Raw genomic sequence first — 125816 nt, 5'->3', positions numbered from 1 at the left:
AAATCCCATAGCGACTGTTTACTCATGTATTCTATGTAGATTATTTTGTAATGCTGTTTTTAATTCACTAAACATCGTACCTTTGGGGATTTAAGTCAATAATACAAGTCACTCTGGTAAAAAAAAAAAAAAATTCACAACTTTATTCTTCACATTTTAAAATATGGAGAAAATGGCAGTTGTTGCATGCATCTGCTCCCTGATTTTTCCAAAAAAGTTTGCACTGCTTCCTCTCTGCATTGCATTAGCTCTGACAGGTGGTGTCATACTAGTGATTGTTAAAGAACATGACAACCCTGGCATTTGTATCATTGGAGAAAGCCTTGAGATGTCAACTTGGATCACAATCATATAATGGCACGGATTCCATTGAATGCTTTCAGAGTTTAACAGTTAGCCTTGTTTGCAGATTCCATATCTGATCAGAAATGAATCCTACCAGTTGCAAAGACAGTGTCCTCTCATATAAAACAGCTTTATTTAATAACAAATCACTCCAAAATAGATGTCATGTTGAATATTAGCAGACAGGCAGTCAGTCAGTTTTATTACTGTATGTGACAAGCTGTTTCCACAGTGTCGATGATGAATCCACCTTAAACGCATTGTTTTAACATTGCATTTTGTCTGCAGAGCGACAAAGCTTTTTCCCACTAAACTGTATGTGGAATGGGTCATGCAATCAATAGGAACACATCACAACACACTTCATCACCCTTCTCTCACTGTGCTTGACCCCAATCATTCTCACATTGACATTGTGAACGCTGAAATGTTTCATTACAGTCTACAATTTTCACACATCTTCTCTAACAAGGATAAATGTGTATCATAACACTAGCAAAATGGTTTTTGAATTAGCATGTTTTTTGCACGTATATACTTGACATATTGTAGAAAAAGTCTGACATGGTACATGAATACTATACCATAGTACTATGGACTACGAGTAAATCAAACGACATTGGTTTATTGTTTTTATTCATCATTGAACACAGCTGATTGTTGAAAAATAATAACCATAATCATATTTTTTATTTAGTTATTCTAAATTAGCATCAAGCATTTGCATGAATGAAACTGAGACTGTGTTCACACCAGAAAGGGAAAAGCTATAAAGAGGCAAGGTTTAGGCCACAGTAGCCCGTCCAGCCTGAAGATGGATGGCTGTGTTAGTGGCACTTTGATTAACAGCTCCATCCGGACTTTGGCTGGTGGCTCACCAGTCTGGAGCTGCTCCAAGGAGACCCCACTAGCCCAGCTGTGCTGAAACAGGCAAGGCCTCGGCTGATGACTGCAGTGGCAGGAAAATCCATCTTCCTGCACTGAGCCTCCAATGTATTTCCCCCTTCTACGTACACTGTGTGATTGAGGATTTAGTGCATGTTCTGATGAATACACACACAAACACACTCATCAATTTCTCTTTCACCTTAATGGCACCTCATCTGGATGCAATGTTGATGGAATCAACGCTGCTGATGTGCAATACAGAACTTCACTAATGATTCTTCTCCGCGCCACCATCAACACATCATTCAATGCTCGATGATTTCGCCATTATGGGGATGATAAAAGAGCCCTGGTGAATTTCCATGCAGCATATTTTGAAGGGGAATTCTACTGATAGACCCTTCAGGAAATAAACACATACTGATACTGTAAGTGTACTGTATGTACTGTATTTACTGCCAGCTGACTAAAGATAAGAGGAGAATTGGCCAAAAGGTGCAAAAATGAACAATATAAGCATGTAGATAGGAGAGCAGCATTTCCTGTTTTTGTGGAGTGCCCCGCATCATTTGAGTTGACTCCATGCTGAACTCAATTCATTAATCCTAATTTCACAGTAAGTCAAATAGTTGATCACGGCGAGCATAGGCTTACATATGCACTCTGGCACTCTTTATTATCAGGTCTGCATGCTAGACAAAGTGTGTTTAAGAGACTGGATACATCCAATTTATCAGTCCTCTTTCTTCATCACCTTTAAAGGTTTTGCGTTGTTTAAGTTAAGACACAAGTTTGTCTTCAGTGCTTAATCATTCAGCATAACGTAAATCAGCAGAATTTGCGGCTGGTCCATTTTGGGAGTCACTCCTGCTTCAAAAGACTGCTTGCCTTAGAAATGTATATTTGGCACATCTTTAATGTGTTTGCCCTTATCAACAGCACCCAGGAAATTGGCTTTTTATATGAAATACTGTAATCTTTTCATTTAATAACCTTTTAGTTTTTTTCAGGAAACTTTATTGCCCTGGTACGTAATGGGAATTATGATTAGTTATGAGTATCCTCACATTTCTGCAGGAAAGGTGTGTGTGTGTGAGGGACCTCTTTTATTCGGGTGGCTCACTTCTGCAATATTTCTGTCGTGAACGACATTAGCAATCTGGGACTTGATGTCTCACAAAATTAAAAGTCTAAGGATGAAGCGATCTGTGGAAAATTGTCACTATCCACCTCCCTTTCCTCAAAAGCAATATGTTGAATGAGTGTTTAGATCCCAGATGTGCAATGAGGTCATAGTTAGATGGTCGAAGAGCCAGTCCCCAGTAGGCGTGTGTGTGTAATGTGTCCGCCAAGTTGGGATTCATTCATTCGCAAGAAGGTCTCATTTCCCTTCCCTCCCTCTCTGTAGACTTACTCTGGAATGAGACCAGCATTCCAAATATCCATGGCTGTGAGGGATGTAAAACATTAGCTTAGCTTGCAGGAATCACTGTTCTGTGACACACGGTGAGGAGGACAGGTCTGGATGATTCCTGATGGAACAAAACTATATAAAAATGCAAGCCCGAATTGTAAAAGACTCCTGAATGACTCGTCTCATTATTTTGATAGATTTAAGACTTAGCCTGCTATACAAGTCTCTATGTCAACCTCAAGAAGAATTTATTCTCATTTAAAGTTCATGATCATCTATAAATCAACGTGACCTTTTAGAGAGAGTCTTCGTTGCTTTGTTTTAGTGAAAGGTATATTGATGTTTCTGTTCGTTTCCAAGTTGAAATAAGAACAACGAGACAGCTTCAGACATGTTATTTTGTGTTCCATTAATTCATCTGTGTCTTGGTAAAATGGTGACTAGTCACCTTTATTTATATAGCGCTTTTAACAATACAGGTTATGTCAAAGCACCTGTACAACATTAAATAGGAAAATAGTTTCAATAATGCAAAAGGGCAGTTCACCATTGAATTCAGTGACGTCATCATCCAGGTCACTGAGTTCACTCAGTTCAGTTGAAACAGTATCTGTGCAATCAAGTCATCGATATCGCTGGAAATTAAGTGTCCCCAATATGAATACTAATAGTGGTTTGGTCCAGTGTATGTTTTAGGCTTCTAAATCACCCTAGAAGTTTTCCTATTTAGCCTATGTTGTTACAGTATGTTAATATTTGTTAATATTACAGTATGTTAATATTTTGCATACTGTTGGACTTACCATGTTGAAAAAACAGCATATGCTGGTTAGGTAAGTTTTGAAGCATAGCAGCTGGTTTCAGATGGTCCATAGCTTGTCATGTGCTGGTCAATAGCTGGTTAGTTCCTGCTCATGACCAGCTAAAACCAGCTCATGGCCAACTAAGGACCAGTTAAACCAGCTGCCATGCTTCAAAACATAACTAACCAGCATATGCAGTTTTTTTTAAACAGGGTATGCATTTTGAGGTAATACCCGGTGTTTGATTTACGGTCATTTTTCGAAATAATTTTACTAGCAATTTGGGTCATCACTTGATGTTAACTAATCATGAACTGAAAACCACTGCCCTAGAAACATATACATGGCCTACATGCACACATATTAAAACATTATAATTCTCACAATGTAATTCCATTTGGAGTGCACAAATTACAGAAATGTAATTAAAAATAATTTAAAAAGTGGCAGCACTGCATTTCATTTTTTAAAATAGTCCTTGACTTTCATCATGTAACCGAAAGGTCAGAATCTGAATATAAAAACTGGCTCTATATGAGGTTCTGAGGACCAAAGTGAGCACATCAAGAAAAAAATAAGAGATTTTATAGAAAGTTAATTTGCAGAGTGACAGAAAAGTATTTCTTTGAAAAAGGAACAAAGAAGATTGAGTGGGGGCACAGGACTCCCAAGGGGGAGGCATAAAGTTAACTTCACATGCTAGATTACTTCAAAGCATGAGACAGTGAAATGGAAAATGTGCTGTTTCCCCTCTAGAGTATTTTAAGCTTAGCAGTGGAAAAAAACAAGTTATTTTTTGATGTTTGTTAGTTTAAATGATTATTAATATGAATTAATTTACTGGTGGTAAAAAAAAATAAAAAAAAATTATAACAAACTACAGTTTTTTCTTTCTTTTTTAGTTCCTAATAAATACAGTTGTGATATAATAATAATACAAAAATGATTGTATTAAAATTGGGAAAAAGCTAAATGGAAACATTTTGTCTAGTGGTCTTTTGGACCCACCTAAATGTAAAGCATACTCACTTTTTCCATTCTAGTGGTCAAAGAGATTGAACCCACCCACACAGTTACAATCTCTTCTCTTTGCCTGACATGTCTAAACGTCACATCCAAAAACACGGTTATCTATCAGAGGTTTCACTGCAGTCCTTACAAAAAATGCATACATCTAAAACCACACACACACAAAATAATGTATATTTTTGGAGTTTGAAGCCCAGGTGTGATATGTCACGCTTTCTTCTGCTGACTGGTATTTCACACTGTTTTTGCGGCTTTTGATCACATGACCCTGAAAGGGAGAACAGGAAGTGGGTGAGAACTGAAACTGTGACATTTTAACAAGTGTCAGCTCATTTTTAATTGACAGTTGAACTCATGTAGCCTAAGGCTATGCAAATCTGCAGTACTTTTTCTCCTTACATTGTAAAATGACAAAAGTGCCATCATTACCTTTGTTCCAGAGAACAAACTGAACATACAGGTTAGGCATTTTTCTCAGCTGACAGAATTTGATGCAAATGTTTTATAAGTTATCTGTAGGCTAGGTACTAACTATTGTGTGCATGTGGTGTTTCATAAATGTACAGCACTTGTATCAGACACAGTCAGTTTGGCTCATATTGATGTACAGTATTGTAATATTTATGTTTTTTCTTTATGAACCGTTGTTACGATGGTTACATCAACCTGTGTAATGTGATAGCCCTGCAGATTCTGTCTGCTGGCAAAGAGAAAACAGCTATACAACCCTGACAGTCACAACAGCTGCAGTTTCCATGTTTAGATCATTTTTCAATGGCTGAATCACAGAAAGACATTCACAGAGAATAGAGGCATATTACGAGGAGATTGATGTCTGCCAGCGATTACTGAACTCTTGGCAGGTAGAGTGAGGTGGCGGCGGTTCCCAGGAGACCGTGGCCACCATCTGGACTGGAAAGAGATGCAAACAATTCCCCCTTCACGAAGCCCCTGTGTGCTGCTCTTGCATTAATATGCAGGAAAAAGTGAAACTGAAAAATGATAATGTGGTAAATGTTCCAACCAGTCTGATTTAGTGGCATAAATATAACCAGCATTTAGTTTGAAGCGGCGTAAATGCTTGATGAAAAGGATGAGCAGCTCTCCACAAAATGACATGTCCATTACATTCTCTTTATCATCCATTATAAGAGGATGTTAACTGTATGTCCAAAATTACAGCAACAATCTACTCAAATAAAAGCTGTTCTTCTGAACTCTTCTGAACTTTATCATAGAATTCTGAAAGAAGCATCAGTTTCCACATAAATATTACCATTTTCAATTGATAATAATACATGTTTCTTGAGCACCACATTTGCATATTACAAGATTTTTGAAGGATCATGTGACACTGAAGACTGGAGTAATGGCTTCTGAAAATTCAGATTTGCAATCACAGAAATACATTCTATTTTAAAATATATTAAATTAAAAAACAGGCATTTTAAGTTGATATAACATTTTGCAGTATTACCATTTTTACTGTATTTTTTTATTATTTAAAAAATGGAACCTTGCTGAGCATTAGAGACTTATTATAAGAAAGTTGAAAATGCTTAAATTTCCAAAGACATTTGAACAGTAGCGTAAACGTAATCATTTTACAATGATTAAATATATTTTGAATATGCAATAAGGAATTGCATGACACAAGTCCGAGCCAGGTATGAAAAAAATAACAGCCAATGAGGCAAAACAATTATTTTTGATATTTGCAGTGTATCAGAACATAACAAAATCATCCTCAGACTTTTATGTATTTACTCTAAATAAGCATTTGCATGCTTGAGCGGTTGATGTCTATGAAAGTGTGTTTAGCACCAAACACCACTTCAGTCCATTGTGCCTCTCATTAAGAGCATGTAGTATTCATTAACATGGATATAAGAAATGAACAACAAACAATAACAACACAGTTACCAAGGTAGCTGCATAAGAACTAAAAGCAAACAAAGATTTGCAAGGCCTTGGATATTAAATGGATGATTCACCCCAAAAAATGAGCTCTGACAGGCAACATTGGTGCATGAGTAAAATGAATAGCAAATGTAAAAAATATCTGATGTCTTTATTCACAAGGGCAGAACAAAAAGTCAGATAGACAGAAGAAATATTCATGATTGCTTTTTTCATATACGCTATAGTTAATACATTTGTGCTTAATGCTCAGCGAAATTAAATTACAATAAAAACAGTGGGAGCCTCAATATTTACAAAAAGACAATTCAAGTAAAATATAACAACATCACTGATATATATTTTTTTCTATGAGGGAGACAACTACTGAAAGTCTCAGATGGTAAACATGACAATATTCACAGCTGAAAGAATATGACCAAACATAACCAAAAGACCTGAAATGTCATGATTCTAATTAAAGTGTGCTAAGGTGACTTTTTCAATCTATGATTGTATTTTAAATGTTAATAACCAGATTGAATTAAAGTATTTAAAAGTGAAGCAAGCACTGTGGCTCTGTCACAGTTTGTGTGTGTGTGTGTGGGGGGGGGGGGGGTTGTTTGGTGGTTGTTTCGTCATCATCTTGTGCTTCAACCAATAGCGTGAGTCTGGGGTACAGCTTCCTGTTTTTCTGTACAAAGGCCTGACAGATAGGGGAGATAGGAGTGTTTGGGAAATTTTTTCAAATCTTTTTGCTAGTGGCACTGAAATTACACAATTTACCTTTAAGCTAAATAAGTCATTACCAAAACCCCCCCAAAATTCCAATCATCAAAAGGAACAATAGAAAAATAAGGACAAAAAAAAATCTATTTCACAAGTCCATTTTAAAGTCATAAACCAGTTCAAAACAAAAGCTTGTTTTATGATTCACATAGAGTTTGATATATGTTGATCTACTGTAATTCATTAGATTGAGCAGAGTGTACACACTCTTTAGTGGTCTGCATCATCACTATATAATCATAGCTATAGTTTCAACCAATTTTCACAATATTGTCATTAAATTATATTATACAAGGGAAACAGTTATTACTGTAACATTTAGAATTCTTACAATTAGGCTCAAATGTCTTCAAAAAGTCATAAAGCACAAAGTCCATAAGATACAAAGTTCAAAGACATACTAAAAATAGCTTGAGCCCGCATATGTGAGTCTACCACAAATCTGCAGAAGCTTCTGTTTGTATAAAAATCAATGTGCAAAAAAATCATCAGCTCATAGAGATCCTGTAACAGACATATAAAAAGAATGCAAAGTCTATGTACAATGAGAGTCCACCACCGTTTGGACACGTGCAGATAGTTCAGACGTCATACTGAAGTCCTGGGTTTTCTGATGACTAACTGGACGGGACCCTCAGAGACTGTTTTAATGATGTTCCAGGCATCGTAGTGCATAAGGCCCTGCAAAGACCTGCCGTTGATGGCTAGAAGTTCATCTCCGACATCAATGACCCGGGACTGTTCAGCGGCTCCTCCTGTCACAATCACGCAATCACAAAACATCACATTCTCATCGTGCTCGGAGATGAGCCAAGCTTTCTCTTGATACACAGGTTACACATTAGTCTCCCTCTAGTGGAAATCTTTAAATGTTCGAGTAGAGCACTCACCACGGAAAATGCGTTTGATGTATAGAGGTCGATCACCATGGGCAGATGATTTGCCTCCGTCTAGACTGAATCCTAAACCAGCTGTAGTCTTCTGTAACTCCACACTCAAAGCCCCGTCTGGCCCCACTTCCACACCTACAACACACCAAGAAGCCAATTAGGAACAGAAAAGGGTATGTACTCCATAATAAAAACCCAACGTAATAAGTGAAAGACTGATAGCGGGTTAATCTTTTGCCATGAGAGTGACAATGACTCCAGATACTCACTTGTTTTATGTTCTCTGATGCTGTCTCTATGGCCTGGAGTTGGACCGATTCCAGTCTGAAGGGCAAGTTGTTGTCTAGGGGATGTTGGCTCAGTGTTCTTGCCCTTCTGGATGATCACTAATGCCTGCTTCGTCAGTCTGGTCTGATGAAGGCAGGACAGTGCCTCTGCATGTGTGATACCACTCAAGCTGGTCCCGTTTATTGACAAAACTCGGTCTCCTCTGTGAATTGTACCTTCCACGCCTGCCACCCCTCGAGTGAACACCCGATGGACCTGCGACAAAGAAATATAGCTTAAACTTAGTTTAGAAGGTAATCTTATTTGACGCTATATTTTCCCACTGGTTCCTTTGAAAAACAAACGGAGGAGATAATGTGTAATTATAAATGCTACTGATTTATCATTTATTATTAATTTTGCTTGAACAAAAACACTTACAGTAATAGATTTTTGCTCCAGATCTACTCCTCCGGCGATGCTGAAACCCAGTCCAGATCCTTGCTCTTTGGTTAAGATCACAAAGTAAATGTCATCTTTAACCTAAATAAAAAGATTTGTGCAAGACTGGTTAACGGTATATGAAATCAAAAGAAAAATATATAAAGCTATAAATAGGGTCCATAAAAGCAATGACTGTTCAGTTAGAAAAAAAAAGATAAAAATAACAAAAAAGTGACAGTCCAAAAATTGGGCTTTATAAATATTACTAAGCCAAAACAAAAGCATTTCTTTAACTGCTATCTAAAGGCGTATCTTCCCCATCTTTAAAAACAAACATCAAAAAATGCCAGATCGTCTTTATTCTTAAAATATTAGCTTTCTAAATAAACTTTAAAACATTATGATATGTAAACAAATGATTTTGAATACCACTTTTGGAACATGAAAAATACTGTGAAGCCTGACACATGATAAATTACCTCTGAAAGAGTGCTTGTTTCCTGTATGAGACCTGTCACATCCAATTTGGTTGTGAGGGAACACAGAACATCTTGCACTTTATTTTGGTCCAAAGGAGAAGATTCAAGATCTTTCAAACTGTTGGAGAAAAATAACACCAATATCAGTTTTTCCTGCTCAGCAATGGTAAAATGCTATCAACTAAAGGTTGCTGAATATACCGGATGTAGGTTTCATCAGGAACATTTGTACAGTGTTACACATTACAATACTGAAATAAAAATAGAATATGTGCTGATATGCAACAATAAAGCACCACAAAAAAAAGCATAATAAAACTTAGATTTTAAACATAAAAATACTAAAGTAAAAAAGGCAAACTCAATAATCAACTAGTATGCTTTTGTAAAAGTAGTAAACTCTTGTAATCTCTTTTTTCATTGCACATTATAAATAGGTTTTCCCTCACCTTATAGACCAGCATGAGAGCCCTGTGATTTGGCCTTCATGTTGATCCCCATTGCTGGTTGAACCAAGAACCCCAGCATCAACTCTGCTCACTCTGGTCACCACAGTGCATTGCAGGTTGTGCGATGCTGTGTCTATGGACCTGCAAGGGTAGATTTCCAGCTCCGTCTTGAAGATCACATTTCCAGGGTCACTGGTGAAATCCTCAGTACACAACTTGTCCAGTTCAGGCATGCTCAGTGCCTTTATCTCTCTCAGTTTGGAGCGCGACAGGCCTCCGTGTGCGCGAGCATTACGGGAGCGCAGTACTGGTGGTGTGTGTAAAGCAGGCTGGTTCACAGAGGCCTCATTTCTCACCTTCTCCTTCATAACAGCTTCTGCGGTTTGGTTTTGAGGAGCTGATTCAGAGAGGGTGACAACTGAAGTGGAAGATGAATTCTGTGGATACGGTGGAGATGGGGTTGAGCTTAAATTGTCTACACAAGAGCTGAAACTCCTCCTCAAAGAACGGCTGTCACTGGACTGACTGCTAACAGATCCAGCATACCCAGACAACCTCCGGTTCAGAGGTGGCTTTGAGTTATTAGAATAAAACGGTATGTCTATAAACTTTATGACAGATCGATCAAAGCTGGCTAGATTCTCAAAGGACTTGATTCTTTGACGAACTGAGAAGGGGTTTGGGTCAAGAGACCCACTAGTGTCTGTAGAGCAGCTCCTGCGGTCTAGTCCCTTTAGGTACAGTTTCGATACGCTTGTTTTGAGACTAGAAGCATCATCTTTATTATTTGAGTTCCTGAGCAGGTTTTCTTCTTGGCCATTGCAAGAAGTTCCATTTGATTTATTAGTACCGTTATGGTTAGAAGAAATAGATGAAGAATTGGTTGATTCTAATGGGACGGCGTGTCTTCCAAAAGAGGAGTCTGAATTTGATTCCTCCCACTGGACTGGATCAACCGACATCGAAGCCACGGTTAAATGACTTGCATTCCCAACTTCCTTGCGTGTCAGCACAGGTGTAGATGATGTAGAAGATGAAAGTCGTACCTCAATGAAAGTTCTTTGAGTGTTGATAACAGTGACCTCTGATTTTGAAACTTGCTCCTTTAGGTCTGAGACTTGTTCCTTCTTGGAAGGCTTGAATTCTTCTTTGGTGGTGTTGATGGAATTGGTCTTTAAGACACTGGTCACAGTGGGTTGGTCAGTTTTACAAGAAGTAACCCTGTTCTTCTCAGATGTCCTGGTGGATTTAGGGCTACCAGTTGGTGTGGTTCTTTTGGAGATAAGTTTAGGAGACTGACTTGGGGAGCTAAGAGCTTTTTTCTGGCCTGGACTTTCCACCCTTGTTGTTCTAGAGACGGGCTGTTCTTGGTCAATGGATTTACTCTTAATACTTAGACCCTTAAGTTTAGAAGAGATATTTGACTTTTTATCATCAACTTTGAGTCTACTTTTCAGCAGGGGTGAGATAGGAGTGTCATTAGAGGATTTAGTTCCCAAAGATTTAACACAAGAAGAGGTGGATTTACTCTGGGTTTGGGAGAGTGATGATTTCAAGTCTAGAGTAGGATGAACTTTCTCTCTCTCCTTATCTTTTGGAGCAATTGTAGAGGAGGCCTGCCTACTAGTTTTGCCATGTAATGCCTTGGGCTGTGACACAGTTGACTCCAGTGGCACTTGCCCAGTATTGAGTTTCTCTACTGACAGAGATGCATCTGAGAGCAACTTAGTTGTCCTCTCTTGACTTCTCGGGGTGACGTGACTAATACCCTGAGTAACAGTGGGAAAAGGGACACCTGTTGGTGTCTGGCAGATTTGAACAGATTTTGAAATGGTTTCACATTTTTCATCAGTGTTGCAGTTTGGTGGTGTTCTCTGAGATGTACACATTGCCTCATATTGTGTGGGAGTGTGTCCACTCTCCCCATTTAGGAGATCATCACCTGAAACTTTAGGGCAAAGTGTATCTGGTAACTTAGAGACAGAATGATTCTCTTGCGAATCCTTGTCTTGCATTGTGAGTGAAAGAGGGTTGTGGAGATCCATACTAGCAAGTATGGCTCCACTAGCAAGACTGTCAACAGTCTGGCAATTGGCCATGCTTTTTCTATCTGGCAGAGAGCTGCCCTCTGTTTGGCTGGATGAGGGCTGACTGACAGTGCTGTAACAGAGCTCAACCTCTTCCTCATCTGAGTCAGTGTCCTGAGGACCCTCACAGTGAGCTTGAGACGGCTCTACTTTGACAGCACTGTCTGCAGAGTCACTCTCAGAGTCACCATCTTCCACCAGACTGTACATACTTGGTTTCTCTCCATGTCCTTTCTCTGGAGGGACAATGTCCTCTCCCAGACTACTAAAGTTCCTTGAGTAACTATTTAAAAATGTGTTTCCTACAGGAAAATGACAAGCACTGTTCCCCACATCTAGGGCAGAAAAATCCAGAAGGTTAGGCTGCGATTCCGCTGCAGTTGTTCTGTCGTCTACTTGACTGCACTCTTCTGTTTTGGCACTTCCATCTGTGGAATCCAAGACACTTTTGTCTTTTTCTTTGCTTTCTGCTAAATTCAGTTCAGTTATGACATCGTCAATATTAGTGATGGGAATGCTGTTGCTGTGGATATCTAATGTCTGTTTCGCATTTGTTTCTGATGAAAGGCTTTCTTGAGCTGCAACAATAGTTTTGTCCATATGAGTCCTTTCTTCTGGAGGTTTAGGTGTCTCCATTTTAGACGAGCCCTCACAGCCAGAAGACATAATCAGGCTAGAAAGTCGATCTACAGCTGCAAATATTGATAAAATACACTATGGTTAAACATTATATCATATTCAGTCAATCGGCACGATTCATCACATCAGTTTGGACTTCAAATCAATAAGAGGCAGTTAAAACATGTCAAACAGTTGAAACAGAATCACTGGATATGACGAAGTTACATCAAGATAAATCCTACCATACAAGTGCACCACTGAAGCCTGCGAGATAAGCTACAAATTGCCTGTATCATAAATCAACATTCCATTGGAAAACTGTTTCAACTAATCCTTTCCATTGACCTACAAATATGTGTAGCAAATTATACTAAAAGAAGCCCAGATCAGTACCATTGCAGTTCATTTCATAGTTTGATATTTCACTGATTCTGTTATTCATTAATGTTGTTCAAAGTCAGCACCACAGAGCCAAAACTCTATAGGAAACTTTGTACTATTATGAAATGACTTTTCTGAGAAAAAAATGTGAGTCTCACTCCAAGCATACCTAGGGATTCGTGGGACACAAAGACAAAGGCAATCCGCAGAGAAAGGATTTTTGTATTGTTTGTGATTATGTACTACTGGCATCCTGTAAGCATATTTTCTAAGACTTTGCTCGGTTTTATCTGAAGCCCACACCTCTGAATATTCCATTCACGATTAAACAGACAAATTAAAAATATGCAAGATTTCCTGAAATATTGAATGCATTCAAAGGGTATTTTACAGGGCATAACTGAAAAGGGTAAACCTGGTGGTATATTCAACATGATGGAGTGCTTGTTATTCTAAACATCATACACACAGCTGATAAATGCTCATATTTACATAAATGCATATGAGCATATGCTCTAATGTATATGATGAACAAGATCGATTGGATACAGTACAAACATCAGATGACGGCAGGTATAGACAGACAAAGACAGACATATATTAATACACTAGATAACAGTTGTTTCTTGAGGCTATTGCTCTGCATAATGAGATTCCAAAGATCTCCTAGTAAGAAATGTTTTGACCAAAATTTTACAAAAGTTTTAATGTGGAAGTCAGAGCAATAACACCAAATCTAGATTCTACTAGTTGACTAACGGCCTCTAGGAAGCATTAGAGCTGTTACTCTACACATCTACGGTGGCTACGGTAGTAAATAATCAATAGTCACCATTGACAAATAGCCAGGAGCCTGCAGTTCCCTTTGAACTGGTGAAGGGTACTGCCAGAAAGGGGAAGCCTGTAGTACTCCTATTTCTTTACGGCAGCATGGGAAAAGACAGACTGATCTCTTTATTGCAGTAGCAATTCTACCTGTGCTTACAATCTCTTGTGAAGGATATATTATACGAGACCCGTTTACCTTGCTATATTTTGATTTATTGTTTATACAATTAGGAAAAGGCTTTAAATCTGCTGGAGCACCACAGTCTGCGGGAAGGGAGGAGGGAATGTGGATAATACAAGCCTTCTAGAGCAATATGAAACTATACATAACACAGCATTGACAACTATTCTTGATCACAGCCAATTCATATGTTGATTATTAGATTGACCATGTAAACTGGGACCAGTATCAGTATAGTTACTAGTGTAGTGTAGAGAAGATGTTTGATTAGATTAGGGGAAATATCTTGTGAGGTTATAAAATTATCTTAATCCAAAAATGAAATCCTTTATGTTGTTCCAAACCCATTCAGATTTTATTTATTCCACTGAACAAAGAACAGAAACAACAAGGATGCAAAAGCACTACAAAAGCAGTCCATACAAAAAAAGTACTATTAGAAATTATATCTTTTGTGAGAGAAATCAAACTCAGCCAGTTTTATTATACTGTTATGGTGAAATTATCTTCTTTTTAAAGCTTAAAAGGTCAGTTGCTGTTCCTTGGAACTGCATGGAAAAGAGTGAATCTGCAAAATTTCTCTTTGTGTGTTCCACCAAAGAAAGAACATTGTATGGGTTTGGGACAATATAAGTGTGGGTAAATGATGAGTTTTCATTTTAGGGTCAACATCCTTCTTTTGGAACATTTAAATGATAAGAGATGCAAGGGAAAAACCATAGACTGTATAAAAACATGGATGTGGTGTCCGTGACATAGGTTTCTGAAGAGCATTTTTGAAGCTCAAATTTGGCAGAGATGGCTGTCACCATCCTGGCAGCGTCACTCCCGAATAATCGAAAATGGGAAAAGAGGCGGGAGCTGACTGCTGAAACCACACCCACCTAGCTCGACAGCAGCGGCAATTCACCTGTCACTCCCTTAATCTTGAAGAACTTTAAGGCTTAATATAATTTTAAGTCATTAAAATTGGTCACGAGAGAGACCAGAAGGTGGCCGCTTGGGAAAAACCCATCAGCGAAGCTAATATTGACTTCTCATTGGTTAAACCCAAGAAAGTAACAGATATTGTATTCGGGCTGCAACTCACCTGAGACTGGCTTCTTTATCTCTAAGGTCAATGTGATTGGCAGGTTGTGCATGAGGTCACAGATCTCCTGATAGGTGGATGTACACACCGGGGTATCACCAATTGTTACAATCTCATCACCAACGCTCATCTTCCCTGAGGCTTCCTGAAGGAATAGAAAGACATGAAAGAAATGGGTGAAATGCATTCCTCAGATTTATTCTGGAGATATCTCATCCATGCCTCCAAGCACAACCAGCTGTCCGACACAAAGTGTTATATCAACAGTGAGGAAGGGAATCGTGAAGAATTTAACAATTCTTTCAGTCTTTTAGGGAAAGAAAGATAGAATAAAATAGAAAATAAATACATAGGGGTGCCATAAACATAGTTCAGTAATTTGTCTTAAAAATATATCAAATATCAGTACTAAACAAACAAAATATGTGGTCACACTTTACTTTAAGGTCCAATTCTTGTTATTAAGCAAACCATTAAATGTGACTTTTGCCTTCAATAAGATCCTAATTTGCTGCTTATTAATAGTTAGTAAGATATTTCGTCTCTCCGCATAATCATAGCACCATTTTGGAGAACATGAGCTGAATGCCGGTTGCGCTATTTTCTTTCAAATCAAAGTGTAAATACATGTAGAAATACATATGCTGCCTGTGATCGACTCATGTTCTCCAAAATGGCACTACGGTGATGTGGAGAGACACAGAGGAGATTAATTGTTGAATAAAGTCATTATTTTTGTTTTCTTCACATACAAAAAATATTCTTGTTGCTTCATAATGTTACGGTTGAACCACTGATGGCAGATGGACTAATCTAATGATGTCTTTCATACTTTTCTGGACCTAAGACAGTGTAATTTACTTGGCAGTCTATGTGACAGTCACAAGCCTCACGGTTTTCATTCCAAATATCTTGAATTGTGTTCAGAAAACGAACAAAGCATTTATGGGTTTGGAACGACATGGCGGTAAGTGATTACTTACAAAATGTTCATTGTGGGGTGGAGTGACCCTTTTATAGTGAAAACTGGCCCCTATACTAAAGTTTTACCAAATGTGGTAACAAATTTCATTCATTTTTATGAAATTCTACAGACAAATGTACATTATCATGTGTACAAGCAGCCTATAATTAAAATGAGATCTCACAGTTGTGAACCGTGATTTAAAAAAATAATAATAATTTAACAACACAGACTCATTAGACTTGTTTCTTTGGGAATTGGACTACAATCGGACTTACAATTATGGATGCCACAATTACGTAAACGTGCAAAGCAGCAATTAACCGCTCAAAGTCCATTTAGGTTATTCTGCATGCTTAAGATGCATTTTTTTCTTTCTACATATTATCTTAAGGGTTTTCCCCATTATTTTAATTTTAGTTGTAGTATAACATTATAATACCATTCATATTTGTACTTTTTTATAAGAAACCAATCCAATGTATAGTTGACATTTGAGGCTTAACAAAAGCACTAAAAGTTGCACTAAAAGGCATGCAGTTGCATCAAACAATGGTATAAACATCATTCAGAATTGTGATAATCAAAATTAATAATAGTAATAACAATATAAAGCGAATAATCGACTGTGGCGAGTGGGGCGGGGCCGAGAGGCGTGGGAACGAGGAGTGAGGCCAGGTGTAGTGATTGGAGATGAGCTGCACCTGAGCCCCACCGCTAGTATCGAGTCCCACGTAGGAGATGGAAGGATATAAAACTGGAGCGACGACCGTGAAGGACGAGAGAGGACCAGGCCTGGGATATTATTTTATGTTTGCTTTTTATTTGTGCGCGTCAGTCGCCGTGAGGGGCTGACGCGCTGCTTTGTGTTTACTTTTGAGTATTAAAAGGGTTTTGATTGTGCGCCGGTTCCCGCCTCCTTCTTCCCGATGAATATGGAGATTTGAATCGTTACATCGACCATTATAATTTTTGTCATAATCAGGCAGCCCTAGCAATAGTCATGTTGTGGCACCACTGAATCAGTAATGTAGGAAACTCAAAGTATTGAAGTATAATATTCTGTACGCTTTGGTGGAAGAATGGTGAAAACCATCAACAGAACTAAATGTCTTTTGGCTCTGGTCACTTCTTTTTAAAAGTCTCTTTCTCTTTCACCCATCGCTGAATGTTAAAAAACATTGCAATCAATCAAAACATTTACAATTTCCAACTTACCCTTTCCGCAACACCTCCCGGTCTCAGCCCTGTGATCAGCACCTTGAGGGGAGCGGATTTAATCTCCAGATCCAGACCGAAAGACTCAGTCTCGTTACGCTGGAGCACTATTGTCTCAATAGTGCAAACCCCTGCTAACTCACTGGATTCCCCCTTCTTGCAGTGCAGCATCCTGCAAGGCGGCCGTGTGCTGTTCTGTGCAACCTGGGCAGCGTTTGCTGGGAGTAAAGGAGGTTCTTCACCCTTGGCTCTTTGTGGAGGGTTGGGGCACTCAATGCTCATCATGCTTTTGACACGAGTCACAGCTTTGTGCTCCAGCTTGGGTGAGCGTTTAACCTCCTGCCCTTCTCGATGGGCATCTTTTTTGACACCCAGGTTTGTTCCTCCGGCTGCCTCCATACAGCGAATGGACATGAAGGGAGATTCGGCACAAGGCAAGCCACTAGGTCCTTCCTCAGATTCAAGAGAGCTGCCATAGAGCGGAGTGGCTGGTTCACTGCCGATCTGTCTGTGGCTCTCACTGCTATCCTGGCTTTCATCGTCGACCTCAAGAGATGACGTGGCTATTACAATACCAGAGTCTTCCTCTTGGTGGTGGTGGACTCCATCAGAGACCCCGCGGAGGTGGCGACGGAAAGGGCCACTGTCCTCTTCAAGGCCGGTTTCATCGTCACTAGGTTCATCCTCATAGCATATGACCCGACGCTGACGAAGAAGTGGGCTGCGGACAGAACTCGGACTGCTTCCCACACTGGCGTGTTGGGGTGTGTCTACAGTTCGACCAGCCCCTCCAGAGGCTTTACAACATTCTGGGGTTGTGGGACTACTGTCTGAACCCCTATAGGAGCAATCCTGATAGACTGTTATGATAAAAGGACAAAAAAAGAAGAAAAAACACATGCTCTGGTGATTAACTGTCACTGATCTTTTTATCAACATGACACTTTAGATTCTGTAATGTTACCATGAGGCCGAGGTGCTGCTGATTCCTCCATAGATGTATTACAGCTCCTGCTACTATGCAGCATGTCATCATCACTGGATCCCATCGCCATGGTCTCAGAAAGGGAAGAATGGCTGGGTGCATCATGAACCGAGAAATACTGAGAGAGCTCTGCCTCTGAACTCAACGAGCCTTGCTGCAGGGTCAGATGAAGATATAAAATTAAAATCTTTCTGTAGATCAATAACATTAAAGGGATAGTTCAGCAAAAAATCTTCGGAACAAAAATTTTGATATTTTTGATTAAATCCAAGAGCTTTCTGAATAGACAGCAACAGAACTGAAACATTTGATTATAGATGAACCATTGATGTCACATGGACTATTTTAAAGATGTCCTTACTACATTTCTTGTCCATAAAACATGAGTAAAGTTGCTGTCTATCTAGGGTCAGAAAGCTCTCGGATTTAATCAAAGATATATTAATTTGTGTTCTGAACATGAACAAAGGTTTTTGGAACAACATGAGGCTGGGTATTAATTACATAATTTTTGGGTGAACCTAAATGCCAAAAAAAGTTATATGGAAGCTTTTTCAAAAAAAAAAAAAAATCTGTATCATTTGAAATTTAGCAAAAATGTGCTTTTGTGAACTGTTTGCTTGAAAAGTGTGTTCTTTCTATCTCTCTTTCAGTAAATCCCACTTAGTTTGGTATTTCGTTATTTCATGCAAAGACATTAATTTCCATCTCATATTCAGTGTGACTTAAGTGTCCGAGCACTTGTTTCATTGCACCTAAAATGCAAATTAAATGAAGCAAAGTTTTATGGATTTGATCAATTCCTGGTCTATTTTCTCTGACAAGTTGAGACCTCTGTAGACAAAAGCTTCTAGTTTACCCTGCTGGCTGGCTCAAGGAATCTCTTCATGGTCCAGCTGAGAGCAGGATTACCCTCACCCTGCTTGACTTTAACAGTAGGAGATGGACTCTTCGACGGCAACCCTGTGAAAGAGAGCACAAAAAAAACTTACAGTCAAAAAATTGCTGTATGTCTTGCTGAGGTACAAACCACTGATCTTCAGTTATCTAATCAGTGGATACAGTTGCATCAGAATATCAAAACAAATATTTGGAAACTTAAAATTTACTTAAAGGAACACTACACTACACTTAAAAAATAATAAAAAAAATAGGCTAATTTTCCAACTCCCCTAGAGTTAAAGAGTTGTGTTTTAGCGTTTTCGAATCCATTCAGCCGATCTCCAGTTTTGGTGGTAGCACTTTAGCTTAGCTTAGCATAGATCACTGAATCTGATTAGACCGTTAGCATCTCGCTCAAAATTGACCAAAGAGTTTCTATATTTTTCCTATTTACAACTTGACTTTTCTCTAGTTACATTGTGTAATAAGACCGACGGAAAATGAAAATTTGCGATTTTCTAGGCTGATATGTCTAGAAACTATACTCTCATTCTGGGGTAATAATCAATTAACTTTGTTGCCATACCATGGGTGCAGCAGGCGGAGTGATATTACGCAGCACCTGAAAATAGCCCCCAGTTAGTTTGTGTAGTTGCAGTAATAGCAGAGTTCCTGGGGACTATTTTCAGCTAAAAGTGTTACCGCCAGTCCCGGAGATCGGCTGAATGGATTTGAAAATGATAAAATTCAACTGTTTAACTCTAGCGGAGTTGGAAAATAAGCGTATTTTCAAAAAAAGTGGAGTGTTCCGTTAATAAATCAAAGCCAAAACTAATGTTGACTAATGTAAACTAATTTTTTTTTTTTTTTTTTTACTAAAACCTATAAACTAAACGCTGTGGCTTTTAGAGCCCTGAGAAAAGTGGCCACAGTCAAACCAAAACAGAGCAGGCAGTTTACCAAGCGTGTGGGAAGAATGACTATCTCTGTGCGTGGAGCGAGTGATCACTTCATCCATCTCCTGTTCAGACACCTGAGGGTGAGAGATGACGAAACAAAGCACCCATCAACCATTGAATCATGGAAAAATGTTGCTATATCCTAAGCTTCAGTCTTAATTAAATATCAAATATAAAGTATGGCAAATGACAAAATCTATTTTCTGACCACCAGGCGGCACTGTGATTTAAGCAGAGTAAGCTGCCTAGACCCCTCTTCATAATTCGGTTTTATTTTACTTTAAATGTAACCTTAAATAACCATTTTCATGTCTTACCTTACAATCAATGAGATGCATTTTTATTCAAATAATATTAAAAGAATAACAGCATTCACTGAGATATACAATAAGAAATGTGTGATTCTGGTTCTGGAATACTAATTACACTTAAACAATGTGAACCATTTAACCTAGTTGTTTTGACACCACACTTTGAAGCACTCTGCTGCAGGCAGATCCCACTTTGCCTTTATACAACTCTGCTACAAAAGGCCCGACTGACTCGAGATGAGATCAGGTTTTGCTAGATCTATTTCAGTTGACTTTTATTGTTGACTTCAATACAGGTCTTTCTCAACTCAAAAGAATCGATCAAATGTAGCATAATAAAAGAAACACTCATCATCTGAGTGCAAAAACAGACACTTCACGCCACACGCACCTGTATGGCAAAAACATGCTTAAGAAAACTGCTGTCTTTAACAACAAATCCACCCAAGGAAAACTTTTCCAGCTACTCTGTATCTTTGCCAAGAGCCTTGTGCCAAATATGTGTTTACGCCAAGACAAAACGTGGACTATAGGAACTCTATAGGAAAGTCTATAGGAACATATAATAATAATAATAAAAAAAGAATTAATAAATATCTATAAAATTACAAGTCAGGTGCTGATTTAAGTAATTAAAGACCCTTTGTGAAAGGCTTCTGACCTTGTGTCACATGGTAAGTGTTAAGCTAGTCCTAACACTGCTCTGCACATGACACAATAGCACTGGCTCTCATTTATCAGGCCGAGTGAACAGTCAGCATATTCTAACCACCAAAAATCTCCCGCTGTACCCCAACCGAGCCACATATCCAACATCTTGATTCATTAGGTGGATGAAAACCAAGTTGTGCCAGCACAAGGGAGAGAGGAATGTTGTTTACTTTTTGTCAGGCTCCACTGATTCATGCTAGGAGCAAATTACAACTTAACAGGTGGATGGTGCTTTTGATTTCCACTTGCAGCAGTCTGGCAGAGGAAGAGGCCTTTGTGACTGAAGGAGTGTGACCACGTCACCACACCGATGCGTGGGGTTTATTTATCCATAAATTAAACCAGGTTCTAAAACTAGGGGGCGTTTACATTATTAATATTTCTACAGACATTACAACATTTAATTTTCATGGAACATTAACCCCAAAAAAGTTGCACCCTCTGAACTAAACTATTAAAGAGATAGTTTACCCAAAAATAAAAATGCTGTCATTAATTACCCACTCTCATGGCGTTCCAAATCAGCAAGACCCTCGTTAATCTTCAGGACACAAATTTAGATCATTTTGATTAAATTCAAGAGCTTTCTGACCCTGCATAGACAGCGATGCAACAGACACATTCAAGACCCAGAAAAGTAGCAAGGACCTAGATAAAATAGTTAATGTGACAGCAGTGGATCAACCTTAATTAATTTTTAGAAAACAAAATAATGACTTTATTCAACATTCTTTTCCTTTTGGGTTCTACTACAGAACGCCTGCTCCTGCATCAGCTCCATCACACGCATGCGTTGTGGTTCTCTCATGAACACTTGTCGAAGACAGACAACTTAAAATTGTTGAATAAAGTCATTATTTTTGTTTTCTTTGTGCACAGAAAGTATTCTTGTAGCTTCATAAAGTTAAGGTTGAACCACTGATGTCACATGGACTATTTTAACCATGTCCTTACTACCTTTCTGGGTCTTGAATGTGGAAGTTGCGTTGCTGTCTATGGAGAGTTAGAAAGCTCTCGGATTTCATCAAAAATATCTTAATTTGTGTTCCTAAGATGATCATAGGTCTTATGGGTTTGGAACGTGAGCGTGAGGAATGTTTTTTTGGGTGAACTTTACCTTATACCACAGATTCTCAGCTGTTAATGAGATGACAGTTTGTAAATACAGTAATTTCTATACTGAGGCTTACTTTGGGGTTTGGATGTCGGCTGATAATGAGGCTGACTGGGCCGGGTCCGCATTCACTCAGGATAGCATAGGCTTCACTCAACGCTGCGTGTCTCAGGCTCACAGAGTCCACCTCCAGGAGCTGGTCTCCTCGACTGATACATACATACACACATAAGTCATCGATATCACAAACATATTGACAAGGCAAATTTATTAATGTAGCACAATGTAATTATACTGTATGATAGTGAAAAAGAAATAAAAGCTTCATTTTGCATAAAATATTTATTTTTAAAAGGAAGAAGTATTTCTGTTCCAGAGGTATTTTCAACTTTCATAATAAATGTTTTCAACATTCATAATATTTTAAAATTGTAATGACATTTCACAATATTACTCAGTTTTACTGCATTTTTGATAAAATTAATTCAGCCTCGGTGAGAATAAGATGTGAGAATCTTTCAAAAACATTAAAAAAAATAATAATAAATCTTACCAACCACAAGTTTTGAATGATAGTGTAAACTGGCAAATTTTACATTCATGCGTTCAGCCTGAACTTAAATGTGGATACGCTGCAGGACCTCTGATATTTTCTGGAAGCTGGTTCCAGCTGTGGGTGGCATAATAACTTAAAGCTGTCTCAGCATGTTTGGAGTGAACCTTACATATTTTTATCCGACTCAATCCTAATGATTTAAGAGATTTTATTAGGTTTATATCCAATAAGCACATTCGAAATATATTTAGTTCTAGACTGTTGAATGATAGAGTATAATACATATCACATGATAATGGGGATTACCATTTGATGTATGCAATCCAAAGGTATTTTAAGTGTCAACCCAATTGCATTTGTTGTAAAAATAGACATGCCTGAAAGTGTATTACAGCCTTATCTTTCCCTTCAGACAGCTGCAACCACTTTCACAACTAGATCTAACATTCAGGACCTCAATCTCCTGCCATAAAGACCCCATTCATGGCTTTCTGGCTCTTATTGTGCATTCTTTTTCAGTCTGTGAGGTGTTTCATCTAAAAAGCAGCAAGCACACACAGACTCTAGCAAATCACAAACGAAAATGCAGACAACGAAGAACAAATGAGGTTTATTGATGATTTACACATTCAAAAAAAGAATCTGCTTCAAACACGTGTACGGACAGATTGTAGACTCTGTAGGGAAAATGAAGATCTATGTGATTGTTCTCCCTAGTGGGGTCTTATTCCTGCCTCTCCCTTCCTTAATTAACTGTAAGTGAAGAATGATTGCTCTAAGGGGTACAGTGTCTGCTAAATCAGACAAACTAGCACTATTTATTATATAAGTACATATAAAGTTTAGGACATTTCACTTCTTTAACCATTTTATAATTACATTTATTTATAGAAACATATTATTTTGTTTAGTTTTTCTTAGAAATAGCAATGTTTTTTTTTTTCTTAGAAGCGCACCTAAACTAAAAAGTCAGATTTGCTTCAAGCCAGGCTTTCTACTGATTAACCGCTGTTAAACATTAAAAAAACTAAAAAAACTGAGACCTGAATAAGAAATAATGATTATTAATTTACCACTCAGCTACTGTACATGAGACATGTGAATCTGAGCCTCATGACCACTTTAAAACCAAAAGTCTACCTGAGTCTGCTATCCATTTTGGCAACAGATCCTGGAGCCAAGCTGTGGATGTAGATCCCAGGAGCGCTGTTTTCCAGTGTTAGACAACAGGCACCGATACCCAGCCCCACACCTGGCTCTGAAACACACACAAAAACAGCATTGCCAAATGATTCCTGAGACTTATTTCTGGGATTTTAGAATCTTGGATTTAAAAGACTAGTATATATTTGTAAGTTAAATATACACACATACTGCAATAACAACATTCATGTCAAAGTAGTATGCAGTGTCCCTGAAGTGAAGAAGTTAACAGAACTCAAATAATGAGAAAGGCATTTGTTATTTATTAGCATGACGACCCAAGAATAACAGTTTTCATTTTGGCAGGATGGTTTATTTGGGCACATAATGAGCCTTAAGACTTAAACACACATTCGTCCTGACACACAGGTGTTTGTCGATGTTAATAAAAATTACTTTAATGCACATTTCCCTGAAGTAAAAAAAGATCATGTGTTAATTTCAAATGGTAAGGAGTGTTGCCATAACTCTGCAATTAGCTTATTATTAAATTAATACAGGGCTAATGTTTACTTCTCAAGACTTTTTTCTTCCCAGAACAATAAAATCTGGAAGAGCAATTTACAAAAAGCAAACAAAGTACACGTGAACAAGCAAAACTATTACTGCGGAGGTACAGCTGGCTTTTGTTAATTTTGTATACATTAATGTTCAAATGTCCCTGTCTTTGAAGACGTCTCTAATGCTCACCAAGGCTGCATTTGTTTAATAAAAATTACAAATATTTGACAAATGTCATTATGATGATTATATATTACAAATATTCTTTATTTTAATTAATGTTATTTAGTCAACAGTGTTTTATTCCTCCAATTATTTGATGAATACAAAGATCAAAAGAACAACTTTTATTGGAACTAATATTTTGTAACATTATGTGTCTTTACTGTCACCTTTGATCAAATGAATGCATCCTTGCAATGTCCTTGCAAAAATGATTTAAAATAAATAAAATTACTTTTACCAAACTTTTGCATGCTAAAGCTGTTTGTTTTATCAGAAAGCCATGATTGTACCTTTGTTCAGTGTAACCTCCATGATAATGCGATCTTTGGGACCAGGCCCCTTACGAGAGTCCCCATCTTCAAAGCTAGGAGGGACTGGAGTCCCACCGCTGGTATTTGAGTTTGGAGAGCTGGATCTGCTGAGTAGGGTGGGCGTGGGACAGGGTGTAAGACTTGGGCTTCTCAGACGGGTCCGCACAGTTAGGGTAACTACTCCCTTCTTCAGTTGCTGAAAAGCAGAAAAACGTTATCCATTAGAAGCTGAATGGGACGAACACCTAAGAATTCCTAGGAATTTCCATTTTCCCATTGACACATAATTCAAAGAAAAGTGCTTGAGAGTAACAGTCCGGAGTTAATTCTTTTCTGAGGTTTTATGGACCGCCGCAGGTGTTTCTGGGGTGACTGAGCAGTTTACCTTGAAGGTCTGAATGGCTTGCTGGTGCGTGAGGCCTTGGAGAGACTCTCCATTCACTTCCAATATCTCATCACCTGAACGGTGGAAAAAGAAAGGTTCACCAGCGAAAAAGCTCAAGATAAAAGCCAAAGACAATGAAAATCCTCATGCCGTGTGGTTGAGGTCCAACTGCTTTGATGACAGTTGCTCCAAGTGCATTAGATCTACTGCATCATGATCAGGAGAGTCCATCTACCTTCCTTCAGTCTCCCGTCTGCGGCGGCTGCTCCATTGGGGAAAATTGTCTTGACGAATATACCCATTCTCCCCCGGGCTGAATCCTGCCCACCGACAATGCTGAAGCCGAGACCCTACACATTCAAAGACACATCTCTGTGAGCCTGTTTGATATTTGAAATGGTTTCTGCATAGAGGTTTCATTGTGCACCTCTGTTTCCCATTCGTCATATTCATTTGAATCAGAGTGAATCACCCACAAATAAATAAAAAACAACAAGATCAAAGCATTTTATATCCAAAACGCTATATATGTGAATCTGCATGGTGACTGTGTGTACTGTCCTGGATGCAGGGCCTCCCTCACCTTGCCCTGTCCTTTCATCAGGACAATGTTGGAGATTATGGATGGCTGTGCCAGTCGCCATGGAGATTCCACTTGAACAGTGCTCAGGGAACGAGCCGATTTCTTCACAATTTGATATTCCTGAAGAGGATGATAAAAGAGGTCATGAATAAACAAACAGATGATAAAATAAGCATTATTTTTATTGCGTTGAACTGTGAGGAAAATAAGCAGCTACCTTGAGTAATTGATAGGTATGAAATGCTTTTCCTCATTTGTAAGTCACTTTAAAAGCCACAGCTGAGATCATGTACATGTAAATGCTATTGTATTAATGTTATTGTGAAGAAAAAGCTAACAAATTGAGGCTATTGTATTAAAAATAGTATACAGGCTATCTATAACACTTGATTGTTTTTGGTGAATTAATGCATTCTGTGGTAAAATCTAATTTTCTAAAATTGATGCTAAACCATTTAAATAACTGTCCCTGGAAATAGGTGCTGTATATAGTTCTCACATAATTACATTTATAAAATTTAATTTCACACAATATGTCAGGGTTTATGCAAAATTATATTTTTTGCAAAACAAAAAATTGTAAAAATTGCCTGTAATTGTAAAACTTTATTGTCCACTTGTGGAAAATTGCATTTGGCTCACCACTTTATCCCTAACTTGTGTAAAGGCTGAGACTACAAATATATATATATATATATATATATAAATAAATGAAGGTCTGAGGTAAGGATTAAATTATTCAAACATCTTTCAAATAAACATCTTTTCATATATAAAAGATCATTGTGCCATAAAAACATCTTGTAAGTTTCGGAAGTCAAAATTTTCTCATTAGTCTATAAACAGCTTTATTGGAAGTTCCAGACCATGTCAGTAAGAATCTGGTTATTTGTTCACTTCATTTTACTGTGGATTTATTCAAAACAAGGCACAATTTCACAAGGATTTTCAGAAAGATTAAAACTAAAAGACAATGCTGTAAACCAATCATAGCAATGGGTCTACAATCTGCCATGGCTATTTAAACAGAGTTTTCCAAAGAGGGAGGTCAAAACCGAAAACAGCTTATTACTTCTAAATGATGATGTTTTTTGATCTAAAAATCTTGATAACATTGTAAAAGGACCTCAGAAAACAGTACATAAAATAAATGCAGTTCATGACCCTTTTAACTTTTAATGAACACTAATCCACACAGCTAAGAGAAACCTTCTACCTGCATGTATGGAATGAATGGGTGAGTGATTTTAAAGTGGTCAAGAAAAATAATAATTCTTGTTTTGAGCCATCACAACATCACATCACAACCTGGGGTACCAGGCAATATGTTATACCACAATATCAAGAATGATAGCAATAGTGAGCTGAATAATGCAGCAACCTGTCGAATGCCAGCTGTATCCAGCTGCTGCGGGAGGGAATGTTTGCGTCCTCCTCGCGCAGGCTTTTCCGCCACATCACTTCCTGCATCACCGTTTTCCACGATAAGCTCATCGTCTTCACCAACAGACTCCAGGCGGCTTCCTCCACCTGATCATAATGACATCAAGACATTAACTTGAAATGTAAACACACACTTAATTCATTAAGTCATTTATATTCGGGAGAAACTGATCTCCATATGTCTAAATGTCTCTGCTGATTAACAAGCAGAATCATAAAAAATGTAAACAATTTCAGTACACCCAGATCTGGTGCAGGGAATCTATCATAAAGAAATTAGAATTGGTGGATCCACCCTTGGCCATATTCCAACACAATTTAATATCGTTACAAAGTTTTCATGCTCAGCAGTGTTGTGACTTGATACAACTGGACATGTTTAACCTTGAGATCTGCTACGGAACTTCATTGGTGTGGGGCTTCGGCAACATCCCTTGGGACCCTCAAACCTGCCACGTTCCTCCAGTCTGTCAAAATCGGTAAACTAGAAAGACAGGAGATAGAAGGATTTAGGGAACATGCCTTGAACAGAGAGAGGCAGAAGACATCAGACTGGCTCCACATGAGAAAGAAAGCAAATGGAGTAAACATTCCTCTGCTTCCTGTGACACTTCCTCTTAAAAATGTAAACCATAAACATTTGTTTGCCCTTCACTGTGCAGGACTGAAGGGAATGTTGCACACTTATGCTGGTGAACGCTTTCATATTGTCACACAGGGAGATCAAATCTCACATGTAAACAAAAGCCAGTGTTTTCTTTGAGACTCTTGGAGGTTTGGAATGGAAATGTGTCTTGTGCCCTTACTTTATGGCCTATGACTGAACCAATATTCTTTTTTGTACTGTAAATTATATAGCCTAACAAAAAAATAAATAAATAAAATAAATGAGTACTAGATTATTAATTATTATTTTATTATTAATATTAGAATATTATAATAGATTTTTGCTTAGTTTCTTCAGTTTAATAGAGCGTAAAAACTTATCCTACTCTACCATTACAAATTTTTGGAGTCAGTACAATAAAAAAAAGAAATTAATATTTTTATTCATCAAGGGTGCTTTAAAAAAAAACATCAGCCCAAATGTTTTCAACATGGATAATCTTAAGAAATGCTTCACACAATTAGTATATTAAAAAGGTTTCTGAAGGATCACGTGAGACTCAAGAATGATGTAATTGATGCTAAATTCAGCTTTGCCATTACATGAATAATTTACATTTTAAAATATATTAAACAAGTTGATTTATGGAATAATAATATTTTACAATTACTGTTTTACTGTATATTTAATTCAATAAATTCGGCCTTGGTGTGCATGAGACTTGCAAAAACATAAAAAAAAAAAAATCTAAGCAACCATAAACTTTCAAATGGTAGTGTACACTGATGTTTTTGGTGACCCAAAATGTGCAGTGTAATCTTGTTTTTTTTTTTTTTTAAGATTACTCTCTTGTGATCACTGCTTTGATGTGGTAACCACAAAACGTGCTAAATAAGGTGTTAAGTTAGCTTGACTCGTCACAGCTCTTTCAAGCAGAAAATTCTGGGTCAAATTTAAAAGGTAACACATGCTTAAATGATCACTAAAAACTATAAACATAAAATGCAATTAAGTCATTATGTTAATTAACTGCAATTATGTAGTCTACTTTAAATATGCAGAAGTCTTTGTACGTAAGCTATCACAGAGGAAAATCCTGCATAATACTGATTGATATTAAGTTGTATTGTGTTATTCATTGTATGTGTCTATAGTAGTGGATTGTGATTGTAATTATTGCCAATGGCATTTTGAAGTCAGAAAACCTCCTGCTTCATGGCACCACATTAATACTGCTCTTCCTTGTCTGCTTTGAAAAAAATAAATAAATACTTCAGTGTTTTCCCCCTTCTAACCGTCTCAGCTTAAAGAATGAGCTTCGGTTTATCGCACAGCTCATGCATCCTGAAACAAGTTCAAACAGCAACATGTAAGGGAAGATCCACTGCTCTCTTTTCAGGCATGCAGACAGGAAGCCCTTCCCTCCGTTGTCAGAAATGAGATCTGTCTCCTGCATGAACAAGCTATGGTACGCTACACTGTTGCAGGTGAGCCCATGGGCTTCCTCAAACCTCATACCTCAGTGCCTCACAGGACTCAACGTGACAGTGACAGCTGCATCCTTCTTCCAGATCCTTCCCTTCTCTCTTTTCTTTTTTTTTAAATGTCCTCTCGTGCTTTTCCATCCCTCCATTTTGTCTCATCAAAACCACTGAGCCTAACTCTTCAGAACAGATCTGAAGATACACCCAACACTGGACACCCACATAATAGCATAATCACCCTCTTCTGCTGTGGCAGGGCACTGAAAGGGAGTGTAAGAACAGTCTGGACAGGTGTTTGGAAGAGTGAAAGGGGAAAAAAAAACATATGGCACACTAAAAAAATTAATTGGCCCAATTACACTCTCCATTTCATTTTCTGCTTAACAACTTAATGATAGGGTTCTCACACTTTCAGACAAAAGAACTTTCATGATTTTTAGAGTCATTCATAATTTCTGGAGAAAGAATTTTAAAAATCTTTTTATAGAGACTGCGCTCCCAAAAACATTTCTAACTGGTGAAATATTTTAAAGCAGACCATAGTACAGGGGGAAAATTATTTGCTGATGGACCGTGATTCTTGCATAGCACATTCAAGAGCTATGAATGAAAGCTATATAGGTGTGAATTGGTTTTCTCCCAACCTGCGGGTCCCGCTTTTATGAAATGATTTGGCTTGCCCCAGCCCGCCCCGCAAATAAAGTAAATTTTCTTTACCCGCCCCAACCCGACCTGCAGGACTATGAGGCGACCTATTATAATTCGGCAACTGCCCAGCTATTTCACTTCAGCACTGCATTTCACACACACAAGCGTGCACGCAAATGAGGATTAGAGCCTGTAGGTGAAAGATTCTCCATCCACAAACAGACGTACATCGTCTGCAGATATAAGGTATTTAATTGCACTTTAACAAGTAATCTGAATGGCCTATATTTGTGCAATATTTCATGCAATCGTGATGAGACGCGCGGTCAGGAGCGCTGTATGACTGATGCATCAGTTCCATTCAACTTTACTCCAATTATTACCTGTTTTGAATACTTTATATTTAACATGTTCGTTTATGTCGAATATTAGTGTTAAACCGTTGGACTTTAAATTAAATCTACGTACTATTGTATTCACCTTTGACTGACTTTGAGGAACATTTAGACTGATAACATCCGTGCGCAGATGCTGCAAATTTGTCACAGGACGCGCGATTTGACAGTTTGACAGTATATATGAACTAGCTCTTTTAAATACAGTATTTTTATATTTAAAGTTAGTTTATCAGTATGTTTGGAAGTATATTTTTTCGATTACTGGTGATTCCATAGGCTCTCTCTCGCACACCTATGCTATTTAAAACACCAAATAGTTATGCTATGACAAGAAAAAAAAGAGTAATATTGTGAATCGTCGATCTGATCTGTTTTGAAAAATGACCATATCGCCCAACACTCCAACATATATGGATTTTTTTTGTTTTGTTTTTAATGATCCACCCCACAAATAAAGTGACAATTTCTTTACCCGCCCCAACCCGGGTTATGAGATGACCCACGCATCACTAGTGTCAATGTTGCTGAGCTCCAGCACAAACCTGCAAAAGGTGAGCATTCAAAGCAATTTGTCATAGTTGTTTACTGACTGTTAATGAAAAAAGGGGGGAAAGTTAATTTGCCTAAACACCTAAAAAAAGCAATATGCCGTAATTATAGGCAAGAAAAAAATTGGTTTCCGTGTAGATGATGCAATTTTCAGAATCAGATTTTCCCATCACTACCCAAGACTGCAAAAAAAAAAAAAAAAAAATCAAATTTTTTTTCTACGTTTTTTCAATGTGATGGCTATAAAGCGAAAACCCAATAGAAAGCCACAGTTTGTCATTTCAATATCGCATGACCTATGATAAAAAAAAAAAAAACATCTGCGGAGAAAGTAATACTAAAAACAAAAACAGCATGTGACCAGGACAGTAAATCACGGGAAACAAGAATGAGAGCAAACTATATTGTTCAATCCTCTTCCAGCCCCCATCACTCTCTCTGTCATTCATTAGAGACTAAAGCCTGGAGGGAGACGAAAGAACACAGGATGAGAGGAAGCTCCACGGGCTCCTCAAACCTCATCATGTCTCAGAAGCCTTTACTTACACGTCTTCATCTATGCAGTGGCGAAGTGAATCCAACTGATGTTTAACTAGGTTAAGATCGTCTTTGTCTAACAATGCAAAGATTCTCAGAAACAACTTTTTAAATTATATATAAAGAATAAAGAGATCTATGTATATATCTAGAGTTCTATCCATGCATCTACACACCTACAGTATTTATCTATCTACACTCTCAGGAAAAAAGGTATAAAAGCTGTCATTGGGGCTTGTACAATATGTACCAACTAATATGTACCTTTTAGATATTAATATGTACCTGTACTGATATGCACCCATAATGGGTAAATGAGGTACAAATGTTCTGCTCAGTTGACAGCTTTTGTACCTTTTTTGTCTTTCCAACCCATCCAATCATTCAGTGATATACACGCACACACACACACGGAACCGTATACCATGGAGTACCTTGTTTGCTATTTTTAAGCTGGAACGGTATCACTATGAGTAAATAATTGATAAGGACTAGAGGATGACAAAATAACATCTTTCAAAATTTCAGTGAGACAAACCCAGTCTTAACTGCCCCAAATTCACATCTACGACCAGCAGGAGCCATGGAATGCTAATGTAATTAGATAGAAGGCGGGACGGTAGCTCTTTTCCATTTTTTTAGTCCTGAAAGCAATAATGTGTGCGCAGTATAGACACAGTTGGGGGGTGGAATGACCCACTTTACTCCACACCGCAGAACATCTCAAGCAAAGCATCATGGGCACTGTTCTCTGAAACAGCCAAGCAAGAGTTTAATCCTAATATGTTGAGTTGTGTGGTCCTGTCAGTGTTCTACTGACATTAGCTATGTTGTCATTACTGATCACCAAACCAGTGCAATGTCTCACTTTGTGTGATTAAGAATTAACGCTGTGTGGCATTAGTGATTTGATGTACGCCTGCTTGCGCAGAGCAAATTAATAATTTGTTATCTGTGATGAAACGAACAAACGCTGAGCCAATGGCTGCTTGGTAAACAGTGGCACTAATATTTTTCTGGCAAAACAACAGATAAAAACCTGAAGAACATAAATGGGGCCCTGGCACACAGATCAAACGAGGCAAACAGATAAAGCAACTGTGCTTTCCTTAAAAGGAAACGCTGTATCTTAAGATCACAACACGCTGCAGGTATTTAGATTTTGCTAAAAAATAGCAGGAAAGTCTTGTTTATTCTTATCAGACAAACCATGGAAGTGCATTTGCTTTTTATCAAACACCTCATCGAGGCTCCTTTCAATGTTTAAGGGAAGACAACACATACTCGCACAAAAAAACAGATTATGATTATAAAAGCATTGGACATTTCTCCCCGAAGCAAACTTTTAATCATAAACGCTACCAAAACAGCGTGTTCTAGCTCAATCTGAGGGCAGCTGAGGCAGCACCAGATGAAAGCGGCAGATAATCAGGCAGATAGGTGATAGCAAACGTACGTACCAAGTCCTGGGTGGGCAGTGAAAGGCTGCTGGCCCTCACGTCCTCCAAATCCGGCTCCATGTTCTCCTTCTCCTCCCCAGGGGAGGGAGAGGCGTCCGGACCAGAGCACGTGCTCACTAGGTCGGGCAAGCTGGTGGACGGGTACTTGTGGAAGTCCACTTCAGATTCATCCTGGGGAAGGAAGGAAGAGCAGCTGGAGAAAGCATGTTGTGTGCCGTTGAGCAGCCTGCGAGTATTTTTAACTTGATCTCAGAAAGCCTAGCGGCAAACCCATCAGTGCTTCACTGTTCAATTTTTTAGCTGCTACAAGCATCTGCTTATGACATCTTTATGTGCTTGAACGGCTGACACACTTTATACAAGGACCACAGCAAGAACTGCTCATTATTTGAGCATGAAGATGCTTGCCAATACAATGACAGACAATTATTGATTTAGTATGAAGCTGATTTGCTAGCAAACTCAAACTCACCCTGCTGGCCACGACCAGCTGCACGAGTCCAGCAGTGGACCGGAGGACAGCTACAGCCTCCTGGTGTGAGAGTCCTACCAGGGAGTGACCGTTTATCATCAGTAACTCATCCCCTGCTTTCAGACGGCCGTCTCTGAAATAAAAAGAGAAAGCATAATCAGGTCCTTGCATAAAAACAAGCAGCAGACACTCCTGAAGTCACATTGCAGCTATTAAAGTGAAATGGTAATGGGATGTTAATGAATGTCAATCAAGAATTGATTGGATTATGTCAAGTGGTTTCTATATGACAGTTTGGTGTAAGTAATGTCAGCCAGAGACAGCAACAACCTGTGATGAATCCTTTATGACAGGAACGGATTAAAACATAATTTAATCAATATATGCAGATATGCACACACACACACACACACACACACAAACATATATATATATATATATATATAATATTATAGACAGACACACATTTATATATACTTAAAGAAAATCTGAAATGTTGAAACAGGTGTAAGTTGAAGTATAACATTTAAAAAATATATTTTAAAATACTGAAATATATGTAATAATGATTAATAAAATTTATAAAACCATAAATATTACTACTATCACAAATTTTTTGGAAGAATTTTGCAATGGTTCTGCCTACTCACAAGCCTTTTTCATGAAGCAGTGGTTTTTAGCGATGTCCCTGATAATGTGGACCAATAAATAATTCACAATTATACCAGGAATGTTTATTAAGAAAGTAAATTAATAAAACGTATTTGTACTGAGAGAACAAAGAACACATTTCAAACTATTTTTATATGTGATGTGATGTTGAGGTTCAAATAAATCTCTGGGTGATCCACATTCATTTGAACTATTTATCCATCTAGAAGGTGCAAATGATGCAACAGCCATTGAGCTTAGAGCAAAAGGACAACAGTTTAATCATGATTTTAACAAGAAAACAATTTTAATTACAGTCATAATATTCCACAAAGACAAAGTCTGTCTCAGTTGCATTCTTCTATCTCCAAATTTCCTAAGACAGTCTGGATCCTGACCACTGAACTGAAGCTTCATTACGATGAACAGTGTGCAGTGAAGAGAGAAAGATTCAAAATCTTAAAGCCTCTCACTGGTCAAAATCCTCAGGGCTTCAGTCACAGATGAAGGAATCTGAGGTTATCTCAGTGTTAGTTGTTATATAAGAGCAGCAAACTTCACAACTACCCACATCATGCTGTATTGATGGCCCTGATCTGACCACCATGCCGCCACTTGCACCTCACTAGAAAGAAAGATTTGGAAAGCATCCAGTTTGACCACTACACATGATTCATGTCTACAGGTTTCTCAGAAATGGCCCCCCATTAAAACTGTGTGGGAGAAAATGTTGTGCTGCTAAATTCTAACAATAACCCTAGTGCCGGTCATACAGTAGCAAAAATAGCCTGCTCTGACTGTAGGCCATGTGGGGGAGCTGAGTATGTGTTTTCCAACAGATGTGCAACGTCTCATGAATTTGTATATCTGAAATCAGTTCATTTTTTTGGGTCCCAAGGCAAAGCCACAAGGGCCTATTTTCCCTGAACACGTCTATTTAACTTAGCACATAAACTGGAGGGATTAATTCAAATTTGTTGAGGCAACAAGGTTTTCATTTCAGCTTTTGGCTCATTACCCTCAGGTTGTTGTGTTTCCTCCAAACTTTGTCAAAGTGTGTTTTAATGAATCACAAAGGGAAGCAAGTCAGCAAATTCCTCAACATATTGCAGCTTATATGGAGTTTGAGGGGCAATACCCATGTACTGTGGCTGAGAGATCTCAACACGCTGCAGATGAAAAACATCAGCATAACAACAAGTGTTGCAAATCAAACACAGAAACATGCTGCAAAGACTCCCAATACAACCCAATACAAATATTACGATTCACCTTACTATCGTGGCTCTTTTAAAAAATCGACTGGTTTATCTCAGAATCTATTTATATGTAATAATTTTACTTTTCCTAAGAGGTGGTGTGGAGAAGTTACAGCTTTTATTCCAACAGAGGGCGAAGTTTATAGGTGTATTCGACTTGAAGCATCACGTACCGGTGCTCTGATGACATCATTCAATGTTCGGTCTTGCAGCGCTACTGTATTAGATGACGTCGTATACATTTCAAGCCGGTGTGAGAAAGCATGCAAAACAGAATGCGCTGCAAATACTCACAGCACAACCAAATACAGAATCATGCTGCAAAACAGAAATGCACTGCAAATACAACACAACCAAACACAGAAACACACTGCAAATACAGAAAGGTTGTGATTATTTGCAGTATTTCTGTGTTTGGTTGTGTTGTGAGTATTTGCAGTGCATTTCTGTGTTTGGTTGTGTTGTGAGTATTTGCAGTGCATTCCTGTCTTTGAATGTGTTGTGAGTATTTGCAGTGCATTTCTGTGTTTGGTTGTGAGTATTTGCAGTGCATTTCTGTGTTTGGTTGTGTTGTGAGTATTTGCAGTGCATTTCTGTGTTTGGTTGTGTTGTGAGTATTTGCAGTGCATTCCTGTGTTTGGTTGTGTTGTGAGCATTTGCAGTGCATTTCTGTGTTTGGTTGTGTTGTGAGCATTTGCAGTGCATTTCTGTGTTTGGTTGTGTTGTGAGTATTTGCAGTGCATTCCTGTGTTTGGTTGTGTTGTGAGTATTTGAAGTGCATTCCTGTGTTTGGTTGTGTTGTGAGTATTTGAAGTGCAATTCTGTGTTTGGTTGTGTTGTGAGTATTTGAAGTGCATTCCTGTGTTTGGTTGTGTTGTGAGTATTTGCAGTGCATTCCTGTGTTTGGTTGTGTTGTGAGTATTTGAAGTGCATTTCTGTGTTTGGTTGTGTTTTGAGTATTTGAAGTGCGTTCCTGTGTTTGGTTGTGTTGTGAGTATTTGAAGTGCGTTCCTGTGTTTGGTTGTGTTGTGAGTATTTGAAGTGCGTTCCTGTGTTTGGTTGTGTTGTGAGTATTTGCAGTGCGTTTCTGTTTTTGGTTGTGTTGTGAGTATTTGCAGTGCGTTCCTGTGTTTGGTTGTGTTGTGAGTATTTGCAGTGCGTTTCTGTGTTTGGTTGTGTTGTGAGTATTTGCAGTGCATTCCTGTGTTTTGTTGTGTTGTGAGTATTTGAAGTGCATTCCTGTGTTTTGTTGTGTTGTGAGTATTTGAAGTGCATTCCTGTGTTTGGTTGTGTTGTGAGTATTTGCAGTGCATTCCTGTGTTTTGTTGTGAGTATTTGCAGTGCATTCCTGTGTTTGGTTGTGTTGTGAGTATTTGCAGTGCATTCCTGTGTTTGAATGTGTTGTGAGTATTTGCAGTGCATTTCTGTGTTTGGTTGTGTTGTGAGTATTTGCAGTGCATTTCTGTGTTTGGTTGTGTTGTGAGTATTTGAAGTGCATTTCTGTGTTTGGTTGTGTTGTGAGTATTTGCAGTGCATTTCTGTGTTTTGTTGTGTTGTGAGTATTTGAAGTGCATTTCTGTGTTTGGTTGTGCTGTGAGTATTTGCAGTGCATTTCTGTGTTTGGTTGTGTTGTATTTGCAGTGTGTTTCTGTTTTGCAGTGCATTTTTGTACTTGGTTCTGTTGTGTTGTGTTTGCAGTGCGTTTCTGTTTTGCAACATGTTTCTGTAGTTGGTTGTGCTGTGAGTATTTGCAGTGTGTTTCTGTTTTGCAGCGCTTTTCTGTATTTTGAGTATTTGCAGCACATTTGTTGTCAAAGTGATTAAGATGTTTTCTTAATTTGCATTTGTTTTCTTAAGTTGCAGCGTGTCTCTCAGCTACCATTCGCATGTGAGCGGAAAAAAATATATAAAATAAAAAAACATTTTTTTAAATTATTATAATATTAATTATTTTAATTTTATTATTAATCAGTGTTTGTACAAGTTAAGGAATATTTAATGTTAGAGTCATATGCTAGGTCTGTCCAGCTTAGTAAAATTACTGTTATTTGCTCACATACCACGGAACTGCAGATTGGTAGATGCGTTACCTATCTACATTACCTATGATTACCAATACCATATTAATATAATAATTAATAAACGTCTGATACCTCACGCTCATTACTGTATATATGGAAGGCTGACTTGATATATTCTGTGCACCCATGTAAGGGTGTCACAATGGCTTTGAAGATTAATGAGTATCGTGGAGGGCACTCAAGACTCCCTGGCGCTCTCATATGCATGAGATGCTGATTGAGCAGTGTCACCACAGCACCTACTGTTGCCAAGGCAGCAAATCAAAACCTTTTGAAAGCTGTAAATAAAAAAGGCAAATGAAAGCCATTTACCTCTGTGTGGCTCCTCCCTCCTCCACGTGGGCCACAATGATACCATGAGGAGAGCGCTTGGACCCTCGCCCTCCCGTGATCTGGATACCCAGTCCATCCTGACCCTTCACCATGTGCATCTTCCAGATCCGGCTGCCCTCACGGGGCTGCAAAGAAGAGGGGGGTATTTATCCGTATGGTGGAACAATCAGGAACATTCTTCCCTATATAACACTAAATAAACTGCAAGTCCTGCAGCAGCTGTTTTGTGGTTTTAACTTACATTACAGTCTTCAAAATGGTTTCCATTTCATGCAGCATTTCTTTCAAGAATAACTAATCATCTCTGTAGTTTCAGCAAATTAGAAAACATTATTGTTTATACAATTTCAGACTATTATTTCGGTCAAAAATATGAATTCAGGTTCATCAAGTGACATTTATGTTTTTTATTTCTGTCTGCTCTGGCATTAACTGAAAAAAAGAAACAATGAGGTGAACTTTTTGTGATTTTTTTTGTCTGTTATGATGGATAAATAGCTTTTAATAATAAATGTGAATGAATGTTGAATGAATAACTGACAGCAAAATAACTGACAGCTCCATAATGAGGTAAAATGGATGTAATCTTGTTTCTCTTGTTACTCCAGTTGCAGGAAAAACAGCCATCTTCTTGACTGAACTAAATATATAAAATAAGCCCATAACATATCATAACGTCATGACATTCATGTGTGTTCATTTTTCTTTTAAAGTCAGGCTTTACATAATCAACTTGATTGGCAATGTAAAAAGTGATTTCAAAATAATATGTATATTATTAAATAAGAAGACTAGACACAAAATTGCAGTTAAATATGCGACTAGATTTGAGAAACACAAATTGCAATTAATTATGCAAACATGTTTTCATCATCTGTAAAATTTCAGGACTACTGTAGCAGTCTTACTCGAAAAGCAGCGTTCTTCAAATGCATGAATTCATTTCAGCCACCGAACCATTTATAGCTATTGTGACTGACATCAAAGCTTTTCTAAAAGTAACACTATTACATAAGCCCTTGAATTTCCAAAACCAATTTCAAAGACGTGCCATGACTTTTCCTTAAAATATATTTTTTGTCAATATTCTGACAATTATTCCCTTAGCATACTAATTTGATCTTACACTAATGTTCATATTGTTAATTCTGTCATCAGTTACCATTTTGTCATTCAAAGCTCTGTTTTATGTCTGTACATACACAGTTAAAGGAAATATTGGGATTTTCAATGTTAAAATGGTTAAACACTGGCAAGATGTTAACATGGTGGAAGATAAAAAAAAACTTGCCAAAATTACTTTTTACATATTAGCTAAATATTCTACTATATAAAATATCAGATTTATTTTTTTTTAATGATTACTTTTATTCAGTAAGGATGCATTAATTTGATTAAATGTGATGCTTCTAATGCTCAAAGTTCAATGCCAAGCGAGATATTTTATTTTACAGAATTCGCCTACATCAAATGACCCGTTTGGACTACATCCCTCTACTTCCTGCAGTTATGAAGTCACTAAAACAGTTTGTTGACTAACCTCCACCCACATGAATACACAAAAAGGGGGCGTGGCCTTGTTGCGCTCCGACTGAGAAGAGGAAGAGTTGCATTTGTGTTTGTCGCCATGTCGTCAAAACGCTGTTATTTTCATCTCTGAGTCCAATCACCTTTGTTTGGGCTTCCCAAGGATGCTGTACTTAGAGATCAATGGTTACAATTTATGTTTAACTCGGTTCCCGAAAATTATAATCCACATGTAAAACTATGTGCAGCACATTTTGCTGAGGACAGCTTCCTCAATCTCAATCAGTTTAATGCCGGATTCACAAAAAGATTATTCTTGAAAGATTGAGCAGTTCCCTCTTTGTCTGGAGAAGGCGCTGTTTATGGACCACAAAAGGTAAGTGTATTTTATTATTTCAGTTGGTGCACCGCGTTTAGCAGTTTCTGTAACTTATTACACAAAGGGCAACGCTGTTTAGCTTTGTTAACTAGATGGTAGCGCTTTGCAAAAAATTTAATGCGATTTTCACGCGCATCTTGTCAGTAAAAAGGCTCCTGTGATTATAAGTACATCTCCAGCACGTGCGTTCAGATCAGGATTGCCAGGTTTTTAAAACAAATCTTGCCCACTTGCTTCTCAAAACTACTCCAAAACTAGCCCAATCACGTTCAAGCTGCTGTCGAATCACAACACAGGAACCGCTGGCCCAATCACAACTCGTCAAGTATTTCTGAAGGAGGGACTTTATAGAACAAGGAAGTCATCAGCCCGTTTTTATGACAGTGAAAACAGCGGTATACAGATAAGTTAATTGTGTGAAAAATACTGGGCTGCTCTGCCCAGCCATCACAGACAAAAAAATAAATTTTAAAATATATTAAAAAGGAAAACTGTTTTTTTTTTTTTTTATTGCAATAATATTTCACTATACTACTGAATTCTCACATCTAATAAATGCAGCCTTTGTAAGCATAAGATAATTCTTTTTTTGACCACAAACTATTGAGTGGTTGCATATATCTGACTATTCAGCCTAGACAGAGGGTGCTTGAGGTTTCTGAATAACCTGCTTAGAAGAGCTCATTATTTTTGCAATACTGCTTGGTGCCTCTTGTGGCGCAGAAACACACTTTACCTTTATCACTCCTTCCCAACATGACAGTTGAGTTAGCACACACCTCAAAACTACAAACATGCTGCCACTTGTTCATTATTTATTTGAAATCTGTCTAGAAGAGGGGCATGTTCTCAAGGAAAGCCTGTCGGCTGAGTGAATCACTGAAACAAAATATCTGACTGAGATGGTCTGCTGCCTCTCTTCTCAGGTTCTCACGCTTTTCCTGCTCACTGTCAGATTAAGCTTGCACATCCTCCCACTGACATGTTCCTACCCAACGCTTGCACAGACACATTAATCCTACTAATTACTTGCCTGGTAATCTCTGTAGTAGTGTTAATTTTGTCAGCTATTTTCATTTTAGTCTTAGTCTTTGTCTGATAAAATGTCCTTGTTAGATTTGATCATATTTAGTCAAAATTATTTAATTATTATTTTATTATTTTATTATTTATAATTTACTAAATTACCTATTTAGTTTCAGTCAAGTTTTAGTGATCTAAAAGTCTCAACATTTTAGTCTAGTTTTAGTCAATGAAAACTTGAAATTTTAGCAATAAGTTTATCATTAATTAACCGTACAGCAGTATTAATTTTGGCAGCCATTTTTAATTTAGTCTTATTCTTACTCAAATGTATATTTAAGTTATAATATTAAACCTGTTTTTGTTTATTCAATGAAATGTATGAGCATTTAAGTCAGGTTTTAGTCAATTAAATCGTCATTCTGAATAATGGTTAAGGTGATAAAAGAAAAAACAATTTCTCAAAATTATAATCATAATGATTGTCGTAATTTGAAAAATTAACTTAGCATTTCAGGTATTGCATTCTCCAGTAAGCACAAATAAATAAAATGTGGACACACACAAATAGTGTACTGATTTATTAAAGACTTTTTATTAAAGACTCTCTCTCTACATTATGAAAACAGCTAAAACAAATGAAAAATTTTATTTTTAGCGATTGAGTAAGTGCATTTATTCAGCGACCACAATCGCAAACAATACAGTCAAGGTCTCACAACAGAATACAGACCGGCTGATTGATGCTTTCATTTAGATCGCTAAACTCCAGCTTGTTTGTCGCTGTTTTCAGATCATCTGTGGCGGTGCTTCCGTAATCAGGTAAGAACACGTGCGCATGGTTGCCAGATTGCTTAAAATAAGCAAAACACTGGGAAGAAAATGTATCCGGGTAATATACATGGGTAATGTGTCCTGGCAATTGTTCCCTTGGATGTGACATATAATGTACGAAATAATGTCGAAAACACTAGGTACGTTTAATTTCACTTAAGCTGGCAAACGATCTCATCTTCAGCATGGAAAGTGAAGAACTAACTGATCTCTGATTTATTACAGTTTGCACATATTTTTTGTTGTGAATGTAGATCTGCCATTAAAACACCTGGTAAAAGAGTTGCGTGATAACGTGCGTAATCACTATGACACACCCTTTATGGCATTAGTTCTGGCTTTTGTTCACACAGCACTCGTTCCAGGACTGAACCCGGATTTGTTAGTAGGTCCCCAACCCAGAATAAATCCTGGAATCAATGCTGGGACATGTTTGCATCCACACAGAAGGCGACCTGGCAATGTTCCGGCTATTTTCCGGGTCCAACGTGCAGCATGAAAGGGGCTCATGTAACGGAGAAGCTCTGATTCGGGGATTATAACCCTTGGTATCTGGCAACCGCACTCATGAAAGCTATAGTCTTAGAAAGCTATAGTAAAGCTATATGATCGATATAGTCTTAGTTATCGTTTATTGAGATTATTTTTCATCTTGTCTTTGTCATGGCAAAAAAGCTCATCAACGAACATTTTTCTTCATAGTCTTAATTTACGAAATTAACATTACTCTGTAGGACTGTACAGAAAATGTATTTTATCACATTGGATAAGTGTACTTAAAAGATACAGCACATCATTAATGTTAGACATAGATTATATTTTCTGTCATCTGGATTGTGAAGTCATAACTGATTAGTCATCAGTGTGTTTGCATGAGTAATAATTTTTTAAAGATAAATACACAATGAATTGTTCTTTGATATTGTGGTTGGTGAGCTACAACACTGGTGACAAGTTAATATGAGTCATTTCAGTGGCTCAATGAGATAATGTTGATTTTAAAATGATTTTTAATTTGCTTGTAAAAGTGCCAATATCTTACATGCTTTCAATCATTTAGATAATCCGATGAAATGAGTGAAAACATGCTATTCTTTTTTTTTTTTTAGAATTCCTTGACATTTAAAAACAACTTTAATTTGTGTAACCTAATTTTAATAGCAGAAATTAAATTGCAAAATTAAATATAATAATAATAATAATAATAATAATAATAATAATAATAATAATATATCAAGTAAATAAACTCCAATATAGTACCATTATAATATACATCCCTATTAAAATATAACATCAAAATATATCTGTGTGGGAAAACTTCTTTACATTTTATTTAAAATGTTAGTTAAGGACACAGTTATACAATTAAGCATATGGATTGAGTCTGTCATCCTCTCATGTGGCTTTACAAAAATAGCTTGTTGCAGAACTCATGGAAGCCGCACCTTGTCTGCCTTCGAAATCCCATGTGATTGTTCAAAATCAAACCCATGCATCTTTTTGGGATGACCCCTCCAAGCAGTTCTTCTAACCACTGACACATGGATACATCTAGAAGAACCTTTATGGTTATTTTGAGTGAGCCACTCAGTTTAATGTCACAAGGCTTATATGCTCCAAGGAACACTAGCGGTCCCAATGGAGAATCAAATGGGAAACATATGCAGTTAGCCACACTGTGGGGTCCAAACTTCTAATTAGATGATGAGCATCAACCAACCACTCATTCAACCTCAAAGCAAAGTTAACAGCATAGTGAGCAAATGTTCAAATATGTGCACTTAAAGGGCGTTTCCAAAGACTTCCAAAGTTTGTTTGCTTAGTTTTTTTGCAGAGACATTTTAAGGCCTGGAAACACCAAGCCGACTTCAAAGAACTAGTGGCGACGAAAGCCGACGATGTTGTCGCCTCGCATCGGCAGCGTTGGACCAAAAAGCTGCGCTCGAACACATTGCAGCTGATGGCAAACTAACATGTTCTGCGCTTGCGTGAGATGACTGAGCTGTCCATATCAGTGGCTATTAATACTATATATTCGTCAATCAAAAGGGGAAACCGAAACAAAGATATACGAAATAAACGCAGATATAGGAAACATAAACAAAGCAGCACTTGCTTACCATTTTGAATATCGGTTGATAACGTTGATAACTTTAATAATTTTACGCGGCTGATGTTGTTATGAAAACATTCGCATTTTAGAATGATTTGGAAAGATCACGTAACATTTAAACAGCCTTCTGTCTGTACCGCCTTCATTTACGTATTTGTTTTCATCACTTTCACTTTAATTCTGGGCTAATGACTTGTTCGATAAACCGAACATCCGATCAAAGCCCTCACTCGTACTGACGTCCCTGACGCGCAAACTGCCGCTGACATGAGCCGATGAGTGGAACACACAAAGTAGCTCGACCATCGCTCACCGTTTTTACACCTTTAGGCCACAATCTATGCAACTATTCCCCAGACACATCAGATTTCAAACAGTTTGGCTTTATAATATATAATATATGATAATATGGACTGTATTAGAATTAAGGCTATTTTACATTATATAATATACCTTAATCTAATATTTTCGCGCTGTTATATTTCTTACCTGACTGGAAGGTTCACTGCTTATTGACTCAGTTTTGTAGCTTTCAGACAGGCGAGAGTGGGAGCGGCTGGGTAGGGTGGCTGTGCTTCCCACCTTCATGTGACTGGACATCAGCACTGAGGAGCCAATGACTGGACTATCATCGGTAGGTGTGTCCTGAGGGGTGCTGCTCTCTGGGGACGTGACCTCTGCCTCCATGGAGCTGTAGCCGTTCTCATGCTCAAAGTCCTGGCTATCTTTACTGTCTTTGCTGTCGCGAGTGAAGGAGGAGCGGGAAATGACACCAAATTTGCGAGTTCGTTTGCCGTTCTGTCCATTCTGTGTGGGGCTGCCTGCAGGCTCGGAAGAGACATTGCGCCGGTGGTCATTAGAGCCGTCCACAGAGTTGCCCCCACTGCCATTGCATGGAGGGAGAGGAGCCTTGCGTTTAATTCTTCGCAACATGATCAAGTAGATGCAGCCTCCATTCCAGCACTGGTCCGCCAAGTAACTGAAAAATAAGAAAAAACAATTATCCAACTGCTAATGGTCACAATGCACGTAAATGAACCAGATTGATACCAAAATAAACACATTTCTCCTTCAATACTGAGGATTACAGAGCTGTCCATCAAATCAAAGATTTACAGTCACACTGAATACACAGCCCTACAGTCAGATACATATTTACAGATCACACCCAGGTGACCTATTTTCTCTGTGGAACACAAAAGATTATTTTTTTAAATAATATGTTGTCCACTATATATACACATATACATTTTTTTCATACAATTAAACGTAATGACCACACACTATATTCAAAGTCTTACGAAGTCTTTATTTACAAATTCTGACATCCACTGTAGCTCTGCTTTGTGCATTCAAGAGAGCTCATGTGAGAGGTACTGGGGTTCTGTTAAACTGTTAAAATCTTTTCATGCGGTTCACAAATCCAAATTCTTGTTTATAAATCTGATCTGGTTCTTGAGTTCAAACAATGACTCTGGCTACACTGACCCACTGGAAGATTAACAACATAATTTTTGTTCTGTTTTTCAGATAAGGTTATTGTATGACTTTGGTAGACATACAATATAACACACTTGGTCCTGATGAATGACATATTTATGGTGCTTTATTGTCATTTTAGTGTTTGACAGCCCCAGTCTTTATACTAACAAGCATACACTGGATATTTTATTTTAATTGATAAAAAAAAAAAAAGGCAGCACAACTGTTAAAAATAATAATACATATATTTATAGTAATATTTAGCAAAACATTGTATGGGTCAAAATTAAAGAATTTTCTTTAATGCCAAAAATCATTAGCATATTAAGTTAATATCATGTTCCATGAGATATTTTTTTAATTTCCTACCATAAATATATAAAACATATAATTTTTTTATTAGTAATAAGCATTGTTAAGAATTCACTTGGACAACTTCAAAGGTGATTTTCTTTGTATTTTTTTTTTGTTTTGCACCCTCAGATTACATATATTTAAATAGTTGTATCTCGGCCAAACATTGTCTGATCCTAACAAACATCAATGGAAAGCTTATTTATTCAGCTTTCAGATGATGTATAAATCTCAATTTCGAAAAATGTACACTTAAGACTGGTTTTGTTGTCCAGGGTCACATACTAGAACAATTTCTGAAAGATCATGTGACACCGAAGCTTGAGGTAATGGCTATAAAATATATTAAATTTTTATGAATATTTATTCATATGTTAATATTTGACAATATTACTGTTCTTATTGTATTTTTGATCAAATAAATACAGCCTTGGTGAGACTTTTTTAAAAAACATTAACATTTTTACCAGCCCTTTTTAACCACAGTGTATACTGCACCTTTTGTGTTTTATGGAGGGATCATTTTGTGTTAACTATGCCTGTATAATTCAGAAAGCAAATAAAGGAGTTTTTAAATCTGTAGTAGTAGATTTGAAATTATCTGAGCTTTTGAAATAAGGAAGGGCATTGATACAGAAAAAGTGCAGAGCATGTTTTACACCATGTCCAGACAAGTGCAAAAACAGAGTCATGACAGAAGAAACTGATATACTGATATAGTGATATATGGCACCTCAGGGACATGTCCCAAAACACTCAGAAGTTTAACTGCTAGCAGCAGAAAACACTTTCACAGACTTATCTTATATGACCACCATTTTAGCACTTCTCTCATGTGATTCTCATAAAGACAGCTTAGACTGACATATTTAGCTGTATACAGCTGGTTGAGACCTGAAACATTATTATACATTAACAAGTTAAAATGATCAAAGTTAATCATTTGCACTGCTTGTTTTGCAAAGTTTGGTTTTAATGGTGCCATATGAAAGGTGACCAAAAAGCACAAAGCACCAAGGATTTATGCATCTTAAAAAAAGTTTTTAAATGCTGGATCACATCTACGTATCCTTAAAGGAACAATTTACCCATAGATTATGGGTAATTCTCTCATAATATTGTCACCCACAAATCATTTCAAACCAGTATGACTAGAGAGCATAATGAAGTAGAAGAAATTACAGGTTTGAAATGACATGGCAATGAATATATAACAACAGAACTTTATTTTTGGATGAACAATCCTTTTAAAGCAGAGCAAATAAAGACTGAGACAAACTGTTGAACAACCATCTAGCCTTAAGAAATTTTATATTAAGTCATAAGAGCACACACACCTTGAGTTTAACTGATGTCAGGGTCCCTGGGTCAAATGAATGTCCTTCAATATAATGAAAACACTACATCCAGTGCTGCACACCGCTCTAATGAACTGTGGCTGAGTGATTTGTTTCCCTAGCTTTCCAAGCTTTCAGCTGTACAATAGCATGGGGAGTGGACTTTCTATAACAGTGACTAGCCATACTGTCAGTCCAAAACAAAGCATTTGCTTACATCCCCTAAACAGCAAGCCAGACAATGGAAGAGATGAAAGAAACGAAAGAGAGACAAATTGTTTTAGAGAGAAAGACCGTGGAATATCGGAATATCGTAAGTACATGCTGATGTTTCCAGTTTGTTCATCAAAAGATTTTCTCAACACACTCATACTTGGACAAAGAGCAATTACAAAATAAGTCCAATGACACAGTCTTTGTTGTTTTTTGCTTGTTGATACCTTTACAGTGCATCCGATGTTATGAGTATATGTTGCTATTATTCACCTCCTAATACTTGTTTCGAGACATGCCATCTCTTAAAGCAGTAGTCATGTATATGAGAAAATTTAAGTTTCAGCTCAAATCATCTGTCAAAAAAGATGCATTCTGCACTCTGGCCAGATGCTAATGACAGAGCGAGGTCAACCCATTCTTTACATGATTGCAGAGCATGGGCATGCAAACGTACCATATGAATTCATCCTCAAAATTAGCAAGAGCTGTTTTTAAAATAAACACCATGCATGATAGCTTCAGGTCTGATCCTCTCTGGAAATCAGGATCAATGCGGTATGCAAATGCAGTCATATTAGATCTCCTGGAACTAAAACATGCAAGGACAGAAAGTACTGGCACGTTAAAAATACAACAAAGTAAGGAATGTTCAGGAAATGTCGATGAAGATCACAATTCCCTGAAGAAGGTGGTAGTTTTATGCAGTGTCTGACAGCTCGGATGTTTCAGATATTTTCAGGTAAAAAAGCGAATCTCTGGAATTTGTTGGTTTGACACGCTGTCTGAAGCATTAAAGCAGCTGTGGTCTCATTTTCGTTCAATTGGAGACAATGGACTTCGGGCTTCTAGTGTTCCTTTATTGTGGTGTTTCTTTCCCTCTGTCATCTAGCTGATAATAAAAAGTGTCTGACCCATTTCTGTCATGATCTGTTTTCCATGAGCTTCCCTTTTTGATAAGAACAAAGTTTGTAATGTTGTGGGACTCGAGACAAAAATCATCCCACATGAAAATCAATGGAAAAAGGAGAAATGTCTCAACATAACTCAACCGAATCTATCTTGGCACAAATCTGCCACATGCAAAATCCAGATCTGCTTTCCTGGATTCTGATGACAGTCCCAATCTCAAGGCAGACTGGAAAAGTTACACTGCATTCCAAATGATTCCGATAAATGACACTTTGTCGGCTGCGTAAAAACCTTATTGCACACTGCAGCACTATTGTCTTCCTTGTAGCCCTTAAAACCTTCACAATGCTACTGATGGCATAACATATGTCACATGTGGACAATTGGTGTGCATGTCCCAACAACTGCACCCTGTGTAACTGCAATTACATTGTGCCAAAACAGAAAAAACAAGGTGAAATCTTTTGAGGATAAGCTGTTTGTTTTCTTTACAATATCGGAAGTTGCAATGAAACGGAAATAACGGCAGTAATGGATTTGAAAAAGAAAAAATGTTGGGCAGGGACTTCGTTATTTCCATCGGTTTTTGAATGTGGGCGACGCACTCAAAAATGCAGGCTCATTTCAATGCGTGTTTGTTTTTGACTGAGCATGGGGTTTAAGAGGACTAAAAGTTCGACAGCCATCACCAGAGAGAAGTTTGTCGTTTCCCGGCATTTTGATTCAAAACTATAAATCAAACATACCCATGGATAAAGTGTTAACAAGATTCAGAGAACATGATTTAGAAAATAAATGAGGTACATTTTTTATTTCATGCCTGTTCACCCAACAATGGAAATCCCAGACCAGACTGAAAAATAAGTGTGGAGGAACAAACTGAAATAAAATCTAACATATAATATTTGATTTGTAGGAACACAGCCGAGATATTTTCAATGGATAACAAATGTAATTTTTGGCGTTTGAGCCTTTAATGGTGCTTTTTCAATTTTAAATTTGAATGTCATTATATAGAAAACAAAATTGGAAATTTCACAGTTTGTGTTCCAAGAAGAATGTCAATAGGGTTTGGAACCACATGAGGATAAATAATGACATGTTGAATTCTTTAGTGAACTGCCTCTTTAATAAAAGAGAAGGAGTGTCTTAAGTCAGCGTGAGTGAGTCTGCAGCTCTAAACGTGATTTATGTACATGATGTCATGATGTAAGTTCAGTCCATGCCATTACTTACTTTTGCTAGACCATTTAACTTAAGCCTTGCCAACCCACACATGCTGGATCATAAGCAGAAGGCAACATAAACATTACATTACCACACAATAAAGTGATATAACAAGACAATGGTGCTCATCAACCTCATATCAATCAAAAGCCAAACATTCAGCCAATTTCCATCTGCATCTCAGAACTAGAATGATGGATGAAAACCACAGCACAAAATGCAGGGGATGGAAAAAAGTATATCAGTGGAGGTATTGAAGGAAAGAAGAAACGTGGATGCAGATGAATGGTAAAATAAAAAAAAATAAAAAAAACTCATCCAGCTCTGCAGCCGTGGTTTTTCACAGCAGGTGTGTGCCATGCACTGATGGAGCGCTTTCAAGAGATCGCCCACATCAGTGTCCCACCGAAGCAGACACGTGTTTGTTATTACACTCGAGAGAAACAACCGAAGTGAAAAATGAGATAAAAACCCGCCATTCTGAAGACCTGTCAAGCAAATCAGCATCTGATAAAGACCAAACAAGAAGAAAAACAAGCCATGATCTCAGCTCTGGCACATCTACAAGGAATTTAAGCTGCTGTAAAAGCTAATGGGTCTCAGAGAAACCCAGCAACAGGCATGCATTGCCTCTCTCAGACTAAACCACAGCTGCAGTAGGGAAATCCATCTATTCCAGCCAAGCACAATTTAAGCAGAACGGCGACCAACACAGACTGGCTGAAATGATCTTGAAGTCCTCAAAGTCTCTCTGAGCTACGTGGAGTGATTTGTTGTCATGGATTGGGGGATGCCAAAAACCTTTCCTATACACTGTTGGCTAAATAAGCACTATGTTTGCTTTTCTGCAATCTTGGATTTGGTAGACATCTCAAAGTGGCGCCTACGTGGGAATCATATCGAAGGTGCAGACGTCAGGTTGGGAAGACGCCCATTTATATGCACTGCTGAAACCTCTTAAAAATCTTTTCCCATGGCTGTAAGCCAAGCAACTGCAGATGTGCATAAAATTGTGGACCTGGAAATCATATGTTGCAATGGATCCTGCATACTCACAAGAATAAACCTATACTGTGACAGGCCAAGTAAGGAAATCCCATTTCTTGGGTTAGATTTAGATACTTTTCCATCTTATTTGCCATAACCATAACGACTCGCACAGAAATACCATTGAGGATTAGGCGCAAGATATTTTGTCACATTACCATATTGGATTACAGGGGGCAAGAGAGGAATGCAAAGAACCCTGATCATGGTCATCATCAGGACAGGAGTAAAGCAATGGCTCCATGACAGGATAATGCTTTTAGTCTTTAAACAGATGCACTTAGGAATTCCTGGCAAACGGGTTGAATTCCATCAGTCTGGTGGAGAGAAGAAAGGAGAAAACTGTTCTACCACTTCACACCCACAGTCTAGTGTTTGTCATGATTTGTGTAATGAAACCGAAAGATGAGATATGGCAACACAATAAATAGATTGGTGACCACATAAAAGAGAAGAAGAGTTTTTATAAACTGATTTCTGGTTTATGGACATCTGATATCAATGATTATTATGCAATGACTGAAAGTATTATTATATAAGCGCTTCTATCCAGATGCTGATTCAACTCCACATTTTCATGTGTTTGTAGGGTCTAATGAAGATTGCTCAGGCTCCTAACAAAAACTCGGATTCATGTAGTACTATGTCCAAGCTGAGATCTATATAATGCTCCAAAACTCTTTTGAAACTTTTCCCAGACCACTGCTCAGTGCAAAAGACACATCAAAAACAATCAAAGTTCAGAAAGGTCTGACTCAGCACATATTCAAAACCAAAACACTGACATTTCTTCAAATGCTATTTTGAAAGTACCTGTCCAACGGCATCTACGTTAGTGGTTCTTGGTTGGTTTTGCTTCGGGATCCAGATTTTACATTGGACACAAAGTGGTGACCAACACAAGAAACTGTCAGAGCATCATGTGACTAACTTGAAGGGAACAACATGTGAATGAGCAGTCACATTAATAACAAGCACTAGAAAAACAGGATTAAGATTAGGCTCAGTGCCTTAAAATTACCACAAGAAACGGATATTACAATAAACTAATGATATTAGATTAACAAACAATCTTATTCCAAAGGCTTATTTGTGAAGACACGAAGAAGACATTGTGCAGTATCATGTGATTCTTGTAATAAATCACATTAGGTCACATACAGTGGCCCTAAAATTATTTGAACATTTAAATTATTATTAAAAATGTTTGAATGCATAATATAACCAAACTGTTAAAAAACTATATAGACATACTGTTTTAAACAGAAACCTAACAAGCGTGTTTTTGTGACAGTTGTCTGAAAAGCAGTCCTAGATATTTTGTTAACATAGTTATTACTCAGTCACTGTGTGTATGTTTATATATATATATATATATATATATATATATATAATTTTTTTTTTTTACTAAAACTTAATGGTTTAATGCAGTAGTAATGCACAGTAAACGTTTTACATAATCTGAATTTCAAATGTGTTGATATAACAGTACAAAAAATCCCTCAAATATATTAATGTCATTCACAAACAAAGCCTGAATGAACTCTGGCTTAGACATCGTCAACCACTCTCATTCCGCATGACCCCAAATTTCCCATATTCACAATAATCTTTTAAACACTGTGTGAAATTCCTTCCCTCTTGCTTCATCCGGGGCAACTGAAAAAAGGTCTTTACTGAAAATCTAAGAGCTAATGCTGGCCAGAAATTTAAGAAAATCGTGCTCTCGCTGGGCTGATTAGCTAATGATGTGGATTAGAAGAGTTCAATATGTGACCAACTTCTGAGGGGAAAAACATGGAAACAGAAACATCAGAGCATTTAAACAGACTGAAGTGTTAAAGGAACACTCCACTATTTTTGAAAATAGGCTCATTTTCCAACTCCCCTAGGAGTTAAACAGTTGAGTTTTACCATTTTTTAATCCATTCAAACTATCTCCGGGTCTCACGGTAGCACTTTTAGCTTAGTTTACCATAGATTAATGAATCTGAATAGACTGTTAGCAATGATATTATGCAGCACCTGAAAACAGTCCCCAGTTAACTTCCAATGGTAGCCTATATTTAGGCGCTGCGTAATATCACTGTGCCTGCTGCACCCTTTTTACGGCAGCAAAGATCCTTGATTATTACTCCGGAATGAGAATAGTTCCTAGCTACATCAACCTAGAAAATCGCAACTTCATTTTCCGTCGGTCTTAGTACACAATGTAACTACAGAAGAGTAAAGTTTTAAATAGGAAAAATATCAAAACTCTTTGGTCATTTTTGAGTGAGATTAGAACAGTCTAATCAGATTCAATGATCCATGCTAAGCTATAGCTAAAGTGCTACCACCAGACCCGAAGATCGGCTGAATGGATTCGAAAAAGGTAAAACTCATGTGTTTAACTCTCTAAAAATAGTGGAGTGTTCCTTTAAGAAAAACAAATAATATGATCTAAACTAAAGTCTCTAAAATATGCACCATATATTCTCATGATATTCCAAATTGTGTCTACTATTCTGTGTTCTTCTTAAGCCCCACAAAAGGCAAACTCTGCATTCGGTTAGTCCAGTTGGTATCAGGATTGGATCGATCCTTAAAAATAAAAATAAAAAAGGTTATCGGTGCATCCCTAATGATTATCAAGGAATCCTTATTTGAGGATCCACCTGTTGCCATCATATTTTATGCTTCTACATTAAAATAACTCCAATTCCTGATTTCATTTTAAACAAGTGAAGCCTCATAAGTTACAAATGGAGACAAGATGGCAGTCCTACACACATACTGTAGTAAATACATTCCTCTGTGTGGTGGAGAGCTGTAGTAATAACCTCAGTCAGCAATCTCCCCATGAACAAGCCTGCAGAGGGGAAACAGAGCCCACCACAAGCGGCTCTGTATTTGAATGCTCTCAGATGGAGAGACAGATGTCAGCTTCTTATACCTTCTATGTGTGCAGTTTTTCTTGCATATTGTGTGTGATTTTAGTTTGTTGGGACACTGGTTTTCAAAACAATATAATATACTGGTAGCTCTGAATATTGATTTGAAATTAGAACTCAATGGTGATCTGTTATCAAACTCTTAAATCACCATTATGTAAGGTCAATCTCTAGTCAAATGTCTTCAACAGCCCATAAAAACACAAATGTATATCATTTAATAGTTTGAGGTCGGTATGATTTTTTTAAAGAAATCTCTTATTTCTGAACAGTAGATTATACAAAATAATGAAATGGGGAACCATATCCCCTCACTCAGATTATCATAGAGACAGATATCTATCTCTAAACCATGATCATGGAAAGCAAAACCAAATTGTTTGTTTGGGACAGCCAAACAACCCAAACATGACCCGGTGCTTTAAATAGATCTTAGTTACCACAAAACCTGTTCCAATTGGTTGCTCAAATCTATTATTCCCTTTGGGGGCTTAAAGGAATTCAGGGACACACTCATCGCCAAATCATGACAATGTGCTCTGAAACAGCATGGGGATTCTGACTTTCAAAGCAGTGCAAAAATAATTCATACACAACATCAACAAAGAAGAAAAGTGTCAGATTTTTTCACAGAATATGGCATAAACAACCCTATTCCCTTCTGTAAACATTACTCAAGTCTTAAGATGCAGAAATGCAGCAGCGCATTTTGTGGAGGAAATATTCAGTGCAATAAGTTGACCAAAGCACTTTTGTTCATTCATAAATTTGTGCCTGTCAAATGGGTTTCAGAAAGCAGTTTAAGACATGCGAGGACATAGAGTATCCCTCTTTGTGTAGTGCTGCTGGGGAGCTTATGTGACTCAGAGATAAGTAGATTTATAGTCTCCATTTACACAGTGCTTCCTCAGAAATAGAACACTTCCATTCACACGGCAGCATTTGCAGTAGCTGATGGTCTCCTTTTGATTTCATCCACTATGAGTTCAGATAATACCACAAGTCGACATGTAGATAATACCGGCCAGTTTGAATGTTGAAAAAAAAAATGAAATTAGGAAACACATTAAACACATAACAACTGTAGTAGAGGGCCATTTTAGGAGCAAACAAAATTCAAAACAGAACTGTTTATTTATTTATTCTTTATTATATTTGCCAATAAAGAGCAACACATGATTTAGTACATAAATTAATGCTATTGGCAGTGATTCAATCAGATTTAATGGGTTAAGGTAGAGATAAGCATACTTATTTTTTAATTTACACGTGCATTTCTGCAACAAATCAGTCAAAATAAGAAGCATGAAAAGCTGTTAAATTTTGTAGAAACTGACATTTACCACTTAGACATAATTAGCTATTATTATCTGATACCTATTAGCCAATGCAACAAAAAGTGTACCATTGAATATATTCTTACAGATATTATATATAATTATATATATTATATATACATATAATCTGTAAGATTTGTATTTCTTACTCCTCCAAACGTTAAAACACTTGTAGTTTACAAATCTTCACTTAAACATGTAACTAACATTTAAGTAGCTTAATAGGCATATACTAATACAGGCATAATACAGTAATTCTAACTTGAAAATTCGTGTTTTGTACCTGAAAGGTTCACTTGCACCCCTTCATCATCATCATCATCATCATGATTGCAGCAAGGTCAGTTCCAGACAGCTGGCACGCGCTGTTTGGGCTCCCGTGAGTTCAATAATCATTGCAATCATCCGTATAAAGTCCCTGAGCGACTCACTGTGTGTTCATGAAAATGTTTCTAACAGCTCCAGCGACTCGCCCCTTTCATGTGATCTACTCAGCGCTAGATTAAAGTCCATGGCTGCTGTTTTCCACAGGACAGCCTGTTGTAGATACGGACAGTGTCCGTTGCTCTGAGGTTGTCAAATGAAAATACGTCTCGTTTCGAGGCTCGCAAACTTTGCACGCGCGTCTGGGATGCATTATACACCATCCAGCGCCTTGTACCTCAGCGGTTGTGAGATTATTCAGATCGCCCCGCCCCTTCTTCAAACTCCCAACTGAAGAGAGACGCTCACAGTCAATCTCGGATACATTGCCACAAGAAGGAATAGCTAACTACCACAGCAGCGGTGTTTCAAAGTCTAGTCAGCTGCCTACATTTGGATAGCGCTATGAACGGTCCTGATTAATGTTAACATTTCTGTATGGGTCCCATTATATACTTTTTTAGTAGAAAAAAAACTGAGGAAGAAATATCTTAAGTGCAATTCACACAATCAACTGTTGCCAAATAATATGATTTATACATTCATTCCTATAAATGACCACTGATTGCAAAACAACTATATTAGAAATATGAACAGCAAGTATGACTTAATGTTGATTGTATTCTGAGGAGCATAAGGTTCAACATAAAATGGTTAATCATCATGCCGGAGACGAAAATAACGTTAAATTCAGTTTAGTTTCCCTTTAGTTTTCACAAAAGTTCATCACTCCTTTGAATGATTCACAAATGTTTGTGAATCACCAAGAGAACCGGCTCACAAGTCTAACTGTAGATTCAGTCAGTAGTGGTGATTATACAGGAAACTTAGGCCTTGTCCAAATACCCACACTTGTGGTCTTTGCACTTGACCACTTGTCTACTTACAGTACAATATTTCTTGTATTTTTGTTCAAGTGCTCTATTTCATCTCACCTGGTTTGTGTAATGATATTACAGTTTACTAATGTGGAAAGTTATTAAACAGAGAATGTAGGTTTTGTGTAGTTTTCAAATGATAATCCACACTGAAACGTGGAAAGAAGTTACTGTCCACATCTTTTTCTGGTTTGGGGACAGTTTTGACAGACCTTGAGCAGTGTCAGTTTTTCTGAAGGAGGTGAGCATTTGCCTTGAGCCTCATGATCAACTCACTAGTTTTAAACGTTTTGATCATAGATTCGGACAGATTTGGAAAAGAAGCCTAATTTTTTCTGTCCTCCTTCCTGGCAGGATCATAATATTCCAACAAAACAGATGGAAAATCACTTCATCCACTGCTGAGGGGAAAGGTGTCTCCAACAGGTTATGAATAAATCAAATGAACAAATAAATAGCATAAATTGTAACAGCGTGCACCTGAGTCTGCACTAGCCGGGCGTTTCCTCCTGAAGCCTGTTTTCATTATGAAAGACATCCGGTCGCGGGCAGCAGTCTGGCACACATTCTTTACATAACTCTGAGGGGTTTGTGGGGAAACATCCAGAAGACAGTAGCATCATTCACAGCACTCTATAGCCTTCCACAAAATTCAGAGACTTGAACATTCAATCCACTGCGTCTTTTTGCTGACTATATTTATCTAGAAAATGCCGAAATAAGACAACTTTTATCTCTTACAGTCACACACATACAAATGTTAAAAACGTATTTCCTGCATAGTGCTCAAATGTATTTTACACATAAAAAACAGATTTTTATTTCTGAATAGACAACAGTAAAAGTAAATACAAAGCTATGGCTGGAATATGGTTCAAATTGATTATTTTTTACTAAACAATTTTGCACTACAGAGACTTGCATTAAAGGACAGTACAGCTACATGCTTATGTAAATAACAGCAGACTTTAAGCACAATTTAGTTTAGTGCAAGGAAAAAGATTATCATCTGGAATAACGGGAACGTTTTGTTCTACTGCACTCTAGTGGACAAAGCAACAATTGCAAAGCCTTTTTCTCACCAGACATAAAATCCCTGCTATATGTTTCCTGAGAAATCACACCTCAGGAGTGTTAAACTTGAAAATAAAAAAAAGATTTTAAATAAAATTAAAGCATGATTGTATTTGAAAAACTGATACCTTGTGTTGTAATATCTTAAATAGGACATGTGTGACCTGCTTATATATTCACTTACTTTCAATTCAATTGTGTTATTCCACAGACTGAGCTAAGATATTAAAATCATAAAAAGGCACTGTCATGTGTATGTGCATGGGTCTGTGTGTCCACAAATCACAAACCACCACTTTCCACAAAAAAGCCCCAATGAAAATCTCAGAGCCAGACATGCTGGAATGTAATTTGTGGGGCTTCAAACTGCTATGTTCCACAAACCAGACAGTATTACCTGAATATCCGGATTGCACAGAGCTAATCCTCAGGCCCATCTGTGACCACAGAAATCTGGGGGGTTATTCTCATGGCACAGGGTTTATGCATGGACGTTCATTTTTACAGTGAAGCAAGTGCACTTAGGAATTTGAGACAAATAAATATGATATCTGAGTAATATCATCTTTCATCCTAACATCTGTTTAACAATTGTACGCTGTATTTTTTTTTTTCTACAGAAAAAAAAAATAATATAAAAACGCTGCTGTTAAAACTTTACCTTATCATACTCCGAAATCTAAACATCACATTATATGTAATTTTATACTGTCACGTTTATGTTTTTTGGAGGTTAAAACTATGAATTACCAAATATCATGGATAATAACACATGATTAAATCTTATATAAATAGTTTCGTTTCTTCGTATTTTTATCTGTAATGTTTTTTTGTGTTGCAATTTATGTTGGTTAGTTAATGTTTATTGCATTATTTTAGTGTAATTTTGGTAAAAAAATTGATAGAAAGTCAATCATGGTAATTGAAGTTGTGTTATATGGCACACAGCATATATATATATACATATATATATGCACACACACACACACACACACACACACACAGTTGTGTTCATAAGATTAGGTCAACAAATATGCATATTCTGCAAGGGACATGTATATTTATGAGCACAACTGTATATACTATTTTGAAATATCTAATATTGATTTCCTATTTTAATATACTTTCAAATATAATTTATTTCTATTTCGCAGTGCAGAATTTTCATCAGCCATTACTCACATGATTCTTCAGAAATCATTCTAATATGCTGATTTATTATCGGTGTTGAAACTGTTGTGCCACTTAATATTTTTTGGAACCTGTAATACTTTTATCTTTGATTCTTTGATGAATAAAAAGTTAAAAAGCATTTCACTCAAAGTATGAGCATAAGCATAATGTGCACAAGAAACATCTTTGTAAAACATAAAAAATCTTTCTGATCCCAGCTATATAACTATACATTTATACGGCAACCACAGCTGTCAGTTTCTATGCTGTTGGACTCATCCAACTGTCTGGCTAAATTCTTTTCCTTGGCATTTTAAACGCTTCTAATGCATATTTTATTCACACGCTCACAATCTTGGATTTCCTCTGGTCATAATTAAGAAACAACTGTGAACAAAACATTTGATCTGATGATTACAAGCTATTTTCAATCAAGGAACATTCTTGCACTGTGTGTCTTAACCAGACCACAGTGCCTGATTTGAGAGGCTCATATCCATTACTGTGGGAACATGGCACCAATCTCTTTGCTAAAAAACGAAAGAGCCAAAGCTTTTCTTTGCCTATGAGAAAACTGCAAACTCAGACATAGCTAATGCCAGGGAAAAGATGGCAGTCTTTTTTCTCATTCATCCAAGCAGCAAGTTAACCAACCACAAAGAGCTGGCCGGCCGGTTCAGGACTCTGAGAATCAATGCAAAGCAAACACAGACTAAAAAGCTTTGATCTTTATACTGACAGCGACTAGGCAGACTTTTAAACTCGAATGTGTAATGTTTCGTTGTGGTTTTGATAGGACAGATGGAGAGTCTACTACAGTTAATCACTTTGACACAGTATATGTCTGTAAAAACATTTGTGGAGGGAAAATGTTCATACTGTGCAATCCTTTATTTCTTCACACCTCAGTTCTATAGACTCCCAGATTCTTGTGGCTTCTGGATCGCTTAATCTCTGGAAAAAATCTGTTCAATTAATTTATACAGCTAATATTAAAACAGATCAGCGGATTTTAGCTTTCAAGATGAACAGCTATCCTTGTTGCACCGAATCCAAGGGAAGTGTATCGTTCTTAACCCTGTTTTCTCTGATACGCTCTCATCGACCACGTGGGGAACACTTTGCATGGGCCGGTTGGAGCAGTGCCACTGAGCTTTTTTCCATGCTCCCCACAGACAGATGCTGGGGCCAGGCTGTTAAAGGAAGAGAAAAAAAAAATACAGCGGGACCAAAATTACAAGAAGACACATTAAACCGAACAAGGCTTTTTGTGGTGAGCTGCATTCGGGCCCAGAAATTCTGCACTGAAATCATTAACATAAAAAGCACTTGATGAAAAATAAAGTTTCCATCATGTGTCTCTTTTTTTGTGTTTGAAAGCTTCGGTCCATTGCTTTTTGAACCGCGTCCAAGCCTTTTCTCTCCACTCCACTCCACAGCAGACCTTCCACTGAAACCGTTCTCAGTGTTTGCACTCTTACAGATTCAGGAAACAAGAGTAATGCAGTAATGAGCAAACATAACCCCGAGGTACGCTCATAAAACTCCCTTAAACTGATGTTTAACCAAAGGTTTGTGTGAGGAGAAGAGGAAAACACTAATGCATGGCTAGACCTCTAGAAAAAAAATTGTCTGTGGTGTCTTCAGTAAAGATCTGATAAAGCTTAGTGCCCTGGGTACAAATCAGAATCACACTCTCATTCAATAAGGTTTTCATTCCGTATGGTTTTTGTTGTTGTTGTTGTTGAAAGAATCCATGCTTTCTTAGACAAGGATGCATTAAAAAAAAAAAAAAAAAATTTGTCATAATTTAAACCTGTATGAATTTCCTTCTTTTGTGGAACATAGAAGATATTTTGAAGAGTGTTGGTAACCAACAGATTTAGTGTCCACTGACTTCCACTAGAAAAACGTTCTTTTACATGTCCTAGAAGAAAGAAAGTAAATGAATAAGTAAATGATGACAGAATTGTATTTTTCGGGCAAACTATACCTTAATGTCTAAAAATGAATTCTTCTGGAATATTACTAGAATTGAAGATCTTACCTCACCAACCAGTATTGTCACAAATCTTACAAAGACACACTTATCTCAGAGATTTGCTCAAAATGTTAAACTTGAAGCCTGTGTTTGCAAGGACACAATTATCCCAGATGTAAGCTATTCTGTCCACACCGAGGCAGACCAGCTTACATTATTCTTTCCTGACAGTTTTTCCTCAGTAATTAGCAGTTAAGTTATCCTGATCTCAAATCATCCCAGACAGATATATTAGCATAACCAAAAACTACAAATAAAGAACCACAGGCCTTCGTTTGTTTTGCAGGTCTTACACAGGGTAAGCAGCTTATACTAACAGGAAACAGACAGAGCTCCCATATCAGAATAACTAGAAGAAATATAGCCGTTATTTCCCGAGACGTCTTGACATCAACAGCTTTTCTTTAGCTTGAGAAAATGATATGTCTGTGAAGACAACTTCAGTTCTTAGTCAAAACCACGTGCCACTCCCAGGAACCTCCTCCCCGTCTGTATCCTGCCGTCCATCCGTACGGGAATCACTTGTCCCAAAGCAGATTCTGTGTGAACCCTGCAAAACTTCCTATCATTTATCTGTCACACAATACAACTCCTAATTATAGAGCTCAAGTTACAGCGATGGATTCAACTCTTAGAGACCACAACATTCACAGAACATTCAAAGGAAGCAGTCTTCATCTTGGTTATATATAGGATTGTATAGGATATGTGACTTCTACTCTAGAAATCGGAAGAATATACTAATCACACGGTGATTTTTTGGATATGGAAAAATATGTGTGCTATATTAGTTTAACCAGTTAAAATATTTATGCCCGTTGTTTTGGTTTCAGTTTTCTTTAAATCCCTAAAATTTAGTCACAGAGCTTTAAAGGGACAGTTCACCCAAAATGTAAAATTCTTTCATCATTTACTAACCATACATTGCTCCAAAGCTATATGACTTTCTTTCTTCTGTGAATGCAAAAGAAGAAATTAAGAAAAACAGTCTTAGTGTTTGTTGTTTTCATTCGAAGTTAAGTTTCACCAAAACAGTTTGGTTCCCAACATTCATCAAAATATCTCCTTTTATGTTCCACAGAAGAAAGAAAGTCATAAAGGTTTGAAACAACATCAGGGTGAGTAAATGATGCCTAAATCTCATTTTTGGGTGAAATATCCCTTTAAAAAAATCTGGATTCCACCATACAGTTGTTTGGGAGCACATTTCTATCTGTCTGGTCAATGGTGCCAGTGACTGATTTTCCGGATTATCAAAGCTGTACAAGATTCAATCAGGGTTGTACAGAAAATATAATTTATCTGTAATGTTATTATACTCTCATTCTGAATCAAAAAGGCTTGCAAACTGAATTAGAAGTCTGGAAATAACAACAGCAGCTAAAAATGTTCTTTTTAGGGAGCCAGTGAGTATTTTAAAATGAAGAAAAATGGTCCAAAGAAAAAAATTCCAACATGTTTTTTAAACTTGCTGGCGACACGGTAGAGAGAAGTACTGGTAATGTCACACATTTTTCCAAGGTTCTGTTTGCCAAGAAAGGAAAAGGCAAAAAAAGGCCCGGCACTGCAGCATGGTGAACTTCAGAAAGCAGGTCCATCCTTTGTTTTGGTTATACGCAGACATTTGGAGGACTCAGGGAAATCTGAGCGTGTCAGCTGGTCCAGATGGAGGCCAAACACGGACAGACACGAGACGGTCCACACCACTGACAAACCGTATGCAGCCGTCTGTCAGAGATGTCAACATAAGGAAACAAACAAGGAAAGACCCGCTGGCCAAAATCCAAATAGCATGCTCTGAGGCAGAAAACAGTCAACTGCAGGACACATGCTGACATGCTGTACATGGACACGGAGAACACTAACACACAGGAGACTCTGTTCTTGCTGACCAGCTGTGAATCTCCCGGATACTTAAACAAGAAACTGCCACCTAGTCAGATGAGGAGCTGTTCCAAAAAACGTTTTATATACTATACATTTATCCCACTGAATGAACTTGTACAATGTAGATGTTTACTAATTTCACTCACTTGTCTAAACTTCCCAGAATAAAAAAAAATGTCTGTCTGACATTTCTTCGTTTGTTTGCAGAACAGTGACATCATTACACATTACACTGACATTGCCTAAACAATTTTTATTTTTTTTATTTTTTTGTCAGCTGAACCCCTTTGACCTACAATATTTTATTGAAGTATGGCTTGAAGTTTCAGAAGATTTTCTGAAACTTGATGTCAACTTTTTGAAAACTACTGTAAGACCTTGACATCCTCGAGAGATGTGATCTTGATATGGCAATGTACAATGCTGTCACCGTCACCATGTCTTTCACACAAGTTCAGACTCAAACAGGCTCCCATCTGTGGTTAAGTTCAGTTACCACCAACATTTATGCACTTTGTAGAAACATTTTCAGAAATACTTTTACAATGGAAGCTTTTTACAAATTGAGAGAATTTCTACATATACAGAACTGTAGATATGCCACATGTAATGTCAATAGATGTTAAGTTGCAAATAACCTGGAGTTCTCATGTAATATGTCCCAGCACACTCACATCACATGATGAATAAGGGATGCTTTCAGTTCACAGTGACTGCACAGTTTTTCCCATATAAAACTGAGAGATTCAATGACAGGAAAAACTGAATAAACCAGTATGTCTTGTAAATCAGAAATTCAGAAAAAGCTATATGCGTACTTATTTAATGAACCAAACCAGTTGTTAAAGGTATAGTTCACCCAAAAATGAAAATTCTGTCATTAATAACTCACCCTCATGTCATTTCGTACAAGTCAGTCCTTCATTCATCTTCAAAATTAAGATATTTTTGATGAAATATGAGAGCTTTCTGACCCTGCATAGACAGCGATGCAACTAGCACATTAAAGACCCAGAAAGGTAGTAAGGACATTGTTAAAATAGTCCATCTGACATCAATGGTTCAAACTTAATGTTATGAAGCTACGAGAAAACTTTTTGTGCACAAAGAAAATAGAAGAGAAGAATTGTTGAATAAAGTCATTATTTTTTTTTAATTCTTTGCACACAAAAAGTATTCCTGTAGTGATCCACTGCTGTCACATGGACTTTTTTAACAATGTCCTTACCACCTTTCTGGGACTTGAATGTGTCAGTTGCGTTGCTGTTTATGGAAGGTCAGAAAGCTCTCGGATTTCATCAAAAAATATCTTAATCTGTGTTCTGAAGATGAACATAGGTATTATGGGTTTGGAACAACATGAGCATAAGTAACTAATGACAGATTTATAATTTTTGGGTGAATTATCTTTTAAAAGCCGAATATGACATGTAGCTCACATCTTTATACGGGACTGTAAACAAATCCAGACATCTTACCTGGCTCCGGTGACATCGACCCCAACCATCAACTGTCCGTTTAGTGACAGAAGCTCATCCCGCAGTTTGATTTCTCCACAACGGGCCGCTGGGCTGTTCTTTTTCACTTCAGTCACCCAAATGCACCCGACGTCCAAGACAGGGCCTTTATCGCTCTTCCTGCGCCTCCTCCTGACCCCTTTCTTCTTCCCCTCGGGGTCTCCAAAAATGGGAATATTTCCAAAGCTGAGCCCAAACTCTGGTCCATCTTCCTCAGACTTGTTCAGGTAGACTGCTCTCACCTCAACATCGATTTCCTCTCTGAATTGTCTGCTAGTGTACAGGGGACTTTCCAATTCAGCAAAATTTAGCTGGATGTATTCCACAAGCTTGCGGATGGCAGCCTTGCAAACACAGCCTGTGCTCATCTGAGGCTCACTGCCCTCATCTCTGTCCTTTTCTCGTGCCCAAAGCCAGTTCTCCAGCAGAGGTAGATGGCTCAGGGCATTTTCTTGGGTGATCGGCATCCTAGCTGTTGCTGCTGGGCCTGCCTGGGCCGCCCCTGCATGTTGAGTCAAGGCTCTCCAGTGGTGGCTGTAATCAGACGCATTAAAATGGCTTCACATTCCTCTCGAAATGACACAGTGACCTAACAGACTTCAGATCCAGAGCGCTGCCGTCCATCGATAATACACTTAGACCACAGAGCTCCATGATGTCATCCGCAGAAACAAAAGGAAAGCGCAGAGATTGAGGAAGTAGGGCACGTTTATGCTTTGAGGGGTAACAAGAGAACGTGTGCCATTAGCGGGTCGTCTTGGTGTGTGCCAAATCTGATTTCCAATACCATTAAAGTGGAAAATAGTGGATAGCTGGGAGTCGAGATCTATCCTGACTCACAGGCGCCACAGACGTCCACCTAATCAAAAAGAAAATAAATAGAAATGCCATTACAAAGCAAGTCAGCAGGCATGAACTCATGTTAAAGCACTGCAGTCATGGATCATTTGCTACTCAGCCACAGTACGGACAGATATTGGCGTTAAGTATGGCAACAAAGAAAGCTTCCTATATATACCAGCCATTTTATTTGACTGACAGAATTCATGAACTGGAAACGGTTCCAATAATAGCCTTATGGGCCTTTTACAGATGTGTCATTTGGCTGTTTACACAGACATTCAGTTGGGGCAGAATCACCGCGGTTGAGATTATTCAATGCACGGCGAGTAGATAGGAAGGAAAAGCAAACTTGCTTTCAGTTCTTATTCACCTTAACCTCGTGGAATGCAACCTGACAATAAACATTGAAGCTGCCAGCAAGATGTTGTGATGGTGTAGCTCAAACTATTGGACTTGCAGACCATATTTCTGGCTTATTTAAGTACATGCTGTAGACAAAGACCACAAGCAAATTGCTACTCTGGGGTTTTGCTCAAAATAACACGATTTTGGCTTCTATGAGCGTCACACAATCTACTAGGGCTTCCATATGTGAGCAAAATCTTTCAGCGAGATAATGGAGCATTTATGTGTAACAATATATCAAATTTACATGAATGTCCATTATGAGGGGAAAAATTATTAAACTGTGAGAAGATCACTTAGCGCAACTATTTAAACAATTTAACCATCTGTCAGCTGAAGTCATATGGATCAGAGCAGAAGAGTAAAATGACAGCCAATACCAGAAGACAGAAGCCACCCACCCCTTTCAAGGGTTTAACCTCACTAAGTCACATGTAATTTATAAATGGCAATTCTAAAACATTTCTATCAACAACCAGACATGCAATATGCAATCATGTCAGTGAAAATTTGAGTAACGAGAGCAAAATGACAATATTGCATATGAAAACATGCTTACAGGGAAGCTTTGCCTTCCACAGGAATGTGACACACTTATTTGTCTGTTAAGAGATCTCCTTACATACACTATAACAGTTTACTAGATTACATCAAAATGTAAAATGATAAATATCACAATACATCAACATATTTCTCCTACCTTTTCACATTTTCTGCGATTTATTCCTTACTCCATTTAAGCACATATAGGCTATGCCCCCTCCCCGTGGTGTGCTGTCACAGTGACACAGAAGGTCTGCAGACCCCAGACTTACCCTCTGAAAAGACCCACATGTAATAGGATTAGTCTCACCCCTCCCTTGTGCCACTTACAAACACAATGACCTCCCATGTTCTCTTTGGTTGAGTCGCTGAATGGCCAGTTCAAGTGTTTATATTTCTGCCATCGTGTCATTCATGATTATTGATGTTTTCCTTCCTCACTTAAGAACAACTTCTTTAACAAAGCAAATGCAGATATATAAAACACTTGCACACATTAAATAAGATGTTTGTTAATATGCTAAATTTTGGTGCCAATTTGCATCCTCGATGAACCCAAATTTTGAGAAATGTCATGTTTGGGGGGAAATGGGTCTTTAAAATGAATGTTAATCATCAGGAACTACTTCCCCCAGTCCAGTGGCAGAAAAGTGTCTGCAAACATTCTTAAGCCATTGAGACTGAGAAGAGCCATGAACAGCCTCATGATAAAGAAAGAAAGCTGTTGTGTTCTCCATTGAATTGACCCATATTAAAGACCCATAGAGAGGGATTAAAGCTATAGAGGACCATGTTTCTTTGATATTTATTACATAGGCACACTTACAGGCGTACTTGGCTTTATCCACAGCAGAGACACAATAATAAAAGCACTCCATTTGATAGTGTGACGGGAAACCCATGTGGCACTAGTTAAATCGAAAAAATGCGATCAACACTGGATTATTATCACAGTAAAGTTCCATATTGCTAGAATAAAACATCCTTTCATATTAAAACAAACTAGATTTACCATTATCAAAATCAGACCTGTCAGGCATAGGTTTTAAAAAGAACAATAAAAAAAGATTAAAGATGTCTTATATGGCTAATAATGACCATTAAAGTATGTGCTTGGGTCCCTTAGATTAATTAAAACAGTAATTTTGTTATGATTATACTAGAACAAAACACTTCTCCAGCTTAGCCAAACAATGAGTTCAGAGCTCTGTAAATACATTCATAATAAAAAAAAGAAATGAGAGAATATTTCAAAGAGAAGCGTTCCAACTCCAGAGTCCAACAGAATTTGTCACTCTGTGAGGGCGTTCTTTCAACTCCTCTTTGTTTTATCCATTAGGATCACATTACTGAGCTCTCTCGTCATTTAATAGAAGTGTTTATCATGGACATGGATGTGTTCATCCTGGAACTTTCCTTTACTTAATTCGCATACGCACACTTGACATACAAATCAAACGAGCTCACGCCATGAAGTGATTCCTGAAAAAAAAATAGGAATATCTCAAGAAATGAATGCTGCGGTCGGAGAACACTGACTGACAAATAATAAAGTTGGATGCCAACTGTGGAAACATGAATTAACTTGAGTTTTCTAAAGAAGCGCCGTACTGCCACTAATCACAGAGGTCTTGCTGAGAGCAGCCGTAAACGGGTTCACTCCAGCATGAGGTTCTGCCCTCAGGCCCACGACAGTGCTTTATAATCTACAGCCATCGATTATGTGGTGGACTTCATCTCTTCTTTGATCTGACAAATGTGATTCTTTATAACTTAAGTAATGGGTATCACTATTGACAAAAATATTCGAGTTGCCAAAATAAATAGATCTTGCTCAACAACATCTATTCATGGGACTGAACTTTTTGAATGCTAAAAAGTATGTTTTTTTTTAGTTAATGAGGCACTAGAAGTACAGGATACATTGTGGCTGTATTATTGTACCCTAGTTCACACAGGCTACTGTCAGATTGCCAACAAAGACTGGTTAATAGAGCAACAAATTTGAGCTTTAAAGTGCCTATAAGAAACTGATTCAGTAACCACTCGTTTTATAAATCCTTATTTGAGAAAATGTAGCACATTGAAAGGGAAGCAGTTTGATTCTAGAAGAAATCTGTCCACTACTGCTTGTTAATAATGTGAAGGCAGATGGATATCAATTAGGGCAATCTACTCAAGGGCCATTTATACGGCAATGTTTTCAGCCAAAAACTGGAAACTTTTTATGAATTTTGCATCTTCGTTTACACGACAACGGCATTTTTGGGGACTGAAAATGCATATTTTAAAAAACGGGGTCGATAAAACGCCACTGTTGTCATTTCCGTGTAAACACCCAATATAGGGATCTTTGAAAACAGTGACATAATGCATGTACATGTTTTTTTATTTTAATTTTTTTGTAGTACGTGTTAGGTATGTATACATTAGCAATATGTGTCGATTTTAAAGGCAAGCGCTAACAAACACACACAACAATGTTGGAGTACAGGGTAATGTTGTTGCTTCTCAAGAGTTTGCTAATGCTTCTTTAGCAAAGTGTGGATTTACTTCACCAATATTACTATTAACAGCGGAGATGCATAATATACAGTACAACATATAATCGTCACTTCCCTACTGATACTGTTTACTTACAAGGTGACAGCGCCAACTATTGTCCCGGCATACGTAATGGCCAATGTAACTGTCTGATGAGCGTTGGAAGTATTTGTTTACCAACCTTTATTTCCATTTCCCAAGTATCAAACACCTCCCTCCTTCCTCCAGGCCATATGGCTACAGATTACTGAACCGCCATATTAACTCATCCTAAAGCCTTGTGGATACAATCATACTGTTTGTATACTGTTTGACTGAGAAAAGAAATGGATGCTAATATCTATTTTAAAGACTATTGGCTGATTAATCTGTATATTGACAATTGTGGTCCAACCTAGCTATCAGTATCAGTCGACCTCCACAAAGTCCACAAAACCAAAATCCACAAAATACTGAATCCTGAATAAATAAGCTTTCCATTGATGTATGGTTTGTTAGGATCGGACAATATTTGGCTGAGATACAACTAGAAAATCTGGAATCTGAGGGTACATACATTTTTTTTTTTTTTTTTTTAAATGAGAAAATCAGCTTTAAAGTTGTCCAAATGCAGTCCTTAGCTATGCATATTACTAATCAAGAATTACGTTTTTATATATTTATGGTAGAAAATTTACAAAATATCTTCAGAGAACATGACCTTTAATTAATATCCTAATGATTTTTGGCATAAAAGAAAAATCGATAATTTTGACCAAATATAATGTATTGTTGGCTATTGCTACAAATATACCTGTGCGACTTTTTGTGGTCCAGGGTCACATTTAATTTCACATACTAAAATGTGTTAATTTTTTTAAACAGAAGTATTATGGTTTCATTTACAATATTCAGCAGCACAAATTATTACTAAATTGATGATGATAAAAATATTTCTTATTATAGCACCAAATCAGCATATTAGAATGGTTTCTGAAGTATCATGTGACACTGAAGTAAAAGCTGCTGAAACTTCAACATTGACATCTTAGGAATAAATTACATTTTAAAAATATACTAAAATAGAAAATAGATTAATAAAAATAATAACAACAACAACTAACGTTTAGTTAAAAATTCAGTAAAAGACCTATTCATTCTCTATTAAGCATGTTATAATGATTGCTTTAAATATCAAGAATGACTTTCAATTGTTTTTGGATTAAATTCCTTTTTCATTTTCAAACTAAACAGGACTATATATTAAAACGGTAAGGGTTTATAAAAATAAACACTAACCCATTCTAACTGGTAGCCCACTATTTGCCTTTTTAATGACTAATAAAAAACAAATAGAATACAGCTGCATCAGAATAATGTTATGCATCAGGCACCATGCTGTGCTACTGTCTGTGTTCATTGGTTGTACTCATATTTTAACATAAGATAGCAGTATCTGGAGTCATACAGTCTCGAACCTTCCACACACCTCCCAGCTCTTTCAGACCTGTCAGCGAACACATGGAGAACGCCTGTCTGACTCTCAGCTACAAAACAGTGTAAGAAACGTTCTTCACATCTCACGAGTCAACAAGCACTTTGTGGTTTACATCCCAAAATAGCAATTCAGTCTCAACTAACACAAACATCTTTGGATTTTTCCAGAAAGACTTGACAGGTGTTTTCAAAATGTGCCTTTGCCAGTTGTTCAGAAGGGTACGCTTACAGTAACCTACAGAAAATCTGAGCCATTCAAGGACAGATTTTGACTTCAAGATCATAATATCCTACTCAAATGCTTTGAAAACTGCTTTTTTACCTAAACATACAGAACCTTTTACCTGCTTGCCAACATAATATTTTTTGTTGCTTAAAAAAAGACAAAACTGCAAAGCAGGGCCATATTTGTAGTCTAGCTGAGCATATGGTTGTCAGGTTTTAGTGAGGTCACCTCTAAGGAAGGATTCTTTTAAAAAGAAATTCAACAAAGTTAAACAGATTTTGGCACTTAAAGGATTGACTTTAAGGATCAATACAAACAAACTTGCCACTTAAAGTATTCAAATGTTGTGAAACACTTACGGTGTGAAAGAAGTGAAAGAACTAAAACGGGAGGGGGCACTTCCCAGCCGAATGTGAGAGAAGGCCATGGGGGGTGGGCACAGTGGCAGTGCAATTTACGCAGATGTCAGAGGTGAGCCACTGGAGGAGTGAGACCCCCTCATTCAGATTCATTCATGCACTCTCCGTTCTCATTGAAGACAATGAAATGCACTTACAGGGGGCTCTAATATGTAAATGAAACCCTAGACAGGGTACAATTCATCAAGTACCCATACTTGCCATAAAGACCAATATAGTGATGGCCAACCACAAATGAATGGCTGTTTTCAATGTGATTTACAATGATGCCAATACGGACTGAAATAGGGCAGTAATGAATGGAAGGATTTTCAATGGAAGCTCTAAATCTGATTATTTTTGGGCCCTTTATTGGTAATGCATCTGGTTTTAAGAGTTTTCTTTTATGTTGTTTTAGTCTTTGATCAGTTCTAAAAACAAAAACAAAAAAACATATATTGCTGGATATTGGTAGTGTTAAGTTTAGGTTTTCACTTCGGATAAAACATTCAAACATCCAAAAAAAAAAGAAAAGGCAATTCATTTACTTGCCATTTTAACCTAAGGTAACACTGGAAACCAGCTGTGTTTCTAGCCTTTCAAACTGGGGTACAGGCAGCCCAATTAAACAATGTGTCCCCATATTTTGAAACTCTAATGTAATACTAAACGATTCAAGAAGATGCGAATTATGTTGTTGGATTGTAGGTAAACCACTACAAATGATTCAGTGAATGAGTGAACTGTTCAAATGAATCAAACTGAATCACAATCACTTTCAGACCTTTCTGCAAACTTGTTTGGATCGGTAGTGACCTGGCATCGCTGAAGTTCTGATCCTAAAAAAACTCATGGAAAACACAACAGGATTGCTGAAATGCCGAGAATTTACAGTGTAAATAAGTTAACCACAACACATCACAGCATTTGGGGGAAGTCGTGTAATGGGATTTTATGTGTAATGGGATTTTGCCATCACAGGGGGAAGTCGTGGCCTAGTGGTTAGAGAGTTTGACTTTTGAGTTTGAGTCTCGGGCCGGCAATACCACGACTGAGGTGCCCTTGAGCAAGGCACTGAACCCCCAACTGCTCCCCGGGTGCCACAGCATAAATGGCTGCCCACTGCTCCAGGTGTGTGTTCACTGCTGATGGGTTAAATGCAGAGCACAGCAAAATGCAGAGCAAAAAAATTACTTCAGCGATGCCAACACTTCTTTGAGTGTAGGAAAAGTTAATAGTCTGCTTTAGTCGCATCTATTTCTATAAGATGTAAAAAAATATATATATGTATTTAATACAAGCAGAGATCCATTCAAATGTGTCCCCATTCATCTCTGAACTTTGGCCATCATTCGTTTAACAGATAACCGCACAGGCAAAATTTATGTAAAGCACCTAATGTCAACCATACAAAGACAAATATTTGGATGCTCTACATCACATCCAGAAGCTGTAATCTTCTCTATGAGGTGGGCTGTCTTTCCTTACTCTTTGTTTAATGGTGCAGTATGAGATGCACAGATGTAATCCTCCAGAAGAGAATTTGATCTAGAGGGGGCGGGTTGGTTCAGTCCTGTGGTCTCCCCACTGGATGTGCCATGCATTGCTGTTGGGCGGTGTGCCAGATGCTGTGCAGCTTAACCCAAAAACAACAACTGTACCACAACCCACTGACACTCCCCTGCTTCCAGTCTCCCCATTCTCTCTGAGATGCACAATTACGGTCTTTTTTTAGACCATACACACTGCTGTTCACTTTTTCCAGGATGACCACTCTGCTTCAGTGAACTAGGATGCTACTCATGGATCATGCGTGAAAAGATATTTAATGTATGAAGCATTAAGAAGAAAAAGAATTGGTATTTTCATGATCTATAGCTACCTACCATGAAGTGACTATGGAGAAACCAAGCAGGTCAGTAGCATTCTAATGCACTGTGGAGTTTACAGGGCACAAAATAATTATTGTCATATGAATTTGAAACTATGCAAATAAAAAAGGATCACATGACAGCCGATAACCTTTAAGATGGATGATGAATAAATGCCTCCAAATGTACAATGTCATAATGCAGACTGGCACTACTAGTTAAGGCTTCTGGCTTGGAAATATATATAGCCTTTTTTTTTTAATTTATTTATTTATTTTTTTAAATGAACATAACTTGGAATTTGAGAATATTACACAAAAAAGGAGTCAAGATGGATCTTGTCCAGAAGTTTGACCATCATGATCAGCTTACATCTTGTTTCTTACCTTATATGGTACCTCTGAAATACATGTTGCATTTAAAGTACACAATAAGAAACAGGTCATTAGATCACATTAAATCACTGGATATTTTTGCTTTTCCCAGAGGTATACGAACAATGGTACAATGGTAATGTGAGGTCTAAACGCTGACTGCCATGACTGACAACAGAGTGAAATTCTCCCACCTCAGCAGAAACAGACACAAACAAAGGGAGGAGACCTCCATAAGTGAACGCATCAGATGGAGCACATAACTGTCAGCCAAACAGTAGCCTAATGCACATACACGGATGTACAGAGATGCATTAAAACACAGGTAATGCATACTCACACTTCAGGTGAATGGATGAGAAGTATGTGTACACAACACAGACAGGCATATCACTATGTCCACAAGTAGCTAGCAAAATTGTGCATTAATTTATTATATATATAAATCAACTTACAGTATGCCAAGGCTGCAGGTTTTGGATTCAAGGAAAATAATAAGGCTAATCTCTTCAATGGCACTCTTTCATATGCTTTATTGTTAAATAACATGTATAATTACGATAGCACTAGTAATAGTAGTCAATCGAATGATATTTGATGTCAACATGGTAGTACCCATGGGGTAAACCATTCCATAGAGAACTTTTTTTTCTCTAATATTATGAATAATGTAAATGTACACAATGAAAATAATTTTTTACCAATTTCTCAAGCTTTTCGTCTTATTTATTTAATACATAAATAAATAAATAAATAAATGACCACCGAGTGCACAAATTAGCTAAAAATCAGTGCCCAAATTACAAACTAACCAGTGCTGAAACCTAAGAATGCTAACTTACTCATTATTAAAAGTAGGTAGTTTCACAAATGTAAGGTTAATAACTTAACAGAGGAAAAGCAGTGATTTTTTTCCGTTATAATGACAGATACAGTAACACTGTTGTTTAGTAGTAATAACCCATTATGTATAACGCAGCATACTGTAGATGTCCGTTAGACAACATTTGTCCATGAATGTCTCGGCACAGACAGCCAGAAGGCAAAAATGCGAAATGAATTTAGTCAAGGGAGACTCAGTGAAGCTATAAACTATATAAACTAAAACTTACCCTCCGTACAACTGCATTAAACCGTGTTGGCAGACTGCATTTCCATTACTAGAAGAAATTTTAATCCAAATCAATGAAATCCGATTCACAAGTCGATTGATCTGGGAAAGAGGAGCCTTCCACATGCACACCGAACAGCTGAACTTTTTTCGTCTGAGTGTTATTGTAAAAAACCGCCTCCCTTTTGGTCAACTTTGACAACTCTTTCACAAAGGATGCAGCAGTAACAGTAAAGGCTCAGTTTTAACACATGCACGCGATTCGCAGTGGGGAATGACGCAGGGAGTGGGCGGAGCATCACCGCTGCTGCTGCTGCTGCTGTTTAATTAGCTGCTGCTGGATCTGTCTATAAACACAGAGCAGTTGTTAAATGCCTCGAGGTAAATTGATCTTTTAGAGCCATATTTGGCAGTTTAAAGGTTTAAAAACGACTTCAAGTGGAATTACAAATTTCATATTCAAACTGAGAGCCCACTGTGTAATGTTAAGAGGTAATCACTTTTAAAAAGTTATTTTACAAAATGTATATTAATCTGTTATATTTTGGTTTTATCATAACAGCAGTAATTAGTTACGGAGATTTATTTGTTAAAATGAATTGCTCCAATTCATTCGATTCAAGTAGTCCTACCTATATAAGTGAACAAACTTAAATATAAGTATATTTCTGTCAATATAATCTACAATTACTAAAACTCTGAATCATAACCTCTGGAAATCCCCAGATGAGATTTGTCCGGGCATGGCAAATCAGATCATAAAAAACAAGATTTAAGACTCCCAACTCCTTTTCGGACCAGACTTGTCCTGCCTTTAGTCTCATTCAGTGTCCTCACAAACAGAATCAATGCCTCGAAGCTTAAATAAACAAAATACCTTGTTAAAAGCAGCAACTCTTTTGTGAGGAACTGTATGTTCATCACAGAAAATGTATGAAGGGAATTCTTTTTCAGGGCTGGCAGGAAATTTCACAAATGTTTGTATCAAACAGGAACGTGAAAAATGTCTCAGAACAAAAAACTGCTGCGATATTTTTGTTTGCTCTCAAACACAATTGCATGCGAACATCTCTATTTATGATTGAAATCCTGATTAGAAATGTTATGATTAACACAGGGGCTGTAGATTTGTTAGCTTTGATTTTACTTGATTACAGTTATGTCTTATATCAGCATATAATATTCATTATTATTCATTCATTATTCACTTTTTTGTAATACCACTGATTGGAGGTGGAGAATTATAAAATCATTGTTTTACAAACCTTGGATTTTTTTTTACATTTAATATTCAGAAGGCTGTTCTGCAGATGAAATACTGTACTCTTCAACTGCAGGAATCCATAGAAACAATGGGGTACACAGGCATTCTTGGGCCCAGGTGGTTTTGATTTGGGAGGCGCTTATGTGCCTTTAGGTCATTTATTATTTCAAGGGAAGTGAAATTAACTATGAAGACAATGTTGCACTTTCAGACTGCTGGACACCCACAGATTGACCACAGGTCATGCCAAGTCGAGCAGACACTTTTTGGAAGATGTAGTAAATTATAGAAATGGAATAGACATTAATGCAAAAGAAAAATGACATCACACCTTGAGAGAGTACTCTCCCCTAGATTTTATGTCTACATTTTGTTTTACTTCCAGATTGTATTGAAATAATTAATTTAACACAAAGCAATCACCCTCATGAGTTCATGCTGTAGACCTACTCCTCAAGTTGCAACTACAGTACTCTCAGTTATGTCTGCATGAAATTTCCACATTTCAGTTCTTCAAAAAATTCCCTCCAATCTCTGCCAAATTAGAAAGTGTTGGCTTGCAGCAGTGTTCAGGTCATACCAAAAATGTTCAATTGGATGAATGTCTCAGCACAGACTGAACCATTCCTGAATTATAAGCTTATTTAAACCATTCCATCATACTTTTATATGTGTTTGTGCGTGTGTACTATTGCACTTTTTGATTTTCTTATTTTTTCACAAAGTATTCACCACCATTACATTTCAGAGGTTATATACATAGGTTTATTTTTTAAATCATCACTATTGAATTTCAGTGGTAAAATGAAGGAATTATTTAATTTATTTATGGCATTAATGACTGTAAATACTTAATAAAGATAAAAAATGTGTGTCTTAGTAGTGGCATGCCATTTATATCTAATGTTGTCACTTGATATTGAAAAAAAAATCTAAATCATTAACATAAATCTTTTTATTTATGTTCATGCTTTTTAAAATCAAATTTATATAAAGGGGACTACAAAAGTATATTCTGATCTGTTGGTAGTTATGAAACTAACACTGATATTTATTTTTGCAGTCAAGGAGTTGAACACATAACTGTTAGGTCTGCATAAGAGCTTTGCCAAAACAGATAAACAAATCATAAATATTTCCAGTGTTGGTAGGCTACAGCGAATAAGGGTTTACTGTGTATCGAATCTTCACAGCACATATTTCATAACACTGCCTAGATTCTTATCTGTGATGCAAACAGGAGCCAGCATCACATTTGCAGCTCGCTTGATAATAAGCAGTTCTTGCTAATCTATAAATCATATCGACCACACTTTCATGAACTTACGAGTTAATTTTCTGAGACACCAAGTATAGCAGAATTCTGTCAGCTAGCAGGGTGGACTGTGTTTTAAATCAGCAAAGACGTTGGATAAGTCAACGTAATCACAAGCTTCCAAGCCTCAACATTTCCCGACGGGAATATGCATGTCAAACACTTTCCCTTTAAGGAAAAGACAGAATTTTACATAACTATGAGTCATCATTGACAATGCCAGAGCAACATGTTTCAACCATATCGAAGGATGAAGGTGTTATGCTCGCTTCTGACCCCTTGGCTGAGCATTTTCTTTCAGTGTTAAGAGATGAGCCAAGCTGAAATATTAGTGCAGTGAGGCTATTGCGCAAGCAGACATAATAAAACCTTCCACCACAGCTGCCCAGATGGCCAAACGTCTGCAGAAACCAGACAGCACACCAGGCCAGACACGAGAATAGACCGGACACTCAACACTTTATGTTGGTGGTAAACAAGCATCCAATGCTTTGGGAGAAGACTGAATGTAAAATGACCAAAAAGGAAAGAGCGTGTGAATACAAGAACCCTGACATAAGAGAAACTCTGTTCACCAACTAATGTGGAATAAAACTGTGTTTACTCTCAACAGGATAAACACAAACCTATTCTCAATGAGTGTTTCGGATCTGGGGGTTTTCCATCTAGAATTATAGCAATGATGTATACATACAAATGGATAGTTAGCGATCTAGAAGCCCACATACATTCATTTACATAGCTGAAATGCTCATTAGCGGTTGTTTGAATGACTTCAAATGCTTAGTTTAGGAAGTATATACCTCTGTGCTTCGGAAAATGCAACATGGATGAAGATGGGCTGCAGTTGCTTTGTATTTTATTTTTTAAAGCTTAATGCTTATTAATCAATGCATGTTGCACCAAATCAGCATATTAGAGTGATTTCTGAAGGGTCATGTGAGACTTTCAATAGGAAGGCAATGTAAATTGTACTAATATTTCACAATGCTACTGTTTTGGTTTACTGTTTTACCGCCTTGGTGAGGATACAAGACTTCTTTCAAAAAACATTTTCAAAAAAAGTTACCAATTCCTGAAGATTGAACAGTTGTATATATCTGTTAGTCATACAAAATTAATTTACATGAAATTCAAATAAAACAAAAAAACAATTGCTTTAGTAACTTATATTTGTAGGTGTCCATTTTTTTTTACATTTGTCTGAATTTGTCTCCCATATGTGATAAATGAAAAGTAATTGAACAAATTGCAACTGATGCATCAAATGCAGGACTTGCTTCTTCACAAAATAAATAACAGACGATGTTTGAGGCACTTTCAAGACCGTAGTTTATTTCATGGGAATAAGAAAGTATATACATTGGGGTCCCTTTATAGTGAGTCCTAAAGCTACACACACAATTTAAATTTTCTTTCCCTCTGAGACACTTTTCAGACACTTCAAAAATCCCCCATGTCTTAAGTCGACTCTTTGAAACAATTGGTGGATTTCCCAGACCATCGCTACATACAATTAACCATTGTGAAGCTAGCATTTACCATCATTCTGAAAGAAACAAACAGCACAACAAAAGAATCTTGATTTTTTAATTATTGCTATAAAAAGGAATACAAATCAACATGATGACAGTAACTAAACATTGAAATATGATGACTGAACAAAGGCTTGTGTAAGAAAACTAAATTAAGACATGCTTGTGCTAGCTTTTACATGCCAGGCAAAATAAAGATCGATGCAGTTTTCTCATATGGTATGCAGTATGAAACTATACAGATTCAACTAGATTGTGACCGAATGCCAATCCATCCTACAGTATCTCCAATCAGCTAATTATAATAACATAATATCAATAATATACTGACTTGAGAAAATGGAGGAATCTGCTCTTACATATAAAAGTCACATTTTTGAAAGTTATGAATTATTTTTAAATCCCATGTTTGTTTAGAAGTGAGAGTACACTCACTCCACCATAAAACTTCCCTTATAACCTTGAGCACTTTTATATATCAGTGGAAAAATGTCTAAAGAAAATGAAGCTGTATGCCTTATATATCTTTATTTTTTGGGAGCACGGGCTTCTAAGAATTAAACCAACTCTTGTGGTTGTCAAATTTAGTTTCTGGTAGCATGATTAGTGTTTAAGGCCACCGAGGAATATACAACCAATTTCTGAATCTAGCTCCATTAATGCCATGTCACCAAGAGCTACAGAACATACTGCACCTTGAGAGCTATGCATCCTGTAACCAATCTCAGGCACATAGAAACCCACTGAAATCAATCAGAATCACCACAATAAATGTGTGAAGAGGTAGAGTTTGAAGTTGTGGGGTGTTACGGAACAGAACAGAAAGAATCGAGGGAATCGGTGGGAATGGCAGGAATCAAAAAATAATCAAAAGAATAATAAAAAGATTTTCCATTCCCTAAATTTGCATTTACTAGCAATCAAAATGCTGTTTGATTCTTTTGTTTCAGTAGTGTGAATGTGACAATCTTTTAACACTAACACTTGCCACAAACAACTAATCTGTCCTTTTTGGTTTCTTTTCAGGCTTCATTATTAGAATAAAGACAAATTTGATAAAAAAATAAAATAAAATGACAATACACTGCAGTGTACTTTATTTCTTGAGCAGCTGTTGAGTCGTACCATATGCAGATTCATCAGTTTTAATTAAATGCACAAAACTGATAACAAATCAAGGGGAAAAATATATCCTTGCTTAATTCTCCAATTGTAAAATCTGTTAGGCACCCAACACAGATGTCCAGACAAAAAAAGAATAAAAAAAAAAAAAAAAAAACACATTTTGTGTGCCGATGCAAATTGTAAACGCTCCAACAGTCCACGGTGGGAAGGTTGCCAAATGCATGATTCAACTGACCAAATTAATCAACAAAGACAAAATAAAGTGGTCCCCTTATCAGAAAACAGAGAAATCCAATCAAAGATCTTGTAGAGAGATTAGCGAGGAAGGAATATCTACAAGGACTCCATTTGGACACACCAGGTCTACTGATTCTCAAAGCTGATCTTACATGTGAACTGCTTCATTTGGTGAAGGCGGCCACCACGGCCCACAGCAGATCATTGGTGTTGTTCTTCATGCTCTCGCCCTCAGGCTCCAGGTCCAGCAGCTGCCGTACTCTCTTCATGGCCAAATCATACTGGTCATCCAGCAGTGGGGCGAACGCGTTCTCTAGTACGTCAGAGGAATGGGCGAGGAATATAAGGGCCAGAATACGCTTGTCCATTCGGTGAGGGTCATTCACCCACTTGTCCAATACGGCCTCCTGCACCTTCTTAATAATGCGCTGCTTAATATTATTATTGGTAAGGGGGTGTGTAGTCATGTCGAACAGAAGAAAGTTTTGTTTCTCGGTGGTGAGGACGCCCTTCTCTACCAGGTTCTTAGCCAGGCGCTCTCGAACGTTACGCAGCTGATAGTGAAGCTTCAATGGGTTCCATGTCTCACCTGCAAAAGACAAGCACTTTTAGCACCAAACACACTTACATTCACTTCATCTGACACAGACAGAGATTAAACTAATCTCTCATAGTCAAAATGACCACTAAAATATAAAATAAATCAGGCATAAGATGTACAGCTCCCATGAGGGCTGTATTTTTGTGACATTTCATTGTAAAGGAAAGAGATTAAATTGAACAAATGAAGCCTGACTGCATCTTGTACAGGTGTTGTCAACGTTTGAGTGAGGAATTTATAAAATCAGAAATGTAAATAAGATAATTTTTCATAACTATTCAGACAATGCCAGCACAAGGTAAGATCAGAAACGAGCGCATTCCTTGATTGGGCCACACTGTTCTTGAAAATACCTTTTTTATGTTCTGTGTGATGGCTAGACAGCTAGACATATAATTACATACAGTACAATAAATAAAATAATTAGAATGATTAAGGACTGCAGTGCACCATTATTAAATTCCCAGTTGATATCAATAAGCTTGGCACATTTAAATGATGGCAGATAACTAATAATTGGCCAATATATTGATTCTACACTACTATGCCTAAATAAATAAAAATTAAATGGCAAAAATGCAAGTGAATTCAGGCATAACAACATAACAATGTGCAGTGTGGGCATTCATTTTAAGATTTGTTAAAGATTGCATTTAACACACTGGCATTACATTATTAATCTTTTTAATTATTTAATTTTGAGATTAAGAAACTTAAAAACAAATAAAAAATGGTCATGCACAAATAAATACCCAATATCAAGCAATTTAAAAAGATATCATTGCATTATGCATCATTATGCTAGTTTTCAAGTAATCACTTTTTTAGTGTAGTCCCATTTATTGATAGCTGCTCCTACAGGATTATTACGTTATTAATATAGTTTTTTAATAGTTTTTCTTTAAGATTTTAGCAGCTTGCATTCTTGTCGCTGACATTAATTTTGAATGCAGAAGTCATGCAACAGTCCCTCGAGCGAGTACCACCAACCGACATTTGGTCGGCCCCTGTGCTGAAGCAGAGAAGCACAGACATCTCAGGATCAAAGCAGACTGTGGTAGAGCATTTGCTAGTCATCATCGTGCAGTAATTTATGGCTGTGATCTAATTCTGAGCACATTTTTATACACTTTCTAGACGAAGACGGCAGCTCCTTCTCTCAGATGCTTTGATCTCACCCTTTGACCCTTTGGCTCACCATGCTGAGACATTTCCAAATGAGCTCATAGGTAACAGAAATCGCTCTCAAAATCCACACTCTGGACACAAGAGAGTCTGGATCCAGCATTTTTATGTGCACCAGGCACAGTACATTTGGAGGGTAGCAATGGTTAAAATGATCCAATTTAATACAAAGTCATGTAATCTAATTACACTACTATTCAAAAGTTTGGGGCCAGTAAGATCTTGATTCTTGAATAGAAATTAATGCTTTTACTCAGCAAGGATGTGTTGAATTGATCAAAAGAATTTTATAATTTTAAAAAAGATTCTAAATACGAATAAATACTGTTCATATCAACAATCAGTTTATAAAATAATCCTGAAAAAAGTATCATGGTTCCCACAAAAATATTAAAGTAACAGTTCACCCAAAAAAGAAAATTATTGTGTATTCTATGTGTATATGACTTTCTTCTTCAAACAAATATAAATAAATAAATGTGTGGGGTGGTGTTGGTGCAGTGGATAAGACACATGCCTTTGGTGTGAGAGACCTGGGTTCGAATCCACTGTGAGACACCAATGTGTCCCTGAGCAAGACACTTAACCCCTAGTTGCTTCAGGGGTGTGCAACCTCTGACATATATAGCAATTGTAAGTGGCTCTGGATAAAAGTGTCAGCTAAATGAATGAATGTAAATGTAAATAATTGAAAAGTCTGAGAAACTCAAATGATCTGTGCAAACCTCACCACTGAGTAACTCTATCCAGCTCTGCACGGTTTCGGGCGGTTGAGTGTCTTTTATGTGTTTCAGAGCCTCATCCAACAGCACATCCCCCGTCGGAGCATCAGACTTACATATAACCTAAAAAAAAATTTAAAAAAAGAGAAGATACACGTCACTGAACACATTATAACACCCCAATGCACAAAGCACCACTAACATCAAGGCAGTGAACTCAAGAGGATAAAATCATGTGAACTACTTCAACTGAAGACCAAAGAGTTTTCCCTCATATATTAAATGTAATGCATTTTCCAGGGACACATCTTAGCTAGGTTTAATAATAAAAGTTCTCACTTACAACAGCCAACACCAACCGCAAAAAACAGCGTCCTGACACACAATTAACATCAAAGAGCTCCCTCTAGTGGTAGAAAGTGACCTACGCAATTGTAAATGTACTGACACCAGAGTCCTGAATCTTACCTTCCGGGCAAGTAGGCTTTTCCTCCTCATGCCACAGGCCTCCAGCTGCAATCTCCCTCTCAAGGCCAGCTCAATGAGCATGCAGCCCCGCAGGCCTGATGAAATGCAGTCATTCCAAAAGGAGGTGTAGCCCTTGCACAAAAACAAAATGAAGAAAGTCAGTATACATCTCCCATCGAAATGTAGAGCTCCAAAGTAACTAAAACTTCCAACTAATTGTTTTTTGAACAAAGAAAAATGTACAAATACAGTTTACAAGATGACTCAAAATGATAAACACTACTAATATGGACGCCAGTTGTTTTATGTGAAGACCAAAGGATCATACAAGGATCTAATTTAAGTTGGAACAAATGAGAAGCAAACCCCACTCCAAAAAAGTGATCTGTAATTTGAATATATATATATATATATATGTGTGTGTGTGTGTGTGTGTGTGTGTACGTGCAGATGGCTAGTTGTGGTTAAAAAAAAAAGTATTGCACAAACTAAAAATTACATAGGCATAAACAGGCGTAACAATAACAATAATTAGTTTTAATAATTAGTCACAATTCATGTTGGACTACAACACAATGTAAATCAGTTACATCACTTTTGTTATTCTTCAGCTTCTTGTGAGGTGTGGCCTGAACTGAATTCATCAATTAAAATTGTGAATTTTTTTCCGACTCTGTGCAGTGTCATGGTTAGCACTGGATGAAGTGAGCAATGGATCTCTCCAGTATTAACAAGGCCTGCTTTGTGAGGTCCAGTCTCCTGTCCCAGAGGCCAATAATGGGAAACAACAGGCCTCTTTCAATGAGCTGGCAACACAGGCAATGCTCTGCACGTGAAGTGGAGTGCATGCAAAAAACTCGATAGAAGCACAATGTTATATCATTCTGTGTACTCAATGACCTGTATCATAGCAGTTCATCTTGCACTGTCAAGGTCATTCAAATACAGGAAGCATGTGGATTTTGAATGGAAGTGTCAAACAAAAAATCATATCTAACTTTGCCAAATCAAAGCACAAAGTCCTGGGACAAATGAAAAAAACTGAAAATGATGTCATCATTTACCCAACCACATCTCAACTGCCCCCCTTTGATTACTGACATTACTAGAATGACAGACTGGCAAGATACAAGTATGGCAAAGTCTGAATGACTTCAGTATCTTATCTTTTCAAAAAATAAGTAATTACAATGAATGCATTCCACAATTAAAAAATAGCTTCTTTAAAGAACACAACAGTCAGGCTCAAACAAGTCTGTCATAGTTCTCTTGTTGACACTGTACACAAGTCCTCTGTCACTAGAGTAAACTAGATACTTGAGATCTGATAACAGCATAAGAGCTCACTAAGAGCTGACATGCGGGCAGACAATCATGATAAGGGCTCAGTAGGCAAATGCAGCTGTATTTAAACATGGCACAGTCACAACTGCTGGAGGAGAGGAACCACATGCAAAATAGACCTCTTTTTACTTCACAGTAGATCAATGCTTGATGTCATCTTATGATATGTCATCTTTTCTTGTTGGTTTAATGTGGTTAGACATGCAATCAGGATTAAAAATGTCAAGGTGGCCAGTTAAAATGACCCAGACGGTGTCCTTGTAGATGTATTGTGAAATATTATTAACAATTTTTACACGGGTTTAAGATCATGGTTTGGTGTTTGCTGCTCAGAATGATTCACATTACCCCAAAATGCATTAATGTGATGTAATAGGGTAACACGCCTTTAATTGCATGACAATCAAGTACAATATCTTTTATTTTTTTCTTTTGGAGTAAAATATGGCCTACACATGTTTCTGACAGGTTCTGTGAGATTCTCCCAAACAAGCAACAGAACCGAGCGTCAATGTTTCTGTAAATTCTGTGCCACCCATAAGCATGAGCATACTGTAGTAACTGGGACATGTTCAGTTAAGCCATTTATCCTTTCTGCTGCTTTCCATGCAGATAAGCAAATCTTAAGTGAGACATATTCAATAACGGAACATGGCAGGGATTAAAGACCTTCTGTAATAATCTTCTTGTGCACTGCTGTTAAAAATAAAAGGAAAGTTATCGACCACCCTTGCAAAACTAACCTAGTGAACAAACTCTAAAGTGTATAACACTTCCATGATCAATGTGAAATACTCAATAGCTCAAAAACATCTATCCATGACAACAGGGAAAGAAACTATACAAATTTAAAACATGACCCTTTGCAAATCTCTGTTGTAGAAAAAAAAAAATGAGTTGCCTCAAATTTTTGACATGTACAACAACCAAAGACCCACTGTTTTAGGTCTGTGGGCAAAGAAATCCAAAGACATACAGCCCAAATAAAACTGAATAATACTGAAAAGCTGATGTTGAGAGTATAACTGAAAGCAGACAGTAATTTGACAATGAGGCCAGACAATGAGGTAGGTGCAATTAAACTACTTACTATAAACCTTAATTAAGGCTCAGTCAACACAATAACAGCAGGCATCTCACAACTGGCTAATTTTAGGCTTCTTTCCCTTTACACAGTCATATCTGTCAATTCAACGTTGTGGTTCTATATTGATTTGGGACCTTTCAATGACCCATGCCTTCCATATTGGTGACGTCCCTCATAATGAATGGCTATAATCACAATGGAATACTAGCTTACTACTACTCACAGAATACTGTTCATTACTCACTGTATACTTGAAAAGCATCATTCCACGAAAAAACAGTAGTATGGCTACACCATTATCACATGCCCTCATCACATTGAAGCAAGTGATGTCATTATCAGGACAATAAAAACTTTGGTTACATTTTATTTTAAGGTGTCCTTATGGTGTTATGGTGTAATTATACATTTAATACGGAGTAATATTAATTAACTACATGTACTTACTACAGGGTCAGGGCTGGGATTAGAAGTTTGGCTTAAGGTTACTTGCATGTAACTATGCATAATTTATTGTTGCTGGTATAATAATAGTAAGTATATGTAACATGTAACAAGGACCCCTTAAAATAAAATGTTACCAAAACTTCTTAGTAGAGGTCTCAAGACCTGTGTTTCAGATAAGACAGACATGGAGAACCGCCACAAAAAAAAAACATATATATATATATATATATATATATATATATATATATATGGATTTGTTCCAAAATGCTTCTTGTTATGACTATGTTAAGCATATCTGGATGTTTCTTGAGAATGTGTACATGTGTGGGCGATGTGTGACAAGGACAGGGGTCCCAGTGGGGGATGAGTGCATTTAAGCAACAAACATGCATCTTTTGATTTGTATTAATATATACACATTTGCTTCAAATTCATACTTTTATCAGATACATATTGTATTTAAAACTTTCATATTCCACACCTTTGGCTACCTTATGCTACACGAACAGACTATAGTTGTATATTACGGAGTTAAATTGATTAGTCTGTTTTTTTAACCGATGTGGTTAACTATTATTTGTTCTGACAGTCTGGTGGGCCAGAGAAACAACTTATAATGCAGTTCAATGCAAGCTAAAAGCTAACGTTACATTGCATCACAGCAATCATGTGGCTGACTTTAACTCAAAACGTCAGCAATTTATTTAAAAACAAACGGGCTGAAATAATAATAATAATAATAATAATGAACAACCATATTGTTTTCAGCTCCTTCTTTTTTTAAAGAGCTCAATTATCAACTGGGAGCGATTGTGGTGAGTGAAGAAGAGATAAAGGGCTAAACATCGACTACAGTCAACTAATGTTACTAATCAAAATAAAGCAACACAGCAACAACCTCGCGGTCTTTCAAGCCCAGCAGCAGTACTTCCTCCATCAGGGTCAGTCTGGTTTCCTTGGAATCACCGGTGTCATCTTCGTCCAGCTCGTCTCCCCGGCGGGTCTCGTAGTCCTCGTCGCCGGATCCGCGGTCTCTGTCTGCGGCCGCAGCGCTGCGCGAAGCCTCGGTGCGTCTTTGCACCAGGCCGGAGCTCCGCTGGGTCAAAGTACTCATCTCTCAAACACTGAATCTAAACCTCCTTCCCAGACAGTTCCTGTCTGAGAAAAGACTGACTTATTCAGTCCGATGCATAAATGATTCCTGGGGTGAATTAGGGGAATGAAGGTGCAAATCGGGGTTTGTTTTGGAGAGGGGCCCCTCGCGATCTCTACCGCGGAGCGTCGCCGATTCCGTCAGGTTTAATATGGCGACCAGCCGTGACAAGAAGAGCAGTGGATGTGGCATCTCGACACTCAGGTTTGATCTCGAAACCCGGAGGGGCTACATCCCAAGACAGAATTGTTTGAGCATCTCGGTGCGTTAGGTAGCACCAGGGTAATATAGTTTGATAAAACCAAAACCATAAGAAAAAAATAAAAAAATAAATAATAATAATATATATATATACTTAATATATATATATACATAAACAGCTAAGTGCCAAAGCGACAATTCTCATTTTTATTTATTTTAACTTGAAGTAGTGCAATAAATTAAAATTACAATAAAAGCTAGATACACACAAAAAGAATATAATAACAAAAACACTGCAATGACAGAAATTACTAGCAACTAAATTTAAACAAACAACAACAAAAGAAAAAGACTCTAAGAATGTCACTATAGGTTTTGTGACAGACTTCAGGTGGTACCATAAATATATTATCATTATATTATATTATTATAATAATATTATCATTAATTTAAAGTTTTAGGGCAAGTTGTACCATTACAGCACTTTCAAGAGAATTAGTGCACAAAGAAATATGAATCATATAAAATCAAATCAAATATCTTAAATATTGTAAAGAAAGATATATATACACATTTAAATGTCAGAACTATAACCTTTAAAAGTTATATTGTTTAATCTAAAATTATTGCTTGTTAGATTATAAGAATTAAGCATGATTGCAAAACAGTCTTTTATTTCAATCATACACTGTGGACAATAACAGCGAGTGACATATTTCTCAAGTAAATATAAAAGAGTGTTTAATGCTTCTTTAACATGAACAATTATCATTTTTAAGTCAGTGGTCCAAAATAAAGCAATCTGATATACTTCATATATTTTAAGGCCAAACTTTGATAATTAAACGTTGACAGTTAAAAGTTAGCTATAGAAAAATACAAAACAACTGTACAGTATTAAGTTCAAGTTTCAAATCCAGCATGCAATCACTTGCAAAACACAAGATAGGTGCTGAACTGAACTGAACAGAATCAGATCTACAGCTGACTGTTCAGGTAACAGTGATCGACTGGCAAGGAGCAGTAGTGCAAAACACGGATCAAAAGGTGTAAACAAAAACTAAATTCTCAAAAAGAGCATTCTCCACACTTTTGCCAGCAAATAACAGTTCATTGCTTACATCAGTTTCATTACATGTCAAATGCTGGAAGAACGAAGAGCCTGTTGATTTGTGGCAGTAGTCCTGCAGGCACCTCAGAAAGGAAAATAAGAAAATGTGCACAAATCCAATTTTACATTAGCTTGTGTGTTTAAATAAGTATATTTTCAGAAGTTTGCAGTGTACTATGATTTTCCATATATCTATCTAACTATCTATCTATCTATATATAGGGCAGTTGAATCCTGTTGTGGTATAAATGTGATGCTATTAATAATCAGCTTTGTGTATTTTTTTTAATCGTTCAGTCTTAATGTACTACTAAAATAAGAGCCAGCCATTCACTGGATGTCTAAGAGCCACACAATGTACATTGTGCAACAACGCACTGAAACTCCGAGACAGCTGATCTCATGTAATGTTCCATACTTCCTGTTTTCTTACATTTTCTTAAGAAAAAACAAAACAAAAAAGCCCTTATTAAACATCTTTTAACCCGAAGGCTGACTAGGCATCTAGGGAAAAGAAATGAGCGGTCACATCAGACCTCAGTGAGTATACTCTCATCTTCAATACATTTTAAATGCAGCAGTAACAATAATAAACCTGTAGATGGCTCCACACTATTTTCCTTGGCTAACCTTCTTTAGATACAGAGACCACTGAGTAGAGTTATGTGTGAGGAGTCAGAAAAGTGTGGAAGTCAGATGTATTTGTTACTCTTATAATGGCTGCTGTTATTCAGGATAGTTTCATCCATTCATACACCACTGGAATGGAATACGATTTGGAATGTTACTGTGTAATAATGTTATGTAACACTGCACTGTGGAAAGGCTGGAAGCTCAGGGCTATATCCTGTTCCTGTTTTGTGATGAGCAAGAGAACAATTCTAGGTATTGTTCCGTGAAGAACATCAAAAATAAAAGAGCTTACATCCTGTCCTAAGCCTCATATTATGTTTTTGATACAGTAGGGCACATGTGGTTTGACAAAAGCCTGTTTTACTTTCCAAAAGGACCCGCTTTAGCACCAAAGGCACTTTAAGCACCTAATTAGAATCTGGCAAGGCCACTATAATCCCGTATTTACCTCATAACATTATATTATAATAATTAATGAACAAATATAAAAAAAATGGATGAAAAAAAGACTCAGTTAAACAAAACTCACAAACGAACTGGCCTCATCTTCCTGACAGGCTAGGCTGTCAGTTAACATAAGGCTTTGCATCAGAGCTATAGGAATGCTGGGCTTGAAATTTCGGCTGCGGGTGTAAGCGAAGGGAAATGAGGATGACAGTCGTCCTGAGGAGTCGAATGAGAGCAGCCGTTGCTGAAGGTATGGACGGTGATCAAGTTCAGCAGCTTGTGATGGGTCTCTTTCCTCCAGCACACGCTTCAGATCCTGCACCTGATTTTGAAGCTCCATAAGCTTGGTCATGACGGCCATGGAGCCTCCGCCCAGGATGTACACCTCCGGTATCCAGCGCAGGTAGCGCTGCATCCAGACACGGACAGCCGGTCCGTCCAGATAGGGGAGCAGGAGGCCGTGATAGTCCAGAGGACGGTTCTGCCAGGACTCGTAGAACTCGCGGGTGGTGGCAGCGGGGGCATCCGGAGAGCCCCTCCAGCGACTGAGACGCTTCACTCGTAGCATCTTTTTAAGGCTATCGGCCTCGTCCTTAAAGAAACCTTTCTTCAGTGGGGTTTTGAAAGCTGAACTGGGTAAGGATAAATGTCTTTGGTGCTAGAGATTTTGGATAAAAACAATGTAAATATTACATATTAATTTCAACTTAGAAATTATTCAATATAAACAGCACAGTCAGACAAACATGAAGTACAAGTAGGGCAAGATTGGGTATGGTGTCTCCCTCACCTTCAAGTTTACCAAATAGCTATGCTCTTATGATGGTTTTATCGGGACACCAACATTTGTGAGATTTGTTATAACTTAACAGTAAATAATTAAGATTTGTATGGTACTAAAAACAGGTTTTTTAAAATATTTTGTAGCAAGACGTGATACCATATGGAAGCCCATTTCCGTGAGTTTTTATCTCACAATTACGAGTTTGTAATTATGACTTTTTTTTTCCTCAGGGTTACATGATATGGACTTGCAATTGCAAGTTACAAAGTCAAAATAGTGGGATATAAACTATGAATTCCAAAACAAAAAGTCTGAATTTGTGAGATAAAATGTCACAATTTTATTTATTCAGTGGTGGAAACGGGCTTCCATAGGTTACAGAAGAATTTGGCTGGGTTTTTTTTTTAATTGAATTTAAATTCAGCATGAAATAGAAATTGCAAAAAACATTTATCCCTATTGTGACATATTCAAGTTATCAAACAATAATAAAAAAATAAATAATTATGGTGTCATTTGATTTGTCCATCAGTAAAGATTGGATCATAGAAAACGGCACTGCAAAATAAATTTACCACAAAATAAAATGCGTTCACATGATTAAAAAAAACTGGCTAATAATTACTTTTTTCAATATCTAAAAATATAAAAATGTGTATAATAATTTTTTTTTTTCTTTTAAAATGCAATTTGCAAATATTTCAGACTACATATTGTAATTCAGCTTTGTTTCTGGGATTCTGTCACTGATTTATTGGTCACTATTCAAGTCATTGTAAACATGCATTTATGCATTCATTGATTTGACGACACTATATTGAAACAGTAATCAACGAGTTTCGCATGCTATCAGATATATCTGCATTTGAAATATTATGCTACAAAACCTAAATGTCCAAATTTATTTCCATTAATAATATACTGCCTGATAAATACATGCTAAACTCATTTCTAAATATGACACACTTTTAGCCGTAAACGAACACAGATCTTAAAGAAAGGCATTCTTCAACATCTTTCCCCAAATTATTAAATATAGAGGCATTTCACTCTCTCACCTTAGGCTTGTGAGGTTTGCGTACAGCTCTGTCATGTTTCACCTTTTCTAAATACAAGGGGTTAAAGAAGAAATTCTGGGCCTTGCTGTCAAACTGCACAGACCAGTCCCACACTGTAGGGCAGCTCAATGGGCTGCTTTGTGCAAGCGGTGACTCTGCCTGCCAAGACAATCAAGCACAGGCAGTTAGCAGGAGGCGTGCCGACTGTGTCAGGGAGGCAACGGCCACCATCTTTGGAGAACATGTAGACTAATAACAGCATTACAGAGGGCTGACTGTTTTCTTGTTAACCACTGTACTTCTGTAAAGGCCTCTAACATGGTTCAAAATGCAGAATGATGAATGCAGTACTCAAAAAGCAATCTTCAAAACAGTGTAGCAAACTAACGCTTTCAATGGTAAATGGTAATGAGTTTTCAATGAAATATAGAAGTTCTACCTTCATAATATTTTCTCTGTGATGGGCAGAGTTAAACAGAAAGGTGCTAAAGATTGGCACGTGAACACTGTCGGACAGCACAGTTAGGTATGTTTCGGAGAACTGGAAGGCTGGGCTGTGCTGCTGAACAAGCTGCCACACGCACTCCAGGAACAGGAGGAAGACTGGAGAATGACACTACATTGAGAAACAAGAATCAAATTGAAAAGACAATAAGGATGATTTCACCAAACACAAAGGGGTAAATAAACAGACATCGCTTTTCGGTGAAACTGTATTATTATATGAAAAGAAAGAGACAGTGTGCAATGAAAAACCTGATGGCCCTGCAGAAGATGATCTGAACTGAATAGTCAAGAGTTCAATATTCTTCAATCAAAATATCTAAAAGCCATGACTGGCCAATCAGAATCAATCATTCTAGACAAAGGTGTTCCAGGCCATGATTTTAAAGCCTGATAAAAGACAGGTTTGCAGGTTGCTTTCTACTTGGCTGCAGAATAGCATGCAATTCTCAGAGATTAAGAATAATACAAATGGAAAAAATAGAAAACTGTAACATTTCCACTTAGCCTCTGAAGAAACAGGCAAGAATGAGCATGCAATAATTACCTCCTTGTCTTTCAGATGGAGGCGATTACATCGATCCAGGAAGGCATGGCAACCAGCCACCCACTCCTTCTGAACTAGACTCTGGAAACCCATCAGTGTTCTGTAATAAGGGTCCAGCATTATCTGAGCCAGACTGGAGATCACACAGCACAGATCTGTTCCCTCTTCCTCTGCAACCAATCAATATCAAGACAAAACATCAGCGGATACGAGCTCAAAGTCAATGGGATAGATCTGTCAAGGTTTAAAAGTCCTTCATTTCTAAAGGTAAGGTGTGCAATTTATGCACCAGGTAGAACTGCAGTTCTCTCAGACACTCCTACCACGCCTGGACAAACAGGTGCGGTCCCATTGCAAACTCACACTATTGGTTAACCCAGAAACTAACATGTTGGACCACTCGAACAAACAAAACAATGTATTGAAAGGACCAGATTATTTGGAAGTTTTAATTTAGTTGAAACATGCTTGACCTACCTGTTATAAGAACATTTGTGTTGTCCTTTTCCAGGCATTCAACCACCTCTACTGCTTTTTGGAGACATTGTCTGTTGAAGACATCAAATGCAGCTGGATAATAGTTTCATAGAATCTTATTATTGATATTGATTGATTGATTATAAACAGGAATGCATATGGTAGGGTTTTATTAATGCAAGCTGACCTAATAATGTCTAGCCATCCTGAGCTTTCAATGGAAGAGAACCATTTCACATCTGACAACCAAAAATCGGTTGAATTTTCTAAGAGAAAAATAAAAAACATTTAACAGTAATTGAACATTGGAATATATATCCATCCTTTCATTTAATATTTGAGGATTTTTTTCACCTTTTCCTGTGAAAGAGACGTGTATATACTCACCGATAAGAAAGAACTGTTTGAACTTGTTATATGACTGCTGGATGTCTTGGATATTAGGAAGTGATTCTGAGAGGTCTTCTGTTTTTACAGAGTACAGGTGATTATGTGCAACTGCATTTATCATTCTGAAAAAACAAAACAAACATACTTGTCAATGTGAAGGTACTATTGACAGTCAATACTACTGACAGTTTTGGCTTGTTTTTGTTGTGGATACCATATTATACAACCATTTTGGCCCTTCAGCTGATCAGAAAGCAGAACAACAAAGAAAGCATATTGGTTCATGCTAATGCACACTACTAGATAACATACTACCATGTTGTCCTTTGATAAAGAAACAGTGACAAAAAAACACAGAAACCCAGGGCACAAATAACCATGAGGGTATCGCAGCGGACTGGCTTATCTCATGGGATAAATACAGCATAATAAACAGAGTCAGTATAATTTACGTGTCCAAGTGCTTTTGGAAATCCCCATCTTCCTGTGTCACAGGCAGGAAAGATGCTTTGAAGAGAGCACAACCGCTGTAATGAGACCAACACCAAATCTAAAGAAAAAATGACCAAAAATAACTTTACAATAACAAACATTATGACAACATTCAGAAAAATGATTTAAATGCTTAGATTTTAGCTAATATTCTTGACTCACTGGTAATCCCTTTCCTTGGTAGCTGAATAAATCCCCTATCGCTAATGGGATGACAAAGTACTTCGGTAACCTAAAATGTCAGAGCAGTTTTTGTTAGGTACATTTATTTCACAATGTATGACATGCTACAGAAAAACATTTTGCAACTATTTTATAATTATGCATGCATGCATTTTACCTTATAATAATTGAGACCACATTAAATATTTGTTCTTTTAGAAATGCACATACACATATATACATACATACATACATACACATATATATATATAAGGACTATTTAACAGTTAAGGTGATTAAAGTGTAATAGTGAGTAGTTCCATCACCTACAATAATGTTGTTGTTTTTTGTGAACTACCCAAATGTAAACGTGTGGGATACATTTTTTTATCAGTCTGGGTTTAGATTACATCCTGTTGCTAAACATGTACCTTGTGATTCAAACAATAGTAACATTTTATCAGATACTTCACAGCCAACAACAGCGGCAAAAAGTACCTTTGAGAGAGTTCAAAGTTCTCGTTTTCAATGACTAATCTACAGTTCGCCTTTGTCCGTTTCATTTCCCGGGTCCAGTCCTCTGTTGAGTCAAACATAATGGTCTCCTGTTTCCGCGGCATTTCTGCAGATACAAAATACATCTTTTGTTGTTCTTCCAAAGTTGACTGATGAGGCTCAACAAACCCTGACTGATAATAATAAAAAAAAATATTTCTCAAAAAAGCATATCGGCATAATAGAATGATTTCTGAAGGATCGTGTGACATTGAAGCCTGGAGTGATGGCTGCTGAACATTCAGATTTGCATTGCAGGAATAAACTACATTACAATGTCTATAAAGAAAGAATGACGGTTGTTCTTTCAGCCATCTGTTGAATTCCAGTTGCACAGACTATGATCAGAATTTAGCAGCTGCTGCTACAAGACCAGAGCTGCATTTCAGATGTTCTGCATAAGTGCGACTTCATGAACTTCTCAAGGTGATGTTTCAACTCATGTTGTATAAGCAGTTACATGTGTTTGGAGAATTACTGGTTTCGGGTACTGCTATATGTGGAGTTATTTTGTTTCAGAAGCAGTTAAATGCACACATCAAACACATAACAATGAAGTACTCAGTCAGACATCAACAAGTGAAACTGAGGATAAATCTGTACCTGGGCTTGGGCTTGGTGTCCCCATATAGGAAAAGGCAAAGACACACTTCAGGGATTTCTCCTCCAAACAATGGTGAGCAATACCCTGAAAGATCTGAAAAAGCAAACAGACAAATGCAAAAAGGGATGTGAAACCCTCTTTAAAATGCGCATAATCATTTCAACCCAGATGTCAAACAAAGTACCTTTCTGGCATCTTCCTCCTTGCTGTAAGTTAGACAGAACTGAAAGACTCGGAGGTCTTTACAGTGAATGATCATTTTGGATGGATTTTTGTTTTTCACAAGGGCTCCTGTTATCGGTTTTCTCTTTTCCTCATAAACTTTGAAAGAAATGAAATGTTTCTCAGAACCCAGTTCCAAAAAGCTTTACCAAGAAAAATCACATTGTTAATGTTTACATTCATTAATAATGCTAAAAAGTAAAAACGATTATTACCACCGTAGATGTGATCCACACACATTAATGGAATGTCATTTTCTCCGTAGAGTTTGTTCTTAAAGGTCTTGGCCTGGAACAAAAGTAAGTGACACAACAACCTCTTAGTGTGCTCTCTCAATGCAGACAATACCAAAGCAAGCAATAATAATGAAAGACAGCGATTAACATTTATCTATGAAAGGTGCGTTTTTACACAGCACACCGTAACTAACAGGAAAGCCAGACACCGTTGCCTTGTTCTGTGTGTTGTGACAAACATTCACACAAAACTTTGTTTGAGAAATCAAGCGTGAAACTCTCTTCAGTCCCTGTCAACCACCATCAAATAGAAGTCTGAAAGTAGCCTGTGAAACTTCTTGATACCAACTAACACTAACATCTGACCAAATTTAGCTTTCATCAACAACAGGTTCTGCAGGTTTTGAAGATCACTGATTAGATTAGTAACATTTATATACTGGTCTTAGGCAGTATACTGGTCTTAACAAGCCCCCCCCCCCCATCCCCCCCCCAAAAAAGATCTGAAACCAAGAGTACCTGGCACTTCATGAATACCTGACCATTTGAGACTGCTCTAAGTTTCCCATCAGAATTTCACTGTCAGTGAGTCAGGCACTCAAGTTCCTGAAATGGCAGCTAAAGTGAGAGCCCTCACAGCACAGTTCCTCATGCAGAGTCACAGAGCATGCAGTCCGCCAAAGCTTTTTTTAGTCCAACACCCAATGTTTTAAAATTGACTGTATTCACACTTTTTCTATTTACTCTATTTATTTATTTATATTAGCTGAAATGTTTGTCCAAATCTGACTAACAAACAAGAAAAAACTATTTATCATTCAGGAGCAAACAAAATTAGTTCAGCGGTGTTTAATTTATTTGAATGAACAAACTCTTCCTGTACACTGTCATTTACCCAAATATGCTGATTTCTAATGCAAATGACTCAACTTCATAGTAATTCAACTCAGAAATTCAATATCGTCAAGATCTACAAAACTGTTATGGATTCATAGCAGGGCTGTCAATTTAATGTTCCCATTTAATGTAAATACTTATAAAACCAGTAAGTAAAAAAAAAAAAAAGAATAATAATAATGAGCACATTCCTTCATGCCCATAGTTGAGCTTTTCAAACAGGACACATTTAATAAAAAAATAAATAAAAACAATTTAATTGATAAACAACCCCGATTCATAGCATTCTTATCTTTAATATAGACAACGATATGAACATCTAGCTCACACGTTATCTTCTCTTCAAAGCACACTACATGCTAATGCGAATGCTGCAGTCTACATACAGGAAGTACATAACGTTTTTAAAGAAATGCTGTGGTTCTATGGTCGGATTAATTGCAAACTATAGATGTCTTCTTAGGTGACAGAATTGTTGATGTAACATAAGGCCATTTTTAGGGAATACGGTGTTCATAATATGTTGATTATTTTTGTCCATGCTTCCATGAATTGGAGGCAAATTCGTAATGTCAGGGGTATGTGTTTGTACGACTTGCTTCCACTCCACTGAGGGTTAGGTTTAGGGGTGGACCTTCATGCTTTATTTTTAATCGTACATTTTCATGTGAATCAAATTCGTATGAATTAGTAAAATACTGTAGTACTGATTCTCATGAGACTGTGTCAGAACAGAAGGGTTTGTTGAGTCCTGTCACCAATCTTTACCTTCTTCTCCAGTGGTCTCTCGTCACTAATGAAAGTAACACGAAAATTGGTGCAGAACAATGTGCCGAAGACGCCACGCTGGGAGAGATCATCTTGAGTGTATTTGAGAATGGGGTTGGCGCTACAGAACTCCACTTCACCTAAGGAGCAACAGAATAACAGTCAAGTTAGTTTGAATTAACACAATGCCAACAAAACAGACTGATGTGACAAAATGACCACTGCTAATTATTTTAACTTTGTGTCAGTAAATTATAACCAGAACAAGGCATCGGTTTACTTTCAGGGATTTGTTTTGTTGTGTCATTTGGCGCATCTAGTGTAGACAGCATCACTGATTAAATTGAGTTTTATTGTATTTTGTAGCGTCTTGCCGTGCCACTCGCATCTGGTTTAGACATGTAGACATGTTTTGTGCAGCTCTTCATAGAAATGCAGTCTTTTTTTATATATATATTACCCACTTTTCTGTATCTGCAAAATCACTCTGATTACATTAGAAGCGATCTCTGGAAGCTACCCTTTTGAATTAGAGAAAAATTGTTATAGTCTGAATTGAAAATTACACCGAGGGGACCAGTGACACAAAATAAATTTTAGATTTACTTACAATAATACAAAGAAAATCCTGAGAGAGCAAAACACTGTGTAAGGGATTTCCTATTTACCTGGTAGCAAATCGGGATGTTTCTCTTGCTTCGATGGGTCTTTCTCCGATTTTATTTCCTTAAGAAGGCAGAAGCAATAAAATTATAGTATAAACTATATATATGAAGTATCTTACTAAATTAAATTTTCATAAGTACTCTATAGCTAGGGTGACCATATGCACCATTCATACGGGACACGTCTTGAACAGGATTTTAATATTGCCTACAATATCCAGGTTTTGGTAGTTTGCACTGTGCAGGTCACAATCCCTTTAACATTTAGTAACATTTTATTTTAGTGTAATATACAAGTAATATAATGAGAAATGAAACAAAATTGAACAAAATCAGCTGACTAAGACACTACCCAGAATAATTTTGTCTCTGGCACCATGAATTTTAGCAGTATCCCTGTGATATCCAGAAGACACGCGTTGCATCTTTAAAATTCAAGTCAGGTTACTTCTCTTGTTACTGGTTCAAACAGATAAAATAACTTTAGAGAACAGCAAAATCAAACTAATGGCAATGTGTCAAAACTATAGAAGTTCAGTAGAAAGAAACAGGATAGATAAAGGACAGGAAGTCATCGAGCAACCTGGCTACCATGAGGCCAGCTGCAAAACACAACAGCCAAAACTTCACAAACAGACCAAAGTATTTGGGACACTCCCTTTCCATAATGACTTCCCGGGGTGAAAACATTCTCTTAAAATTTGCTTTTGAAACCAAAGACATTAAAAACACATGGTCTTTCCGTTTCTGTAAATTTTGCCAGACATAAATATGGATCACAGTGGGTCTTCGCTAATATGAAGCCAACAAAAATGAGGGGAGAGTGCTGTGAGATCCACCATGCCCCCTTCAGAGAGGGAATCAGCTGAACTCTTCACATAAGACCAGCGGCCAGATGCATAAACAAACACACTATTTTAAGACGGAGTCTTTAGAATTGGCCAGACAAACTTATGCAAATTGACTTTAAAAAGTTCCTTAAGTAAAAATTAGACTACCTTTTTGTAGTAGTCACACACACACACACAAAAGTGACTTTGATTGCATTAAAGCTTTACATTTCATCGGCTCATACATTCCCTAGGAATCGAACCCATGACCTAGGCGTTACGAGCACCATGCTCTACTGTTTAGAGCTACACAAAATGAACTATCATCATGCAGGTTTATATATATATATATATATATATATATATATATATATATATATATATATATATATATATATATATATATATATATATAAAATGTGAAACATGAGATCACATCTTCACGGTGCTTCTATACTGAATACAACCATTATTTCCGTCATGCTTTCTTTAATGAAAAATAAGAACATGAACTCTATTGTCCACCAGTGGGTCAGGGTCATGACATGACACATGACTTCTATGCGCGCACTTGTATCAACACTAGATGTAAGTTTAGTTTTAAGGCATTCCATTAATGTGACGAATGGACTTCAAACACATCACATAGACAAATGAAGGCACTCGTGACTCGTGTGTCAATAAACAGAAAAATCATTAAATTACCTGGATTATAACCCCGCTCCAAGAAGACTACAGTGTAAAGTTGAGGACTTCTGGCAAGCCTAGAAAACTAACATATTTCAGTCGTCAAACCGAAGACTTTCGACTTCGAGGTGTAACTTAGGTGAATTAATTAAATATCACTGTTGCTCTCTGAATGCATTTCCCCATGTGAACGAAACGCGCACAAAACTGAGATTTCCCCGTTTGTCTAAACTTGAACAAGTCGACAATGTCAACATCAGTTTGGGATTTACTAACCCCGCCCAGTGCATGAATATCCGCGGTTTCTTGTTAAAAGAAGCGTATCTGGGTTGTTTTGAAAACAGCGCAAGTATAATGCGGCACTAAAGCTTTCGCTTACCTCGGGGGTAACATAAGACACAAACGACGGTTTAGTAGACTTCGCTCCTCCGCTCCCCAAACTCAACATTTTGCCTGTCCCAGTGTCCCGCTTCCCGAACAGTCAGGTGGAAATCCGGGAGAGCTCGAGCTGGCCAATTTACCTCTCTCCCTGATTCTCTCTCCACCTCTATTTCTCCAGCGCGATTTCCTTTGGTTGGAAGACAAACCTGCTCTGACAGCAAACCGCGCCCATTCTACGCCATTGGTTCTTGATGGACATACTGTCCATTTTCTGATCCGGTCAGCGCAAGTCGCTTATCGCTCATTGGTTAACGCGGCTGTCAATCACAAGCACTTCCTCATTGCCGAACCCATAAGCAGTCGTATTAAAATAGTCTTCGCACTGAAGTGAGAAGGGACTACAACTGCACTTCAACTTAAATTTCTATGCTTTATTTTTGCACGTCTTGCGATTTTCTTACTTCTTTCTTTGTGTAAATACTAAAGTAATTCCTTTTTATTAGCATGAAACACAATTAAGCACTTGTGAGACAATCTACATAGAAGTAACATACATAACTAGACTTGTATTATTAATCAGTGAATTATCAAAGCTCTTTGATAGCATTAAACAAAACATGACTACATTCATTTCAGTTATACCTATTATAAAGGAGTTTTTTTATTTCTTTTTTTAAAGAAAACTAATAACATCATACTGGAAATGTCTTTATTATACACATTGTAATGCAGTAGTACCTTGACATTGAATGACAAGCATCAAAGGGTAAATCTACACCAATCTGCAGTTACAACACCGATATTTCACTTGTGTCCCTCCCGTCTTCTTCAATAGATATTCACCAAACTCAAATAAGAAACCAAAATTAGGGCAAGCAACTATGCATCTATAAACCAGTAAAACAAAATCCATTAAAAACAAAGAACGTAAACATTCCTGTGCTTTAAAACCATACAGGCATTTGTTTCTGAAGATCTATTGCAAGATTAGATACAGGCTTAGTAAATGATCATATATTAGAGATCATACAGTTATATGATCACATTTAAAGATACATTTAGGGTTTACAATATTATGAACACAAAACACAGGCAGACCTGGGTCAGTTACAATTTCTAAAGAAAAAAAAAAAAATGTCTTTGACCTTAAAATACAAATGTTTTCTGCTTTGAATACGTACTTGTGTGAACAACGGATCTGAAATGGACTGCTAACTCAAGATTCCTTATTAAACTTATGGAGACAACTGATACTTATGGTATACAGCCCAGGGCAATGGTCAGTGTCTTCAGAAACGTGATGCAGCTAAACCACAGAGGCTTGTGAATATCAGAGCAGACTTACAGCCTAACTTTGGGACAAGTGCAGCCTTACATCACTTGCATTAAGCATATAAAAGGAATATGGTTCTAAAGACGTTTCATTGACATAAATTTACAGATGGATAAAAGCCATCCCAGCCTTCAGAATGCACTAGCAATGGAAAATACATGCTTGTATAAATCCACATCCAGTCAACGTCACATTCATCACAACAGGACTAATGCGTCGCATAAAATCAATCATTCTATCTTGGATCTTGTGGTTTAAGAGGAATGTCTCTTAACAGAAGTTACAAAAACACCAAAACAATTTATTGCAAAGCCAAGGAAGCCATTGTCAAAGTTACTTTACGTGTGTGACTGGAAATACAAGATATACTTGAAGAAAGATTCTGTTCCACACTGACAAGTACGCAGCTCAGATTCTACAAACGCCTAACCTGAAACTCGTAAGAGATCTGAAGATGGCGAAAGATTACATCCAATGTGCTGAATGGAGCATGAACTTCAGGCTTAATTTCTCAGGATTGTGCGCATTTCAAATCTTTAAACTAAGACAACAGACTAAACAACAGAGATGGGTCTATGCGTCAAGAAAATAAAGCCTAGCATTTCCCCAAGTGGCCATCATTAGGCCTTTAGCAGATCTTAAAAACAGAACTTAAGGAGTAGTTATCAGCATGCACAGAGGTCAACAGAAACGACATTTGGTAGTCCTGGAATGAACAGGATTTATAATGGGCGCAGGGAGAGCAGGGCCAGTTTTACTGTAGTGCACTTCAGAACCCCTCGTAGTCCTTCTTGTCTTTCTTCCCTTCAGCTTCAAATCCATCGGTCCCATCGCTGTTGTCACGTCGCCTCTTGCGGTTATTCCGTACGCTGAAACGTGAGTTCATCTGGGGCAAGGGGTCCATACCCAGAACCTTGTGAATCTGACGGAACGCCAGCAGCCTCAAGGCAAACTGTGGAGAAAGTGACTGGTCAATACACATTTAAAATGCTCTCGATTAACATGAGGCCATAAAAACAGCATGTGTAATTACACAATTATCGGAAAGAGTTTGAAATCATTTTAAATGCACTCACTGCAAGTCACATTAACACATTTCTTAAAGCAGTTACGGTGTCCATTACCTGAGCACTTGACGTAATGTCCTCTCTCTGCTGCTCTTCCATGGTAGCCAGTGTATCTGTTGGATTCTTCTCACAGGGGTCTATCAATCCTGGCGCACCTGCATCACACAGAAAAGCACAAAAGCAATGAAGTGTTAAATTGAGCATCTAGATTCAAGATTTTTTTTATGCAAGTTGTGAGTAAATTAAAAGGAAAACCCTAGAAATTCACACCAGTATAAAAGCTAGATTACTAATGTACATTACTACATGCCTACACAGACCAAAGAAAGAATCAATGCAATTCCCATAAAATGTGTCTTAAGACATTATCAGAGTGCTGCATCTTACCAGACAGCAGAATGCCTGAGGAAATACATTCAAAGACTCTTCGAAGAGCATCTCCAGGGCTCATTGGTCCAGAGGCACTGCTGATAGCCTTCTCCACCAGCAGCTCCATAGCCTTAAATTACACAGTAACTTAATATACCATATGGCATTTTGAGAGGTTTCCTCATAAGATCAAAACTGAAGGATGATGAAATGGTTTAAATGGGACTGAAAGTGATTTAGCTTTAAAACCTTTATAGCAACAGCATTAAGGAAGCTCTGTTAAATTACATGTAACGGAGCTACACATGGGACAGTATAAAAGGAAGAGAAAAAAAAAAAAAATTAACAGAAATTTCTTAAAATAATTAAAACTCATTTTTGTCAGATTTTATCTAGGGTGTAAAATCCAGATTTTATATTAGGCTATCTGAGATGTTATTAAAAAGCAAACTCAACGGGCAAACCTGAGTGAAGTAGAAAGAAGCTCTTGTATAACTACAAAACAACTAACCAGGGATGTTATCAAGATGGCTGCTAAATGGAAAAGAACATGAAAAGAGCATGGTGTGCCTTTTAAAGGAACATTAAATCAATCCATGAAAACTCACTTGGTAATAATGTCAACAAACAGGTATATGTATTGTGTTAATTGCCAGCTAATGGGACTAAACAGCAACTATGCATTTTTAATATACTTCATAATAAAAGCGACTTCATTAAAACAAAAAAAACATCTCATGATGGGTTTGGTTGGTCATGCGAATTTGCCATGCTGACCAACAGTAAGCTGCTTGGTTTTTAAAGTAACCGTGTTTGCTACATTGAAGATCAACCTTTTTTTTTACGAGTTTTACCCAATATTTTACCAATGTAAGCGGACTATTAAGTGTCTGTTCCCCAACACTGTACATCTACGCATCATAGAAAAAAAAACAATTGTTAACGTTTAAAAGACCAGATATTGTTACTCACCCAGCTAGGAAAGGCAGACCAGGTTGGTACTCGCTGACAAAGGTCACGCAGTATTCGAATGACAATCACACATGACTGGAGTCCATTAGCCCTAGCCTTCAGTGCAGTCAAGTCAAGATTAGTTAATGCACAAGAACAAAAACATACAGTCATACAACATGGCGGAGCTCAGAGAGAGGTGCAACACTACTGTTCACAATGGAAGCTTATAATTGGATTAAAAACAGCTAGGCTAATTGGTTTTCTTAAGCTGCCATTTCCAGCAGTATTTTACCTCACCATTAGTACAAGAACGAGTTCAAAGTTTGCAAGATTCACTTGGAATGGCTCCCTGGTAATCTTGTAAACCCTGACCTCAGTTGTCAGATACTTCACAAACATGTACTTTCTTTTTACAAAAGATCAGTTTGCAAGAGTAGCTGCATAGGAACTGAAGCAGTCAAGGAAATCTTTACTTTGCCTGTGTATTTGCAGAGATGGCAACAACACAGTAAACTAGTCAGATATTCCTTTTCTCTCAATCCCTATTCCCAAGAAAACTAAATCATTAACAAAAGAAAAATCACAAAAAAAAAAGAAGAAAAAAAAAAGGAAATGCTCAACATGAAAGCTCTTATCGATGACACTTTTATGCAAAGGTATTCTGCAGCCTTATGGAATCATTTTACATGCCATGTATTTAATCGAAGACTTTTGAATAAATGACATATGGAAGGATGCTTAATTTTTTAGGATCAGATCAGCTCGTATATACAAAAACTAAATGCACAAAAAAAAAAGAAAAAAGCAAAGAAAGAAATACAGTAATCTCCAAATTATATACTGCATCCTTGTATCACTTTAACCTTGCAAAAAATCAAGTTTAAAACAAAGACTGAACAACTTCAATGAACCAATAAAAAGGAATACATCTCATAAGGCTACAAGAAGAAAGTAAAATGATGTTCCGAACCTGGAACCACTTAGCGTGGCGTAGGGCAGCCAGAGCGTCAAGGCATTTTTGCCTGTCCAAGACGTCCGCTGGGTCTTTCACCATACTCGAGGTTACATCTAAAAATGGATCGAATTGTCAAATGGTGGTGAGGAACGGGTGTTTGACCAGGTCAGAGAGACTGCCAAGAACACATTGCCACACATACCAGTCAGTTCCTGATCACTTTCACATTTCCCCCCATATGCAGAATCTTTCAGATCTTTTCAACAACATTAAGGATCAGCTACACTTGCTATTTGGTGCACTTCTATTTAGTCTGTGGTGTGGTGCTGAGAGAAATAGGATAGGGACGGAGTTAAAAAATAAAGGCCTTTGTCAAAGATAAAAAAATATATTTTTTAAAAACACACACTGAGAATGTGGCATAGTGATGTAGGATTTCTTAATTGGAGTTGGAAATGCACTCATGATTTTTTTGTAATCTGCATATAGTAAGCATGACACTAATTTCTCTTGATAAAAACTATTTCAGTTACAGCTTTACTGCTCTGCAATCCACCATTTGAATTTGCTGGGAATATACCATTTTCCAGACTACCTTAGAAGTCATATGGTCACAATCCGTAATTGCTATTACTGGCAGATTCACACAAAATTACAACAGCCATCTTTCGTAAATCCACAACGTATAACACGTATTCAAGCACATTACTTTGGAAAACACATAAATTGTGCCAATTTTTTCAATTACGGATGATCTTGTCTTCCAGTGGAAAAAAAACCTTGGACACATTAATAATTTTACTTTTTAAAGCTTATAGAAAAGGTTTCTCTAGTTTTCAAGCATCAGATAATTTGAAAGTGTACAATTCCCGCATTTCTTGCTTAACCAGTTGACTTAGCATTTGAGGCCAAAGTCCTTTTATTTTGCTTAGGGCAAAAACAAATTGTGGATTCCAGTGTCGACCTAACTGAAGATTGAGGTAATAAAAGTTATGAAATGCTTTGAGGATTTCTTTGAAACACAAAGTAGTCACTATACTGATCCAGAAGCATTAGAAAGACAATGATGAGCTGCAAATGCTACCAGATGTGTAAATCATGATGAGATCAAGGGAGATAATGGTGCAATGTTTACAGCTGAATGAGTATTTGTAGTGACCCATTACAGGTGGATGGCAATGGTAGGGGTGGCAAAGTGTTTGAAGGTATTCAGGAAAGGGACCTTGGTCAAAAATCCTTCCGGAGCTGGTAGACGTAGCCTCTGATGGGAGAAAATTTGCTGAAAATGCAAGGAGGCTTTGGGCTGGACTTGAAAAGCTTTGGATACATTAAGGGAGCAATGCGTGCTGGCAAGAAAATATGAAGCTCCCAGCAAGAGGATTAGGACATCACTGCATGCATACCTGTCATGATCGGGTTTGGAGAACCCCCATATCTCTATGTACACTGAAGGCTGTAAACCCCAGGTCCAACCAAAGATTCCTCTATCAAAGCCTTCCTACCAAAAGCTGACTGATACTCCCCCAAGGAGCCAAACAGGAATGGTGGCATGGCCGCAGAGCCTGCATTTAAGATTCCACCATTTCAGCGGCTTCTTTACAGCTAAAACGCTCCATTGTACAGATATAAAAATACAGGTTACTGATATGGTTACTCTATTATTTGGGGAAATGTTGTAGCTCAATGCATTTTAACATCTGAAGAAATTAAAAGTTACATTGTTTGAATGCCCAATTTCACTATTTGTCAATCACTACTCGACTGCTTCTCTCAGGGGAGCACTTTCATTTTGGAATAGGGGACCTCAAAATGGTGAACCTTCTCACCACCAAACCAAAAATATTTGTTTCCTGTGGGGACATAATAGGCCTTCCTGAAACTTAAGGTTTCAGACCCAACTCAACCATTGCTCTTCAGGAACTAAATCAGGAATTGAGTTTTTCCCTTCAACGGAATAATACACCCGATCAAACTCTATGACCCCTTGGGAAAGAATAAAATCATTTGTTTCTGCATAGGACACAATCCCCTTGAACACAGGAAACAAAAAATTAATCTTACCCGGGACTAACTAGACTTACACAATGCAAACACTTATCATGCTTGTTTTGGGGAGAGCTTCAAGAGCACTGGAGAAGTGTTACAAAGAGAAGACCCCGAGCACCACTGCTGGCATTGGAGATGGTTGGATAAAACCTGGTAGTGTTGAAATAGGCCCTAAAGCAACTTGAAGCCACTTGAACTGGCTTCAAACCTTTAACAGTGTGAACACATTACAGACTTCAAATGAAATAATTAGTGTAAATGAAGACAGAAAGAGGCACTTTACCTCAGCGGTGTTACTTTCAAAGGAAAAGGGTGTAGGTCATTTCTTATGTATGGCCAAGCTCAAGCACAAACCAGGTTTAATTTGAACCATTTTCAATTGTATTTACTCCAATTCAAAAGGGTGCAAACATTGTTCTGCCAGCATTAACATCTAGCACAATCTCCACAGTGCCAACAGATGGGCTCTTTAGGTTGTCAAATTCAGCATGAAATATTAATCTGATAGGTAATCGGTTAATGCGAGCAACGTCTTTTCCAACCTCCATCCCGGGTGTTTTCCTCTCGGATGACAGGCGAGGTGAGGGTGATGGTCACCTGCATCTTGGGGTCAGCAGAGGAGGTAAGGATAATGGCAGCCTCTTGGACGGAACCTTTTACCTCATATTTCTCCGGAGTTACCATCTGACAAACACATGGGTTAGCAGAAAACAAAGTTACAACAACCTAATTGAGATCTGGCAAACCCTGACCCAGGCCTGTTCCTGGAGGGCCAATGTCTCAGAGTTTAGCTCCAACCTGCCGCAATACACATGTCTGGAAGTTTCCAGTTAGCATGAATATATTGACCAGCTGGCTCAGGTGTATTTTATTAGAGTTGGATCTAAACTCTGCAGGACAGTGGTCCTACAGGAGCAGGATGTGACACCACTGCTGTAGAGCATTTGAAATACCAAGCAAAAATTTAAAGGAAAAACTTGTAGGAATTGCAGTTTGCACTGCACTGGTACCGTGAGCTGTTTGGGAAGATGTTCCACAATGCGTGTTAGAAGATTCTTGGTCGGCTTCTCGGAACAGAGGAGGACCAGATTGACATTTTTGTCTCCACTTAGAAGCAGACCTTTGGCTAGAACGCCTACCCGCATCACTCCCTTCAGCACTCTGCAATGCACAAGAGGTCATGTATTGCTTTGCTCTAATGTTTCTCAAAGCAGAGAGAAAGAACGGGGCACTCTTCTCCCACCTATCTTGGGGAGGCTCTTTCTTTTCTTTGTCCTCTTCTTTGCCCTTTGCACTCGCATCCTGGTCTGTGATGATGTCAGAGACTAGCTTAAGAGCTCGTTCAGTGATTGATACGATCTTCTGGATGGCCTGGAGCTCATCTTCAGATGGGTAAATAGCTGCATGTTTGGTCATCACATAGCGATCATCTGAGGAATCAGGGCGACGTGGAGGCTGCAACACATAATATTGTGTTATGAACCATACAGTTCAAGTGGTAGATACAGTATGATATCTGAATTAATATTCCAATAAACCCTTCTAGTGTGTAATGCTGGTATTATACAGCAATGTTTAATAGAGCTATGATTATTATTCTACTCAACTATATTTAATTGTTGAGACAGGAAGGGTCTCTCTGACCAGCATGTAAAAGCAACCAACCCTCCTGTACAAGTCTATGTCACTTTTGATCAATGTAATGCACCTTTGCTGAACGAACATACATTTTAATAAATCAAAGAACTTACAGATCCCAAACGTTTTAAATGACACTGTACCTCAAACAGAAACCATATGTTTTGGCCAATTCAGTGTTTTTCTCAGTTCTCAGGACTTACCACTGGTCCTTGTGGTTGAGGAATGGGCATCCCAGGCCTCACTCCAAGAAGACCAGGAGGCCCAGGTGGACCTTGTGGATAACTTCCATCAGGCATTCTGCGCCTTTCGTCCCAGTGGTGCTGCTCTTCCTCCATGCGTCGCCAATACATGTCCTCTTCATAGCGCCTGAGAACAATTACAATATTTAAGACCTCAAAATGCTCATGTGTAGATCCATATACATATATATATATATATATATATATATATAGGATAAGAAAAATAAATTCGCATCAAACCTCATCTCCATCCTCCAGCGCTCCTCCTCTTCACGTCTTCTCCAGTACTCTTCCTTTTGCATCTGCTTCCTCATCTTTTCCTCTTGGATTTTCCTGGCTCGGATGCTAGGTTTCACTTCCACCTGGAGATCTGGGTTCACCTTTTTCTACAATGATGGTTTATACAAATTAGCTACCCAGACAAAACATCACATCAATTCCGATTGTTCTGCATTTATAATAAAAGAACCACTGAAAACAACAAAATAATTACGAACCTTATACTGTAGTCGATGTCTCCTTCCTTTCAAATGCATTTCTTTGGCATTCGGGTCATTGAAACTGCATTCACACAGTTTGCAGTGGAACCGGATAACCTTTCCTTCATCATTCCTTACCTGGAGAGAAAAAAAAAAACAGTGTTTGCACTTGGCTTAACAGCTTTAAAGTGACTTTCATTTCCCTAATGGGACTTTTTTTTCCTGATACCTCTTCGACATAGTCATGTCCGACGGGCTGAACATCACTCTGCAGGGCTTCAAGTGCTGATTGAGGTGACAGGGGGTCAGGCATTTCATTCTTTAGGTCCATTGGTTGTGCCGACAAGGCGGACTGTGCCGTTTTAGCTGCCTCGATCTTGGATTCATCATTTTTAACTGCAGTGGTCTGTAACTTGTTTCCACCTGTTTTGATAATGCATCAAAGCAAATACTGTATTACGTTGTGTTAAAATAAATTAAAACATAAAAAAACAAAATCTAAAATAAATATGATCTGTCTGTAAGAACAAATAACACCGATTCAGCAAGACATACCAACAAAGTTGATCTTGGGTGTGTTGACCTTCTTGACAGAGGTGCTGTTGGGCACTGGGCTCTTGCCCTGTGCAGCTGAAGCTGCCATGTTGTTGACCATATTGCCAGATTTTAAGTAAGAGGCAGAAACAGAGAGACTGGATGATGTGCTTGTGGAGCTGCTGATGTTGGAGCTGGCAGTTTTATTAGGAGCAGCTGTACTGGAGGTGGAGGATTGGGAAACAACACTGGGCTCTGTGGATGGTATTGGCTTTCCTAGTTTGGTATGCAATTTCACAACCTATAGAAACAGAATTTAATTAGATACTAGGCACATTTAAAATCAATATCCCAACCGACTTATTACAACTGTGCATTACATAATTGAGTATACTTGTACTAATGCGGCATCCATTCATCTTTAAACAACTTTCCACTGCATATCGTAACAGACAGAGTCCCTGAGAGGCTAGGCCTCTCTACAACGAAGAGCCAGGATCATACAGATTCAAAAATAGTGCTGCCAAAAACATGCTGAAAGCAGATTATTATGTGCCGAGATCAGAGAGGGAGTCATGTACCTTCTGGTGTTTGGCTCCTCTGATGTGCGCGGCGTAGGCATCAGCTCCAGTACAGGAGACGTCACAGAGTTCACAGCGTAGCTGATTCTGTGTGCCGCGGGCAGAGCTCCCGCCTCCGCTGCTGCTACTGCTGCTCTGTGACAGCTTCAATGCAGCTTCCTTCTTTTTGTGCTTCTGACCCTCCAGATGCTCCTTATAGGTCTGAAAGCAGGTGAGAAGATATACAAGTGCCATAATTCATACTAGGGATGTCAACGATTAATCGATGATCGATTAATTGTCGATAAGAGATGCAATCGATTAAGGCTATCGATGGTCGGTTAACCGATTCAATGTTGGGCTGCGTGCGGCTCATGCGCACTCAACACGTGCGAGCGGCTGTGAGTGACGGTGACGATATATAAAAGCATCATCATTCATTCACAATGTACAAATTAAGCTTTTAATGTGATTTAAAATTTAAAGTACATTAAAATAGAAACAACATAAAAGTTCTTCAACATTAAATGCAATAGAAATGTAGTTACTAATCATTTCATCAGATAACTGTTTTATATCATGCGCTTTGCAGCGCTGCGCTTTGCAGGGCTGCGGGACACAGTGACAGGACAGGTAGTCTATTCATTCCTACAACTTGTTAATTCATTCCTACGAATTATTAATGTGGCAATTGTCCATGTTTCATTAATTTTGTTCCCTAAATAACCCATGATTTAAGTGAAATAAGGGAACAAATTAATAAATCGAACGAATTCTTAATTCATGAAATCTTTAATTTCCCTTCCCATGTTTACCACAGTAAGAGATGCAAAAACAGTTATTAAAAGCGAAAGATAATAAAATAAACCTGGGAAATTAGAGGGTTAGACTATGAAGATTTAGGAAAAGAAACGATGCCTAAATATACTGAATTTGTGGAAATTCGTGACCAACCAGCAAACCAGAACAAAGCCGCGTAAATGAAGACTATGGGGTCCAAAAGCATGGTCGCGATCTAACATTTTCCAGTTAACCTATTATTCCTCTAATAAACAAAGCTTTTATACCACACTTGTCATAATCAGATCTTATCATTTCTAAATAAATAATTGCTGGATTCAAAACAGCGATTAATAGGCGCTGTGACCGACACATTCCTGGAGCATTCACTGCTGTCACTAAACGGTGACGCCGAGCATCGTTCACAAGTTTCTGCATGGACCTGACTAGGGCACAGGTTCTAAGCCCTGGGACAAAATGGGATGCTTTAAGGAAAATTTATAGCCTACTAAGTAATAGGCCCAACATAAAAATAACAATTTGTTTTCATGTTTTTTTTTTTTTTAAATAGGCTATGCGAAATATATCCGACTTAAATAGGCTAATTAAGATTAACGGATTTAAAACAGAAGTGTGGGCGCTGCATAAGTTCACAAAAAAAAAAAAAAAAAGGATGACAACGCATTCTGTTTGTTTGCTTTATTTTACAAGAGCACAAATCTGTTTTTATTGTGAGTGTGCACAAATGAAAGTAAACACTTTTGCGGAAAATATATATTTTTTTTAATGTCTCAGCTGTTTCGATCGCGCCGGAGCCTGCTGCACACGTATATTCTAGCGATTCAAACTTACATCGCAGTCTGTTCATTATCAAAATAAAATGTCAACTAAACATTAAAAGGTTACACTGGTCAGTTTAAATAGACCGTAGTATACCGGTCCACTCTGCTGTTATGCCAAGGACGTTTTTGCTCATATGAAGAGGATCATCTTTTCCGTCTATATGCGAATGCGTGTTAAGTACAAGCCTAGTTTACATTATAAATAATAGTTTAACATTCAAATACATTGCGAATATGGAAACATTTCGATTTGTGCCGAATGAGACATGAGCAATAACCTCCAAATAAATCTAGCCAAAGCCGCGCTCGCTCATCCTCGTCTGCACGCATGCACTGTCACGATCTAATGCGCTGTATGCCGGATTTTTAAAAATCTGACATTTTCTAGGACAGAATCCAGCAGGATCAAATTAATGTGAGCAACTGTGTTTTGGTGCAGCAGCGCCGATGTAGTTCACTTAATGTGCAGCGCAGTCACACGCGCTCCACATTTCGGATAATTTTATACAATAATGTCAGTTGAAAACATTGCAATTGTGCTTTAAAATACAACAACGAGCACCACAAAACCATTTAAAGAGGCGCGTTCAGCGTTCTCCGTGCGGGATTGGAAACTGTCAACAAAGTAAAATGACCTCAAAAGTATGGCGCGCTCTCTTCATTTTATCAAATGATCATAATCGCATCTATTCATTTTATAATCCTGCTACTAGCATTTTATTCAGACTAAAACCTCTTTAATTCAAGTGAGAAAGCGTTTTGTGTGTGTGTGTGGCTTTTGCACATCCTGTCATACCGCTGACTGCGTGCCTGCAATAGACGCATTTTGCAGTATTATGGTTAACGATTAATCGATTAATTGATCGTTAATTTAAACGACGATCGATCATGGAAATAATCGAAATTTGACATCCCTAATTCATACAAACCATTCATTATGAGTATTAGGAAAACACTAATGTCTGGGCACTCAGTTACACATATACACAAAAAAACAGCAATAAATATATTATAATAAAATACCTGGGGTCCAGCACAGCTGATCTTGCAGACATCACAGTAGTGTATCTGTGGTGGTTTAGGGGGCTGTTTAGGTTTGAGTGTTTTGTTCTGCAAAGGAGCTTTCTTTGTAAAAGTGCTGCCTGTCCACGCGGCAGTGGCTGCTGCGGCGACGGCCGCCTGTTTCTGCTGCTGTTGCTGCTGCTGCTGATAGTAGGAAGAGGCAGCTGAATACACTGCAGCTTCATAGCCAGAGTATGACGTTCCTGAATATACAGAGGGGAGCAATTATTGCCTACAGTACAGACTGAGATTGACAGGATTTCACTGTAAATCTATAAGCCTAGTTCATGTAGATCAATCGGTTGAGCATGATCCTAGTCATGCCAAACTCATTTGTTTAGTTTTATTAGTACTACTAGCAAACACATTTCACTTGCATTCGGTTCAATTCTGATCAAATAAACTACTCAACGAACAGGGTTCAGTGTGCATTTCATGACATCTTATCAGCGTTTTGAGAAAATCTGCAAACATTTTGGAATAGAACGATGTTCTTACCAGAGTATGTGACTGCATTGGTGCTGTAGGTGGGACTCTGGGAGTATGACGGGACTACAGAGGCGGCCGCAGCTGCGACCGGCTGTACAGCAGAGGACACTGGGTAAATGGAGAAGGTTGAGGTGGCAGGTCTAGGGGTGGCTGGCTTTATGGCTGTAACCTGACGTGTTTGCTGGGTCTGGGTGTACGGAGTGGCGCCTTGGCTGTATCCAGTTTTAGGGGCTAATGGGATGAGTAAGAAAGTTGTACAGAACATTTTACAATACAGATTATTTAAAGGGTGACCTGGAGAGGATAATGGATTTGGAATAGGGCTAAATTAAAAATGCAATTTGATTCCATTTTCATTTAAATCAAATAAACGAACCAAAATAAAAATCTAATGTTACAGTTTTTAATAGAACACTAAGGACACCTTTAATATTTGTTAATAAAAAGCAATACAAGATCATTTTATGGAAAAACCAAAGCATGAAAATGTACGGTTTATGGTAAAACATTTCTTCCCATTTAAATGCCAAGACATGTCAAGCATACCTGTCTGATAGTAGGATTCGGCCACAGTGGGTTGTGGCTGGGCTGCTGCAGCGGCTACAGCTGGTGTAGCTGCAGGTTGCTGGTAGTATTGTTTACTGTCGTAGGCTACAGCCGGAGCTGTGGACCGCACATATGAATAGGAGTCCTGCAACAGTAAACAAAAGGCTCGTCTTTTCTTAGCCATTAGACACTGATTTGCCTCTTGATATCAAAATTTATTTCAGAAACAAAAGATGCATCTAGATACAAAAGCTTCGTGTCAGTAAGATTTTGACAGAAGACATGCATGCTTACCAAAGCAGCATTTATGTTATCAAAAATACCCTGAAACAGGAACATTAAAATTGTGCTTATTAGTCATTAATTCTTGTGATGGCAAAGTTGATTTTTCAGCAGCTGGTACACCAGGCTTCAGTGTCCCATGATACTTCAGATATTAAATGTGGATTTTTTTTTTCTCCAATCAAAAATTATTAACATTTTAAAAACAGCTATAATTTTTTTTTAACCATGTCTTCTATGATTCAGTTCAAAAGAACAGTTTTTTTGTTTTTTAGGAAATAATTGAATTTTGATCAATTTAATGCATTTTAATAATGAATGCATAATAATAAGATGTATTATTATTTCTTGCTGAATAAAAGTAATTTCTTTGAAAACAAATCTTGCCGACCACAAGCTTTTGAACAGTAATATGGGATAGACTCAAGGTGGCATAAATGGCAAGTTTCTTCTCTCTTTTACCTGGTAGTTTTGCGAGGTAACAGGAGGCGGTGGTGGGGGTACCTCCGGCGGTCTCTGTGCGTACCCATAATCTGCGGCAGCGTGGGCTGGCTGGTATCCTCCATAAGCGCCAGCATTAGCCGCTGCTGCTACTGCCACCGGGGCAGGCCTAGCAACAGCAACCGTGGCGGCTGTAGGGGCGTAGGCTGCTGCCACCGTGTGTGCCGCCACAGGTGCTTGGTGCACAGTATAGCTGGCCACTGTAGTGGGGTGGGTGTATGCTACCCCAGGGGCCGGCTGCTGACTGCAGAGGAGAGGACGGGAGGGGTAGATGACAACACTGACAGCTAAGCTTACTCACTCACTACTCATCTTTGCACCAATAAAACATGTAATAACTAATTATTTAAATAATTAACTTCCATGGGAAAGGTTCCTGTGACTTCTTGCAAGATCTCACGATTTATTTCCAAAAAATGATGCATGATGGGATACACTAAGCCTCAAATAGCACTCAAAAGTTGTATTCGAGAGTGGAGTGTGGATTTAGTGTGTGTTCAAAGGCACTGCACTTTGGTGTTAAGACCTGGGACAGTCTTGCTCACTTTGAAACCTCACATTGAAACCGCTGAACCTAAAAGACTGGGGTCTCTGCAGAGCAAAAGTGGGCATTTCTGATTTTGTAGGTTTTCAAACTGTTGGGGGTTTCTATATGAAAATGAACCCCTTTACTTGACCCCACCCCTAAACCTATCATTAATATGAAGCAAGTCAATCAGGTAACATGATCTATAAATGCCCAGATCTGGTAACTCCCATTACTTTCCTGCAGAGATCTATACTTGAAACGTACCAATAATAGGGGGTTATCTGACAGGGATCAGAATTCGGCACAACACTGGCTCCAGGACATTTACCGACCCCCCAACCTAGGCCTAATAAACCCTCGAAAGAGCGGATCAGTAGTGACATTCAAGGAGTCCTTGAAGGCGTCCGTGAAGACATCGACCTCCCCACCAACACGCACACATTTGGTCAATTGTTCAGCTAAAATTCAAATCAGCGATTTTAAACGAACGATAAAGTGTCAAAATGAGTTTTTACATAGCGTTGGGTGACCATGTACATTCGCCTTATTTCGTTTCCGTCTTAAAACACTTAAGAAGAGCGTTGAGATGTGCGGACATGCGCAGAGGCTCTCTAGTGCGGAGCTGGAGGAGAGATGACAGCTGCAGTCTGCTCGCTTTACCTCGGCCGCACTGGCTAGAGTCTCAGTTTACCCAAATACCTCAAAACAAGTAGTTCACAACAGTGTAAATATCTTTATAAAAAAATAAATAAATAAATAAATATCCGTGTTGTGGATAAAAGCAGATAAACCCTCAGAGATAAGCGTCGTGTCGGTTTACGAGGCAACTCGATCTGATATTAACATAAACAGCAGGCCTATTTATTATTAGTTAAAAAACAAAATGTTAAATATACAACTTAACTGTACAGATATTAAAACAACGGTTTATCTTTAATTATATTTACACCGTTTGAAACCGTGCACCTGACTTGGTTACCACACCGGATGTTTATATAAACAGAATCAAACTGTAACTTATCACTGTACAATAACCTCTTTTTTTTGTAATTTATCCAAAAATGTCAAATTCTTCGTAAGATGCCAGACCAAAACACTAATAAAAACTCAAGTGTCAATCTCTCTCCCTAGCAAAATAAAATACACAAATTTGTAAACACAATGCATTACTGGGTAACGTAACGTTATGTTATAAACATAAGGATTTAAAATAGCATGTAATACTACATCGTTTGCTCTCCAGCTGTTCATTTGAACGTTTAAAGCATAGCCAATCGCCTCCCTCCCTACCCCCACCCGGACCCAGCAACAAAGACAGAGGGGCCAAATCCCTCCATTACAGTATGACCACTATCTCCGCGGTCTCCATCCAACATCTCGGCCCTTACCTGTACTGGGCCGCGGCAGCACCATGGGTAAATCCAAAGTAGTTGCCGGTGGCCATTTTGACATCTTCACCTAGCCGGCTGGGCACTGAAAAAAAGGAGAGATTCCTGGAGGGTAAGTTACTGTGCGCAGGGGCAACCATGATGAAGAGCCGTATCATGCAGAGGAAGAAAACACGCAGCAGACTACGACGAAATAAATCCCACACACCCATAACATGATCTTAATCATGTCCTCTCTTGTTAAAACCCGCGTTTAATGTCTCAATGTGTTTTTAAAAACCCAATTATACTCACCATAGGTGAAGGAGACTACTGGACATATGGGAATCATTGGTTTCCTATTCTCTTACAAACTCTGACTCGTAACCCTGCCTTTTTATATGAGAAGGTCGTTCCAGGATCCAGCGTTTACCGCACATGCGCGTTTCGTTTGAACTTTGCGAGAGAAGGGAAGTGTAGTTCTTATTACAAACCATTTTAAATTTGATGAGTGCAACTTTTGATCCAAAAATACGATTGTGATTAGGAAGTGGTATAGGACTGACAATGTGAAGAAATCTTTTTTTTTCCTTTTTTTTTATATTTATGTATGTGTATTTTATTCACATCTTAATTTTTTTTTATCTATGTGTTGTTGTTGTCTATGTGCACTGAAAGTTTGTGACACTAAAACAAATTCCTTGTATGTGCTTACATACATGGCAATAAAGCTCTTTCTGACTTCTGATGTAACATAACTTGAAACAGACTGTAAAATAATTAAAATGCAGAGTAAATTTTAATAAATTAACTCAGTTGTGTCTGTAATCTTTGAATGCACACCAAATATTAACTAAGATGTTTTGTATTTTAATTTTACATTAGTGACAATTTTTGTTCACTATATGTGAATAATTTTAGCCATACACTCACCAATTCTTTAAGAATTCAATGACACAATACATTATTATTAAAATAACAATATATATATATATATATATATATATATATATATATATATATATATATATATATATATATATACAATATAGCAACGCAAAATAATTCACAATTTAAGAAGAAAAGAAAAAGTTATTTTCACACATTTACTGTGTAGAGCATGTTATGAAGATATATGCAAGACATATGAAATACAAAGGAAGAATTACAAGCAGTAGGATGCCAATAATTTAATATAACTATCTTATTAAATGATGGTCCTAATTCAAGAAAACAAATACATGCATTCATGAGATTTATTAAGTTTTATTAAATTATAGTTGTCTATAAAATAGGATATTGGAGGGTTATTCATTCTTTTCACACTCCATCACAGTAGGTGGCGGTTTGCACCTTGGAAGTTGGTTCGCAACCCGCCATTAAAATCAAAGAAGAAGAGAAAACAACATTTCCCACAATGCCCTCTGAGAGACGTTATTAGCCATATGGTTGGTTATCGTTTCCTCGACTTCCCCCCGCTGAGCGTGACTGACACTGCACAACGTTAAACGTAAGTCCTATTCAATTCATACTAAAGCTAATAGTAAACTGTCTATTTTAGACACGCAATTGTTAAATAAATGAAAAGCCACGAAGAATCATATAAAGACCAGTCATACAAAACCGCTTCTAATATGATTGTGTTATCCAGGGCCTATCTTTCCACCTTAGTTTAGGGATGCAAAGGCACATAATCAGCAGCGCAATACTCGCAGGTGTTGATGTAACGTTACTCGAGTTATTTTTGGTTGAACAAACAAATTGCAGTTTGATGTCGTCCATTCCCGTATATGGAGGTAAATCGGTGAAGTAAAGTTATTATTGATCGGCCTCAAGCCTTTCTCTTGCTTGATGGATCTTTTCGGCCAAGATGGCAATCTTCTCTCTCACGCACAGCGATCGTCGGAGGGGATGCTGCTGGAAGTTCGGAAACATCAATGCAAATTTTAAATCATCTGGGTTTAAAAAAAAATCACAAATATTGCAGAATGTATGTAGCAAAATGTATCTAGCTTGCCCTACAGTTTAAGAAAATATGTGTAGCATTTTTTTTACAAGGGTTAATTTAATACTTTTTGAGATCCAAATTGTCTTCAAAATAAACTAGTATTTCAGCGGTTATGATGGAAATTCTGGGAATATCAGGAAATCTCACAATTGGATTCTAGGTCAGAGAAAGTCTGGAAAACTAATAAAATATTAAAATAACCCCACTGTGTCTGTGCTCATGTTTTTTTGTTTTGTTTTTTTCCCCCACCTATAACAGTATGGTTCACAATTGTTAGTAAATAAACTATTAATATTGACAAGATTTGTTCTGAGGATCACTTAAGTGTTTTTAGAAACAATATTGTGTGACTCCTGTGCGTTGATGAGACGTAGTAGCTAATAAAGATAATATGGCATTTATGTTATTTATAGGATTTTTCTGTAATTAAAGAATCTACATTTTAGTGTTCATGTATTTCACATTTATATTGTTTCAAAAACTACAAGACAACTTCATTCAATTCTGTGATGTAGCAGTTAGAATAAAGCACAGGGTTTTTTACATCAAGGGTCCCTTTCTAAATAGACTGAGCTGCTGTTATATACAAAATAAAGCCGAACTTACCTGGAAATATCTCTATTCACAACTTAAATGAAGTTCCATAAGGTGCATTGAGGGGGCAGTGTTGAGTCATATTTTACATGAAATTGTACTTGTGTTCAACTTCAGCAGCATGCCTAAGTCTAAAGATGTGCTGTCTTCCACTTCGAATAGTGGTTCGGACAGTGATACAGAAACAAAGGTATGAACACTGATTTACATAAATGCAACAAAATTAATATAGCCTCTCCAACTGGAAAACTAAGTTTATGCTTCCTGACTTGCATTTAACTTGAAATCAGCATTGAATATTTAATCTGAATATGTGCTGCAGGCTTGAAGGGTCATGTGTTTGTTTTTGTCTCCTTATTTCTACCAAAGGCCAAAAGAAAGAAGGCAAGTGCTCCTGAGAAGCCTGCTAAAAAACAGAAAAGTGGAGAGACCTCCAAACCCAGCGGCTCTGCTAAGAGTGACAGAAACAATGATGATAACTTGTTCCAGGTTGAGTGTTTCAGCATTTTTGTCCTGACCGCCCTATCAGGGTTTATTAATGACCAAATGATTATAGATTATCCCTTATGTGGTAGAACTGCTTACCAAATAAATAAATGCATGGACATGTTATATTGATCTGACATTTAAATTATCTTGCAGAGTAGTTTTAAGAGCTCATAAGGAGCAATAGTGCATTGAAACATGGAAAACAATCTTGCTGGCAACAAGATTAACATCAGTTTATAATATCATATATATTATTATTATTGATCTGTAATGCACCTCTACATTTCCTTTGGATTAGTAACACATCTTCTATCAGGTTCTTTTTATTCCGGTTTATGTAAATTCAATACAAGGATATCAGTAACTAGCAATTCCTTCTGTTTTAGATAAAAAAAAAAATTAATGGAGTATAATAATTCAAGTTTAGTATTTGATTTTAGAGCTATTATTCACTGTCCCTGGTGGCTCATTCATGTTTTGATATGTGAAAGATTGGAAAGCTGAGATACGTCAGTGTCAGAGATTTCAAAGGCAAGGTTTTGATTGACATTCGAGAGTATTGGATGGACCAAGCTGGTGAGATGAAACCTGGAAAAAAAGGTAATTATGGGGCCATTTATTTTTCTCCAATTCATTTGATGTATTTTTGTGCCATTCTACGTTGACCTCTTGGTCAAATAAATCTCTTTCAGTGCAGGTAGAACGATCCTGTGTGTATTACGTTTTATTATTGTGCCATAGTAGTTTTGTTGCATCAATTGTATTGAATTACCCTCAGGCATTTCATTGAATCCTGAGCAGTGGAATCAGCTGAAGGAACAAATGTCGGACATCGATGATGCAATTAGAAGATTGTAAGAGCTCTTTGTGCAGTGAATGGTTGTCTGGTTCTTTTTCGAGTTCCTTGCTTTGGTAAACAGGGACTTTAACAAAATGTTTCCTGTTTCAACTTGTGCTATATGTATAATGTTCAGTTTGAAGAGACAGTTTTTGTTATTGTTAATATCCAGTTGTCTGCTGTTAAATGTTGTGCGTGAATAGTAAGTCTTGACTGGGTGATTGTTATTTTAATAGTACAATAGCTGCATTGTTCTCATATTCTGCCTACATAATAAAGGCTTTTTTTGGTTTGGATTCTTTAGTCTTGTGTTTTTTTGCTTTTTTTTTAGTATAAAAATATTAACCATGTTATATTTTGTTCCCTATATCATGGTAAAGTGCATATTTTAAACTGGAAGTTGTTGTGATTCTGTCAATAAACAAAGCTGTAATGGATGACTTAAAATGAAGGCGTTTGGCTCTTTATGATGCTTGTTGTGTCCAGTCCTGAGTGCTTGTGTGTAATTTGCTCACGTTCGCGTGGGAGCAGGAATTATAATGGTCCGTACACCCACTCAAACATAGACCAGACTCCAGAATAAAAACAGCCCTTTCACTCGACTGTCCAGAAGAGCCATCTTGCATCAATTGCATTTGCTGTCTAAATTAAATCACTCTTAAATCATGGTAGTCACTGTATTGCCAGCACGTCTTTGAGACAATATGGTTTATAGTGTTGCGTGCAAAGCGAGCATTATTGGGGTAGTTTCAGTACGAGGTAACCACAGTGCAAGCTCATTTTTTTGAGATGCAGAGGTTAATACTGTGAATAAACATTTAAAAAAATTATCTACTTTTATACTGTATGTGTGTGTATATATTAACAACCATATTTCAGAATTGGTTAACTAAACAGCATTTCTGCATTAAGACATTTTGTGCAATAATTGTACATAAACTATAAATCTATATGCATCAATCAAATGCATCCTAAGGTTTGAACATAAAGCTCTGCCTTAGAAAAGAATATTTCTTTTTCTGTTTCACTGCTTGCATTTCAGGTGGTGGTTACTATGGAGATTACCTGCAACCACCAAGGTTCATTTTAGTTCCTGAGAGGTAATCATTTCATGTTCTGAGTGAAACAGCTTTTCATTCCCAACTTGAAAAATGGCAGTCACTAATTCCTTCTTCTAAAATCATGAGTTATGTTATGTACACCTGTTAGTGTAAAGCTAATGTTAAGTGTGTAAAACTGATCACAATAAAATGAAACATTTTATTGATGGCCAGTGGCCACAGTATGTAGGCCTGAGCTTGGTGTGGTGTGTATGATTTCATACTAGATTTCATATCAGTTAATTTTCATCTTCCATTGTTTTGTGTTTAATACAGAAAAGTTCCTTAGGTTAAAATGGACCATGCATTCATATTTGTCAAAATTGCCCAATAGAAAGTTATCACTAGGTGGCACCGATGGTCTATTGAAATTGTATTTCTGCTGCTAGTTTTTGGACAAGAAAACCATCTTCTCAACTTCTCAATGTTTTTAACGATGACACAAAGTTCTTAAAACGGACTGACCATTGTAGAGTACAAATTTCCATTTGATACAGTTAAGGTTGTAAATTCTGCTTTGTACCCTTTCCCAATTCTGATACCAGACAGCATGTTTGTGGCTTACTAATGTGAAGTTCTTTCCATCACATGTTAGTTGTTGATAGGAAAGGAATTTGTTTCAAAAGTCTTGGCAGTGCATCAAACAACGCTGATGCATGAGAATTTCCTTTCCTATCAGAGTGTGATAGATATTTTGAACACACTGAACTGAGCGATGTTAAGGAATCAAATTCATTTGTTCAGTAAAATGTGCTGCAACTTGTGCTTTGGTCTGCAATCATTGTGATGAAAGCACAAACACAGTGCGACCATCTGTCCACAAAATAGGAACTGGTTGAATGTCCCCGATAACTGGAGGAGGTTTGAATCATCCATGCAGCCTCCATCTTCTTGAGATTTCCTGTTTATCACTTTGATGCTTTTATGATGGATGGAGGAATATGCAGAATATCATGGAAACGAGAGGCTGGGCAGGCGTGTTACACAAGTTTACTAGTTTTGGAGCACTTTAGGTCACTGATGCATCAGAAGTCCAACATCTGCTTCCATTTGAAGGGTCTGCTTTGAGCCTGGCGATTGAACATTGGTGTCTGTGGTTCTTGGACTGGTTCTCCTGTCATTGAGTATTGCATTGCATATTGCAGCGCCTGAGTTTCAGGTTATGTTTCCATCTGGACATGGAAATATGCTGGGGCGTGTAGCTCATCTTTGGGCTAATATCAAACCGGCGTGGGTTTTACAGGAGAGAATAAGGCATGAGGAAACCCTTTCAGCCCAGTTTTGATGGATGTCTCTGCCTCTGTTGTTTTACTCCATGGTGGCTAATATAACGGATTCAGTTTCATGGAAGGAATTTGTTCTTCCATTGAGATGTGAAATGCATATTGATTACGGGGCGCCTTGAGTTTCCTGTCCGTGACAGGGATGGTATTGGCTGGAACCCGCTTTGGCTGTGAACTAAGGCAGAATCTTGCCAATTTGTCTACAGTTGAATTATCTTTACAATGGACAAATGATATTGAGAAGTTTATAGGCCAGACTCACTCCTCTTGACCCTCTGGCAAGGATAAAATCATTCATCTCAAACACGTCAGAAGAAAAACGAGTCCACTTTGACTTCACCCTGGCGAAAGTGTTCTCGCTGTGGTGCATTTCTACCAAAATGTACTGTCATTCTGTCATTCCTTCAAAGCTGAAGGAGAAAACCGAAAATGTGTTGGTATCCTGGCTGGCTCCGTGGAATGTCCAGTGAGTGTCAGTTTAATAATGGTTGCAGTTGTCTTTGGCATGGATATGTTCTGCTTACATTTGAGGTCAGTTTGGTGAAGCTGCCACAGAAGTGAAGATAGATCAAAACAGGACCTCATTCATGATTAATGAGTATAACCCCAAAGGTGGTCAAGGAATCAAGAATGGGGATGAGACGAAATGTTGCTTTGCTGACTGTAATGATAAAACAGACATCAGACATTCTATTTTATGGAAGATTCTGTTTGATCACACTTTCCTCTTCGGCGTGCAGATTCAAGAAAAAAAATTATATACACAGAACTCTTCTCACAAATGCTTTCTTATACATGAATATCTGGCTCATGTATCACCATATTTATTGCTTAGTAAATATTTTTGCAGATTACTCATATGAAAATACTTACGTGTCTGTTATTACTCATGACTCATGGCTTTGAATGGCAAATTCATCTGAGAAATATAAAACGTCTGTAGTTCAAGAAAAATAAGCCTTTAGTGTAGTATTGTTAACTGTAAAACTCAAAAACCTGACTCGTGTCTTTTATTGTGTCCTGATCAAAGTGCTGTTGGCAGTATTTTGACTAGATCACATTTCATATTTCATATCGGCTGTTTCATTGTTAGGACAAAGCTTAGATGCAGACATGGCTGCTCATGTTAGCTGGAGAACACAGAGGAATGTTGTGAGCTTGCTGATAACTTCTCCCCTCTCTGCTGGGGCTTATACTGCCCTTCTTGCTGGCTGCGGGACCCCATTGAGCAGAACGTCCCTGAGGTCAGCTGGAGGTGCCCTTGACCTGACTGTCCACGCCACCTCGTAAATCTGCCCAGCCTGGACCAACACTTATTGTTCACAAGGAGTGTTGTTTGCCAGGATTTAGTTTCACGCTCAGATGAGTTGTTTGGGTAGTCAGTTGTGTTTAAATGTGCCTAAGGGTATTGGAATGTGTCAGCCATTACCACACTGCTCTTTGGAATACTTGATACTGATTGGTCAATCTCGCCATGCAGCGGACAGATATTCCCAGTATTTGCTGTCCCCCAACAGTGCATGTTCACAGCAGAGACAACTCTGCTAGAATGCCTTTGGTTGTTTTCAGTTTGAAACGAATATAATCATAATCATTACTCACAATTACTCACCCTCATGTCGTTCTAAAAACGTAAGACCTTCATTAATTTTCGGAACACAAATTAAGATATTTCTGATGAAATCCGGGAGCTTCAAAATCCAAGAGTCTTCGAAGCATGTTCACAACAGCTTTATGGTACTTTCACGGATCGTCATGAACGTCTCAAAGTCTGACACTGACACAGAAGAAATTGTTGAATAAATATTTATTTTTTGTTTTCTTTGTGCACAATTTTTTTTCTCATAGCTTCATAAAATTAAGGTTGAACCACTGATGTCACATGAACAATTTTATCGATGTCCTTGCAACCTTGCTCCTTAATGTTTCAGTTGTGTTACTGCCTATGCAGGTTCAGAAAGCTCTCAAATTTCATCAAAAATATCTTGATATATGTTCCAAAGATGAATGAATGACTTATGTGTCTGGAACAACATGTTTCTGAAAATCTCTATACTCAATACAGACATATTCCCCAAAAGCAGAGGTGTTGTAATGTTTTGTGGCATTGAGGGAGCTTTTGTTGAGATATAGAGAGATATACAATCCCCCATGTTGAGATATAGCTTGGCTCCCATAATAAACTGAAAAATGCCAGCTGTGATCTACTCACTCTGCCAGTGTACAGAAAAAAAAGCCCTATTTTTACATCTCTTGTATTGTACAATGCATGATTTCCATGTACTTGTATTGTACAGTGGACAAGATTTTTGTGTAACCAACTTGTGTCTCAATTATCCACTGTCGTGAAATTTACTTCAGATGAATACAATTTTAATGTCACTGTAATTTAGTTGTAGTGTGTGCTTGTTACTACATTGTAATGGACAATTTTTTCCATTGTGAAAGCTTTAAGATAAAACACAGGAAAACTCAAATAAGTAGTTCATGCCCAAGTATTTATTTATTCGGTGTGTAGTTAAATAAATAAGTGGTACATTGTCACTTACATAAGCCAGATTTCCTGCTACACAGCAGGACAGAAAGTTACATTTCCGGCAGCCTAGGAGGATTGAATCCGCCTGGGCGCCGACATGATCCCTCGGTGTGCTGCTGCAAATGGCTGTGTGGTTGAAGCATTATGCAATGCCATAACTTAAGCCATACTTTAATTCCTTTGATTCCCAACGGACACAATTAAGATAGTCATGGTTGTAATTTTGACGCAGTGGTCCAAATGTGCTATCTTGCTCACAGGCGGAGAAATGTCTTGCCAAAGAGGGAAAATATAAGGAGTCATGTCTCATTTATCTAGTGTCAACAACTCGGCCTCTGTGGCAAATCATCTTGTTATTTTTTTTTCTTCATCATCTTGTTATTTGCTTGGGTGTATCCACAGTGGATTTTCTTATCACAGATCAGTTCCGATAGTATTATCAATAAACAAACTGTGCAGAATTTAGATAATGATATCACACTCCCATCTCTCACTTAGTTTGCATTAATAGTGGAAAATACAATCAACTGAAAGACTATAGGGAGCACTGGAGAAAAATTTACTGTGATTAATGGGGGAAAGAAAGTTTTTGGAATAGTACAGTCATTAAATATTCATGGTCGTTCTTCCCGTGTTTGAATCACTTCAGGGATGAGGGTTTTCCACTTGACCTGTTCATATCCTGTTTTTCCTCCTTTTTTTCCAGTTTAAAGACTCTAAGGACACTAAAAATTCCTTATTACATTGAGGTACTCCCAGCTGTATTGTTTCACCACATAGCAGACGACGTGAAAAAAAAAATATATATATATATATCTGTGCCATGTCTAGTCTGATTTTCTTGTATCAGATAAATCATGCTGGAATACTGAATCAGTGCTGCTGAGATTCAACTGCAAATATTCTGATATTTAGCATTATGGCAAATGTGATATTGCTTTTATATACAAGAGGTTAATTAAAGGCATAATTCCACCAAGAATTCTGTCATTAATGGATCACCCTTGTGTCGTTCCAAACCTGTAAGAACTTCGTTCATCTTCGGGAAAACAAATTAAGATATTTTTGATAAAATCCAAGAGGCTTCCTGACCTTCTGGTCTTTTCCATAATACATAATAAAACACATCAAATCTAAACCAAATGCTCATACTAAAGAGGTAACCAAAATAAAGAGTGAAAAAAAAAAACATTTCTAATTTATTTTCATTTTTTGAATTTATTATATTTGATTTTTTGTTCATTTTTAAATAAGAGTAAATGCACTTTGTGGCTGTTCACACTATGATCCAATAAACAGATCTGTATCAAATGGGCCTACCATTCCCTTTACAGATAATTAGAAATTTGGAACCTGATTATTTGAGACATGAGAAATACTTTGTATTGGAAGACCTCACACCGCTCTGTCTACCCACCGTCTCTCTACTAAGGACAGAATGTAGACAGGACCAAACAATGGGAAGCAATAATAGACCATTCAAACAAACAAAGAATTGCAGAAGAGGTGAAAAAAAAAAAGAAGCAGAGAATCTCTGACGTAAACGCATCTACCGCACACGCAGTGTCAACATGTAGTGTTTCTCTTCGGCCGTGGGACGTCAGAGAATGCCATTTGGAGGATGTTTAAACAGAGAGCTACTCATCTCTTTGCTTAAGTCTATCTGCTGTACAGACCACAGGAATTCTAGGACAAACCCTGCTTGGACCGGTCTCCTCATTATATTGGAGAACCGTAACTCTCAATCCTTTTTTTGGATGGTTTTATTCTCAAAAGTGTCATTAGAAACAAAGAACAAGGCTAATACATATACGTATCATTGCGTTACTGCTCCAAAATATAGCTGTACAATAAATGTGTCCTGAGAATATTTTTCTAACTCAAATAAAGCAAAAGTTTGCATTGAAGTGCAAAAACCTTTCTAATTAGGTTATAAAAAACGTTTTAATGAGGACATTTGGAAAACATTCTTAGCACATGTACATATGGAGAGGGCTCCATGATTTCTGACTTATTTAGCTGATTCATTAACAGATGTACTGA

The 125816-nt window shown here is 37.6% G+C and overlaps 5 protein-coding genes across 10 annotated transcripts; 1 reads left to right on the top strand and 4 right to left on the bottom strand.

Moving 5' to 3' along the window:
- Nucleotides 1-6531: 6531 nt before the first annotated feature.
- Nucleotides 6532-73410, bottom strand: LOC127957148 (PDZ domain-containing protein 2). Of its 2 annotated transcripts, XM_052555552.1 has the most exons (25): nucleotides 73218-73410; nucleotides 63387-64284; nucleotides 44080-44569; nucleotides 37694-37839; nucleotides 33391-33523; nucleotides 32919-33089; nucleotides 27620-27719; nucleotides 27174-27322; nucleotides 25793-25912; nucleotides 25445-25559; nucleotides 25210-25283; nucleotides 24804-25020; nucleotides 23725-23842; nucleotides 22105-22237; nucleotides 19894-19966; nucleotides 18911-19014; nucleotides 18031-18205; nucleotides 17067-17926; nucleotides 14885-15029; nucleotides 9697-12475; nucleotides 9248-9365; nucleotides 8766-8867; nucleotides 8327-8600; nucleotides 8058-8192; nucleotides 6532-7922 (listed from the first exon to the last, which is right to left on the bottom strand). In XM_052555552.1, exons 2-25 carry the CDS (start codon nucleotides 63890-63892, stop codon nucleotides 7756-7758), a joined length of 7404 nt encoding a protein of 2467 aa, XP_052411512.1. In that variant the 5' UTR covers nucleotides 63893-64284; nucleotides 73218-73410; the 3' UTR covers nucleotides 6532-7755. The 2 variants fall into 2 exon arrangements, with proteins under 2 accessions (XP_052411512.1, XP_052411513.1); XM_052555553.1 differs by lacking the exons at nucleotides 63387-64284; nucleotides 73218-73410 and adding an exon at nucleotides 54716-55195.
- Nucleotides 34441-98570, bottom strand: LOC127957149 (myotubularin-related protein 12). 3 transcript variants are annotated; one of them, XR_008153715.1, is made up of 17 exons: nucleotides 98349-98570; nucleotides 96456-96513; nucleotides 95788-95927; nucleotides 94102-94174; nucleotides 93849-93985; nucleotides 93664-93757; nucleotides 93004-93127; nucleotides 92506-92575; nucleotides 92304-92401; nucleotides 91849-91973; nucleotides 91649-91727; nucleotides 91462-91532; nucleotides 90985-91154; nucleotides 90373-90549; nucleotides 89934-90092; nucleotides 86864-88749; nucleotides 34441-34452 (listed from the first exon to the last, which is right to left on the bottom strand). XR_008153715.1 is itself a non-coding variant. In XM_052555554.1 (16 exons), the coding sequence occupies exons 1-16, from the start codon at nucleotides 98415-98417 to the stop codon at nucleotides 88159-88161; spliced, it is 2235 nt and encodes a 744-aa protein (XP_052411514.1). In that variant the 5' UTR covers nucleotides 98418-98570; the 3' UTR covers nucleotides 86558-88158. The 3 variants fall into 3 exon arrangements, 2 of the variants coding, with proteins under 2 accessions (XP_052411514.1, XP_052411515.1); XM_052555554.1 differs by lacking the exon at nucleotides 34441-34452 and having other exon boundaries at nucleotides 86558-88749; XM_052555555.1 differs by lacking the exons at nucleotides 34441-34452; nucleotides 96456-96513 and having other exon boundaries at nucleotides 86558-88749; nucleotides 98349-98558.
- On the bottom strand, nucleotides 77111-85895 carry LOC127957150 (Golgi phosphoprotein 3). The gene is made up of 4 exons (XM_052555557.1): nucleotides 85445-85895; nucleotides 81669-81800; nucleotides 81209-81323; nucleotides 77111-79281 (listed from the first exon to the last, which is right to left on the bottom strand). Exons 1-4 carry the CDS (start codon nucleotides 85658-85660, stop codon nucleotides 78857-78859), a joined length of 888 nt encoding a protein of 295 aa, XP_052411517.1. The 5' UTR covers nucleotides 85661-85895; the 3' UTR covers nucleotides 77111-78856.
- Nucleotides 98571-99042: 472 nt separating the features above from the next.
- Nucleotides 99043-115378, bottom strand: LOC127957661 (zinc finger RNA-binding protein). 2 transcript variants are annotated; one of them, XM_052556283.1, is made up of 20 exons: nucleotides 115241-115378; nucleotides 114947-115031; nucleotides 112991-113273; nucleotides 112247-112391; nucleotides 111710-111931; nucleotides 111173-111414; nucleotides 108549-108749; nucleotides 107989-108268; nucleotides 107663-107856; nucleotides 107452-107571; nucleotides 107195-107340; nucleotides 106916-107081; nucleotides 106318-106529; nucleotides 106085-106235; nucleotides 105617-105758; nucleotides 103044-103141; nucleotides 102092-102187; nucleotides 101138-101249; nucleotides 100808-100905; nucleotides 99043-100635 (listed from the first exon to the last, which is right to left on the bottom strand). In XM_052556283.1, the coding sequence occupies exons 1-20, from the start codon at nucleotides 115275-115277 to the stop codon at nucleotides 100453-100455; spliced, it is 3213 nt and encodes a 1070-aa protein (XP_052412243.1). In that variant the 5' UTR covers nucleotides 115278-115378; the 3' UTR covers nucleotides 99043-100452. The 2 variants fall into 2 exon arrangements, 1 of the variants encoding a protein (XP_052412243.1); XR_008153825.1 differs by lacking the exons at nucleotides 99043-100635; nucleotides 100808-100905; nucleotides 103044-103141 and having other exon boundaries at nucleotides 101208-101249; nucleotides 115241-115376.
- A 961-nt stretch (nucleotides 115379-116339) lies between these two features.
- LOC127958843 (activated RNA polymerase II transcriptional coactivator p15-like) lies at nucleotides 116340-119150 on the top strand. 2 transcript variants are annotated; one of them, XM_052557857.1, is made up of 5 exons: nucleotides 116340-116435; nucleotides 117648-117717; nucleotides 117897-118016; nucleotides 118508-118616; nucleotides 118795-119150. In XM_052557857.1, exons 2-5 carry the CDS (start codon nucleotides 117649-117651, stop codon nucleotides 118872-118874), a joined length of 378 nt encoding a protein of 125 aa, XP_052413817.1. In that variant the 5' UTR covers nucleotides 116340-116435; nucleotide 117648; the 3' UTR covers nucleotides 118875-119150. The 2 variants fall into 2 exon arrangements, with proteins under 2 accessions (XP_052413817.1, XP_052413816.1); XM_052557856.1 differs by having other exon boundaries at nucleotides 116341-116435; nucleotides 117645-117717.
- The last annotated feature ends 6666 nt before the right edge of the window (nucleotides 119151-125816 follow it).

The sequence above is a fragment of the Carassius gibelio genome, chromosome B5, assembly GCF_023724105.1.
Source record: "Carassius gibelio isolate Cgi1373 ecotype wild population from Czech Republic chromosome B5, carGib1.2-hapl.c, whole genome shotgun sequence".
In the NCBI taxonomy this organism is placed as follows: Eukaryota; Metazoa; Chordata; class Actinopteri; order Cypriniformes; family Cyprinidae; genus Carassius; species Carassius gibelio.
This window is presented reverse-complemented; position numbering and strand designations above follow the sequence as displayed.

Excerpts from the sequence above, each read along its gene's own strand:
- LOC127957148 (XM_052555552.1), bottom strand. The coding sequence starts at position 63,892 with ATGCCGATCACCCAAGAAAATGCCCTGAGCCATCTACCTCTGCTGGAG. Across the intron at positions 19,015-19,893 it reads TCATTCTTCCCACACGCTTG|GGTTGCCGTCGAAGAGTCCA; the intron begins GTAAACTGCCTG and ends TCTCTTTCACAG. Across the intron at positions 15,030-17,066 it reads CGGGAGGTGTTGCGGAAAGG|GAAGCCTCAGGGAAGATGAG; the intron begins GTAAGTTGGAAA and ends CTATTCCTTCAG.
- LOC127957150 (XM_052555557.1), bottom strand. The coding sequence starts at position 85,660 with ATGAGTACTTTGACCCAGCGGAGCTCCGGCCTGGTGCAAAGACGCACC. Across the intron at positions 81,801-85,444 it reads TGGGCTTGAAAGACCGCGAG|GGCTACACCTCCTTTTGGAA; the intron begins GTTGTTGCTGTG and ends TTTTTGTGCAAG. Across the intron at positions 79,282-81,208 it reads CTGGATAGAGTTACTCAGTG|GTGAGACATGGAACCCATTG; the intron begins GTGAGGTTTGCA and ends TGTCTTTTGCAG.
- LOC127957661 (XM_052556283.1), bottom strand. The coding sequence starts at position 115,277 with ATGATTCCCATATGTCCAGTAGTCTCCTTCACCTATG. Across the intron at positions 108,269-108,548 it reads GAGGAGCCAAACACCAGAAG|GTTGTGAAATTGCATACCAA; the intron begins GTACATGACTCC and ends CTGTTTCTATAG. Across the intron at positions 102,188-103,043 it reads GCCACGCTAAGTGGTTCCAG|GCTAGGGCTAATGGACTCCA; the intron begins GTTCGGAACATC and ends ACTGCACTGAAG.
- LOC127958843 (XM_052557857.1), top strand. The coding sequence starts at position 117,649 with ATGCCTAAGTCTAAAGATGTGCTGTCTTCCACTTCGAATAGTGGTTCG. Across the intron at positions 117,718-117,896 it reads ACAGTGATACAGAAACAAAG|GCCAAAAGAAAGAAGGCAAG; the intron begins GTATGAACACTG and ends TTTCTACCAAAG. Across the intron at positions 118,617-118,794 it reads GATGAAACCTGGAAAAAAAG|GCATTTCATTGAATCCTGAG; the intron begins GTAATTATGGGG and ends AATTACCCTCAG.
- LOC127957149 (XM_052555554.1), bottom strand. The coding sequence starts at position 98,417 with ATGTTGAGTTTGGGGAGCGGAGGAGCGAAGTCTACTAAACCGTCGTTT. Across the intron at positions 96,514-98,348 it reads TGTCTTATGTTACCCCCGAG|GAAATAAAATCGGAGAAAGA; the intron begins GTAAGCGAAAGC and ends TGCCTTCTTAAG. Across the intron at positions 93,986-94,101 it reads TGTGGATCACATCTACGGTG|TTTATGAGGAAAAGAGAAAA; the intron begins GTAATAATCGTT and ends TTTCTTTCAAAG.